We start from the raw sequence: 143,495 nt of genomic DNA on the forward strand, positions 1-143,495 counted from the left end.
CTAGCAGAACTGAACGGCTTTGGGGGAAAAACACCCCAAAAATATCAACAAGTTATTGACCCTAAATGTGGCAGCAGAGTTGAAAGATTTGGGCCAGTGTAGCTAAAAGAATTTGTTCTTGCTTCACTGCAACTTGAAGATGGTTTCTGGTGTGCTGTGGGTGGAAAGAGCTATATCCCTTTGCCATCTGTAGTCCTACAGGCTCTTTGCCATTTGGCAGTTCCCATCTCTCAGCTGAAATGGGTTAACGCTGTGTGCAAATTCCCAGATCCTCGCAAATGCAAACTGAGTTAGAGCATCTATATATGACTTTTGAAGTCTTGGTAACTTGGTAACTTGCAATTTACTATGATTTTTTTACAGGCATATTCAGGTTTTGTTTCAAAGTTTCCCACATTGCCACACAGTGTAGCAATGCTTGCTGTCTCTAGGCATCAACACGTCTGTCCCCCTTCCCAGCAAAGCCAGTATCTCCATGGACGTTAAAAATCCTTATGGAAAAGATACTATATCACAAACAAGGTAGGGAGTAGTGTCTCACAGGAGTTCTTCTTGGACTTGATTTCAATCTGCTCTTTTTTTCTTTTTAATACAAAGTGTAAATTTACCAAGTTTACATATTTTCATTTATTCTACTAAAATGAGCAGAGAACTGAAATGCCACCCGAACTGAGAATAACCTTATAAAATGTCAATCTGAGCTGATATGGAAAAGAGCTATTTCTTGCCATCTTCTGCACAAATGAATCCACCTTCCTGCTCAGCTTTATGGTGGGAAATACTACTGACAACTGCCTCTTCTTGAGCCTTTTTAACACCTGAGAAGTGGATCAGTGCTTCTCTTTGTAAAACTGAAAGAAGGGCTCATCTGCAAACTCCAAAGCAAGGTTTCTGCTATTAGTGAGCCCTTTTTCTCTTGGAGCTCAAGTGCAGAGCAGGTGCCTTGTGTCTCTGCGGGGAAGAGAACCTGATGGTTTTTCCAGACAGATATTGGCAGGCAATGCAACCAATCTAAAAAGGGATAAACCTGGCAAAATTAAAAGCCTGATTCAGTAGTAATTATTTTAAAATATTTTTAAAGCATCTGAGTAGAATGTTTGTCTTTGCCGTACTGCTTTTACGCCGCTGCCTCCCTTATGTAGCTGTTTGAGCCAAGGGAGATCTTATTTCTCTCTACAGCTCCCTGAAAGGAGGTTGCAGCCAGGTGAGGGTTGGTCTCTTCTCCAAAGCAACCAGTGGCAGGACAAAGGGACATAGTCTTAGGCTGCCCCAGGGCAGGTGTAGGTTGAACATTGGGAGGAACTTCTTCACAGAAGGGCTGATTAGACATCAGAACGGGCTGGCCAGGGAGGTGGTGGAGTCACCGTCCCTGGAGGCGTTTAAGGAGAGGCTGGACTGGTTGGCACGGTGGCATCGGTCGTAGGCTGGACTCGATGACCTCAAGAGCTCTTTTCCAACCAAACCGACGCCACGATTCCAAGAACGAGGGGACCCCAACCCGCCGGAGCCGCCCCGCCCCCGCTGCCCCGGTTCCCCGCCCCGCCCCCGGTGCCCCGCCCCTCCCCGGTGCCCCGCCCCTCCCCGGTGCCCCGCCCCTCCCCGGTGCCCCGCCCCTCCCCGGTGCCCCGCCCCTCCCCGGTGCCCCGCCCACCAACGCCCCCGCAGAGGAGGTGCGGCCCCGCCCCGTGCGCACGCGCACAGCGCGCCGGCCGCCGGGCGCGCTCCCGGGGCGGGGGGGCGGTGCCGCGCGCACGCGCGCTCCCGCCGCTCCCCACACAAGCACACTCGCGCTCCGGGCGGGGGCGAGCGGCGCCGCCCCGCCGAGGGACACGGCGGCCGCCGCGGAGGTGAGGGCAGGGCGGGGGTGGGAGCGAGCGGAGCGCTCTGTGCCCGCAGGAGCCGCCGGGCTCGCCCGGCCGTGCGGAGGGGTCAGCGCCCAGGCTGCCAGGGCAGTGCCGGTGTAGGGGCGGCTGGAGGGCGGTGAAATACCTCAGCACCCCCCTCTCCGGCCGGCGGCTTCGGGTCTGAGGGCTCTCCCCGTGGGTTATTTAGTTATTCCCCGAAGGTTTAAACTGCCGCGTTTCGCACGCAGTGCGTTTTTTAATAAAGAGCGGTGAGTCTGTGCGCTCCTGCGGCGGCTGCTCTCCGCTGGAGCGGGAAAGGAGCGGGCAGAGGTGCAGGGACGCGCTCCTGGATGTGACCGCCCCGAGAAGTCTTTTTAGTTCGCGTGTTTTTCATTCCGCAATAAAACAGCGAGACGCGTGAGCCCCCGGGGGACACGGGAGGTCTGCGTGGGGCGCAGTTTGCGGTGTGCGGTAGCCTGGGCAGGGTGACCTTCTGAGGCAGGGACAGCCCTGCTGGGACAGCCCCGCTGGCATCGGCGGTGCCCGCGACAGCCAGAACCCCGCCGCTGCTGGCACTGGTTTGTGAGGTGTCGGGTTTGTTTACAAATAACCCACTGGGGTTGCTTGTTGTGATTTTTTTTTTTGTTGTTTTGTTTCTCTTTTTGGTTTTGTTTTTTTGTTTTCCCTTTTACGAGCCTACGGCTTCTAAAAGCCTCCTTACCACGCGCGATTTTGTGTCTCGCAATGAGCTCAGAAAGACTGGTGTGTATTCTGATAACTTTTTTTGTTGTTGTTTTCCTACCCAAAACAGAGCTCCCCTTCATGCCTTCCCGGTGCTGGATGGAAGCAAGGCAAAACACACTTGCAGGGCTGAACCTCTTCTGTTGCTAAAGGTATTTGTTTTTTGGTATTGGCAGCCTCCCAGGTAATTGATTTGGGTGCCCTTGACACTTGAAAGTTTCTTGACGGTGATCTTAAAGGTCTTTTCCAACCAAAACGATTCTGTGACGTTATTTCATGATATGAATGCTCTATCTGCAGTCCCTAATGCTTTCAAAAAGGTGTTTACAGCTGTGAGGAATTTTCTCTCACCTTTCAGTACCTTCCTGGTAACAAATGTTAAAACAGTGGTATAAATTTTATGTGACATCAAATGAGACAATGCAGTGGAGTTTAATGACTGTTAATTTTAGAGTTGAAAGTACAGAGGAAGGGAAAACAAAGAAAAATCAGTCTTGCTTTAAACTTCACAAACGCTTTAGTTAGATTAACTTCTCTAAACAAGGCTGCTTGCTAATATGGGTGTATGTTGTGTAGCTTTTTTCCCAGTGACAAATGTGATTATCTGAGGGATCGTTTATGGGGTGTGGAGCAAGAGCAGGAAATGCTTATCTTGCATCTGTATGAAATTAAAAGTTGTCTTCTGAGAAGTTTTTCTCTTTGGTTTAGACCAGCAAGGAAGCTGTGTGGGGTTAGAGGAGCTAATTGAGAGACAGTCTTCTAAGAGTTATTGTTGTCAGACATAGAAGACAGTAAGCAGCTTGCTGTTTAGTAAGTGGCTCTCAGAACTTGACTTAAATTGTGTATCTCCTGAATTTAAAAGTGCTCTAGGAGTTGGTGAAGCTTTAAGTACTTCAGTCAAACTACTATTGCAAGAAGTTTTCTCCTTTGGAATATGTGTGATGGAGTTTAAAATACTTTTGCTGCCAAGTTCCTGCTGCACTGTGCTGGAAACTCTTAACTGTGAACTGTCTGCCGGTGGTCAGTAGCATTAAATATCCTGTTTCACTCTACTGGCTGTGGAAGGAGAGAAGATGGTTTTTCATGCAATAATCAGTTGTTATTCCATGTTGTTCCTGACAAGGCTCACCACTCATTTGTTTGATAGCCCTGTGAAATACACCCCTGTTATACCCTCTCATCCATGTGGCTGTCTTGGAGGTCTGTTGTCCTTGAACAAGAAATTAAAAAGATCACAGGGTGATTTTAAGCCACCTTCAGTTCTAATTTGTTACCCTTGCTTGTTAACTCATAGCTGGGTCAGGACACTTCTGTTGTTTGCCCTTGTGGCATCCCCTTTAAGTGGGGATGATAACAGCTCTTTCTGAATGATAGCTAATGATTTTAAAGGAAGGCATGTGTGCCTGGGGAAATATAGGCAGGCTTCAGGAGAAGATCTCACGTGCACAGCATGTGTGTCAAAATATGCTGTTTTCCCCTACAGGAGAGGGAAGGGAGTGCTGTGTGCTCTCCTCTCCATTAATGTTCTCCCTGCTTCCCTAGTAGTAATCATGGAGAAGAATTTCAGGTGTTCATTTTAAAATGCTGATGCTCCTGTATATTATTGAGAAGATGTTGGAATGGTTTTAAGTTCCTCTCCCTTCGTGGAGAATTCAGATTAAATGAAACTAAAAGTTTTAATTTTGGTGGGATGAGAAGGTGACTCTGACAGCTAAGGATGAATTGTGGCAAAGCAGTGCAAAGGTGAAGTAAGGGTACTCACTTCTTACATTTGAAATCAATATACTTAATGCAATACACAATAAGTATAAGATCTGTCTCTTGATTTGACACAGGACTGTCATAAAGAATTGGGCATTCGTCCTCTTCAAATTGTATCTCTCCTGATGTGTAACTTTTACAAGCACAATCAATCACTATGTAGTTACTTAGTAAAGGTAGCTTGGGTTGTTCTGAGCTTCCTGCAACTGGCCGGTTTTTGTAATATGAGTGAGTTCTGTTTCATTATGAGCCACATCTACAGAAATCAAAGTGTTGATGGAGAAGGGAGGGTCCAAGAACAATGCAAGACACTGAGTTGGGAGGAAAATCAGACTGAAGTCTATTTCCATTTTACTTCTTTGTCCCAAACTCTGGATGTCTGAAACTTTAAAGTGGCTTAACTTCTTTGAGTTCTGAGCAGGCATTTTTACATTTGAAATGTGAGGATCATGTGTATGGAATCAAGGGGTTTGATTTCAGCTGTGGAAAATACTTTCTCGTGCTCCTGGTCTGTTGGACCCTGTTTGGATGCCTTTAAGACCAATTTCAAGATATGCTTTCACTTGGTGCCTTTATGGCTGCAGTCATTGTGCTCTGTCTTGGCAGAGTGTTGATCTGGGTTAGGAGTATGATAATTCTTGTCCATTAAGAGTAATTCTGTAACTTATATCTAAACTCATCGTGGTTCTCCAAGGGTGTAACAACAGGAACTAGTGAACACAGTAAATCCCTTCACTGCTTTTGCAAGACAGTTGAAATTAGGGGAGTGCTGGAAATAACACTATACTTTAAAGTTGTAAGGTCTTTAATGCAGGGGTGTGCCCCTGCTGTGTGCTCATGTGAAGCCCAGCACAACAGGTCCTTGCCATGTCTTGAGACCTGAGCGTGTATAATGATGTTTATGTGATTTCTGAATGTGTGGTTGTGTTTCTTTTCAGGTGCAGAACAACCTGGCTCAGGCAAGACCCAGTTTTGAAGCGGGTGGTAATACCCAGACTCTGCTTAAACTGCTTTCTTCCATTGAATTCAGACACACAAGCAAGGTATCATCTTAATAGAAAAAGGCACCTGTACTGTGTTCTCCAAGTGCTTCCTGTACATGTGTGCTTGTTTTCCAAATATACTTTTGCTTCCTTTAGGAAGCAGGTTAGAGTGAGAGGGGAGTTACATCTGGGTAGTGGATTTTGGTATGTGTGTATCTGGAGCGTTAGGAAGCAAGATGAAAGATGATTTGAGGTCTGGATGAACGGAAACGTGTGGTAATTGTTCCTTTTCTTCTTCTCTTGGCTTTGTTTGCAGGTCTTCTTTCCAGCAAAAGGGAAAGGCAGTAACTGCCTTCCCACACAGCCTCTGAATAATGTGTATGTTAAATATTGCCTCAACAGTGAATTACAATGATGATAATAAAATTCAGGCCTTCAACAAAACTGCAGCTAAGACAGAAACTTGTTCCCTTTTTGCTTACAGTGTGGATTTTACTGGGTTGCATTACACTGTGAGCAATAATCCTAAACTGACTGGAGAAGAACAGATCAGAATTTGAACAGTTCCCTTTTTCTTCAGCTCTTGTCAGACTGCAAGTCAGCCAGTCAGTTCTTGGAGAACAGTCTGATGGCTATGGTCAAGAGGGATGTCAGAAATGCTTTTTATCAAAGATTTTGGTAGTTTTCTCTGAACACCAAGTAGTGTTCTTCTCCTACCTCCCTGCAACTCATCCACAGTGGATTTTAAAGTGGGTGGGCAAGTTGGTTTTGGTGGAAGCAGGTGTTCAGTGCTTGTAAAGTGACAACACAACAGTTTGACATTCATCTTGGACCTCTCGTGCCCATGGGCCGTTTCCCTCCAGAGCAGTTCATGCAGTCTCTGAGCTCTCTGTCTGGCAGGGTGAGCTGCCTCAGAGCCCACAGCGTCCTTGTCACCAGCAGTACTCCTGCAGTGTGCAAAGCACCTCAGCATTGCTTGGATGGTTGGGGCACACTGTCTTTCAGTGTCACCAGAAGCTCTTTGGTTATACAGTCACGGGAAAAAAAAAAAAGCATTTCTTTGAAAGCTTGAAAAATCTCTAAAGAGTTTGGCTGTGCTGAGGACATTTTCTTGTACTACCAGCTGTTGCTTAAGTACTGGTTCATTGTAATAAAGTGAGTAATGAGAGGGAAGCTGTGATACCTTTAAAGGAAAAGCTGTGTTGACAGAAGTGAACTACACAGTGATGTGAAGTAGCAGTCCAGAACAATAAGAATGTAATACAGCAAACATTTCATATCTCTAGTCAGATAGCAAATTTGGGCAAGACTGTAGGTTAAAAAGATTAACTTTTCAGTAATTTGGTTTCTGTATACAAGAGTAGTAAACTTCCTGGTTTCAGGGAAGCAGTTCTCTGTAATTTAGGAATTGAGTCAGACTAAAGAGAATTGAAATAATGTAGTGAGCTATTATATAGCTGACTGTAAATATCATAGCCAACTGGCAGAATGCAGGAGTCAGTTGTGAAAAAACATGTCAGCTGTTCTAAGACACAGGATTCACATGCTGGTTTTTTGCTAATTTTTAGTCTGTTACAAGGTCTGAAACCGTGATACTTGAAATAGAATAGAACCTGTCGAGGTGTGACTTGGAGAAAGTCAGGTCATTAAAATGACTTGTTTGATACCTTGTGGAAATCCATCAGCTCCTTCAAGCAGAACAGCCCTATCTCTGAGCAGCTTCATGTGTCATTTCAATCCCAGTTCTGAATAACTTCTAAGGCAGGCTGAACTGAAAAAGAGGAGAGCTCTGTAATGCTAGCCTTCTTTTTGTGTTAAAATTTGAAGCTATATGTGTGTCAGTTTGAGTTAAAAAGAAGCTATTTCTTCAGAAGTTGGTAAAACGTGCTTTTATATTACTGTGTTTAAGGAGTCACATATGACATCCATCATGATGATTTCTGAACACATTCTGCCTAAGACTTGAAAATGAGGGTTTACTATTGTCAAGGGGAAAGGACTTTCAAAATACGTTTGTCTTCAATTTTCAGGCATGTGAGTTCCAAGTGACACTCACAGTAGCTGTTACTGACAGATATTGACAAGAAAAATGCAACAGAGTCAAGTAAAAGTATTTCATGGATTGGTAGATTGTTGTGTAATGTTTTCTGCCATGAAGTTTCTCCTGCGTTTTACTGTTTTACTTAGAGCACTTTAGAAACAGTGAAAGGTGGAAAACCTGCTGTTCACAGTCTCTTAAAAGAGAATTGATGAAGTGTTTTTGTCATTCTTGTTTTCAGGGCTTGCTCTTCTTTCATTACCTGTGTTCTCATAATTACACTGTTTCTATGGATTTAGTTTTTTCTGTAGTATGAGATCTTTAATACTGAATTCACTCAGAAATCCTCCTGGCTGTGAAATGTCTTAGCAGCACTTTGCTGCTGCCTTGAAGATTTGGAGCTGAGATTTTAAACTGTTAGGGCCAACTTGGCAGGATGTGACTGGTGTGGTGAAGTGCTCGTGTGAGAGTAGTGTGGAATCATTTAGCCTTTCTGGAGATTGGTTACCTGTACAAAGTGTATGGCAATGTTTTTATTTAGGCCTTCAATAACAATATGAGGGTGTTGTGTTTTTTTTTTTTTTTCTTTATTATCTTCCATCAGTGAATTGTTATCTCTGACTAAGCTCTTGTAGTATCTGCAGCTAGTAATGTAGGGGGAAAAAAATTATCTAGATGCCATAAACACTGCTTGCTTTGGAGTGTAAATTATCCACTGATCTGTGGTTTAGAAATGCACATTATGGTTCTGTGAGAAATGGTTTTCTTTCTGGCCATTTGGCAGCATGAACTGACCTAGATTGCTCCTCTGACCTGTTAACTCCTGTGGTTGTGTTTTCTCTGTGTGGTTTGAAACCTCCCCACACCTTCCTGCTGTTTTGAAGGCTCATTTTCTTTAGCTGATTAGAAAAAAATGTATTTGTGAAAGCATAAAATAGCTCAGAGACCAATGCCCTTGGGAGGGCTGTAAATCCTGTCTGGTACCAGGGCATGTGTTCTGTTGTGGGTAGTTCGTGGTGGTTGTTGATGAGATTATTCCTGTGCTTTGTCTTACTGTGCTGGGAGAGGAGGTTTCAGTATAGATGCATTGTTGTTTCCTCCTGTTTTTACAGTACATCAAACCTCCCCAGAACTATTAATTAGCACCCAAATTGTCTTTTTAGGTTTCCTCTGATATTTAGAAGGGAGGTGTCAGCCTGTGATGAAGACAAGCAGAGAAACTTTTGGATAGATAAGAAAATAAACACACAAGAGCATGTGCTTTTTCTCCTAAAGTAATAGATTGTTAAAGTCACCTCTATGTTCTGCCAGAGATGGTCAGCAGTCAGCCTGTCCCCATAGCAGACAGTGGGAAAAGGAAAAAGAAAAAAAGAACCAGAGCCACAGATCACGTCCCTGGGAAGTTTGAAGGTTGGTGGCAATTTATAAGCTTTAAACTGTAGTGGTCTGCTTTGCCTCTGCTATTTTTCTCAGTTTTGTTAGCTAAACATTGCTTTTTGGCAAACATTATGAGCTGACACTTCTGTTTTTCCTTATCCCCCATGTTCTGGCTTTCAGTCTCTTTTTTTTTTTTCTTTTTTTCCCTCTTAGTGGTGAAATCTGAGTCCTGTTCATAATCTGTTTTGATGTGGGTTTGGGTGGTTTTGTTTGTTGGGGGATTTTTTTGTTTGTTTGCATGGGGTTTTATGGGTAGGAACAGTGCTGATGTCAAAATGATTGAATTGTTGTGAGCACAAATAATGTGATGCATTGTAAGTAAAATATAGTTCAGTTAGACAAAACTGATCAGTATAAAACTTCTTGCTGGGCAAGTAGCATCTTCAGGTACATTGCAAATAAAGCTGGTAGCAGCCCTCTAGGCTTAAACCTTAAATTCTTCTAGGTTTAAATGTCCAAATTTAAGTTGTACTTAAAACACTATCTCTGCAAATAGATTTTGTATGATAGGCATTTGTTTGATCGAGGAATTAAATGTTTTCCACCTGAAAAAAATTGTTTCTGAGTTTTACATAAAGACAGGGAAGCTGGCTGAGGTCCTAGCAATTGCTGAGATATTAAACATTTCTTGTATGAACAGACTTGCAATTTTGATGCTGGAATGAAGTTTAATTGTAATTTTTCTGGAATTTGAGAGAGGGAAGTGAAAAATTAAGCATAGTTAGGACTGGCATACCTACTTTAATACTACATAAATCTGAGGGATGCTTACCAGATAAATAACTTGTCTTGACATTATTCCCTGAAATGTGTCCTTTCTGCTGGCTTTCTTTGGCAGACTTGTACAAGCTGACTGCTGAGCTGCTTGGTGAGGGAGCATATGCTAAAGTTCAGGGTGCTGTCAGCCTCCAAACTGGGAAGGAATATGCAGTGAAAGTAAGTATGGAGTAAAAGCAGCATCACTTCTGTCTGTAACATGTCTTCTCCCTCCTCGTATCTCAGTGAAAACCTGTAACAGAGTGGGTAATAGCAAAACCTTTTAGGAAATTTTTGATGCTTGAAATGAGCCTGTTTTTATAACTGTTGAGATAACCTGTCATCTTAAGTGTTGTGCCTCCAGAGTGAACTGTTGTACAGCTGCAGACAGAAGTCACAAACAGTAAATCACTGTGTGATGTGTGATCTCAGGGCAAGCTTTCCTTTTTCCTTTGGTTTTAGTCCCACCTTTATCTCTTCTTATGAAAGAAGAGGGTGAGTCATTGTACAGCATGGCCTACCAAACAATGCAAGCTTTTTGGTGCTGCTCTGAGTTTAGAGAGCATCAGTTACTGCCACTACTTCATGTAAAGCTGCCTCTTAATTTTAGATAGAGGTGAGTCTTCTGTAATATCATTATGTTAAGTGTTGGGGCTCACTTACAGATTTGTGGTTATCCTGAGTCCCCCATTTAATTACAAACACAAATAATAGCAGTAGGGAAGCTTTATGTTCAATATTATTCAAAAACCATAGGCACAACATTTTAATTGCCTTTAAAAGTATGGTTCTATAGATGCTATAATTTTGTTTGTACTTCATAAAATTGTTGAAGTTGCAAGTCTGAAATAAACAAACCACTGCATTCTGAATTTGATGTGATCAAATCCCAAGTCCCATGAAGTATCAGTGAATGGTTGCCTGTTCTGCACCAGAGAAGTCAGGGTGTAAAAATAAGACACTGATACTGGATGTAGATGGTGGTGATACTTGTGGTAATGTCATGAGCTTTCAGTTTACGTAGCAATCATTTGGTCTTGGCCTCTGTGGAAAGCCCTCGTTCTTGTCCCCTTTCAACCTGAGGACTGTGTGAAGGAAGGTGACTTCTGAAGGGCTCTGAGACTGAATGTATGTTTTCTTTAATACATTTAGCTCTATTATTGGGTCTCCATAAAGTTTGCACTATGAACCAAACTCTCGTTCTGTAGTGAATTTGGTACCTTTTGCTTAAATGCTTATAATGACAAATCTCTTCTTTTCTGGCTGTTCAGTGTCTGATGTGACTCGAATCTATTTTTATTAGAACTCAAAAGGATATCCTGTTCTGCGCATTGCAGAGTTAAAATGATGCAAGAAAAAGCTTGTGGTAACTGGTCAGTGGCTGTGTAACATGTGAATTTAGTTCCTTTCTTCTCTTCCTGTCCTGATTTCTCTTGTCCTTCGAATGCCTTCCAGAGCTCTGCTGACTCTACCCTGCTCTGTAAATAAACACCAGTTGAGAAATTAAACAAACAAAGGTGGACTCTTTATCTCTGGTGGGCATGCCTGAGATTCAAACCTTGGAGCAGTTACCTAATTCCAGAGCTACATGCATAGTTCCTGCAGTCATTTTTCAAATATGAGTTCTTAACTCTTTTCACAGATCATTGAAAAAAATGCTGGGCATAGTCGGAGTCGGGTTTTTCGTGAAATAGAAACGCTGTACCAGTGTCAGGGTAACAAGTAAGTGTAGTTTTGTCTTTGTTTATTTAAAGTATCTTAATTATTTTTTTCTAATTTTTAAGCCTCTTATGTGTGGCGTGGTTAGAACCTTTGCACTGGTCTCCTTAAAAACGATTGAAATTTAGACTTGACCTATTCAAAATAAGAATTTTCCCTTCTTTTACCTGTGGAATTTAGGGCAACTATTTACAGATTAAAATTTATATAACTCAATTAGCAGCCAGGTCAGTGTAGCCTGGATGTGTCTCAGTGATGAATGGCATTTGTCCAAATGAGGAATTACCATTTTGACTCTCTCCCCTGCGATTTCATCATCAGCAAAAGCTGACCCGATAGCAGCTGCTTTTGAAAGGAGGTCTTGCCACACCTTTCCCTAATGTGTGGCTCATCCTTCTCTCTGTGTCAGCCTTTCTGCTTTTGCACTGGAACTCTTAGATCAGCCAAAAGCTAATTTGGTTCTCATTTTGATGTGTGCTGACTTCATGTAGCCACAGGATGAAGCAACTTTAAAGCTGCTGCTCGTGCCTGAGGAGTGGGTAAAACTGTGCAGGCACTGGCAGCGTGCTCTGAGAGCTCTGTGATGAGTTTAAGCCAATTCTGAAGCTACTTTTAGGTGTGGCTGTTAATCTAGAATGTATACAACAGCTGTTGTCTGTATTACAATTGTGCAGCTTAATAGAGCCTTTTTTGACAAATTCATAACATAACATACAGAAATAATTTAAAACCAAACTTGTTTACCAAACTTATGTGTTTTTGTTGTGCCGTAGAGGAGCAGATTATGTCTGTTCTCTTGTGAGGTTAAGAGCATATGGATATCCACTACATAACTGATGTAAAGCTCACATAAAACACATGCAGAATTTGGGGTTTGTATGTACTATTAAGTGTAGAAAATTCTGACTTACACGTTTGACATTCTCAAGGAAACATGGGATGTTTGTGCTGCAAAGACTTTACGTGAGCTGAACAGGAGTTAGTCTAAAAATGGCAACTAAGGTGCTGGATTTAATAACCTGTTGGCAGATGCCTGTCTCCTTTGAGCCCTGTGTGTTTTGTTTTGTGATTTCCAGAGAGAAAGAATACCAATTTAATTTTTATTTTTTTTGCTACTGCCTTCGGCACAAATGCAATGTTTTAAATTATTAAATACAACCTATTACCAATTATCTTCCTGTCAACTGAGCAGCAGCAGAATCTCACAATCCTGTCTGATTTTGGTGTTTGGCCTGTTTCCCGCACTTAAATTTCAGTGTGAGTTGGAAATGTAGTTTTAATGCCATGGGCAACCAAAGCAACTTGTTTAACTAGAACTTTTATTTTTGATTACTTCTGGCACTTCCTAATTATCCATGCTGAAACTCTTTATTTCTGTGTGTACACTCACTGCTTGTTTCTTCTATTTCCCTTTTTTTTGTTGTTGTTTCTTTTTTTTTTCAAGGAACATTTTGGAGTTAATAGAATTTTTTGAAGATGACACAAGATACTACCTTGTCTTTGAGAAGCTGCGAGGAGGTACTGTGCCTTTGTTCATTGAATCATTTTAGTCCTGTTTGTCTCAGTGTTTTAGAGTAGCAAATAAAGAGCTTTTTTTAAAATGCTTGAGAATTTAAAGACAAGAAGTAGAGGAAATATTATACGAAGCTCAAAGTGTGGTTACTCTTGAATATTGATGGGTCTGGTCATGCATTTGCAATCCCTTTCTGTAGTTAAGTGATGGAAATGTCAGCTCTGGTAAAGTGGAAGGTTTGAAATATGGTTAGTAGGTCACAGACCCTTCAGGCAAGGGGAGACACACAGTATGTCAGGTATTATGCAGCATTTATATAATCCAGTAGCATTTTCCCTTGATGTAGAATTGACTCCTTTTGCTGAAACTCGTGGAGCACTGTTAGGAAAATCATCCTGCTCCTCCCTGGGGTTGCTGTAATTGTGCTTGTGGGTGTTTGAGGGCCCATCACCTGAGCAAGAGTGGTCACTGAGCTCCAGCACTTAACACTCACCTGGGGAATGAGAAACCTGCATCAAGCACTTCATGGACTTTCTCACATTTGTCTGCATTGAGTATAATTACAGTACCCACTAATTGCATGGCTGTGCAAGGCCATGAGTTAAGCATGGCCAACCCTTCAAAGAAAAACAGAGCTTCTAAAAGAGTGCAGTTCTGTCCTGAGAACATCATCTATTGTCTCTGGTCAAGAAGATATTTTCAGTAGCAAACTGTGCAACAAATACAAATTCTTTCTGCATAGATGGAGAGCTGTTTTTAAAAGAGTAAGACTGGTGTTACTTACAGTGTTAGAGCATAATTTGGGCTTTTCATTTTCAACTTTGCCTTCCTGTAGCTTTGGTAACCGAAGGAGCTCTGCTCCACTTTTATCTGAGTTCAGTTCTCTATGATATGCAGAATCCCTTTAATATCCTTGTCTGACAGCATTTTATAACTGAAAGAGTTAAAATCCAGCTGATTATACTGAACTTGCATGACTTTAAAGTATTTTCCCCCTTTTTTTCCCCTCTAAAATGTGTTTTGGGAAGTGCTTTGGGAAGCAATGTACTTTGGGAAGTAATGTTTTCTCTGAATGCTGGAGAGGTGGGAACAACTGTGGCAGGAGTGCCCTGCTGTTCTTTCTCTGTGAGAATTCTCTATGTGGGCTGAATATAAAGTCAGTAGAATATGTTTCCATTGATATTGATATAATTCTTATCTGAGAGAGTTTGGACATCAGGTCTGTTCAGAAAGGTAATTTGAAATAAACCTGCTGAGTGAAATGAGCACTTCAGGTGGCTCAGGATTGTTTCCTGCAAAGTGTGGGGTCTTTTCCACAGGGATGGAAACATTGAAAAACTGTTACTGCTTTCTAAAGGTTCAAAGAACAACTGTACCAGAAAAACCCTTTGAAGTCTGTACTTTAAGAAATCTTTAGCAAAAAAGAAAGTGGTTTTTTTTGGCAAGGGAAAGTTTTTATATTTGAAATCTAATAACCAGATGTAAAGGGGCCTTCCTCCACCCATCTGACACAGCAGTCATCTCTCTTCTTTTTGACTGTCTTTCCTTTCCCTCTCTGAATCCTTGCTGTGGAGGAGTGGCAGTAGCATTGATGTTATAAGAATAGGAATTACCCAATGGGATATTTCCTTCCACATCTAGAACCCAAGAATAAAAATGAAATCACCTGAGAAAATGTTTCATGGGGCTGATAATAAGTGACAGTTACTTCTTGAATTTCTCTGCCTGATTGCTTTTACAAAATACCTCTCTCGGTAAGAAAATGAAAGGCAGTAGTAAGGCTATTTAGGTGTCTTGGATCTCTGTGGACTACACATAATCAGTTTTTTAAAGACATTTTTAATCTTTTGAGAAGATTGAATGAATTCACTTAAGGCAGATAAGGAATCAAACCTCCCTTTATTCTTTGTTAAAGAGACAGCAGTGGGGCTCTGCCTGCAAGCTACCAGCCCTTCACTGTGTTCCAATTAGAGATGTCCTTTGTCAGATTTCATATCCTTGGGCAAATTTTCCCTTAAGTCAGTGTGTGAGCCTTGCCTTGATGTCAGTGGGAAATTTTAATGTGTATTTAAAGGCTGAATCTCTTTTTGGTTTGATGCTGTTGAGGCACAAAATGTGCATACTTGACTTTCAGGGCAGGGTTTCAATGGTGACAAAATGAGGAGAGTTTGACTGAGCATGGCCACCCGTGACCTGGGGTAGGTTGGGTTTTGCTGAAGTGCTCATGTACCCCCTTAGCTGATGTTTGAGTTTTACTAGGACTATTGGCAAGTCTCTACTCTCCCAGTGTGTGGAAAACAGACCAGTCATGTGCTGGGGCAGTAAAAAATGATTGCCTCTCATGCTGTGCTTCTACTAGAGAGCCACACTGTTTCAAAATTGTGTTCTAGCACACTTAAGTGTTGAAGCTGCTCAGTTGGACCTTTTTCTTCTTAGTCATTCCCCTGTTTGGTCCTCAGAAGTTGCCTGCTGCGAAAGGCTGTTACAAAATATGAGAAATGAGGTCACGGCTCCGTGATACTTGGAACTAGTTCAGGATTCATGCTGAGGTTTTCCCATTCACCTGTTGCTCTGACAGGTTCAATCCTGGCCCATATACAGAAGAGGAAGCACTTCAACGAGCGAGAAGCCAGCAAAGTGGTGAGAGACATTGCCTCTGCTCTGGATTTTCTTCATACAAAAGGTAAGAGGAGGCTGCCTCCCTCCTTACTAGTTGGTGTTGTACACTTAGGTTATGAAGCACATTTATCTGTAAGTAGTCAGCCTTTGCCAGCAGCGATGCCAGATGACTTAAGCTGTTTTACTCTATAATATTATTTTCATAATGTGGTATTTTAAGTAATTGCCTGTGTTAGGATGGTATAGGCTTTTCAAAAAGAAAAGTTAAATCAGCATCCAGGGAGAATTAATATTAGGGTTGAGTCTGTTTGCTTGTTCTTGTTACCTAAGCCACCATGTAAAGGTTATTCAAAAGGGAGCTAATGTTCTTTTTAATTTCCTCCTCTTTCAGGTTTACAGAGATACTTTGCTGTATTTATTCAGACCTTCTGCTGGTTACAAGACCCATTTGTTTACAGTAGCTTTTGGTCTCCACATTTAGACCCCCCACTGTTAAATTGAGAGACCTACAGTGAACCATAGTCCTTGTTTGAAGCTGTCCTCGTTTCTTTTGGAATTTGCTTGGATTTAAAAGCAATTCTGTTTGTAGAAGGTTTTTTCATGTTCAAGTGTTTTCCTCCTGCTTTTTCTACTTGAGAGTACTTTTGTTTCATTTCAAAATTCCTGTGTGTTATGGTCATCCCAGAGTATATGTTCGTGTTCGGTGTGATGGATCCCTTTGAAGCCTTTCCTGTGTCATGATCATTTGGCCTTGCAGCTTCAGTTAATGTCACAGTGACTCCCTCTGAGTAGAATGGCATGTAGTTGGAGACTATGTTTATTGGCTATTTGTTTTGATACATTTTTTTCTCCTCCTGTATTTTGCCATTCTGATTAGACAGGTAGATCTCAGCAGATCTGCATTTGCTGCCTAAGTTATTTGATACTGGCCCCAGTTCCATGAATGTTCAGTTGCAGTCTGTGCTAAGTTGGAATCACAGCACTGGTACCTCAGCAGATTGAATCCATTTAGAAGAAAAGTGTAGCAATGCATAGGGAATAAAGTGGTAAACCTGAGAAATATGGATCTTGTCACATGTTGTGACTGTTAGGAGAAGTTAGTTTGAATGTGAAATCAACCTTAGTTTGGACTAAGATTTTTGGTAATCTTCATAGCCTGTCTATGTGATAACTCAACTTTAAATCTTCAGAGAAGGTACTCTTTGAATACCTCTGTTTAGAAGATTTTGACTTTGAGATATGGGGCAGAGAAAGAACATGAAACTTAGGCTGAACCTTTAGAGAAATTCTTATTTGATGTGTTAGGGTTTCTTAACAGCTGAAAGTCCAGGTACCCTGTTCAAGGAAGTTTAACATTGACTCAGCTAATGCCTTTCTGTAGTTCTCTCTCAGGTTTTCGTTTTAATTCCCCTTTCCCCAGACAAGACAAGAGTGATTCATTAAAATGGCTGTAGAGCAGCAATCTGCTTTCTTGTTGTTTGCTGTGAAGTGGGGCAGAGGGGACATGGCTTGCAGAATGGGCTACAGCAACATCCCCTTCCATTTTCTTGTTCTCGTTATGGTTCTTCCGTGTGACATTAAAATAATTAGTAAGTAGCACACAGAACACTGAAGTAAACAGGAAATTAAAGCAGTTTTATTGCACAGCTTAATGGTGAAGTGCTACAGCTAAATGCTTTAAAAAAAAAAAAATTTGAGTGAGGACAACTAATTCTTTTGCCAGGGGTAGTTTAAAACTCAGCTGGATGATAATGCTGCCTTACACCCACTTGGGACGTGTGTGCTTTATTGCTAATAATCCGCTGGAGGAGTGTTTGAAGGCAGTTGTTTTCTCAGCGCTGCGTGCAGCAGCGAAATAAAATGTTACATAATCGGACGTTTGAATTCACACAATGGTACAAAAAGATGTTTTTTGGCAAGCCAAGCCAACTGTTGGGGAGTTTTGTCAGCCTTGTTGCTGTAAATGTCAGTGCAGGCCATCTTGATGGATTCATTGTGCCGTCTTCTGTGCCGGAGCAACGTGAGCTGCGTCATTAGGAACGCTCCGATTCCTTTACATCAGGGCTGTGCTGTTGTGTTTGAAGTCATGTCTTGTGGACTGTGCTCAAGAAAAGACATTAAGAACTCTCTTACCTAGAGTTTGATGGGATTTTCTTTCTCGTACTCTGAAGTAGTATGAGGTGTGCTTGGAGTGTAATTTTTTAAATCAAGGCTAGAGTGCAGTTAAATTACAGCCAAGTTGCTCATTTGATTTGATTTTTTTTGCCTCTCATTTTCTACCTTCCAGTTAAATGGAGAACTACCAGAAATTGTGTGTTTAGGCATTTGAAGAACTGCTTTGACAACACAGAACCACCTTTGCATGTGAATTACATGGATAACTTTGTGCTTCCCTGTTAGGTTTGCCTATTCTGATAGCAGATGAATGAGGAGGCCCTTTGGTTGTTTTCTTTTAGCTTTTCTTCTTCATCTCCAACTGAACCTTTAATTTTTCTTTTCCTTCAGCAGTGAGTGTGTATGTCAAAGGGATATTTTCATCTGGGAACTCAGGGTTTTTTTTTTTTTTTTGTGGGGCAAAATGTCTCAAATATTGTCTGTGCTGGTAGGAGTTCAGCAAACCACCAGTTGATACATCTGGAAAGAAGGACCTTAATGTAAAAGGCACAAAAATCTTTTGATTAAACTGTGTAAACAAGTAAGCTTTCCTACAGGTTAGTCATCTTAATAATCTGGTTTTAATTAACATAATTATTTTGGGCTAAGCCAAGAAGTTCCAGTGTTAGCAGGTTCTTATTTGCTTGACAGACTCTCATGTGCAGTTAAGTATGATAAAGGTATAGCAGGATACAACAGTGACTTTTAACAGATACAATTAAATTATTATATTTAAGAGGGCAGGTGTGTGTAGCATGCTCAGACCTAGAATACTTCCCAGACCACCTTCTAATAGAGAGAAGTTGTGAGAAATAAAGCAGCAGAGTATCCTCTCTGATATACATTTGTACTCTCTGTTTAGGTATTGCTCACAGGGACCTGAAGCCTGAAAACATCCTGTGTGAATCTCCAGAAAAGGTGCTGCTCTGGTCTCTTAACCTTCTGCTGTGTTTTTTTTAACTTGGTTTCCAAAAACAGTCCTTTGTGTCTTTCTCTTCTTGAAAACTTTCGAACTCATTATTGAACGTCAACGAAATGTAACAGAACTGAAGCTTAAAAGAGACTAAATTCTTCTTTGAGCTGTGAAAATGTCAACATCTGGCTGAGAGATAAAAAGCCAACTGGCCTTAGAGAGGTCATGGCAATTACAGCCTATCACCTCATCTGTTCTGAGCCACTGCCCACATGGACAAGCAACATTTGCAGGGCAGCTGGTCACATTATGTGACCAGTTCCCAAAGTGCCCTGGTGTGTACTGACACTTGCCTAACCAAATAAAAAAATAATGCAGCAGGATCAGATGCTGGCAGTGTGGGCAGAGGAGGTGAATGGAATGAGTGGAAGATAGCTGTGAGAGACTGGGTTTCATTAGGTACTTGTGTTCTGTCCTAGGATCTTCCACTTTCTACATGGGATATTCATATATATTGCATTAATAACAGTCTTCCTGACCTCTTATTGTTTTGTCTTTTAGATATCACCAGTAAAAATATGTGACTTCGATCTTGGTAGTGGGGTGAAGCTGAACAGTGCATGTACTCCAATAACTACTCCTGAATTAACAACGCCGGTGAGAGGCCTGCTGTGGCTTTGTGCTTTTTTGGTTTTGTTCTACAATAAACCAATTTTTCTTACCTCCAGAGGAGAGCTTCCAAAGGGCTTACTGCCACTACACCCAGTGGTAGATAGTTCATTTCAAGTGAGTGTGTACATGTGATAAATACTGTCTTGCTTTCACAATCATAGAACAAATATACAGAAGCACAGGAGTTCACCTTATTAATTCTCCTGTTGGCCAACAAGGGACACGTTGGTCCTGCTCATCCCTTACACAATCAAATGAGGAAGCTTTTCATGCACACTTTTTGTGTGCTTATGGACAGAGTTTGAACCCTAGTTTTGTGTTCATTTCCCCATGTTTGGGTTCTGTAGCTCAGACCCATGAGCTGAGGGGAATGCAAGCTCTATAATCAGTGTGTGCCTTTATAATACACTTCAGTTTGAAAAACTACAGTCCTATGCTTTTAGCATTACTGTGAAAGAAAAATCTGACAGTGTTCAGGAGTCTTACAGAAATCACTGCCCGGGATACACTTGTTTACTTTCTGAAAATTCTGATAACTAATGGAGAAGATATAAAAACCTGAAAGATGTAAATTAATATTTTGAGCTTGTATTAGAGGATCCTAGTCATATGGAACAGCTAATGGTGCTGCTAAAGAACAGTAGGAACTCCTTTGCCTTCTGTTGGGTCTCTGTACTCCTTTGCACTTGAAATGTGTTAATTTTTTCCTGTGCTCACAAAATGTTTCAAAGCTCTTGGCAACTCCTTAGCAGGGATGCATCAGCTGGGACTTGGCTTAACAAAATCAGACCAGCAGTGAAAGGTAGCAGTAAACTTCAGTAGTCTGTGATTCCTGATTCTGCTTTTAGACCAGTCCAGTTGGAATAAAGAGAGAATGATAAACCTGAGTCTTGTTTTGATGTGACCCTCCCTTTGAAAAGTTGCTTGAATTCGGTTTCCTAGTGTGGGTCTGCAGAATACATGGCACCTGAAGTGGTGGAAGTGTTCATGGAGGAGGCCACGTTCTATGATAAGCGGTGTGATCTGTGGAGCCTGGGAGTGATCCTGTACATCATGCTCAGTGGTTACCCCCCTTTTGTGGGCAACTGCGGCACAGACTGTGGCTGGGACAGAGGAGAAGTCTGCAGAGTTTGCCAGGTGAAATGTGCATGTCCTGGGCATGTGGGGAGAGCAGAGTTTGCCTGTGAGCTTAGGGTGTAAGACTTGCCATAATGGCAGCAATGGAGAGCTGTGTCTGTGACCCAGGCAGTTATTTGGGACGTGATCTGTCACTGACAAGTGAGGGTGGTAACATAGAAGCTGAGTGATGTCATTTTCCAAAGTAAAGTCGAGCAACTGCCTCTCTTTCCTCCTGTTGTGAGATCTCAGAGCTTCTCCTCATCCTCTCCCCCACCCTGCAATCCTCCTGTGTTCTCTAATCCTTGATCTGGTTTATGGTAGTCACGGGAATTCCTAAGATGAAGGTTGAGCCCCAGGAGAGTCAGCATGCAGGGCCTGAACTTATTCTTTCTAAAACCTGAGTACTTCAGTTGCCCTCTTATGAGGGAGATCAGGAGGGGGAAGGTGTTTTCAGCACACAATGTATTGTGTCCATCTTAGGATGCTCTGAATCGTTGTGGAGCTGCCTGTCGCTCTCCATTGCCTCCATAAGGAGATTGGATGGTTTCAGTTTGCACCCTCCATCTGAGGAGTCTTCTGGTTACGTTGTATTTCAATTAAAAAAAACTTTCCATCACTAGAACAAGCTTTTTGAGAGCATCCAGGAAGGCAAGTATGAATTTCCTGACAAGGACTGGTCGCATATATCCTCTGAGGCCAAAGATCTCATCTCAAAGCTGCTGGTTTGTGACGCCAAAGAACGACTTAGTGCTGCTCAAGTCTTGCAGCATTCGTGGGTTCAAGGAGTACGTATTCCCCTTCATCTTGTTTTAAGTGTTATTCTTCTTGCAAAGTGACAAACAAGCTGTTCCCTGTCTCTGAACTTCTAATAGATCCATTGTGTGTTTCAGTGCTTGTATCTTGATTAATTAAATGATACACAGCGGCTTTATTCTTTCCATGTGGCAAATATTTGGTTGAATCTGTCAACCTTTAAGTGTTTGGTTTGGGTTTTCTTAATTATTGCTTTGTGCATTTTAAATGGATTTCTTGTGAATACCAAGCTCTGCAGTACACAGATTATTATGTTACTCTTTAATACAGGAATACAGAATGCTGGTAGATACAGTTTTATAAGAACAGCAGTGTCCTCTTTTGCTTCAGTTTCCTGTTCAGGAAAGAAGGAACAGACCCTCTGGAGGGCTTCCAAAGCTGTAGTCTTGTACCTGCAAGCTGTGAAATCATCTTGTGAGGGGAAACAGATTATGAAATACGTTTTTTAAACAAACAGGGATTTGTAAGCCCACAGTGAATTAATTTATGTGCAATATCTGTTAGTTGTAAAGATTTGGGGGGGTTACCTGATTTGTCACTCTCTTGGGAAAGCTTTCTAATATATAAGTAACTTTTCTTAACTGCTTCTTCTAGCAGGCTCCTGAAAGGGGATTGCCTACCCCTCAAGTTCTCCAAAGGTGAGATTAATTTTCTGTAAACTTGGTCAGGAATAATTACTGAAAGAATGGATGAAAGCTAGGAGTTGACAAATTGGGGGTTAACATCCCTGATTGAGAATGGAACTTCCCAAATGTGCAGCAGTAATTTTGTTAAGAGCATCAGAAATATTGAAGCTCGGAATTTTCTTTATGATCTAATCTTGCTTGTTTGTGGGGAAAGCATTAGAGGGGATTCCCGCAGTGCAGTGTGAATCTTAGACAGGAAATAATGATGGTTTTGGCAGTTTGCTGCCCAGGAGGGGGAGAAAAAGGCATAAAGGCGTGTGTTATCCAAAGAGACTTTCTGATGGGTGAATAACCATCATAAACAGACTCGGATCCGGCTTTCGTTGTACTTGGTGGTAATCACAGTATCCATGTAACTGTGAGCAGGACAAGCCTCATTTGAAGTGATTTGATGGCAGATTCTGTTTGCCAGGGAGCCTGAGTCACACATCTCTATTTCAATGTCTGCCATTTGTGATTCTAGGTGGTTCTTCCCATCAGAAATGTATTTCCTCAAGCCACAGGTGTAGTGGTCCTGCAGTCCTCTGAAGAACGACAGCAGTATTGCCCCATAAGCCCATCCTTGGATAACACGTGGAAGTTAATCACGACATCTCAGGTGGCTCCCTGGGTTTACATTGGAAGTCCTTGGCAGAAGGAGGACTGGAACTGTGGCTGTTTCCAAAACCCCAGAGTGTTTGTCTTGTGTTGCTGTTCCTCTCAGTGAGGATAGATGCAAATATTAAGTGGTCATTTTGCCTGCTGTGTTCGATGTTTCCATAGGAGAAATAAACCTGCCGGGAAACGGCTATTCTGGTGTGAGAGTGACCAGGTGAGGTGACTTGGGTCTGTGTTGTAACTGCTTCCTCCTTTTCCCTTGGCAGGAACAGCAGCACAAAAGACCTGACCCTCTTTGCTGCAGAGGCCATAGCCCTGAACCGCCAGCTGTCTCAGCACGAGAGCGAGCTCAGCGCGGAGCAGGACGGCGTCGCCCACGCCGTGTGCTCCATGAAACTCTCCCCTCCCTCCAAGTCCCGCCTCGCCAAGCGCAGGGCAATGGCACACGCCACCAAAACCAGTGACTTCCAGCCAGTTCCTCATAAAGCCTTCTGAACTCCTCTCCTGCTGCAGATGGCAAGATCAGTCTGTGTTCTTATTTGGATTTTCAGCGCTGGTAAAAGCTTCTCCGCTCCTGACACTTTGATTAGAAGCTCGCTCTTGTGGTGTGACTTGTAACTTTAAGGGGACAGCTTTTTATGGGAATGTTTTTTGCCTGTCAGATTTAGTGCATTAAGATAATTTAACGGATCTTTTTAAACTGCAGAAGATGGGTTTGCTGCTGTATTATCTGAGGTGATAAATCACTAAGTTTTCCTCATTTTCTTCTTAGAAGAGCACACTTTAAAATGCAAACTTGAAAACATCAGGAAATAAAATGCTTTGCCTAGCAGAGCATCAGGCCTCTCCCTGCCAATGGCTGCTCTCCTTGATGGCACATCCTGAAGGTGCTGCTGTTCCTGTCAGCAGCAGGGACTGTTTTCAACCAACAGTGCCCCTCTCTCTTTCTGTAGACTCAGGAAATGAAGGTGGTGACCGGGTGGACCTCTGTCTGCATTACCTTTACTGGGCTTAAATTGCATGAGTATGATACTGTAAAGACGCAAGGATTGCTCAGGCTTCTAGAGATGAAGAAGATGGGGTAGTTTTTTATGTTGATAGATTGCGTGTCAGCATGTGGAGTGAAAACTGGGAGGGGTGGGTTTTTTATCTGACATCTCTTTGCTCTTAACTAAAATGTGCTCCATATCATCTCTTTTTTCATTTTCTGGGGTTTGATGTTCATTATGTCCCCGTCAAACAGTTACATTCTTAATTCTGATAACCACAGTATTAACAGACTGTTTATGTAACAGTTTACATTTACTATTAGGTGGGTTTTTTAATATTCATGTGGGGTTTTATTATATTAAGGCTATCCTAAGTTATACTTTCCTTTCTGTAAACTTGTATTTCTCGGTGCCCTTTTATGTGTCCTGCCTGGGCTTCCTAATGTGAATGGACAGAGTTCAGTGAATTTTGGTGTGTGAATAATTTAGAAATGCCAAATGCAGTGGTACATCTGTACAAAAACGTTGCTGCAGCCGTTGCGTTCTGCCTCCTGCAGGGATCTCAGGCTGGGTGTCTGGATTTGTGCTCCCAGTTTTAGGACTGTGGTGCACTGGGAGTCAGGAACAATTTGGAAGGGTTCTGGCTGAAAAGCTGAAGATTTTGAGTGACCAAGGGGAAGTGTCCATGGAGAAGGATGTGGATGTTGAGCACTTTCTAAAACATAAGCTGTGAAAACTGGGCCACTAAGATGCCCGACATGATGCACCTTAACTTGCCAGCCCTTTCTGAAACCCTTTGCCAGGGCTTTTTGTGCAGAGAGGTGAGGAGGAGGCTCCCAGGTGCCAGCACAAAACCCCCCCCACAAGCAGAATGAGAAGGAATAAAGTAGCAGATGCAACAAGCACTTGGAAATTGAAAGGTCAAAGCTGAATGTCTTTGCATGGCCTATTCAGAGTGGTTTTACATTATCTTTTATCAGTGTGCATATGGCTATTTTTATACAACAGGCTGTATTTTGTGACTAATATTAACGTTGTTATTTAAAAGTTTTTATACATTGTGCCAGTTGAAAACTTATGAAATGTATTTTGCTTTTTTTATTAAAATGCTCTAAGTTATGTATTTAACACATTTGGCAGTTTCGTGTGGTTTTTTCCTCTTAATTTTTGGTTCCACAGAAAAAAAGAGAATTATTTCTCTGTGTGACACTGGATTTAAGACAATTTAAGTCTCTGAAGACTAATCATACCTCCCTCTTCTATTGATTTGTCAGTCTCTGGTCTCCGATGGTAAAATGAAGCTGTGACTGCGTGGAGGGGGCTGAAAGGGAACCTGTGATCCTTTTACCTTCAAAAGAGATGAGCTAACTGAGTTCAGGAACTTATCTGCACTGTTACATTTCATGTTCTTCCCTTTGATTTCTGCATGGAGCAAAAGTCCTGAAACTTGGCCAGGAGCAGTGGTACGATGCAAAGTACTCTTGGATGGAGGCCTGAAGCTTTTGAGACTGCAGAAGTCTCAGCAGCACCATTAGCATGGAAGTGGGAAAAAGGGACTGCTTGTCCAGGGATGTCAGTGTCTTGTGGGTTTATTCAAGCACTGGTAAGTGCTCCTTTGCAGACTCTGCTCTGTGCCTGCTGCCTCTCATTGGTGATAGAAGTAGCCCCAGGGAGCAAGTTAAGGACCAAAGACTGAAGCTGCTGGTGTTCCTGTATTCCTGGGTGAGCTGTTGGTCCAGACAGTCAGTCCTTTCCTCTCCCTCTCCCCACAGTCCAACGTGGAAAGTGAATCCAATATATGTGTCCTCCACAGTGAGGAGGAAGCTGGGTTGCTAGCCAGATTTGCTTTCCCCTTTCAAAACTGACCATGGGAGGAGAGAGTGAAATGTCCAAAGAAAACCTCAGTTCAGGGATGTTCGTGCCATCGCCTTCAGCAGAGGGAGGTGCAGTCTAGGTGAGCAAGTGCTCTGGGCTTGCAGCCTCCTCCTGCATGAGAAGACTTCAGCTGTTGGATGGATACAGTGCAAAGGATTTTGAGAAATGGTGTGAAGCTGGAGGTGCCCAGCAGGACTTGCACTAGATAGTTAAACTTTGTCTGATGGTTCTGACAAGCCTTTCAGCTGAGGGCACATCTGCCCCTTGTGCTGCTCTCAGCTACCAGCAGCTGCCTCCACACACTACCTCTATTAGAGCATCCTTCCTCCCCACTGGTACATCCTTGCAAACTCATCTGTTTGGGACTTGAAGCTACGATGTCAGACTTGGCTAAAGATCTAAAATCTGGACGTGCTTTTCCTTCTGTAGGGCAATAACCTCTGGCACAGATGGAGGCAAGCAGTGGGTAGCGGTAGTTTTGCCAGAGCTGCACAACGCTGGGAACTGAGAAAACCTTCCCACACAGCGGGGAGGCATTGCCTTAAGCCAATTGTTCTGCTCTCATGTGTAGTCTAGTTTAGACTCCCTCTTGCAGAGCAATTTTTTTGTTTCTTTGGAGGTCTGTGGCTGAGAGTTTTATGATGGGGTTTGGGTGGGGAAGGTTGTTTAGCTGGAGAGGTGGGATGCAGCACTCCCCATTGCCCTGTGCAGCTCATGGCTTGAGTGAAACCTGAACAGAGCAGGAATCCCAAACCAGGTGGCAAGTCTTTTATTTGTACTCACCTTTCTTTCAAAGGAAATCTGCTACATTCACATCAAATGCTTTTGTTTGAAGTGTGCTTTAAAAGGATCTGCTTTTCCTTCCTCCTGGGCAAGAGAGGTAGCAGAGAGCACCACAGACCTTATAGCAGTGGTACAAGAGTGATGTTTCGGTGAGGCAGGTCTTAGATCTTTCTTTGACTGAAAAATGAGAAGTCAGATTGAGCTGGTGGTCTAAGAGGTGCCTATATCCCTCTGATCTTTACCTTTCAATGAGAGTTCAGCTTTCCTCAGGTGTGTTATTCCCAGAAGACCTAATTTGGAAGGCCTTCATGATGCTCTTTGCATGTTAGTGAGGAAGAGGTGGTTGCTTCTAGGCAGAAAGTCATAAATCAGAGACTCTGTGATCTGTCCTTTTGAGGTAGTGCTGGCTTTGCTTGTGTTGCTTGCTTATCCATTGTTTGGCAGCCTGTGGAACGTGACTACTTCAACACCAGATCCTAATGCATCCACTTTGGAAAGGGTTAGGGTGTGCCATGTTTTTTCAGATACAGGTGATAAAGTACACCAGGCAGCTTAGGTGGGCTCCCTGGCTTCTGAAAAATGACAGGGGCGGTAGAAAATGACTTTCTGGCGAGGAAGCAGGGTCAGTGAGGCAAAAGGTAACTCAAGAATTCAAAAAGATATTCTGACTGGGAAAGGGAGCATCAAAGGAGCTAAGCTGATCTTTAATGTTGATTAAGGCAATCCACAGGAAAATTCTGCTTCCCCTCCTGAAGGTTTTCCTGGAAGGTGGATGAGCAAATCAAGGGAGAGCCATCAGCATGGTTAAGGAGGAAATAATTTCAAACAAATGGCAACCAAGCAGCACTAGTCTCAAAGCACCTCCCATTTCTATCCCCTCAGGAGCTAGTGACACAGGATGCTCTGTAGGAATTTGCTGACCTTTATGTGCAATATTTCCCCAAGTGCATTCAGCCTTGTGCTTACCAGCGTGGTTTCTGCGTTGTTGGTTGCATAAAAGGAAGCTCCTATTTTTCATTGTGTGGTATTTTTTTCTGCTCTCTCTTCCTTCCCCACGTGTTTATTGAATCCTTTACAGGGATGCAAAGATGCCTTTGTTTTCTTGAGGGCTGTGGGTGGGCTGGCTTTCAAGGTAGTGAGTAGCTTTGTTAATTTTCAAAACTAATAATTTTCTTTGGGCCACTCCAGTGGCAGCAACAGGCTTCAAATTTGGCTTCCATGGAAACATACTGCCATGGTAACTGAAAGGCCTGACAATCCTGAAGAAATATTTGCTTATACCCTTATTTCCTTCCTTGATTCTGTTTTCCATGTGATGTGTGTGTTTGGTTACCCCTGATAGATTCCATCAGCACATTTGAAACGCTCCAGGCACAGAAATGCACTTCTCCGGGAAGAAAACAAAAAAAGTTGTGAAAATGATGGTGGCATTTCACTGGCATTGTTTGCAAAAAAAAAAAAAAAAAGCTGTTTCGAGTCTGGAGGGAGATGTCACTGAGACACAAATTCCCTTCCACTGGGGAAAAAAACCCAAACTCTAAAAGAAATGCTTCATCTTTAGATTGTTTTGTGGGGACTGGCTGGCAGGGGCTGGTTTGGGGAATTGGACCCTGCACCCGGTCAAACATCTGTAATACTGAGAGTGGAGGGAATTGACTCATCCGGTGGTTGTGAGCCAGAGTACCAGTGTTTTGCTGGTTCCCTTCCAGCTGATCAATTTGACATTAGATTTTCTGCTGCTGCCTGTCACAGCTGCTTTCGCACCAAGATTGGTTAGCAAAGTTTGGCAGGGTGACAAGCAGGCCCAGTTCAGCAACTTTGCTCTGATTCAGCCTGGAGTGGGAGGGAAGGGGGAATTGGGCCTCCTGAAATGTTTTGCTAAGCAAGAAGCAGAGTGAGGGCAAGGACCCTTGAGTGGCAGAGGGTACAGAGGAGCTGGGAGTCAGATGCTTTTTGTTCATGCTTTCTGTTCAACCCAGAACAAATCTCATGGCCCACCTGGCACCCCATCCAATCAAAATCCTGTGGCCAGTTCTAGGGCACCCCTGTATATGTGTATGTGTGTGAATCTCAGTTCCCCCATTGTTCCCTTGCCCAAAACCATCACTCTGGACCTCAGACACTTTTTCTTGTCAGCTGCCTTAGGAATCATAATGCCTGCACCTAGCTCCAGGCTCCTTATGGGGAAAGAAAAGTTGCCTCATTTCCTGCTCCTTTTTTCATTCCCTTGTTTCTATTTCTTCATCCTATTTCCTATTCTTCATCCAGATATTCTTGCAGCAGCTCTAGATCCTCTTGCTTATCCAGGGGAGGCGCCTGCAGACTGGCATGGCCTCTGCAGCCTGCTGTGGAATGAAATGGAGAAACAACTTGTGGAGCTACATGTGGGAGGAGAGCAGACACAGACTGACAAAAGGCTGGTGAAAAGGGAATGTGGGAAGGGTCAAGTCCTGTCCTCTTCAGTCAGAGAGCTGGGTTACAGGATTAATCCCAATATAAACTGTTCCAGCTTTAAAGACTTGCTGGGAGCAGAGAAGGGTATATTTGTGTGTCTGCACTAATGCTTTGCATGGCTTATTGGCAGCTGGCTTGACCAGTACAGTTGGATGTGGTTGCTGTGCCAGCTGTTTGGTACTAGAAATTAAAATGACTTTTGGGGGTACTATGTGCTGGCTTTGGGGATGCAAGAACTGCAATATCCTCTAGTCATGCGAGCAAAAGTAGCTGTTTGCTGGAGACCTGTGTGGATGCTCCTGCTTGTCACAAACCTTTGCCAAGGGATTTTATTGGTGACATTGACAGGGACTTATGGTGGTGGTGCATGAAGCAGATTGGCTTTTCTTCTCTAGCAGAGAGGAGATAAATGAAAGCAAGAGGTTGCATTGGGACTGAGACAAAGCACTGCTGGAGAGGGATGGGCAGAACTGGCTGCACTCAGCACTGCTGGGATGATCCAGGAGTGGAGTCCTTTTGATAACTCTCAAGTGAGTATTGTGTTTTGTTTCTGTGTGACATTATCCATGGGAACATGCTGTTTTCAGACAAAAATGTATATCCCTGCCGCGAAAAACTTTTGTGGAGCAAATGCTTTCCGTGCTCATCCTAAGCACCGAGTGCTGGGACAAAGCTTCCAGCTGACTTCAACAAGTGTCGGTCCCACACTGGCTGGTTTCCCCTTATATTGAGCTGTCTCATATCCTTGCTGCTCTACAGAGAACTCTTAACCTAGTTTGGGTGTTTTCAAGCTGTGTTTGCAGCAACCTGCCAATGCTCTCCAAGCTGAGTGGAGGCCATCCGGAACATGCCTTTTGCCATGTTTTGTGAAAGGATTGTGTCACCCCTGACTAGAGAAGACTCCATTTATCCCCCAAATGTCCTTCCAGGATCAGCTGGATGCAGCTGTCCTCATGACCTGCCTTAAACTGTCTCACAGTGCTATCCATGCCCCGCAAAACCACTGTAGTATTTCATCAGAGCAGGGTGCGTCCCCTCCCATCTCTACACCTGCTCTCAGCTCTGTTGCAGTGCAGGAAGGGGCAGCTGTAAAACTGCCCCATTCTGAGCCATTCACTTCTAGTTTTACTTGAAAGTGTAACAGGCTCTATCTCCTGAAGAAAACACCGTGAGGGCCCTATGAGGTTTGGCTATCCCACTTCTTTTCATTTTAGGTCTAAACCACTTGGGCAGCTTTGCAAGCCTTCATCCTGCTATTCTCACCAAATGTGCTGCTGGAGCATCTGATTTCCCCCTGCAGATGTATTGCAGGAAGCCAGCAGTGATATCTGTGCTAGTGGCATGAACACAGCCCTAGGGCTCGGTCTGGAAATGCCAGAACAGTCTGTCTGATCCAAACTGGAAACCTCACTGGCATATAAATAAGGTCTGCTGCAGCCACAGGCTGGGATTGTGAATTTATAAGGGAAGTGATCAGATTAATTGAGCAGCAGTGGGAGTGTTCAATTACACTGGCCTCTGATTAATTACCTTTTGTTGAACCATGTCAGCACACTCCCTACTGCCAAAAGCATTGCCCAAGGTTTGGGAAGCAGCAAGGCCTTTACTTTAATCAATAGCAAAGCCATACATTCCTCAGCTCTAACAGTTTCTCTTCTGCCTTGTTGATTCTGTGGAGAAATTTACAGAAGTCTCAACCAAGTATTTGAATCCATTTTGGCCAATTTGCTTTTGATTCTAAAAAACTGGGGTGAATGAGGATGATTTTTAGGGAATCAGTTTGCAACTTGGACTGGTCGTCTTGATTTGGAAATATCAGCTGTCATCAGTGTGGCATTGCAAACATGCACCAAACACTGTCATCTGAAAGTGATCCTGTTAATATGTGGTGTGCTTCCCTTCCACACACATTATCTCAAAGGATAATGATTCCAAGGGGTCTCTGGGGAAGATACTAAGCTGGCAGTAGAGCTACTCCAGAAAGAGTTGCTCCATCTGTTCAGCCTGTGTCTCGTAGCTTCCCTCCCCTTCTCCATAGGGCTGGAAGTGATGTAAGTGCTCTAACTCAGTTTGTGTGTTGGAAGTCAGGGCTACTTGCCTTTCCCACCTTCAAAGCCATGTACAGATGCCATGAAAGGTTTGGGCTGTTGTAAAGATTGGAGGAGAGCCTGAAGGGAATATCTGAACCCATCGGCAACCGCTCTCTACCCCTTGGTCCATGCAATGAACCTCGTCTTCCAGTGTAAATATCTCTACTTTTCTAGTTATTCCTTGTAATCACATTCCTTCTCAGCCTTTGCATGTCCAGGTAAATACACTGAGCCCTTCATGGGGGAACCCCCCCCCCCTTCCAGTTCCAGCTGTGTGCCCCAGGGCACGTCACTGCCTTAGGAGCTGCCCTCATCCCTCCCTGCTCCACAGAAATCCCTCACCCAATTGCATTAAGATTCCTCTGGTGTCTTGGTATTTGCGGCCACTATCTTGCTTCAGCATACCCAGTCCTTCCTCTCCTCTGGGAACAAGAGACCAGAGGTCAAGTCTTCACAGCAAAAAATTCTAATTGCTCCTTAATAGTGATGCTGTCTCCTATTGACTTTCAGCCCTGTTGCATTACTGAGGTGCTCAGCATCATGCTTGTGATATTCTGCTCCTCTTCTAAGTGAGGGCTCAGTGTCATCAGCAGACCTCACTGCCTGACTTCTCTTTCTGTCTGGGTCATCAGCTAAAATGATTTAATTGCTTGATGAATTCCATTGTTCCTGCTTTCACTTCATTTGTTAGATCCTGTCCTGTCAGCACAACCATGGCACAAAAATTCTGGCTTCTGTGCAGATTCCTCTCAGGGGCTAACATCACTGAAATTACTTTTACACAAAATGTGTGTATGACCAATCTCTTCACAAAAATATACAAAAATCTATTTGTACAATGTTTCTGAGTGAAAGAAAGAACCTGCCTGGGAACGAGTGACTGGGTGGTAACCTGCTGCATATGCAGCATTGCTCTTTCAGGCTCTGCAGTAACTAAAGGACGTGCTTCCTGAATCTCCAGATTTGGGTTTACCTTCCTAATATCACACACCAATTAAAATAAACAGATCCCTATAGCTTAACTCAATGCCTTTTACTTTAGCACAGGAAATAATATACAGCTGCAAGAAAAGATAGAGATCTTGTGATTTTTTTCTTGTTTTCTTCCCAATTTTTGTGTATTTTTGCTTTGACAAGTCCAAATTTCTCCTGCTTTTGATTACCAGTTGATATCTAAATCACAGGCCCTGTTTGTGCTTCAAGTATCCCCCTTCTTCCCTGTCCATGCTGCTTCTGGAGTATGGACAGTTGTCCATGCTCTTCTGTGCCATCCAGTCTATGTTTTGACTTCTCTAGTGGAGGACTTCGTCCATAATCTGGAGGCATCTCCAAGATACCAACTCTGTTTTAGCTCAGATGGAGGAAACCTCTCACCAGGGTCTGTGTCCTTAGTCATCTCCCTCAGGAGTTAAGACTAAGATCCTAGTTTTACTCACTTGCATGCAGTTCCCCAGCAGTATGAGGAACTTCAAGGTCTTGACCATCCTGCCTTACTTTGTGCCTGAAACAAATACTTTCTTTTTTCAGGCTACACGAGAAAAGTTGCTGGGCAGTCCTGACTTTCCCATCAGAGTTTTTGGTCCACTTCATAGCTTTGTTATGGCACAAGCTGCCACACATCAGCTCCTCTTGCCATTGGCACATGCAAGGCAACACTCTCCTCTCTCATGGGTGGTTAAGCTCTTCTGAATTACACAGTATTTATTACACAACAAGAACACACACACACAAACTATTACTGTGACTCGTCAGGGTGAGTTGTTAAAGCCTGTGGCCGGATATGGAAGATTTCCAGCATCACCAGTTACTCACAAACTGCACATAAACGGATCCCTTACATTATGGTTTTGGAAATATTCTCCCCTTGGGCTCCATCATTATCAGTTGAAGACAGCAACAATACAGTCCAATGTCTGAATTATGAATGCCAGCTTCTGTCTGCTGCCACACAGCCGTTCAGCCTTGCCGGAGTTCCTCAGATGGGTTTAATCCCAAAATGAGTTTTGAGGAATGCTGCCAAACTTTTATGACAGCTCCAAAGTCCATGAGCTTCCCTTCCCTCCCTACTCTTGCAGGGGTTTTTTTTGTTTGTTTGTTTGTTTTTGTCGAGTGTTTTTTCTTCTGTTGAATAATTCAGCTGATAGGCTGTGGGAGCTGTGTTCCCTAATGAGGGAAGCAGCTTGCCAACTTTTTATCTTTCCAGTCGTTTGACTGCAAACCCAACATTGTTAACAAATCACCATGGAAGAGCCGTGGAAATACACAACAAAATGTTGTTTTCTTAACTTAAGCGGGCAAGGAAGAAAAAAATAAACAGAATAAAAGAAACCCAAGCCCTACACTGGAAAACAAAGTGGGAAAGGGAAGTGTGCATGGAAGGAAGTGATGGTAATAGAAATCTCTTTGCAACCTCATTCTATCTCAATATCTGCAAACAGGAAAGCTGGATGGGAGAAAGGATGTTAACTTGCTGAAGAAATCTAATTCAGAGGATGAGTGTAGGTGTAGCAGTTGGCAGCTCTCTTTCTTGCTGTGTTTTTGTGAATAAAAGTTTGTATAGGAAGTGGGTTTGTTTTTTTTTTTTCTTTTCCAACTTTGTTGATTTTTTTTAAAAAGCTGGATGTTTTACGGTCCATGTGACACAGATGGGATTAAAAAAAATAAACACATGATGCCTTTTTGCACATTGCTTAATCCCCCTTAAAATGGCATTAAGATAACATTGGCTTGAGTTTGTTCAGATCAAGATTCACAGTGATAGGTTTCAGATGAACATTTTTGGTCCTTGGTCCTCTTTGAATTTGTCCTTTCCTGGATCCCCACCTCTGCTTGCCAGAACAGGGTTCAGCAGCTTTGGGTGCCTGAAGAGTCCCGCTTGGGAGGACATTTTCAAGGTCCCTCATCTCCTTTGCAAGAAAATGACTGCCACAACTTAGGAATCAGGCAGAAATGCAAGCTGATGTGGCTCAGACAAGTCCTCCCTCAAGCCAGCAGCATGCCTGAGATCTGAATTTGCCTCGTCTCAAATTGCTGCCCAGCGAAATTCTGCAGCTGAACTAAAATTACGCTGAGTGCTGCATCCGAGTTCAACATTGTTATCTTAACTGCGTGATGTTTCCTGCAGGGATCTTCCACAGGGAAGATACTCATCTTAGGTCTTGGGGCAAAATTTGCACTGGTGGTTGTAGGATGGAATGCTTACTTTGATAGAGACTTTTATCTCACATGTGAACTTAAAATGTACGTCTAAAATCCTCACATGCGGCAAAGGTCCCTATTATACTAGGTACTGCACAAACATGGTTCTGAGAGATTGTTCTAATCTCAGGAAGTGTGTTTTCTCATTTCTTTCCTGTTGTGTTGCCAGCATTTACACACAGTGCAGAACTCTGAGCTGAATGGCACAGCTGGGTAAAATTTGGCACTTCTGAATTGAGCTAGCCTGGCTTAATTCGAAATTAAAATCTCACTCATCTGGCCTGTAATTGCTATTAAAGGGTCCTTTGAAGACACCAGGCTGAGTTAAATCAGGACATCCAGGGAACTGCATCAAATTAGAGCTGTTAAAGACCTGACTTCTTGTGTTTGTTTGCACTCAAAGCCTGGAGAAGGGAAACTGAGATGAGCAAAAATGATGATGGTAGGAAAAACTAGGGAAAGCAGACAAAACAAATGATTGAAAGCTCATGGAGCATTGTTCAAAATGGGCCCCCAGGGAATGCAAACTCACAGTTGTTGCTTCTGGAAGATAGCTCCCCTTTTGTTTGCATGGATGTATTGCTGAGCACCCTCTCTCTGCCTCTTGCTTGGTTATAATCTATCTCTTGTTTCACATCAGTCTTGCTTGTGTCTTAGTCCATCCTTCAGCTATTAGTGGCAGGAGATAAAATACCCTTCTGCTTTGCCTAGCAGGGATATGTGTGATGTGAAGCCAGATGGCTGCCAAGACGAGCATTTGAAAGTGTCTCCACAGTATTAATTACAGCTGCTGTTTTTGCAATCAGAGGTGATGGGAGGGTTCCCAGCAGCAACCAGGAGCAGATGGATGAAGAGGGACATGTCTTAGTGGGGTGTGATTAAAACCCATGGGATTGAGTGTGCTCAGTCCAGTCCCGGACTTGGGCTTTCTGTGGGACAGTGGGATCATAGGAATGGGTTTATTCTAGCCTGCCCACAAAGGTGGTGACCAGGAGCTTGCATTGGTGCACAGGTGTGATCCCATTGTACTTGGCTGAAGCTGAACTGATTTTTGTTGTTTCCTGCTCTTTCTTCTTTGTTTTCCTCTTACTGCTGCATTACGTTACTAAAAATACCTAAACCCATATCATTTACTGAGCTGCTTCCTCTGCTTGTTCTTGTTCCAGGCACAAACATCCATCTCTCTCTAAACACCTCTCTCATTTGCCCAAATTAAGTCACTGCCTCAAAGCAAAACTTCTTCTTTAGGGAATCTATTATTCCACAGTCTTGACTTGCCTCCTCCTACACTAACGAGAGATTTGGCCCTCAAGGCAGGGGTCTGGTTTGCTAATAGCTGAAGGGAAGTTTGGTAATCCCATCACCCTCTAAACTGGACATTGGAACATCTTGGCTTCTTGCTGAGAATTAGAAGGGCTGTTTTGGGCCAAGCTAAATCCTGTGTAACTGGATCCTTTTTCTGTCAGTGGTCAGGAGATGTTGAAAGAAGACATGCAATTACTGTGCTTTCCCTGCGGGCAACCCCCAGCCCTTGGCAATCAGCAGCTAAAGGACTCTGTGTGTGCTGTGCAGTCAGCAAAGGGCGGAGATGTTTGTTGTCTCTGTGAAACTTAAAGAAGACCTCTTATTCCATGTTTCCTTCCTGTCTGATTCACTCATGACACAACCCTCCTCTAGCCTCACGGCTCAGAAGACAGGCTGAATTTTAGCTGATGTTGCTCTTGATTCAGGATATTTCAGGGTGGGTCCTGTTGGTGGTGAGTTTTGCTGTGTGCTGTGTCCTTAAGCTGTTAGGTTTGCAAGCAGCCTTCTACATTTGGATTGGTGGCAGAAGTGTCAGAGTTTGGTGTTCTGTCTGGGATCTCTTCATGGAAAATCCTGCTCTCCAGGCAAAAGGAAACAGCAATAAAAGAGTTGTTGTAAAAGGACCCTTTGACAAAACAAAGTTGATGTAAAGTAGTTGAGCTTTGTTGACGATGTCAAGAAAACTATCTCAGTTCAGAGGAGGAGAGGATCTGGCTTGTCATTTTGAAAGCCTGTGGTGGTGGCAGTGGCCTAAGGTGGTACCTAACTGGGTGCCACTGTCATGGCTTAGCCCCAGAGGGAAGCTCAACCCTACACAACCAGTCACTCACTCACCCCCCCCACCGTGGGATGGGAGAGAGAATTGGAACAGTAGAAGTGAGGAAACTCATGGGTTGAGATAAAAACAGTTTAATGGGCAAAGCAAAAGCTGTGAACACAAGCAAAGAAAAACAAGGAATCCATTCAGCACATCCCAGGGGCAGACAGGTGTTCAGCCATCCCCAGGAGAGCCGGGCTCCATCACGTGTAGTGGTGACTTGGGAAGACAAATGTCATCTCTCCAAACATCAGCCCTTCCTTCTTTTTCCCCCAACTTTATATGCTGCACATGACACCATGTGGTATGGAGCGTCCCTCTGGTCAGTTGGGGTCAGCTGTCCTGGCTGTGTCCCCTCCAAACTTCTCATGCACCCTCAGCCCACTCATGGTGGGGGTGGAAGGGAAAGCAGAAAAGGCCTTGACTTAGTGTCAACAGTGCTTAGCAACAACTAGAACAGCAGTGTGTTATCAAATTTATTCTTGCATTAAATCCAAACCACAGGACTATATCAGCTACTAGGAAGAAAATCAACTCTATCCCAGCTGAAACCAGGACACCACCCAGATACCTGGATCCCTGGGATCATGCTTAAGGGATCATATCAGGGCTTTTGTACTAGGACACAACCGAGAGTTTCCTGTGTTTCTTCTCTTCACAGGAAGGAGAATGAGCTGACAGGCAGTTTTGGATGGGATAAGATATTTCTCCAAAGAGAAGGTATAGAAGTTGTACATTGTCCTTTTCCCTGGGACGGTGATAGGCTCAGTTACACTGAACACAATGTCTGTGCATAGAGCTGTCTCTGTTCTGTGTGTCTCCAAGATTGAGTCAAATTTGGTTCTATTTCCTTAAAAAGTGTATCCCCCATTTTAAAACATTTTTTTTTTTACATTTACTTACAGCCGTGTATGCAATTACACGTTTTCTGTGCATGTGTTTGCACATACAATTGCTCCAATTCTCAGCATAGTTATTTCCTATCTGTTGTGATCTGACTACAACAAAAATTAAAATAAAGATTAGATTAGTTACCATGGTAACAGCTACCCCTGCCTCATATGACGCAGATTCTGTGAAGCAAAGGAGCACATATCAATTTACACTCTTAATTTTTGGGACACTCAGGGTTCAGCTCTTCCCAGGAGGTCCCCTGATGACAGCAAGTGATATCTCCCTGTTCCCTCTCAGCAGGCTTATTCTCTTCAACATTTTGTAATTCATAAAAGCTACAGAGCTGCTGCCACCATCTCTTGGTAGAAACAGTATTGTTTTCATTTCAATTATTTTCTTTAAAAAATAAAGAGAAGGAGGATGATGAAAAAATTCTGGTCTGGGGCAAAGTGAGGCTGTGAGAGGTGTATTTGCCCCCTGGGGAAGGGAAGAGCCAGATTCTCACAGAGCATCAGTGAGGAGGCTGAGTTAATTATATGGCTAATAAGTAATTGTTAATGAGGGGGAGAATTGTCACAGAACATCAGTGGTCATGAATTAGCAGAGTGCATGAAAGAAGGGAACTGTCAGGTATGCTGGGCTCTTGGCTCACTTGTTCTCATGACTGTACATCAAGGTTTTAAATGGTTCTGCTTTGTACTGAGGCAAAATAAACAGCCTTGAGTGGATGTAGTCAGACTAATGATATCTTGTGGTGAGAGATCTCACTTGTTGCATCTCTCAGCTATCGGATGTTTGAAGGTGTAGGATGAGACAAATTGTCAGGTCCATAGGAGAAGAACACATCAAGAGATAATACAATTGACTGCATTTAATGATTGCTGCTGCGTGTCTGTGCACTCCACAGGGATAATAGGTTTTTTTGGTTCTTGCCCATTGGGCACATATTCATGTTGTCTTTCAATCTGCATCCTCGGTCCTTTCTCAGAATTTATTCCAGAGCTGTCGCAGTTCCCAGAGTTACATCTTGCAGTGCAAAGGGCACAGTTGTGAGCCTGCTGGTAATGAAAAGGTGAGAAGGGAAGGTCTGGGGAGCTGCCTCTCCCTCTCCCACAACATTTCCTATCCATTGTTCCCTGCCAATTTTTGTCTCTGTCGCCCAAACAAATGTGTTTAAAACCCCCACTTCCAGAAAAGCCTGCTATCCCTAGGGGCATTAGGTATCAATTCAGTCATAGACTGAACAACCCACAGACCTTGGCAGGGTGTTTTGCAAAGGGGAAGTGGAAAATACATTTAATGCCACCTTAACCTCTCTATCTGGCTTGCTTGTAAAAATCAATCTCTGCTGATCTGTCTAGCAACTTGTGAACTTGCCTGACAGCACATCTCAGTCTCCCCAGCTGGAAGCCCAGCTCAGGGTTTCTCACAGCCTTTTCCAGGGATGCAGACTATGGCACCCGCATGTCCCCTTCAGGGAGCTGGAAACAGCTTGGGGCTTCTCAGCAGCGTGGTTAGGATGTGATCTAACAAGGCTGTTTAAAGTTGGGACAGGGAACCACAGGCTCTTGTGAAACATCAAATCATCCATCGTCGTGATTTTCCCCTGGAAAACCCATTAGGAAGAACTTCCTTTGTGGCAGTGGCGTGACACGCCGAAAAAGGACAGAACGTCCCAGCTCGCACCAGAGAGGCCCTAGTATAGATCGAGGTGCCTGTGTTGTCACAGCTGTAAGAACAGAATATATTATGGGTGCTAATTATATTAATTAAAGTTGTGCTGCTGTTTGCGGGAACGTTTCCAGAGAGGAATGCAGATTTTCCCCATTGTTTTGTTTCCAGACAGAAGCTGGAGGCCTGACAGGGGCCAAGTCTGTACAGCGCGAGAACATACATGCTGTGATTTCTGAAATGTAATAAAATGCCCAATCTGTTTTAAAAAGTCAGCCACTGAAAGCAATATTCCTTTTCTTTAGATTGTGTCCCCAGAGATTTTGATGCATGAAGCACATGTTTGCTCTCTCTTTAGCACCCCTAACTTGAGCCATGCACGCAGATGCCCATCCTGGGAACTGCTTCGTGCCTCACTTTACCTCCAGTTTCAAGAAAGGAAATAGGATAATTAATCCTCTGTCTCCTCATTTTATTTGGGACATCCAGTCTTCAGGACCTTACCCTGTGTCTCCACATTACCTAATACTATGGAACTGTCACGTTTTCACTTTGTAACAAAGCAATGTCAGTACTAAAGTTGTGCTCCTCTATATGGTTTGAGATGAGTCTTGGGCTGTGGAGAACCCCTCTGGCTTCAGAGATGAGCTGTACTGTTTATTGATCTTGCTGTTTCTCCTCCTTTCAGCCCATCCTGCTCAGCTCAAACCCCAAGAGTATCTCATGGGGAGCATTGCCGTAGGTTTCATAAGGCTCTCGCTGCTTTTTGTTCTTTTTTCCTCCTTCCCAGTCACCAAGGCCTCAATGCTTTTAGCTAAAACAAGGCACCAACTCTGAAGGGGCAAGGTCCTTTATTCCACAGTGCTCTTGCCACGGGTAGGAGAGGGTAGCTGCTGGCAGTGTAAGTGGGAGCTGTCTCTTAGCACAAGTGCTCTATTTGTGGGCTGTTAAGGACTCTCACAATGATGCAGAGTTCTGGATGTCTCCTTGTGGAGGCTGCAGAAAGCATTGTCTCTTCTGCTTATGGCCTATTACCAACAGGAGCTGTCATGGGGTGTAGACTGGAGGGAATTCAGAGGTAGCTGTGCCAGCTCGTGTCTCATACGGATGCAATTGGCTTGGCTGTCTTAGCACTGAGCATTTGCAGAGCAGCTTCAATCTGCCCTGGCCTAGACCTTCTTGTTTTCTATCTAGATTCAATTGACAGTAGCCAACTGTTGCCCTTTCTTCAGCAAGAGCATTTCTCCACCTCTGCTTAGCAGCCTATTTTCTTAAAAGCTTGTAAGAAGACAAACTCTCTTCCAAACTGGCTGGAGGCTTATGAGCTATTAGGGAACCTCGTCCTCTTCTGCTCTGAGCACCTTGATGCTTAATGCAAAAGTTGAAACAAGTGGAGGGGCCAGTTCTAGTAAAACCTGAACTAATCTGTCTTTAGTAAAATGTCATTTGTAAAATTAGCAAAAGCTGATGCAGGAAGGAAGATGTGTGTGCCATGTGCAGGTCAGCAATGCTTGTGTTTGCCTTCTGTGTTCAGCACCTGACCTTGTCTTGGTACTACATCTTTGGCTCACTAGAATGAGGAACCCTCTTCAGCTGCCTCCCAGCTTGTGTCCTAAGGAAGAAGGTTGGAAATCATGTATTTTGAGACTGGAAAAAGGGCTTTGAGAAGATTTCCCTGCTGCCTCAAGGTGAGCTTGGTGCATTCATAGGATCAATACTTGTACTTTTCTACATGTTTACAAGCTGCAGATTCAGACAGATCAGTTGGTATATGGTTTGGTACACAGAGAGAAAATGAGGACAAAGGCTTTATCAGTATGGTGTCGGAGAGGGAGAAGGGTTAGTCCTCAGCCCTGCTACAGCCTTGGGGTGAGACCCAACGCAAGCCACTTCATCTCAGCATGTAAAAGAGGCCCAAAAGGAGGTCCACTGGCACATCTAAACTGCCTGTCAGCACCTTTTGTACAGACTGAATCGTGTCCCAAAGAGCAGATGCAGTTGCATTGACCACAGTGGTTATGCCCACCCCAGTGGACTTGTAAGGCCTGAATAAGGGACACAGATGCTGGCCTTGCCCATCAGAAGCAAGGGAGCAGTTAGCAAGATGTTTTTGTTGTCCTACATGTTATCCCTCACCGCTGCAGCCTCTTGCTTCAACTCCTCTAGCAGCATTGGTTTAGCACTGTCTAAAAGACTTAGTGCAGTCACACTCTGTATTGCTCTGCCTAATCTTCCCCATTTCCAGTGACATTCAGTTCCCTCTTTGTTTTGCTGCTGTTTGATGGCCCAAAGATTTGAGCCTTTCCATCTTTCAGCCTGATACCTTTCTGAGCAAATGTAATCCAATGATTACAAAGGGTATTCTCAGGCACAATGTGTTGTTCTTCCCAGTACAAGCTGTCTCAGTTGCCTCAAAACTGCAATAACAATTATCTTTAATAATCTTTCTTGTTCAGCTTGTAAGAGGCAGCTTAGCTACAGAGGGTGAACTTGAGAATTTTCCTAGCCCAGGTCTGGTATGATCCTAGACAGGTTTCAATTTCCTACCCCTTTGCAATAATTAGTTGGTGGTGAAACCTGAGTGGAAGTTGTCTGGCCTCAGAGCTGATGTTTGTTTCCTATGACGGATGAAAGCAGGAGGAGAGAGAGTGAAAAACACTGGGTCACACTGCTCTCACAAGACTTACAGAGAGAAACAACAGCTCATCTTCATCCTGAAATAATTGCTTTCAAAGTTAGAGCTTTCTGGGCGGGATGTGTCAGCTGCAGTCTTGGGAAGAGTTCCTGCCTTCTGAACCAGTGACCAAAGGGTTCAACGCAGCAGGTGATGAATATCCACTTCCATCTTCTTCTGCTTTCTAGTGGCAGATCTTCACCAAAACCAGTCACAAAGTCTTCCTCTCCCTTATGGCACATTTCCTCAGTCAGCCCTGCTCTGCTCCCACAGCCCCAGAGGCCCAGGATGGTGGTGACTACATGTGAAGCAGAGGAACGAGACCAGTGTAGGGTTCAAGGAGACTGTGGGTGGGGAAGAGAGGAGAGAATCATGCAAAGACAAAAGGGTGATGAGCCTCTGGGAACTCAGGTTTGGCAGGATGAGGTGGGGTGGTCTTGGTTAATGCCAGAACCTTAATGCCAGAACCAACTGCCCCATCCTCACACCTACAACCAAAGGGATTGTTTTGGCTGGAGCTGATGGAAACTGCTGGCCACAAAACTGTCTTGTGTCACCGAAAATTAGGGAGAAGGAGGAGACAAACAACATTTCTCACACATCTTCAGGGTGCCAGCCTTGGGGATTTCAGCTGGCAGTACCTGGCCTATGGGAACATTACAGGAGCGTGGTTTGGGTAAAGAGCTTGCAGATGGGCCACGTGTTGCCTTTACTCTGCTTTCTGTGGGTTCACCCGTGGGTGAGCTGAGCTGTGTGTTGCTTGACAGAAATTGCTTCTGACATACTGCTTATGTCCTCAGCTGGACCTAGAGGACCTGTGTGAGTGCCTCACACAGCAGGACTGGGGGTGTGAATGCAGTGGGGGAGTTGGGGCCAGTGGTGCTGGAGACACAGGACTGCACTCCAAAAATAGCTAGATAGAATGTCTTCAAGAGGGTCTAAAATACAACTTGCCTGGCAGTGGTGCTGCCTAGCCAAGGGAATTTTACAGAAAGCGAAAGCAAACAGGGGAAAGTGGGAGCTTGAGCTCATTTTACAAACTGGCCTGAAGTCAATCTGTCCTTCACACCGAAATTAATTACCCTCAGGCAGTGGGTGTCTAACCCATAACATTCACTGGGTGTCCACAAGCACTTGGTGGGGAAAATAAAGCTTTAGCAGGTCACAGAAGCTGATACCTTATTGTGGATTCCTTTTCCAAATGAACTGATGGGTGTTCTGGTCTCGCCATACCACTTTCCTCCCATCACAAAATATCTAAGCAGCCAAATAGCTTCTGTTACTTTTGTTTGGGGATTGCAGCTGTCCTTGAGTGTCTAAAGCGTAAAAATCTGGGTTTTTTCTGCAGGATAGAAGACCAATTTGGGGTCAAGTTTTTGTGTGAGCTCGATGCCTCAGGCCTGGTACCTTCTCTGGAATGTCTGTGGGGTTTGTATTGACTCTGGTTTCCTTTAGTAGCTTTTTAGGGATTGATGGTTCAGTGGGATCTCTGTATCCATCTCCAGGCTCCAAGGTCTCTGCTGGAAAGCTGGGAGCTCTGCCCTGCTTAATCCACATGACAGCAGCCTCTGGGACCTGGTGCCAGTCCTTGATTGTCTAGGAGGAAAGCAGGCATCCAGTCTTTGCAGGAAAATCAGTTTAGATTCATGGGGCCTATGACGTTCTGGATGAAACCTTGTATGGTTTTCTTTGTGCAAACAAGGGTTTGAAAGGCTTCTGATCAGTTCTGCCTGGTTCTGCTACTCACATCTCCACCCAAGGAACCACGTTATCCAGCACTGCAGAGCAAAGAGCTCCCTGCCTTGAAAAACTAGGATTCTTCTGGGTTGGCCCTTCTGGGTTCCAGATGGGTCTCCTGTGTGTGTCCCTGCATTGTTCCTGTCATGTTTCATCTTTGGTCTGAGCAGTGTCCTGTCTGCATTGTGATTTTTCGTGCCCCTGCTAGCAGCAGGAAGCAGGACACCCTTTATGTTTAGTATTTTCTCAGTGGAATCAGCAGTTTTCCTGGCTGTGCCCCAGTCTTGATGTTAATATGTTTCTCTCTACTCCAGGCTAGAAGCAACACCTGCATAGCTGTCAGCTCTGAGATTATACCTGCTGGGCAGCCTGTTTAACAAATTATAGGTTAAGCCAATTAAAAGCAAATGAAAAGGAATGATAACAAGCAAAAGGGGTGGTTGCTGGCACTTTCTCAGGGTATTTAATTCTTGGCTGATTACTGCTGGTTTTTTCCATCCTTTACATTGACTTCCTTCCCTTCCCTCCACCTTGCTGCAGAGGGATCTCAGCTGGATGCCTGGTGGGGCTAGATGCAGCTGTGGTGTGGGCAGGCTCCTGGGTGACCCCTGCTCACTGCACAACGAGGCAGAGGCTTGGAGCATCACTTCTCCCTCCTCCCATCCCCAGCACAGTAAATTTGCTCATTGCTATGAACCTGTAGTTGGGCAGTCACAGAAGAAGAGCTCTGAAATGCCTGTGCAGATGCACATGCCTATTGCTGGATCCAGCTGGCAAGGATCTGAATAGGTCTCAATTATTTTTTTGGCCAGGTTTCCTTCAGAAGTGAGGCTCACATGGTGCTGTTCATGTGTGTGTTTGTTTGTCTCCCTGCTTTGCTTTTGTTTATCTGTTCATCTCTGTTCTGTGCAGAGAGAGTCCTGTTCCTGTCCTTCCTGTGTCCTGCCTCTTGCCCTTCCTCTGTCCTGCCTCCTGCTCCCACAAGGACTGGGGGTACAGCTGGGAGGGCTAAAATAAAATACTCATTTGACTTCTGCTCTGGCAAATGAAAAGGCCAGATCAAAACCCGAATCAATGTGTGGGGCAATTCTCTCTGCCTTGGAGGGACCAGCAACCAATTCAAATGCTCTGGTACCTTACTGGCATAATACTAAGTCTCACAAAGGTTCCCGCCACTCCTAAAGAGGCTTCTCTCCCCCATTTTTCTCCTCCTGCCTGTTTTGGAGAGCAGAGAGAGCTTCCCTCACACCCCAGAGTCTGTGTTCTGGAAGTGAGCCTCAGTACTGAGACTATAAAACTTTGCAGCAAACCCATAAATTCCCGTGTAATGTTTCCTATGAATTCTCCTGGATTATACTGCAGGTTTTATGAATGCTTTCTAACAAACCCACCACTTGTGATATAACTAGCCAGTCAAGTGCTATCTGGGGAAATTGTATTGCATTAATTTTCTTAATTTTTACTTCTCCTGCAGTCAGTTCTTCTGCTCCTCCCTCCCCACACAGACACTTCTGCCACTCAAGGGTATCAGAGTCAACTTTATGTTGTCTATAAAACCAGGTCATCGTCAGTTCAGTCCCTCTGCAGCTGTTTCTGTTCCTCTGGCCATTCAGATGGCTGCAGACTTGGAGCAAGGTGCAGAGTAGGAGAGTTTATGGCTGAGCAGATGAGCCAGGGAGACTGAGAGGCTCAAACACAATTAGCCATGTGTTGCAGAAGGGGTGAGCAAGGTGCAGAGAGATCATGTCCTTCCAAAGGTGCCATGTGGGATTCAGGGCAGAGGTAGGAAGAAAAAAGCACATCTCCTTGTTTCCTAAGTCACAACAACCTTTTCTCAATCCCAGTCTGGTGCAGGAGTCTCTGCTCTGTGTTGTGGGTGGTGTGGTTATTGCCAGGAGCTGAGTAAAATCTCCTGATCAGGAAAAAAACAACCAGAACTCTGTTGCATGATAAACACAGGGAAGGTTTGAGTTTGCAAGTGCCTCTTGACCTCTGGGCTGCTCCAGAGCCCCTTGGGTGTTTGCCTGTGGGGAGCTGTGGACCTTGGCTCCCTGTTGAGAGTGGACTGAGGCTGTACAGGAACAGCTACAGAGGAACCACAGGGGTGAGTTAGATGAGAAAAACATCTTTGCATGCTCTGCACTTGTACATCCCCAGACCTGCTGGATCATCCCTGGAGGGAGCAAATGAGTGAACTTGACCCAAAATGCCAGAAAACAGCACTCTGGCTGAGCCAGGGGCTGAACTGTCTCCTTAGCAGTGAGGATGTTGCTGTGCTACAGGTACACCTGAAATACTACTCGTAGATTTCCAGGCATTGATCCAGCGTGGCTTACAGGTCTCAGGCCTGGGAAATAAGCTTGAATGGTTATAAAAGGTATAAATTACTTTAAATTAATCATTGATTTAATCCATCTCTCCAAGAAGCCGAGATCACCATGTTATTGAATCACAAATAAGCTGTAGCTGGATACAGAACTGCTTGAGAAATGCACATACTCAGTACTTTGGCTTCTTGCTCTTTCTATGAAGCATATACCATTTCCCACTGAGATGAGTAGGTGTTGTACAAGCCCCAGCAGTGAGCAGAAAATCTCACAGGGAAGTACCAGTGCACTTTCAATCCACCCAGCATCAAATTGCACCCATTTGAACATGCAGAGGAGCCAAGAGAAGATTCCTCCCTGGCGAGTTAGGGATGGGGGGAGAGTTTGTCTCCAATTTTATAAAATGGGGTTAAACGTGACAAACACCCAGGTGAGCCTGTGATCCTTCTGTGCCTGAGGATGCCCTGAGCAGTGCCTGGCATAGATAAGGGATCAGCTTCCTCGTGGGCAAGCTGGTGGTAAAAGCCTGGAGGCAGAGAAGACGTGGTGCCCTTGGTAATGTGAGGCTTTTAAGGAGGATGGAGGCCCTGGAGAAGATGCTGGAGACCATTTGATGAGCTTCTTCCCCGACAAAGCAGTGCTGACTTCTCTTGTAGGCAGCCTGGCAGCTGCAGCAGCAGAGGGGGAAGGCTGGGGGCACGTACAATGAGTCCCCCCAATAATTTCATTGGAGGAAAGATGACGGCAAGGAGATGGCTAGAAAACTGGCTAAGGGAACAGCAAGGAGCAGTAAGGGACATGCTTAATTATTTACAGACCATCAGATTCGGCAAGTCGTTGAGTTACTGCACTTAATGAGGTAGCAGTTGTGAGCATTCCATGTGTGTGCTCCGGGCCCATCTTGAGTGCAAAGGAAAACACGTCAGCTGAAAGCTCTCTCCGAGGTACTTAATGAGGTGCCCCTCATTAGCTGAATCTCTAGAGCCAGCTCTGTGTTTGCTCCCAGCCTGGTGATCCCATGGAAAAATTACTGCATGGTGCTGCTAACACAGTTCAGTCCGTAATTGGAAGGGGATGGGAGTGTGCAGAGTCAGATCCTGAAAAGAGATGAGAAAAGCAAGTCTGCATGGAAACCAGCGACAGTCATTAGGAAGGGGGTTTCTTCGGTGGAGGTAAATTCTGTGCTGGCTGGGCAGGGACTGCAGATCAGAACTGAAAATGAATGCTCAGCAGAAGCTCAGATCCCCATCCCTGTCTCTGAGGAGGGAGGGAACATTCAGTTCTCATCTGACCAGAAAGCCAGGGGAATGCTTCTATAACCCCCTGTCCATTTTTAGATAAATTAATGATCAATTAGAGAGCACATGTAAAGATGAGGGGGAACCTTGTGTTCAGAGGAGGCAATTTCACTCCTTTTAAATAGTCACAGAAACAGTCATCCAAGTTGTTTCCATTAGTTGGGTTTATTTATTTTTCCTTCTCTTCCTTAATCAAGTTTGCAACATCTCAGGCTTTTCAGAAAACAGCTGGTGAATTCATCCCGTATCCAAACACACTGCAGTACTTTCAGGGCAATCTCTCACTTGCTGGGCATGAGAAAATTGTTGCAAACCCACCCTGCCTTCATTAGGTCCTGCAGATCATTCCCCAGCAGTTTGCTGTAGCAATAACCACCTCCCCCAGCCAAGCCAGCACTGGCCAGGCTTCTCTCCCAGCTGCAGTTTCTTACCCTCAGCCTCAGATGCTGCTTTGTTTTTTTGCACAGTTTGATCTTCAGGATGTTGGATACGCAGACTATTTTTTCCAATTTGCTTAAAATGGTGGTGAGTGATTCTAGACACCACTTCTGCTGCCCAAGGAATACACAAACAGACAGGTTAAGTGTCCTTACTCTCTTTTCACAAATGATTTAGCAAGAAAAAGAGTGAAACCTCTGTCTTCTGCAGACCTTAGAGAAGCTGAGTCCCCTGGGTGGTGGGATGGGATGGGATGGGATGGGATGTTCACAGCATCTTTGCAGTTATGCTGTGTCTCTGGATGTTGCACAAACTCTGGAAAGCCTCTCCACCACAGTTTCCTGCTCTGACAAATGTGTGTATCACCATTCCCCTGTCCTCTCTCAGACAGAAATCCCTCACATCTGTGTGTTTATGTAGCACCTGGCACATAAACACACAGTTAGTCCCTGATCTCTGTGGAAGGGGTGAAATGTTAGTGTTACAAAAAGCATACTGAAAGGTGATGAGGGAAGGGATGTCCAGCTCTGACCACATTTGTGGAAAAGTCCTCCTGTGAAGCAACATCTGCTTTCAATAGCACTTTATGATTTCTTCACTCTACGCTTCTTGCTAAAGAGGATGTCAGATTTAATCAGAATTTCACATTATCCTGGTAGTGATGATAGCTGAGTGCCTTGTGTTTAATTCTTACCTCATTTGCATCTCTGGGTGAGGAGTTAACAGGGTCTCACTGATGCTCAAGGCAGCTTTTCCCTGCCTGCAATGTCTGCATGTGGGGTGGGAAAGGGAAATAGTGCAATTTCAGTGAGTTACAGAATTAATCACTAAACCATGTCAACAGAAAGGTGTCTCTGTCTGGTTCTTACCCTGCCCCAACAGTTATTCTCTCAGCCTGAGTACGTGAGTAGTGCTTCCCTGTATCTGCTGGCAGTCACAGCCTGCTGGTGCTCACCCAGGTCCCACTGCTCTGAACCCACTGACACCAACATCTACTGGCATGTCTCTGAAATGGTGTGTGCTGGAGGAGAGAGATTTGTTTCCTAATTTACCTGTTTATGGATCCCATCAGTCTGTAAATGGTGTGGTGGAATAGGAACTTCTGTTTTGTGCCAGTTGCTTAAAAGAAAAAGTTCAGTTTGCCAGTGAGGGCAAACACTGGTGACTGCTCTTTGCAGGAGGTGCAGCTTGTTTGACTTGGGGTTCTTTGTCTCTCTCTTCAGCTACTGTAAATAAAACTCTGCAAGTTATATGACCATACTGCTGCTTTCTGCTGAGGATCTTTTTCCAAAGCGTGCTGAATTAATCATGTATGAGCTGCCATAGTTCTCATGGCACATGGGATTTCTTTTCCTTCTCTAGATCCTGTTTGTGAAGGCAAAAAGATCCTGGTCTGCCACATGCAGCTAATCTCAAACCTGTGAGAAGCAGCTGCTCCCTATGGGACCAGTGGGTAGTTATGGGGTCTGGTGAGGGGGGTGTGCTTCTCTGTGTCTGCTACAGGCAAACACAGGAGGACTTCTGGTCTGTGGCATCTGAGAACTGAATCCATCCTGACACCAGGTACTTTGAGGGAGTGGAGAAGCTGCTCACTGTGTCCAGTGACGGTGCTGGGAGGGCAGTGGAGGAACAGAGAAGCAGAAAGCTTAAGTGTATTAGTAGAGAGGCTTTGTGGCAGAGCTAATGAGTTGGAGTCAAGTGTTTTAAACAGATGCTTCCCCAGGCTCTGTGTAAAATAAAACTTGTGAAGGCACAATGGTGCTAGGCAATGTTTGACGTGATGACCTTATAATCACTTCATTTAAGGATGTGATTAATGATCTGTGCTATGCCATGTTATAACTTGATATCCCATATGGAGGCCAGAGACATCTGCTGTGTTACAGAGGGTAAATATTCGCAAGGCAGCATCCTACAGACCTTGTTCAAAGCTTACTGAAGTAACTGCAACAACTTCCATGAAGTTCTGTGGCATCTGCCTAAGCCACAGAAAGGCCTGAACAGTCTGGTTTTTTCCTGCAACCTGCAGTTGAGGAGATAGGATACCCATTGAAAAGGTTTCCAGACCTTCACAGAAGGACTTCCAGTGCTGACCTTGAATTTTCACTTAATTCTTGCTTATTTTGCTGCTCTGGAGAGTAAAGGACTCACTTTATGAAGAGTTCTACTGTAGTACTGCAGAATGAGCCATGAGGGGCCTGAAAGTTTTTGCAAGTCACAAAAACTTTCAAGAGATCACACCCGTGTCCGAGCTCTTAGATATTTTGAAGGGACATGAGCTGTATCACCCTGACATTGCTTTTCTGCCTGTATTTCCAGGTCTTAATCATCCTTGTTGACTTCGTGTTGCCTTGTGAAGCCCCAGTCCTTGGGTGAAGACTGTTGGATGCGAAACAAAAGCATCAGCTCCCTAAGCAGTGACAGGCTGATCAAGGACATGTCTCCTCTTCAGACAGAAACACCATCTGTTCATGATGTTGAGTCTGACATCCCTCAAAGCTAGCTTTTCCAGGAATCCAAACTGGCAAGAGTGATGTGATTTGTGCTGCTGGTAATTAGTATCTCTTGTGGTCTGGCGTGCTGCAGGTTGACCACCAGGTGGATATAAGAGGCACAAATTAAGTCTCTTTTTGTTGTCTCACAAAGCAACGTCAGATCTGTTCCAAAGGGGAATTGGTCTCCATGTCCAGGGACAGGTTGAATTTGGAAAGCTATAATTCATCTTTTTACCCATAGTAACTAGCTTAGCCTGCTTGCACTGGGAAACAGATGCTGTTGGTCTAAATCACCGTGCAGGTGCTTTTCCCCATGGGGAAGAGGGATATGAACATATTTGCACGTGAGGCACCGGACCATGCCTGCAGCCAGCCTCCAGTGTTGTCCGTGGCTCAACTGGGCAGCAGTACCCTGCTTAAGGGAGTTCTTGAGTGGCTGGATGGACAGAAGGACACTGTGGGCAGGCCAATGGATCCTTTGGTGGATTTGGTTCCCGAGGCTGAACTCCTGTGGTACATCATCCAGTGTCAGGAGGTGGCACAGCTGGCTGGCCTCTTCCTCGTGTATAGGGCTCAGCCACAAGAATTGGATTCAGAGAGGACATGGCATATGGTTATTGTTTCCTTTCAGATTCCATCATTTTCATTTTTCTTCATGATCAAAATTCCAGTTCACCACTGCTGGTTTGTGATGCCACTAAAATCCCATCCTCAGGAATGTCCTCAAATTCACCTAAGGCATACTCCCGATAGGAAGAGCATAAATTCTCTTGGAAGGACAGTTTCTTGTTCCTGTGATGTTTCATGTTTGGGGCCTGACTCTGTTCTCATGAATATCAGTGGCTCTTGTGGTGCTGCTTCCATTGCCTTGGCAGCTCCAATGCAGATCACATGTATTGGTGTATTCTCCCTGGAAAAGAAGGGAAAGACAAGTAAAACTATAATAGTGTGTAATGTGTAACAAACTACATACAAACTACAATACACAAACCAAACTCTGATTTCAGTTAATGAGGAGCCAACAGTCCTTCAACTAAATCTCTACCAGCCACTTCTTTTAAAGAAGAAGATGTAACACTGAAGTCTCTGATGAATCACATTTGAAATCACGAGGGAGAGCAGCTGATGGGCACACTTTGTGGTTTTGTCTCTTCAAGATCAACTACATCTTGTTGAGATCTGGTCAGCAGAGAGATCCATGATATGCCAGAGGGAAGTGAACTGGGTGTTTGACTCCTGGGAGAATAAAACCACATAACTTCAGGTCTGCTCTCCCAGTGATGCTGCTTGCTAATTAGGTTGTCAGTGAGGCACTGAGAATTAAACAGAGGAGACATAATCCTCCCTGCAAGGTAATTAAAAATATTTGCCCCTTGCTGATAACTGACCCGCTGATTTCCTCCTGTTTGAGAAAGCTTCATAAAAAATTACTGAACTCTTTTTGTAATAGGACAGCCACTTGCACAGATGTTTCCTGTCTGCTGACTTTCCAGTGTTTTGAGAAGGTATCACAGGAAGGAGAAACTTGTTTGAAATTCTGAAAGCCTATTTTCTTTGTTTGTTTGTGCGAAGGGGAAAAATTATCTCCAGATCATTTTAAAAACCATAACAAACCACAAAAGTGCTCTGGAAGTAGAGCATCAGATCAGAGGGTAGAAGCAAAGCTTTAGTGATGCTGGAAGTCAGGCTGATGGTACCTGCTGACTGTCCAGTTGAGATTCCCATCTGTTCAGGGCTCAAATCCCACGCAACGTGGCACGAAGGCAACTCTTTATACCTTTCTCAGTCTGTCTCCCAGTCTCTCCTGTTCTGATTTCAACTTCCTCGACACTGTGCATGGGATTCTTGGCATGAGTGGATCATGCGGGAGAGGTGTCCAGGCCAGGTTACAGGGTTTTGAAGAGAGGGGCTCGGTGGGTTCGGGTGGGCTGAGTGCTCTACAGGCACATGGTGAGGAGCTGCAGCAGCCTGAGGAGATGCAACCTGGTGAGCAAATACAGGTATTCTGCCTGCAGTCTTCAGCTGAAATGATTAATTGGGAGCTGATTGAGCCCTGCTCTAAGGGGGTTGATGGACAGTATGAGAAGCCATGGGCATGGGAACATCTGCTGGTGGAACTCGGGACAGCTGGTCCTGATGCTTCAGGTCATGAAGACAGTGCTGCTCATGGTGAGAGAGCTCCTGGGAAGAGAAGAGTAAAAGCAGGAATCATCCCTGCTGAGATGCACTGAGTACATTGGATATTGCAGTTGTACGGAGTGAGACTAGGCATGAAGTGTATCTGCCAGGTCTCTCTGATAAGGAAAGCCGGTTTGGGTCTATATTCAGAAAAAAACAAAAGTTTCACCCTGATGTGGGAACAGTCATATGGGACTAGGTAAAATAATCTACCTTACCTATTATTCTGCCTCAACAGCTCTCAATAACAGAGGCTTAGATTAGAAGGACAGTGGCAAACCTAGAGCAAGCTTTCCTCCTTAGTCATTCCCAGTCATAACACGGTGAGCCAGAAGCTGCAACTGGTCTGTTGTGTTTGACAGTCCAGTTTTATCTGTGTTCTGGGTCTGAGAACATTAATACTGGTGTTCTTCACAGTAGAGTCCTGTGATTTTAATTACACATTGTACAAGGAAGTGTCTGTTTCGTGGGTTTAAATCCCCTGCATTGTAAATTCACAGCTGCCTCTAGGAATGACAAATACTAATCTCTTTTTTGCCTCCTTCTTTATGTTGTAGACATGTAAACATTGCTACAGAAATTGACTTTTTTCCCTTCTGAAGTGCCAGAGACAGCACAGAACCATGAGACAGAGAGGATCCTGCCACAGTGCAAACTTTCAGACAGACATGGTGGCATTCAGAGCTGGTTTGGAGCAACAACAGATTCAGTCTGGCATTTCCTTCCCTAAAGAGGCAATTAAACTGTAAGCTCACAGAGAGGTGCCAGTTCTGGAGATCTCATGGAAATCTGCAGGGGGATATTTCTGCAGTGACCTTTGTCTAATGATCTTATTAAGGGCCATAAACTTCCAGGCATTCTCTGTCTCCCACACACTCTTGTGTGACGGGCATGGTTCAGCTGGCAGCAGCATGGGCTGCTGCATTTTGCTCCTGTCATGCTGAGGAATTGGGCCATTGGCATGCTGCTGTTCTCCTAAGTGTGGATGCTGCTCATGTGCTTTCACTTGAGTATGAGTCCCAAACAAAATCCTTTGAAACCTCCATGGATCATTCTCACCCTTCCCACCTTTTTCACTTATCCTTGCAGAGAGAAAACTCACATAGCCAGTGTGTTGTATGAGGGCTTCATATGTGGTAGTCACCATCCTGACCTGCTCCAGGCCAGGAGGTGATGGCACTGAAGCCCAGCCTTTGTGGGTGCAAGAGGGCTTGAGACAGGTTTCTTAGCACTGAAACCAGAGTCAGGAACTGACAGTGGGAAAAGGCAGGCAGACAATGTTGCCTCACATTCAAAAATTTCTGACTTCAGCTAATTTCTGAATTCAGCAGAAGCAGGGAACAAACAGCTTCTCCCAGAGGAATATAATTTCTAATCAGCTGAGAGTTGGGATCTTTTTTCTGAAGAAGGCAGGGCTTCCAGTGCCTGGCAAGTTTAAAACTAGAAGCCATCAGTCTGGCAAAACCCCCTTGGCAAATCATGAATGCTCATGAGCTATCAAAGCTCCGCAAGGAAATGAATCTGCTCTGATTTATACCAGTGGGAAATCTAGCCTTTAATTTTAGTTCTTGAATTAGCAGTTGTTTTAATCACATGAATGCAGTCTGCCAGGTTGTCAGGGCCACATGTGCGAAACACAGAATTATTGTTTCAGTGGAGCTCGAAATATGCAATGTTTCAGTAAAGCATTTTTATTGGGTTTATGGACCATTAAGCAGAAAGTGTGATGGAGAGACATGCAACAGCAAAACAGAAGCAGAAGCAGCCTTCTTCATCAGTGCTTTGAGCAATTAGGGAACAACTCACAGGTCATTCAGTATTAATTGGTCCCCTTTGGAGCTTAAGTGCTTTATGAATGCTATTATACAACTTGATAGCAGTGGGCTCGAATCAAAGACCCTGACGGTCTCTTTCCCTCTGACATCCACTGTTCCTACATAAACAGGGCTTATTCAACTGCTTCTGTTGAACTCTGTGGAGTTACACCAAGAATGAGTTCAGCCACTCTGGTTTCTACCCAGCAACAGTCAGCAAACACTAAACACCAGTTCTGCCACATGTACAGTTGTCTCTCTCAGATGTGCCAGAGGGTGATTTCTCTAGAAAATCTTCCATTGTGCACTCTCCCCTCACTTCTCTGATAGGGTTGAGTACTGAGCCATTTTGAACTTTGTGTTATGAGTCCAGGGAATCCCTAGAGGAGACACTGCATCTCTGGAAAGATCTGAAATGAGATTTCCCAGTTATTTCTTTCTATAAGGCCAGGCAGTCAACGCATCTGATCAGCACTGCTTTTCCAACACCCTCCTGCCCTCTTGCTCAAACAATGCAGTGTGCCGTTGGCTTTACTTAAGCTAAGGAGAAAACAGAGTTGTCTTCCCTGGCAGAGAATGAACCTCTTTCTGAAAAGCTTGTTTTTGCCTGAATTTCTAGGATGACCTGCAAGGTGAAATACAGTATGGTGCAGTAGAGGAGGATGCTGTATTAAGAATACTCAGGCTGGAGTGGTGCCTGGAGAATAGAGAGAAGTGTTCATTTCTCTTCAGTGATTTCTCTCTTTGACCTTTGTTTTTCACCATCTTTTTTACCTTTCTCCTTTTCTCTCTCTCAATCATGAAAGCAGTAATTTAAGAAAGAGGAGAGCATGATTGATGTTCAGTCAGCTCCAGCCTGGTTTGTACAGGATTCTTCTGCAATAAATTGGAGAGGAGCCTCTGCTCAGCTGTTGCTGGCAGCATCCAGGCTGGTTACAGCAAGTGTGGGCATGGAGAGCAGATGAGGACATGTGATTATCAGCACCTCTTCAGCTGTGGGTGGATTATCTACACACCATCCAGTGCATAAGTTGCAGTTTGCTATGTTTCCTGTGGTCACCAACTCTGCAAGCAGACAGAGGTTGGCTTCTTAATATGGGAGTTAAGATTTTTACTGTGCTTGCAACAGGGTCTAGCATTAGACGTGTTTTTAGTGTAAGTGCCTTTGAGTGTACCTGAGATCTGATTGCCACTTTAAACATCAGTTTTGCATCTGGGGACAGTTTTCTTTTAACTTGCCAGCCCCCCACACCCTGGACGTTCCGCCTCTGGAGGTCCTGTCTCAGCACCCCTCACTGCCGGCCGCCCAGCAAAGACTCCCTCCTGCATCCCTCCTGCGTCCCTCCTGCATCCCTCCTGCATCCCTCCAGCATCCAAAGGCACCGCACGCCAGTTGTATTTTTTTTTTTTATTCGTAACGTGCGTTTCAGACCTCTCGTGTTTGAGAGATCCGTGCCTCGCTGCAGCATCGAGAGCCTACATCCTACTCCTTGGCATTTGGCGGTGTCTGTCCTTCTCCCCTGCGGCGGCCGCGCTCTGTTCCCCGCCCCGGGGCCGCCGCAGGGCGGCTGGGGCTGACCCTCGGCGTAGACGCGCTCCTGGGTTTTTCCTCTCCCTAAGGGAAAAAAAAAAAAAAAAAGGGGGGCTGTTCTGCTCCGGGCACCTCTGTGAGCTGAAGGGGGCGGGAGCTGCAGCCTTGAAGTAGAAAAGGAAGAAGGAAAAGGAGCGGGAGAGGGTGAGCGGTGCCGGACAGCGGGGAGCGGTGGGCTGAGCCTCGCTGGGCACCGCGGGTTCGTTCGAGGAGGAGGAGGCGGCAGGAGAGGATGCGGCGGGGCAGGGATGCTGCGGCTAAACCCCCTTCTGCCTAAGGAGAACAACATCATCCTCCGAGGGGAAGGAGGAAAGTGGGGAGAAGGCAGCCGAGCTCGCACAGAGCCTGCTGAGCTCTTTCGAGGACTGCCCCCCTGACACCCCAGCAAAGTTTCCGGACCTCGGTGACGAGAGGGGAGGAGGGATGTGAGATCCTTCTCCTCCCAGCTCACAGCTGGGCTTCCACCCCTGGCATTGCTGGGACTAGCCATGGCTTTGTCATCCCGGACCGAAGGGTGAAAGGGAGACCCGGGACACTTCTCTCCATCGCCTTCCCTGGCTCCACGTTCCAGCCCAGGTGAGTGTCCTCCCCTTCCAGACACCGAGGCTCTCTCTGGCCCTGCCGAAGAGTTTCCCAGCACTTTGCCCAGGGAAAAAAACTCTTGTGCTTCTCCTGGTAGCTACAGGGTACGTGTCTGTGTGTTTGTGAGTCTGCCTGTGTGCAGGAGGTTGTTGTAGCTGCCTGACTGCAATTTCTGTTTGCTGATCACTGTCATTATTTTGCTGTGCCATCACACCTCTAGGAAGGAGACTCATCTGAGGTCTGACAAATATTTTGGTTGTGCTGTTGCAATGAGATGGTGTGGAAGGATGACAGCTCGATCCCCCTCACGACAACTAAGAGGGAAACGTGCTTAGCTGTACATGCTGCTGGTATGGCTTTAGATGCTCCTAAAATGCTGGATGAATATGTCAGCATGTCCTTTGAGCTCTAGGAAGTCTCAGAGATATGGATGAAAGTCTCTCTTTGCCCCCCTGAGAATATAGGGAGGGATGGATATTCCCCTGGAAGGAATCACTGTAGCCTCTGGATTTCCATCATGCTAGCTTGGACATGCAGCTTTTATTCTTATACAGCAGTGCTTGCAGTAGTGCATTTCAAGCTGAAATATTCTTTGGAGAAGAAACCTACACTTCAATCCATAAGAAAAGAACCTGTTTCAAACAAAGAGCCCAAAGAGAACTTTTTACAATCCTGATGGAACAGAAGTTGTTCATTTTGGGCAGTAAAATTTGGCTGGAAAGTTGGTCATTTTTTAAGCCACTGATTTTGCTGAAGTCAAAGGTAAAAGCTACCAGAGATCCTCAGGTAGGTCAGCAGTGGCAGCTGATCCACACCAGTATATTCTTGTGGCTGAGATGGGAATGGAGAAGGACCCTGACCCTATTACCCACAGCATCAGCCTGTGCTTTAGGAAATGACAGGAGAGCAAAGATGCTTTTGCTGTGCATGACAATCAGAATAAACATGGACTTTGTGTTGTTGCAGGGATTTATTAGGTAGAGAATAGCATATGGCATTCTGTGGCTTTGGTTTGTTTTTTGCTTTACCCTCCACTGCTCTGCTGGCTTTCTCATCCCCATGTCATCTGGTTTTCCAACTGGAATCCCTTGTGTATAATCCCTGATGTTTTCCATGGAGATCAAGAAAACAGCAAACAGTGATCTACTTTCTGAATGTTCCCAGCCCAGAAATACTGTCTTCTCTGTGCTGTTGGTTACCCTGTGGTGTGTGTGCAGGTCATGTCCCAACCCCGTGACAATGTCTGTCTTCCAGGATCTTCTCTCCCCAAGCTCATGGAAGAGGTTCCCCTTAGAATCTCCAGGGAGTCCATTGCTTTCTGTTGGGAAAGATCTGTTACCCCATGTAGCTGCTCCAAGCAAGGAGGATAGGAAAGAAGTTTTGGCTTGGACATAGCATGGCCAGAGCACCTATGATGCAGCCATAGAAAGGGTGTGATAAGCCCCAGAATTGCTCACACAGTTTAAATGAGATCTCAAGCCTGACTCCTTTCTTCCCTTGTCACTTGCCAGGAGGCAGATAGTGGCTGTTTCCTGACCAGTCACTTGGCACAACCTGTCAACTGTCTGTCTGCCTTATGGGGGTCCAAGGAGCAGCCAATGCCTCCTCCAGTCAAGCTGCAGTGTGAGAGGTCTCAGTCCTTTACATTACACATCCCTGTTTCTGTACTGTAGATCTGGTCCCCTTTCCTTCTAGGAAGCAACCATGAATGCATGGGAAGCTAATGGTGCCTGAACCCATCCTGAACTCAGCTGGATCATCCTCTCATGTCATTTATCCTTCTGGAGTGGATCTGTGGTTCTCTTTTACCTGCTGGGGTGAACTGTCCTTGGATGGACCACCCTGACTTATCATTGTCCATGGTGCTTGAATGAGCCTCTTCTCCTCCTCCTCCCCTGTTACTGCCTGGCAAGGTCCAGTGAGGATTTTGCCCAAGCTTAACCCCCTACATTCAGGGTTCTGTAGTGATGAACAAAAACTGCTAGGCAGAGAAAATAAGCTACCAGGGGCCATGCTGGGTGATATCACTGTATCCTTGAAAGCAGCCAGAAACCAGCATGGTCTCTTTACAGTGATCACAGGTGACTACTGAGAGACCCGATGGGCAACAGGTTGAAGCTCCTCTTGAAAATCTCAGTGGGAGCCTGACCTCTGATGATGTCTTGCCTAGGAGTAGAGAATGCCAGCTTATTTGTGCATCCCACTGGCTCCCAGCAGCCATGATAGCTGCCTGGCTCTCCCAGGAGGGGGAAATCTTTCAGAGTGGAAGAGGGTGAGGGCTGAGGAGTCAAGAAACCTGGAAGAGTGAATCTGTGATGTGATTTAACCACAAGAAGCCACACAGTTCCCTGGTGAGCACTTTGCAGTGGGAGAATGTAGGAGGAAGGGCCACACTGGGCTGTCTGCAGCCTCTGTGTGCAAAAGGTTGAGAGTAGCATTCGCAAGAGCTGGTTTGCAAACAGTGTGTGTATGTGTGTCTTTAACCAGAAGTTATCTTGCTGCTGGTCCAGGGCTGCTGAAGGAGGCAGAACCAGGGTTCCAGCTCACATCAGCATGCCAGGGTTCCCAGGCAGAACAAAAGGACACTTCTAGGGAAACATGCATATGTGTTAGCCTGGCTAATTGAGAAAATGCCTCTTCTCCCTCAGACACTCTTAGTTTCCTGAAAAATCTTTGCCCGCTGAGAGACCCCTTCCCAGTCAGGCATCCTTAGATGAGGAAGGATTTAATCTTTTCATGCACCTGTCCCTATTGGCTCCAGCTGATGTCTCACTGAATATGAACTTCACTTGAAGTTCACTGCTGCACTTATTCAGGTCTAAACAAAAGCCCAAGCCAAGGAAATCAGATGTGACACCCAATAAAGCAGCAGAGAGCTTTGCCTCAGCTGGAGATGCTGGAAAATTTTATAACCTAGGAAACATGTTGAAAATGCCAGGCTGATCCCACTGGCATGTTTCAGGGTGACGGGTGATGGTTTATTGTTTGGTTTGATGTTGTTTTTTTTTTTTAATTTAGCAGGTGTAGACTGGTAATAGCACAACAGTGATTCTTGGCTCCTGCAGTAGAAACTGTGTGGTATCAGCTTTCTGCTGACAGCACTTTTGAAAGGATTTGACAGCAGAGGGGGGAAGAAGCTCGGGAGCTAGGCAGGGGAGTAGGAGAGAGCAGACCGCTATTGTTTGCCATCAGGCTGGGAAGAGAAATGCTCTCCTGCCTGTAAAATCAAAGACATCACCAGCAAACTGCTGACAATTTGGCCTCTGGCAATTTGACTTTCCAGCGAAGTACAGCAAACACAAAGCCAGCTCTTATCACATCCAATAACCTTCTCCATGGAGAAGCTGCTACTGTCAGTCAGGGCTATGTGTTCCTGCCTTGGGTCCTAGGCCAATCCACACACAGGCTCTTTTTCAGCTTCATCACCTCAGTTTCCATGAGCCTCCATCCAGGAGCTGCTGTTGCTTGTGCACAAACATTGTGCAAGCTTGGTTTTACAGTTGCTGAGGCAAACAAGTTCCTGGTCCCTTTCTGTGGGATCTCCTGTGATCACGCTGAAGACGGTGTGATTCATGGCAGAAAGCATGGTCCAGCTGACAAAATACACACATTTGAACTCTTTTCTTATAGACTTCTGTGACTGACAATGTGTCATTCACAGTATCTGTGGATGGCATCATCCATAGGGATAGCAAAGGACATTGAGCACACTGGGCTCAGTGCTCCAGCCTGATGCTGACTGCATGTGACCACCACGGTCAGGGGGAGCCCAAACTTGACAGCAGGCTTGGATTTGCGCTTACTTGTTGGCACCAGCAAACCTGGAGAAGTTACTGGGGGAAAGGTGCCTTGAGTTCACTGCCTGACAGCTGCATGGTTCTTTGTTCCTCTCCAGGGATTCCCAGGCAGCAGGAGACCGGAGATAGCCTTCTCAACACAGCATACACCCCGTGAGGACTGAAGTGACCTCTGAGACTCATCTCAACATGTTCAGCGAAAAGAGCAGTGCCTCTTTGTCCCAAAAACCCATCCAGAAAAAGACCCGACCTCAGGGCCTCCCCTCCCCTGCTCTCTGCTGCGCTTGTGGACTCTGCATCATGCTAGCAGGGATCAACATCACTTTAGTGGGAGCATTTGCCTTTGGGACCTTCCTCCCCGTGAACAACCCTCCCATCATCATTGGACCCATCTTGTTGGTGGTGGCTTTCACATTCTTTGGTGCCTGCTGCATCTGCAGTCGGAGGCCCCCAGCTCATGGGGCCAGGAAATCCAAACCAGGTTCCAACATTGGGCTCATCAAACCTGGCAACACAGCCTTTGAAATTGAAACTAGTGAGCACACGGTGCAGGATACCACTGCTGTTCAGCTGAGCCCCACAAATTCCCCCATCTCCTCCAAAAAGTCCACACCGGTTCATGAGAACACCAAGACTTGCAAACTCTTCACCATGGAAGGCAACGGGCCAGTGGCCAAATACACCACAGGAGGAGAGGCCATACAGCTCAACTTGCCCAGGGACCTGGCTGCATCCTAAACCCAGGCAGAGCTTTTGTCAGCAGCCAGCCAAACACTGCAATGGCTGGGCTGGAAAACCCTGATGTACCATCAGTCAGAGGTGTGGGAAAGGTGCTCGTGAAAAGCCAGTAGACAGTCAGGTCTCTCTGAACCAATTTAAGAGAGGAGGATGCAACAGCTGAAAAAAAAAATACAGATTTTTGCCGAAACATGCCCATTATATGGTTTTTAAAAGAAAATTGATAATGATGTTGCTGTGAAAAGCTGACTCTCAGTTCCTGGAAATACACTGCCTTTTTTGGGGAGCAGATAGGAAGAGGGGAATGAATTAATTTGTCTAGTATAACATGGAAATGTGATGGTTGGAAGGAGAGGCTACGTGGGACTGACAAATGACAGCTCTTTCTTCTCAGAAGTGAAGCAATTCTTGGACATAAAAGAAGCAGGAATGCAGTAAATTACAGGTTGATGCTACTCAGTCACAAGAAGATTTGGACATTTTTAGTGCCAGACTTTTTGACAGTAGGGACAAAGCTATGTGTTTGCTATTGGAAAAGCATTGTGAAACAATCTCCACTCTGTTGAAAATCCTTGCAACATCTTGCCTTCGTTTGGGTGATTTTGCCACCCATTGCAAGAGAACGAATCACAAGGATCACAATTAGTGCTCATGTTTTCCTCTTGTGTTAATGAGTTTGAGCTGCAGTTGTGCTACTCCACGAAGTATTTATCTTGGAAGGTCAGGCAGGCTGAATCCTGAAGTAACCAGAGACTAACAGGAACCTGCAAATGAAATTTTTGGGCAATGATTATGTACTGAGTGCTAGGCAACTTCCTTCCCATATTGTTGTGGAAGGCTGACCTGGGACACATATCACCTTGGGGCAGGGAGTAGTTAACTGTATGGGCTTCAGTATAGCTGTGCTCGAAGATGGTGAGTGTATCTCCTTCCCTGAAGTGACTGGGAGATCCATTACAAGGAGTGGATCTCTTCGCTGCAGGAAATGGGATGCTCAGTGTGTTCATGGGCTTGCAAAGCAATGGGATGAGCTTGCAGAAGGGAATTTATTAAGAGCTGTTCCAAGCAAAGACACCCCCTCTGCCTTGGAAAGACCCTAATCTGATGAATTAGTGCTGCAAAGGATTTGTGTTGTGACAGGGCCACGGTCCCCCTGGGCCACAAGCAGAGCTCTGCATGGCCAGGCTGTGAGAGCCACGTGACTGGTGTGCTGGGTTAAGTGAGGGCACGTGTGGTCATAGGGGAGCCATGGTGCTGTGCAGTCCATGTATGTGGTGTCCTGGTTGCTTTGGGCAGCCACTGTGCAGCTGATGACACCCTCATGAACTTGGATTGAGGTTGGATTGAAAAACTCCTTTGTGAAAGGTGACTAAACACTCAGTCTCAATGTGGGTCCTCCCTGAGTGCTGCAACAGTTTGCTGCCTTTAACAGCTCCTTCTACAACAAGGAATTACATCCGTGATTTTAGCAGGGCTGGTCTATACTGGCTAGAAGGAGAAGAGGCAGGCTTGGGAGAAGGATGTTTGTGTGGGCCTGGGAAGATGTGGGTTCAAACGTTTGGTGCAGCCTCCAGGTCCTGGGCAACTCATTTGGTTGTGCTGCTGCTCAGCTCCCTGCCTGTGCAAAAGGGAAAACTCCTGCTCCCAGCTCCACTTAGAGCTGCTTCAAAGATGAGCAGCAAGGTTGGTATTAGCACACCTGAGTCTGGAGATTGCTTGAAGGTGGATGAGCCTGCATGATCTGATCTCTGCATGACTTCCTTTAGAGCTTGTTTTCACGGGTGTGCTCTGCCTCCAGCACCGCCTGCCATCGGCATGCAGGAACTGCTGTGCTGAGCAAAAGGCTCCCATGATTTTTGTCTGCCCGAGAGTGCTGTAGCAATAGCTTGCTGATGTAGGTTTGATTACCAGCTTGCCTTTTGGAATAGCAAACAACAGTTTGGAAGTCCTTTAGAGGCGTTTCCCACATGAATATGGTTACTGCAGCACTTTTCTTTGAGCACTTGGAGCCAAAAAGTTAGTAAAATCAAGTGGTAACCACACAGCTCCTTTTTTTTATTCACTGAAGACTTGAAAGCCAAGTCTGGAGTGCATACTGGAATCACTCCTTATCACAGCTGCACTGTGAAATGCTTCCAGTGCTGGATAATACAATGGCTGATCCCATACAAGTCGAAGGCCCCTTGGGCAGGAAAGAGGACAAAAGCAGAACTTTGAGGGCCAGTTAGGAGTTCAGTGTGGTTCACTTGCATTGTGGCATCACAACCACTGCCATATAGGGAGTCCTGACACAGCCCTGGGACCTGGCTTGTCCTGTGCTGCCCATACAGGTCACCACAAAGCTGGTGTTGCTCTGGGAGCTGAAATCCTTGGGACCTAAGAGATGACAACCAGCAGAGATGGAATCTGGGCAAGCAGAGGTGTAGGACGAGTGAGATGCTGATCCCCTGGTGTAGTGGGTCTGTTTGCCAGGCCATGACCCCAGCTGCCTGCCTGCAGAGCCAGGTGGGCATGAGAACATCTGCTGCCTTCCTGCTTTTTCCTTTTTCTGTCTTTTGGAATTTCCATGTCTGTCTGTCTGTCTCTCCACTCTCTGACCGGCTGTTACTAATGTTGTTGTGAATCTTGTGCCTCCTCGTGTACTGGGAGATAGGGAGAGTTTCTTGTTCTCCAAGTCAGTGTTTCTGGTGTGAGTCTTTTTTTGAAATTGCTATTTCCGTGTGTGCAATGTGGAATTTGGAAAAGACAGACCCATTAAAATAATTGCACTCAGAAAGCATTTGGCCTGCCTGCTTTTTCAGTCTAACAACCACCTTCTCCCTTTTCCCCATACTGTGTGTGCCCCAATCCTGTCTGTATTCATTTTGCCTTGTGCTCCTCGCTCTGCTGCTTGATTTCCTAGAAATGCAAGTACCTGCAAGGAAAAAAGCATCCCTAAGAGTTCATGTTGCCTCTTGAATGCCACTTTTCCTTGAAGTCCTGGTTGTCTAAACACTAGTCCCACTGCCTCCTCTCACAGTCCTTTCTTTGACTAACTCAGGAATAGCCAAATTCAGCCTTTTTTTTTTTTTCTACATGTGTACATTAGCTGCCCCTGGGTACCTGAACAGGCCAGGTGTGAATTGTGGGTCTCTGGTTTATCAGGAACACGGGAGGAGCAGGTTTCTGGTCTGGGGTGGGTGAGGACTGTGGTCTACTCTGATTCAGTCTCTGGTGATGGAGGACTGGATTACTTTAGCAGATCCCTCCCAGTCCGGGGTATAGATGGTATTTAATTTATGGTGCAGGGAAAGGGTGGAAGCTGTATCTGTTGTGTGCTTATGTGTGTCTAGGATTGGTGCTGTCACCTTTCCGTGCTCCTTCCGGGCTTAGCCCAACACGGTCTCTTGGAGATGAGTCAAGGAAGGATAGCACAGCGAGAATAAAGAGGATTTGAGAGCCTTGCAAATTCACCTCGTCAAAGGGCTTCTCTCCCATGTGCAGCCAAGTGATTTGAGACGAGAGGAAATCTCTCCGTTCCAGGCAGGCTGGCTGGCTAAAGACCTGGGAAATGAGCTGCCTAAGAAGGCTCCACTGACAATGTGTGTAAAATAAAAACCTTTTCCTTCAGAAAGGATTTTTTTGGCCATTAGGAAGAACTCCCTGGAAAGGTTTTTCTTTTTTTAATAGTGGGACCAGAGAAAAAAGCACAGAGCATCCATTGCCATCCTCCTGGACTTGCAGCCTGTAGTATTCCTGCCACAGCAGCTGCTCAACACTAACCTGAACCATGAGCTTCTCCCTCCATCTGGAAGAATAAACCAGAAATATTACGTGAAATGTAATTAACTTTTTCTAATTTCCAGCCCAAATTTATCTGTGGCTGGTTTATTTCCTTTATCATTGTACCAACAGTGGCTTTTGACCAAGATACCTTTTTACCTCCTGGACAATTTTATCCCTGAAACATTTTAGATTTGCTGCAGATTTCCTAGAGCTTTCCTTTCTTTAGGCTGAGCTGGCTGACCCCTTCCATCCTTCCCTCCTGTGAAATACTCACCCTTGCCGAGGAGCCCTCATTTCCCTCTCTGGCTTATTGCTCTGATTTTGGCTCAGGAGCTCCATGAATGGTCCTAACTGCCATTCTTTTGCAGGACTCACAAGTCCACAGCAAAGTTCAAACCTTCCAGGTCTGTCTTGTGCAAGAAATTGGGCATTTTTCCCTGGATAAGTCCTGGAAGAGGGAAAAAAAACCATGAAAGAGCAAAAGCATCCATGAAAACGTGAAATTTCCATTTGCAAAGTCCCTCTGATAAAAAAAAAAAAAAAGAGCTTTTATGTCATTAGTCTCCAGTGAGTCCATAGCAAATGTGCTCAACTTAGAGGCTGAAAGGCTGGTTTTCTCCGACTGTCAGATGCTGTCAGCTCAGCTGAGCTTGCAGCATCCAGGGAAGGGATGTCCAGACACCGCTGGCAGCCCCACCTCAACAGGCTCTAGGAGAGGTTTCTATATTTGTTTAAAACTCCTGGCTTTCAGATCGATTACCCCAAAGAGCTCCTCCTTTGGAGTGGCCTCAGGGCAACACCCTGGTCATGTCCCCAGGGTGATATGAAGCCACAGCAGATGTTCATCCTCTGCAGGAGCACAGCCCTCTAAATGGGTTAAGGACATGGAGCATCTCCCTGGTGTTGTCTCACACTGTTTGCTCTCACTCACTTCCTAGGGAAGCCGGGAGCTTGATTTTTTTAAAATTTTAAAACCAATTTAAAGATCTTTGAGACTCACTCCATGCAGTCAGGGGGCTTCTGCTGTCCCAGCTGCCCCCACTGCTGGGAGGAGACCACTGTTCACCCAGGCTCACAGTGAACCACCAGGCTGCAGGAGACAGCTGGACAAGCAGGGTTGGTCAACAAGGATTGCTCCAAACAGGCTCATTTCCACGGCTTTGTTCAGTCTCATTTACAAAGTTTGTGCTGAAGAGATTTTGCTGTTTCCATCAGCAGATCTCCTGCTACTTCTAATCACTCCTAGTCTGTCTCTGTGGGACCTGCACACTCTGACACGGCATTGAATTCTCAGAGCACAGAGAGTGTCAGGCCTGGGAGGACAGATACTGTTTTTCAAGGCATCCTTGCATACAGAGTCCTCAGGAGTTTTTCTTGGGAGCCTACTGTCATCTGGAAATTTTGATTTCTTGAAATTGGCCTGTCCTGAGAAGACACTGGTTCTCATGATGCTTTTGCCAGGAAATAAACTTCCTGGGTTGCAGATGAAATTTCCGATCTGAACACTTGAGAATTGCTCTATTACTCAATCCTCCAGGCACCCCTAAAAAAAGATCTTGTTAAACTCTGTCTCTACATCAGGACCAAAATTCAAAGGCAGCTTTGGGACCACAATTCATTATCAGAACCCCTGTTTCCTACCAAATCCAAAAAGCCAGATTTCTCTGCAACAGTGCTTTTAATAAGCCATGCCTCTGGAGATCTCTATACCCTCCCAAAACCATCACAGTAGGTCTCTTCTGCTGAAGCCTTTTTTGGAGTTTCTCACATCCATCTGCTGTGACAGCGAACACAGTGTCATATGTAGCTCTCTGGCCTGGTGCCAGATGGATATTTGACAAAGTTTGTTATAAAGTCTGACAGAAAAATTATTTCTTTTGCTGGCACATAGGCAGGCAAGAATATTCTTTTGGAGACAAATCCTTCTCTGTTATCTCAGCATGAGAAATCAGTATGATCTATGGTTCATCTTTTTATCTCCAGCTGAGCCAGGCAAGCATGATGCTGTCATTAGGACCTTCTCCCACAGCAAGGGGCTGGTGCTTTATCCCATTTGCTGTCTCCGGGTCTGTGCTCTCTCCAGTCAGAGGCAGATTCAATGTGTGGGAAGGACATGCTGCTGGCAAACCCAAAGGGTCTGGCTTCTGCAGCTTCCTTAGGGCTGGGCACATCGCCGCTGCCTGCACCCCATGGCTGGTTGTGCAAATAAGCAGCCAGAGCTGGTTTCCAGGCTGGGAACCTTTCACAGGGCTATCAAGTTCACTGGAGAAAAAGAACCTTTGGCTGGCAATTACAGCTGCAGCTGGGAGTGGCAGAGTTGTTTGACTGGGGAGATAAACCCAGGCAGCAGAGCATGGAAAGCTCTCCAAGGTTGCCCTCCCAACTTCACCCTGCGTGACGGTATACAAATGGCTTTTCTTTTTTATGCTTCATCTGAAAACACCAATGTGCTCCAAAACGAAGGCAGATTTTTGCTGCATCCTTGCTGGATAAACCCATTCTCATGGCGATAAATCCCTGGAAATCACTCTGAATGTGGTCTGACACCACGGAGATGACCAGCACTCCCATCCATGCCCCTGGTGTTTTGCTATGTAGGTGCAAGTAGGGCAGTCCCTGCTCTGGGTAAAGAGAAAGACAACAGGCAAGTAAGGAATTTGAGGCACAGAGCCGAAAAGGCAGTGTCAGCTTTTCCCAAGGAAAGAAAAAAGCCACAACTCTCAACATCTGTAACATCCCAGGGCAAGAACTTCCATGCCTTAACTCTGTATTGTGTGGAGATCCACCTGCTCATATGTGCTGGCTTCGTTTGAAGGAGAGGGAGGGAAACTCTCTCTTTTCTCGATTAAATCTCGAAATGCACCTTTTGGGTGGGCCAGATTCAGACACTCAGTAGATGGCTGTAGATCCCCTTGTTCAGGGCAGCAATCTCTGAGGGTGAGAAATACACAGACAGGCTTTCTCTGCAGGGAACTGAGGGATGAACTGACTGAACAATCCTCTTGGCTGTTGTTTTCTTGACTTGATGCATTTCTCTGGCACAATGCTGAATTTCCCAGCAGCTCTGGGCTACACGTATTTTCACAGAGCCTCATTAAAAACATAGCTTCAGTTCTGAAAATCACGTTTGTTCTAAATAAGAGCTGTCTGGTGGGAGAATTAATTCCTCTGACTTAAGTCACCTCCCTGGAAGTGATGCTGTTGTCTTCGATTTCATGGCTCAGATGATTACGCTTTTCCAACACCCAAGAATAACGAGATTAGGGAATTTGTGGCAATGAAGGCACAGAGGAGGAACTGGCTAAGAAAAAGGGAAGAGAAATTGAATTTTCCTGTTAAAAGAAAAGGAAATGCCTATTTCACAGAGACAGTTTTACTTCTAGGAATAACAGTGGGGGAAACTCCCTGCGTGAACTAAAGTCTCTTATTAAATCTATCAAGTCCATTGTCACATTCAAAAAACTTCATGATCCTTAGATATACTATTTAAAGATAATTTGGGAAGTATTAATTCCAGTCCTGAGAATCATAAGTTAGTGGAAAAGTGGAAATGAGAGTAAATTATTGCAGTGAGATGCCCATTGGGTGTAACTGCAGCAGCACTGAAGTGGAGGTACGTCTGTCTTCTGCTTCTCATTTCTGGTCAGACTTTCCAGGGAGTTACTCATCCTCATGGGGAAAAGATGGGGGTCCTGGGGATGGGGTGGGGGAACTTACTGTCTAGAAGATGAGTGGAGCCACTGGGAAAAAGTGTTTCAGAGCATTTGGTCAATGTTTGAAAATTCAAAGCTGTGGATGCTTTATGCCTGGAATTGTTCAAGGCCAAGTTGGATGGGACCCTGAGCAATCTGATCTAGTGGATGGCATCCCTGCCCATGGGGGTGGGGTTGGAATTAGGTTATGTTTAATGTCCCTTCCAACCCCAACCCTTCTATGATTCTATTCTGAGATGGGAATGATTGCTGCATGAGCACACGTGGCACACATGTCCACCCCACACCCCTACTGTCAAAACTCAAAGCTGACATTCCTCTGTGATGCCAGGGATGGGAAGAAAACACCCCCCCTGGGAGGGACAACTGCTAAAGGGAAAAGCTCTTCTTTGGTGACACTGGGAGCACTTTATCAGGACTAACACTTGCAACATCATTAGGCTTAATGTTTCTGTTATTTGTGCTGTCAATTCTCCTAATGGTGCTCCAGCAGCATGGAGTCGAGTGAGTCATAAAAGTAATTATTATCTAGGCTATGGCACTGAAAAAGCATTCGAAGTTCAATTCGGTGTGGATGGTGTACATTCATTAATGAGCAGGTGCAAAGTGACGAAGAGAGAAAAGGAGAAAGCCCATTCCGCGTGAAATATTTTGCCTTATTATTCCCCACAGGCAAGTACGTAGCAGCAGGTGGAGGGAGTGAATAGCAGTAAGGGTGTACATCTTGCTCCTCACATTTTTAAGTGCACGTAAAAGACAGGCACTCCGGGTTTTACTACATCAATGCCCGGATTGATGTAGGGTCCCAGAGGTCAGGATGTGTATATATGAGGCATGGCAAGAAGCTGTGGCTGCCACCAAAACCTGGAAGTCTGAGTAGAAACAAACAGGCAAAAGAGAGAAAGGAGTGAACATTCACATTTTGGAGGTAGGGAACTGAATGTACTAGGAGATGAAGTGATATCACTGAGGTCACTTAAGGATTTGGTGGCAGAGCAGAACACACTGCTTAGAGTCACTGCATCTTGTTGTGACTTACCCACCAGGTTTCCCTTTTACCTAGATGTTCTTTCTCCCAGAGGCACATGGACACGCTTCCAGACAGATTTTTAGCTGTGGTGACAGAAGCACATCAACTCTCTCCCAGTCATCTGTCCTTCCTCTGCTCGGTACCTGCAGGAGGCTCAGCCCAGGGCCAGGGCTGATGGAGTAACACCAAACTGGCAGCTCCTGAAAGTTCCTATCAAAGGCAAGAAAGCAAGTCCCAGCAAGGAGTAGGTACCAGCTGTATCAGTGCTGTTGCTGCTGACCATGTTCTCAGGCAGGACAGGTGACTGTGCTACAAGGTTGTATTCACTCTGTAAGATTTATCACTTCTCTCCCACTGGGTAGCTCCACTGAGCTAGTAATTGTCCCTGAGGCAAATGGCAGAGCAAAAGTTCTCATCAACAGTGATACAGTCCAGCCTGCCAGGGTGGGTTTGTGTAGGGCTTCTATATTTTATTGTTTCCCCACTTATGCAGAAAGGGTTTTTGTTTCAGTTGGAGGCCAGGAGTGAAAAAACACATTTCTGAAGGTGGGAAGATGGTATCTGCTGAGATGAGCAGCAGCCACCTGGATCAGCAACTACAGACCCTCAGATGTGTCATGGGTCTGGTCAGGCAAGAGGATGGACTCAAGGTGCTTGGTTTTTCATGAGCATGGGTCTGTGCTAATAAGAGCAAAGAGTCAGAGGAGCTGATGGACTGTCTAGAGTGAGAACAGCAGTGATCTGTCTTCTTTTACTGTGTGGGAAGCAAAACTGAAGGAATGTGATGGTTTTGGGATTGAAACTTATCTGTATCAAGCCACTGAGAATTGCCTGATGGACAGACTCCATCCCCATGACCAGAGATGGGTGGTGAGCAACTCATGTGTCCCATGGAGGCAGAGCTGTGGCAGATAAGACATGGCTAGGGCTGGACAGCCTTCCCCAGGGCCTCCATGAGGCTGTGCATCCCACCACGGGGCTCTTGCACATACCCTGGCACCCCAGGAGGACCTAAGAGTCTCCTTGCTCTTCCCCATCCAGGACTGATGTCCGTCTGCCCCTGCACTACAGCAGTTCCAACTGTGGTTTTTCATTTGAGGTGCCATCTGCACAGACGTTGCAACACAGGTGGGTACGTGGTGATTCCAGTTCACATTCACAAACCTCTGATGCTGCCTCCGGTGCTGTCATGGAGTGAGGGAGCCTTGGGTGAAGGGAATTCACCAAAAGGAAGGACTGAAGGGTTAAACTGGACTTTTATTTCATATGAATGAGCCACAAAAATACCTCAAGCTCATTTGACTCTCACAGTTCTTCATCATCTTCTGACCTTGCCTTTCCCTTCAGTGTCCAATATCCCAGAGAAATGAAACTCTTGCAGAACAAATGTGGTGGAAACCAAGGACTCTTAGCATATGTTAGTGTCAAGGAGGCAACATATTCTAATCAAACCTGCTTTGGTGATGAGCTCTAGACAAGCTCTGAGCAAGGCTTCACATTTCAGCTTCACGGTTTATTGGAACCGCAGTGACAACTCTGCTTCTAAATGGAAATAAGTCTGTGTGGGCTCCTCAGGCTGCTTCCATTCAGACTGACGCCTCCAGCTGCCCCCAAAAGCCAAGTTCCAGAGCAGCAAAAAGAGCTTTATAGCCTTGGCTTTAATTAACTCCCTACAGCAAGAGCCACTTTGGCTGTAACGCGCGAGTGGCTTTCAGATATGCTATTTATCAGGTCCCTAAATGTAATCAGAGCCAGTTTGATCCAATTAGGCAGTAGCAGTACAGAATAGCACCATACAGCCTGCATGCAGCAGCACTCAGGACAAGGAAATGCAGTGCTGAAATACTGCAACCTTCCCATCTAGGATACGACATCATCATCCCTCCATGTGATCCCTTCAATCCCTTTCTGTGATTAAGGTGAAAGTCCTTGATGCTTTAAAAAGCACTTCAGTGTCTACAAAAGGCTGATCCTATAACTCTGTTGCATGTCATGTAGGCAAGCCTGTTGTCTCTTCCAACCTGAAATGGGGTTTATGGTGCCTTTCACTACACCAGGCTGCTCAAAGCCTCATCCAACTCTTGAACATCTTTGAGCACCTGTGGTCATCAAACATGTCAAAACAAAATTTTCTGCAGCTACTAAAATAAAGGAAGCCTTGCACTACCTTATCTAGTGTTGTGCAACTTCCCCTCCTCTTACAAAGAAGAAATCAGCCACCACAGACCTTTCTTCTCTTTTTGGCTCAGGGGAGCTGACTCCATCCTGCATTGTTCTGTTGGGCCACTTGCAAGCCCAAGCTTCCCCAGAGCCACCTGTTCAATGCTGAGTTAATTTACATTTCTTTTAAGTGCTTGTGTTTTCTTCAGCAGACAGGCTGTGAGTTATTGTCTGATTTGCTTTTCTGTTCAGGACGTTACAAGGGCCTTGTTAAACAGAACAGAATATGCAAAATGAAAGGTGACTTGCCAGTTGAGCAATACTGAAGATTAGAAACACCAGGAAGGAAGAAAAGAGCTCTTATGTTACTGCCTGCAAAGCTTTTTGCCCTCAGTTCATTATTTACATAAAATTATCATCAAGCCATAAATTTAACTGAAAACTGACAGTCTGAATGACAGACTTCCCAGAAGTCAGCATATGAAATAGATCCCATTCAGCTGAGCATCAGCTGTATAGAAGGTGGGTTTTATCCAGACTGATTGATGGGGATGCACCAACATCAGGAGCGCTGCCTGCTTGAGGGATGAGGCACCTTAAAGCAGTGGCTTGTCTTTGATGGATGCCAGAGCTCAGATCCTGAGTGAGCAGAGCAGATCAGGTGGGATATGAGCAAGGAGACACTTGATGCTACTGGAGATGCACTGGAAGAAATGTTGAAAGCAGCAGGCTCAGGTGAGGGTCTGGAATTTGGGCTGGGGCTGGGGATTAGACCAGAAGGTGACCTAGGAACTATCTTGCTGATTAGCTCCTTGAAGTGTTTTCTTCTGCCTTCGATACATCAGATGGGGTGTGTACCCTGAGAGGAGCCTTTAGGGTCGGTGCTGCCAAGGTTTGCTCTGAGTAGCTTCATCAGAGGTTAAAAGCATAGAGGATCAGAAGGACTGGAGTTATCAGAAGGACTGCACTGGGTCCAGTGGCTCCTGCAGCAGCAAGTGCAACCACCGGTGCCTGGGAGATGCTGTGAAGGTACTGGGGCAGTGAAGGCAAACCAGCACAGTACTAGTGTTTGTCAGGAAGAGACAACATTGACTATGAGTCTTGTTTCCCACTGAGTCACTGCTTTCCACCAGATAGAACCAGATTAGCACCCTTGCAGCTCCTGGGCTGTCAGGCTGCCATCCCACCAGCCTGACCAAACCTGCACCGGGTCTGTCCTGGTGCCCACAAATCCCCACATGTTACCTCCTTCTCTGTACCTGCTTTGTTCCCCTCTACTCACAGCTCTGGGGACCTGTGATGAGCTTGGGAGCCAGAGAGCTGCTCTGTCCCTCCTTTTTTTTTTTTTTCTTTCTCTTTTATATTTCTCTTTCAGCTTTATCAGGCGGTCTAATAAAATATATTGTCTCTCCCTATAAACCTTGCCTCTAGAGACTTAACCGCGCTGAGGTTGCTATAACAACAACAGAGCTCTTTGCCAGCAAGAAATGAAGGGAAAAGGTACTGGGGAAACCAAGGGAGAGTTCAGCAAAGAGACCTCCCCACTGTGTTGCATTATCTCTGCGAGGGGCAGGATGAGGGACCACATGGGAAAAGGCAGAGGAACAGAGAGAAGAAGCAGCACCTCTAGGGGTAAAGAGTAGATGTGCTGTAGAACCCTCCCCATCGAGCACACAGAGCAGATCTCCTGAGTGTTTGCCCTGTTCAGGTTAAAAACCATTCTCTGCCTCCGCACAGAAACACAGTGAGTTCAACAGTGCTGGTCCCCCGTTACTGGGCTGCTCCCAGGACTCATTCATAGACCAAAATTCCCATTCCAGACAGGAAGGAGGTAGATGACTGGGACTCTAGGTGCTGGGGCAAACCACTTTCAGAAGGTAAATGGATGTTTTGTGCCCCTGTGACTGCAGCTGGCCAGGGAAGGTTTCCCCTGTCCTTGGGCACAGCATGTTTAAGCAGCAGGAGAGAGTCTACCATGGTTCCATGGGCTGAAAAGAGCCAGGGAGGGCCCAGGGGAGGGAGAGGTGGAAACTGCTGTCAAGGGCATGCAAATGCTAGTAGAGGATGCTTGTCCTAGGAAGCAGTAACTTACTGCAGGAAGAAAAAAATTGTAGGAGAGCTTATCTGGAGTAGCTGTAGATACCTACAGACAGGGACACTTTTCTCCATCCTTTTCTCTTCTTTTTAGCTTATTGCAAATGCCACAGTGAAGCTCCTCTAACTCCATCAGCCAGGGGTTTATTTGAACCAAATCTTCATTTTTCCCTCCCAAGTTATGGATTAGGGGCTCTGAATTGTTAAACATCTGAGGATTGCCAAGAATAGAGAGTTTGTTAAGCACTCTGAGAGCTGGGCATTAAAAAAAGTTAAATTATTGTTCTCGGATCCACTGCAGAGATGAATATTTATGGCTCAATCTAGTTTTCCAGAGTCTCATCATTTCTTATGTCAACTATATTTTATAGAAATGTCCACAGGGAAGGAATTTACTTTTGTCCTCGGCCCAAACTAAACAAGCTCAAGCAGTGATTATTTGGGTTTTGAAACAGTTGGATCATTTAATCTCAACATTTATCGATCTCCATCTGCACTGGAATCCTATGGCTAAACATCTGCAATGCAATTAATAGCCTAGAGTACAAACTCATTACAGATTTATCAATAGGTACTGAGCTTTAGACTGAGAAATTTTTTTTTATAATCTGCTTACTTTGGAGCATAAAAAAGACATGCAACTTCACAGAGCTAGAGATACATCCAAGGCCATGAGAGAACTGCTCCCCATTGTTGGCAAGGTTTGAAAGGCAGATCTATTTCAAGCCACATGGTTCCCAGTTTGGGAAAGACAAGGATAAAAACAGTCAGCATTTCCTTCAAAAATCAGATTTAGAAATTGAAAAAAATACCTAGTTAAAATTTGAAAAAACAATAGCAAACGTCTCGTATTGCTGACCCTGATTCCCTTCCTGGCCAGCAGCTGGGAATGAGTTTTGTAGGTCCTTCCCTAGCTGCACTCCCTCCTGGGGGCAGCTGCCTTCAGTGGCCAAGTGATTCCCGCATCAGTTAATTAATTGTTGCAATCTGTTAATGAAGTTTAGAATGTACTTTGTGGGCCATCTGGACAAAAGATGATTTGTGAGGATGACTGCAACATGTCCCTGCCTTTTATCCACAATAATGGTTAAATATGGACTAATTAGGGGGGACACGCAAACGAGTTAGAAAGAGCCAGGCCTTGCACTGATGGATTTGTCAATGAGTAGGAATTGCAGCTCATAGGAAAATCTATGCCTTTCTGAGGACGACAGGGGGAGTGGATCCATGCTGAGCAGCCTGGCAGACCAGACCCCGCAGTGGGCCCATCTGGGCTAAGGGCAAAGCTCAGGGAACAGGAGGGATGCTGAGATGGAGGGTGGCAGCAGGACCGGCCGACCCAGCTTCAGGCACAGAGAATGCTTGATAATCCCCCTGCCCCAGAAGCTTCTCAGTGTCCCCCCGCCAAAATTTGGCCCATACCTCACTGTTGTGGTTGGAAATCCAGTGGCAAAGGGCTGTCAGGTTTTTTTTGAGCATTGCAATTCATCACATCTTAATATAATAAACACTGGGTGCCTGGAATATCATTTAACTGTATTTTTATTTTTTACACAGCATGGGGTTGTAAAAAAAAAAAGTGAGAAGGTATAGACTGGGGCAAACCCAGAGAAATGTCTTCTCTTTGGCCCCTGACCTTGTCTCAGCCCCCAAATAATGTGATATTCATCTCATCCCCATTCGTCAGAGCTCATTTCCCTTGCAAGGAAATAAAAAGTGCTCAGCTCTAATATATGCAGCAGGGAGATACACGAGTGTCTGGAAGGGAATCAGCTCAGTCAATCACCAGCAATGTAAAACCTCCATTGAAAACACCCTGGATCCACTTTGCAAAATGACTCCCATAAATGACAAAACAATATGCATGCACTCTTAAAGAAGTAAGAGATTAAACAAAGACCTAGAGCTTATAATCACTACTGCTTTGGGGTAGGAATAATTTACAGTAAAAGACGCCTGCCTGATGTGTATTTCAGCAGTTTTGCAAGCTTTTCCCATTTCCCTTTACGAGTCAATGCTTCAAATTTGTTTGTACCCAGAATAATTTGAAAAAAACACCCTCTCCTACTTACATCCTCTTCTACTTAACCAGTGCATAGATCTGCATTCATAGGTCATTAGAGAAGAAATGGCTGCAGAATGATGATCACCCAAATTAACAACTATTTATTGTCTCTACAGCCAGAAAGGCTGTCTCCAAAAACCTCTGAGCTGAGAAATCTAGTGTCCACCAGAAGACACCCCTGGTTAGGACTTATATTTAAAAGCTTTTTGTTGTGGATTTCTTTTAATGTCAATATACTCATCTGAAGAGGAAAAGGCTCAGTAGCCTATTGTCAGACAGGGTCTGAGAACTGGTGTTTGTCAGCAATAACAACATTGACTGACCTGATCCATGGTCCAGAAGCCTTTGGATCACTGAGATTCCTGCTTCTGGGGGCTAATTCCCTCCAGGAACATCAGCCATATGTTAAACCACCACCTACAAGGACTAAAGCAAACACAAGTGTTTCTACACTCCTCAGGCTCTGCCTTTACCTGTCCTTGTTCACCAGTTGTTCCCAGTCTCCTGCACACAGACTTCTGTTCAGCCCGTAGATGATCAACTGCAAGTACAAGTTGCCTCACACAGCAGCTCTAACACCTATTTTTATCCCCTAATTCTCACCAGGCTTCCTTATTAAAGCAATAGGGATGCTCTAATAGGGGGCTTCATAATTCTTTGAGGGGTCGAGCTATTCAAAATGAGCCCCCCTCCCTGTGAAAGATCACTTAGAGCTCATCACTGCCTCTTCCCCCTCTGCTGAGGATGAATGGTGTTTTATTTATAGGCAAGGCACAAAGCTCAAGGCCCAGGATGAGAGCTGCCAGCTCCAGAGACAGAAATAATATCTGTGATTGACCTAAATGTCCAAGGCAACTGCTGACAGCCCACACACAGCACAGGAGCAGAGCCTTTAACAAATAAATGGAAGGAAATTTATACCCAAGGCTGCAAGAGAAGACCTTGGGAAATAAATACCCTCAGCCTTTCAGCAGCAATTGCTGAAGGTAGATGACCAGATCTCATCCTGCAATTACACTGATCTCTCCAAGCATGGCAGAGCCTCTAGACCAAAGCCTCTGACTTGACAATTTGCAAACACCAGAAGAGATCCCGAACTGGCATTTTTGTTTTTAAATTTTGATGGGCCAACATGTGGTCAGAAACATCCTGGGTCACAGGAGTGGGAGTCTGTGACCCTGGCTATGAGGAGCTGCCATCAGGCAGGTGAGTCCCAAGCTCAGCAAACACCTCTGGTGAGCAATGAGTGATGCCCAAGCACCAGGTGTTATGCCTCAAAATCCTCTTGCATTAAAGTGAGAGCCAAATGCTGCCTGAAGAATCTTTCTGGAGGCAATTTAGTTGACAGCAATGCAAATTCAGGGATGTCTGGGACTTTCTAGACTCACAGAACAGCCCTGGAGGTCATTTATTTCCCATATTCCATCCTCATCCCTTGAATCCTTCCCCACCCTTGATAAAAAGCAGCACATGTCCCAACACCCCCAAGAAGAGCAGCCAGAGAGCTTTGCTGCAGCTGTGAGGTGTGATGGCCCCAGTAATGGAAAAGGCCCCGGGGCTGAACGGGGACCCTCAGAGAAAAATGTAACCTTGGCTAAGACCTGATGCAGCATCTTGGGCATGGAAAGCTGTAGGAAATATAAATCCTCTGCAGAGCACAAGGAAAGGTGGCAGTATTCGTTTTCTGTGCTACCAGATGAAGATGGTAGGTGTCACTAGCAATAAGTACAATTGAAAAAAGAAGAGCAGGAATGTTCAGTTCAGATTTACACATCAAGCCTTCAGTCCTGGGTCTGGGTGTGTATTTTTGGCACGGTACAACATTGGGGGAAATATAGATATTGCACAAAACAGGATGGGCTCATGATTTGGCGACAGCCAGAGCACTGTGGTGTCTTTTGTTCCCTAATGAAGTTATTGTCCACAAATATTACTTACTTGCTGCTGAGTTCACAGTTAAAAGTAAAGGATTATGTAAATGGGTTCTTGTCACCAGCGTGAGCCCAGCTGGTCTTAGTCCACCCCACTGCCACGACAGTGGTCCTGCCTCCACTGTCATAGCTGACTCCTTCTTTTTATCAATACTAGAAACCTGATCTGGCTGAAAAATCTCATCTGATCTCCTTTTCTCCTCCAAAATTGCTAGTTTCCTGCTGGATCAGTTCCGTGCTCTGTCCCATAATTGTTACTACCAGTAATGAGGAGGAGCAGGAACATGGGTCTGGCCATGGTATCCTTCCCACCTCAGTGCAGGCTTTGCCCCTGGCAGGAGTACCCTCTTTCTCAGCACCATGAGTGACAGGATAATGCAGTCCATGGCTGTGCAGAGGGATCCTAGTGTTGGGGTAAGAGTTGCATGGGTGGCTTTGCTGCTGAGCCTCCTTGCCAAGGACATCCACTGAGGAAAACCCCAGCCCTGGGCACCACTGCATCTGCCTGGTCCTTTTTTTTTCCCCTACTTTTTTCCCGTATGCCATCTCACAAGCTTGGACTTCTGGACCCTGTGCTCTGAGCTGTGGTTATTGCACACAACTTCCCCCTTAACTGCTCTGACAAGTAATAGAATTATCCTCCTTCCCCAGCTCATCAGCCAGGAGCTCTCTGGCTTTAATTCACCGATAAATCTTTGCTCCGTGGAGGGAGAAGGGCAAGAAAGGGGGAGAGGGAGCAGTATAGCCACAAACAGGGAGCTGATAAATGCTAATGAATTTATGGGGATTACACCAATCCTTTAGCCAAAGCCAGAGACCCACATAGCTACACAGGCCCATGTGATCTGCCTGCATCTGACAGCAAGAAATCATTCAAAAGACAGGCAATTTGCCCTTCTGCTGTAATTAATTCTGGTTGGGAACAACAACAAGAAGACAGGGTAAACATTTCACTTGAGTGCAGGTGGACAGGCATGCTGTGGCCCCAGCATGTTATGATTCCAGTGTGCTGTGACCCCTCACCAGGTCAAAATCTAGGGAGTGCTATGCCCAAGCCAGGCTGAGTCGTGTACCCCCAGCTCCTCTGGGATGATGCTGGGGTCAGCAGGGGCTGGGGCAGGGGATGCTGGTGGCAATAGGCTCCAGTTACCACAGTCTGGCCCAGGAATTAAGCTGGGATTAAGCTACAGGAGCCTCTTTGTAGAAAGGCTGTGGGATGCAGCAGGTCCTGCTCCCCAGTCAACAGGATTTTGCTTTTGGAGAGGAATCGGGCAAAAGGCTGCGGCTCTGCCTGCCGCTCTCAGGGATTTGGGCAGCAGGTGGAGCTCGCTCCGCTGGTATGAACAGTTCCTCACATTTCCTCACCTGGAGCTGGGATTTGCCTTCCCTGAAGTTATGCATGCCCTGTACCCTGGCGAGCTGAGGGCTGCCAGCTCCCCCACGGCTGGGGCAGGTGTGCAACATCTGCTGCATCTTCTCAGTTTGGGTAAATCCCGACCGTCTTCATTTTTATCATGTGTCTTGCAATGTGGTTGTGCTGCCTCTTAACACACCAGAGGGTTCCTGCCCTGCTGAGCATCCCCCAAGGCTAGACCTCAAGATCTGGCTACCGAAATACCTGACCCAAATGACAAGCTTGAGCTCTGCAGGTTAAAACCTGAGCCCCAAAGGGTCCCACTGAGGTGTCTCATAGCTGCTTCCTATGTGAGGGAATGAAGATGTCACTGTGACAGAAGCACTGTGGTGTCCTGGACACCTCTTGAGGACAGGAAAGCTGTGGCCACGAGTGACAGATTCAGCAGTGCCTGGAGGAGCCCTGGCCTTCCCCCTAGACATGATCTCACTTCACCAACACTGGGGTTTTGAAGGGGGCTGCTCTCCACAGAGACATGTGCAAAGGACAGGAGTAATCTAATAACTTTTTGTGTGTCAGATCATAATAAAATGGTTTGAGGTTGAAGGATAAGTTAATCTGTTATTTTGTCTTTCAGTACTTTGAAAGGCTTTTCTAATATAACTTTTTTCCACACATTTGCATTAACTTCAAGATGCAAGAAGAACAAACTTTTTTTTTTCTCTTCAGCTGGGATGGTTTTGTCTCTGATAGAATCAATTTTCTTCCTAGTGGTTTGTATGGTGCCATGTTGTAGATTTGTGACCAAAACTGTGGTGATTATGAGGATGTTGTAGCTCTTACTGAGCAGGGCTCACACAGAGACAAGGACTTCTCTGCTTCTCATACCAACTCACCAGTGAGGAGCCTGAGGGTGCACCAGGAGTTGGGAGGGGACACAGCCAGGACAGCTGACCCCAGCTGACCACAGGGATAACCCAGATCACACAATGTTGTGCTCAGCAATAAAAGCTGGGGGAAGAAGGAGGAAAGAGGGGATGATTCAGAGTGATGATGTTTGTCTTCCCAAGTCACCATTACACATCATGGAGCCCTGCTGTCCTGGGGATGGCTGAACACCTGCCTGAACGTGGGAAGTATCAAATTAATTCCTTGTCTTGCTTTACCTGCACAGATAGTTTTTGCTATTAAACTGTCTTTATCTCAACACATGAGTTTTCTCACTTCTACCCTTCCCATTCTCTCTCCCATCCCACCGTGGGGGATTGAGCAACTGGCTGTGTGGGGCTGAGCTTCCCGCTGGGGTACTCGAGTTTCTCCCATCCCTACCTACGCACAAACATCTGCATCCAGAATTCCAGGCAAACTGCTCCCGACAGCTGTGCTCCTCCAAGCTCCAAACATGATTTCGTGGCAGTCCCTGGAAGACGCGGTAGATGGCACTCCGGATATGATATTCTGGGCTTAAAACTTCACTCCTGAAGTTAAACTAAAATTAAAAACCTGGAAAAGTTCAGGAGAGCTTTAAGCCTCTTAATTTAAATACAGATGCTGAACGTCTGGAAGAAATTCCTGACACTGGAAGCTGCTTTTCCCGCCTTGTTCAATAAGAAAGGTCCCATCCCCGAGTTATCAGCACAGTTTGAGTGTGGGATCCCTGAAGTGGCAGGTAACCAAACAGAAAGATTTGGGGGAAGGCAGGTGGAGAAAAGGGCATGGCTGATTTCATTATCACTAATAATAACAAATCCTTCTCTCAAAAAAAAAAAAAAAAAATCTCACCACAGAAAGGACCCAATATAAAGCTCTGTGGAGAAAATGGCATTGGATTCGGGTGCTTTTCTGGTGGTTTTCAGCGGTGACTTGGCTCCAGAGAGGTGCCACATCCCTGACCCATTTTCTTACAACTGCATGCAGGAGTCTTCTGAACACCTCAGCACGACAGGGACACTGAGGCTGCTGCTCTGTCCCAGTGGCAGCACCATGGAAATGCAATAGGAGGCACTGCTAGTGATAGAGGTTTGACCAAAAGTAAGCAAATTATGTCTGATTGATTCTTAAATCCTGCTGAGTGGCTGGATGGACCGTGTGGCTGTATGGATTCATCTCAGGTATTGAAACAGCAAGACCCAGATTCACTTGAGTCAGGGTGTAGCTATTGACTCCATCAAGAAGCTGTTCCTATTGCAAGTGTTTCTCCAGAAATCCTACCTTTTATTTAATTTCCACCTTTTTTCCTCAGGAAGTGCAGTGATTTCTGTGTTTCTACAACGTAGGTTAAAAGAGTCTATCATGTAGCTTCTATTTTTTCAGTCTGTTACTAAACTCTAATCTCTAATCTCAGGGGGAAAAAAAAGAAATAGACTACTATTCTGGTAGCATATTGACTTATTTCTCCATATTTATTTAGCCTTTCTCTTGCTTTGTGTAACCATAGAATGATAAATACATCAGACAAAAGGCATAAAATCATCTGATACTAAACTAAGTTACTCTGAAGGGGAATTTTTCCCAGGTAAACACCTCCAGGAAGCAGTCTCTTTGACTCTGAAGGCTGCTCCCTTGTCCCCTACTCAGGCTGCATTTTTGGGAACATTTTCAGCAATGCCTGGTCTGCTCTGAAATAGCTTTGAGGTTAGAGGCACACAAATCCCACTGCAAGATGTTGAAAACCACAGGATCATCTGGCACCTGGGGTTTCTCTGTAGGTAGGACAGGTCATGACTTTCCTTTTATCTAAAATACAAACATTGTCAAAATCATTAAACTTTCGTAGACAAATGGCCTTCAGCACACCTTGAGGTCCGTGTTTTTTTGGGCATGGAAGAAGCACACAGTCCCTGCCACACACCTGCACTTGCATGCTCACACCTTTACTAGCATTGGTGTTTTCAATGTTTCAACCTTCAAGAGCAAGGTTTTCATGGAGTTGCCCAGGAAAATACCCATTCCTGTCTTTTAGTGGGAAATATCAAGAAAAAAAAAATCCATGTTTCTGTATCTCCATCCGAAACATGAGCTGTTAAGTCATAGGGAGAACATACCAGCAACCTTGCTGCAAAGGTTATGTACAACCTTCAGGTCTGTGCATGCCTTAGCACGTCTGAGGGAGGCTGGATTATAAATGTCTGTTCTTCACAACACCTCTCTGTGCATGTCAGTGGCAAAGGCAATAACAGGACATTTTATATTCTGCAGGTTATGTCCTGCTTCAGTGACCCAGGTGCAAGAAACCTGATATTAAGTAAGCTGGGGAACTTGTGTTTCTTTCTTAATGGGATTCTGGCTGTCATTAATCCTTTACTGAGATGTGTGTTTCCAGAAGAAGGCATGTGCAATCAGCAAGACTGATGTGCTGGTTTTTGGGTGAACTATGTTCAGTTGCCATGGTGTGGAAGGGCCTTCTGGGTTAATTCACTCTGCAGAGCCAGAGCAAGGAGCCATCACCAGCTCAGAGAGGTTTTGTGGGGAAGGCAGCATGTTCCCACATCCTTTGGCTGGGGGACAGAGGCATGGAAAGGTAAGGTGACTGGCCAAAAATTCTGTGCTGCAACAGGCCTCAGAGCACTTCAGCGGTAAAACGTGGAGATGACCCATTGTGTGATTAATTTCTGATATGTAGTTTTTAGAAAATGAAGATCCTCAGAAGTAAGAGTGAATGTTCTTGGGTATTTTCCCCCTAATGGGCAAAAACCACAGTGAAATTCTTCCTGTGCTGCAGGACAGGAGTGGCCAGGACAAGAAGAGCCGGGCAAAGTGTGTAGAGGGCAATGTACCTCTGGCTCATTGCTGATCCTGTGCTGTAGCCCATTGTCTCAGGAGGGCCCCAGCCTCTCAAAGAAGGGTGCAAACCCTCTCCTGCCCTGTGGTTTAGCCTCATGTCCCTAGAGCAGTTCAGCTCTCCAAGCTGGACTGAATGGTGCTGGAGGGAACCCAGAGGCACAAGAAGTGTCCTGCCTCTCCCAGCAGTCATTCAGGTCATCCCCTCCAGGCTGCATCCACGTAGGATTCCAAATCTCACATTCAGCCACGGTGCTGAGTCTTCTGCCCTAGGCTCAGGGGGGACACATGTAACTTTTGATCCTCCCTCCTAGTTTCTTTCTGAGCCTTGACTGAGGGCCAAAATGCTGTGGATGTTTTTTGGAGGAAAAAGAGCCATTTTGCTGAAGACAGAACTGTCCACAGGGATACGTGCTCTTCAGGACCATCCCTGATGGAGAAGAGGACTCCCACCTGAATGCAAGGAGTGGAATAACTGCAGTTGGGGGCTACCTGAGAGCACTGGGCACTTCATCAGGTGGCACCAAGAGCTGATGATGGTTCTGTCACGGTGCCCTGAGCACAGGATTGCTGGGTGCTGCTCAGTGGGTGTCCCTGCTTTTCCCCCCTATATAGAAGTGCAGAGTCTCAGGGAACACAGGTATCTTTCAAGGCTCAGAAAGACTTGCAGAGGCAGAAATCTGTTTCACATCCCTTTTATATACATCTCTGTCTTCTCTCAGGGGTTGTTTAAGACCTCCCAAAAGCTTCTGTACAGCGGAGTAGCTGCTAAAAAAGCTCTGATATCCAAGAGGGTGACATTTACACTGAGATGTGCTTACCTCTTCATTGTGTACAAGAGCAGAGAATAACTAAATCAAACCCACAGCAAAATTCCCAGTCCCAGGCACATGGTGATCAAGGGGAATTTAGGGGCCTGCTGCACCTCAAGTAAGACAATAAACCTACACATCCTTCATAAAGGTCCTGAATACAAACACAATAATTTGCTGAAATTCTCCTCCAGCACTCTCATGTTTCAGCCATCGTGTGAACAAATATTTAACAAGTCTGAAAAAAGAACACCCAAAGACAAGAAAAATTAATAGGATTTAAAGAACCACCTTTAAGTACTTAAAGAGCAGCTTACAATCAATTAAAGACCTCATAAACACGAGAATGTAAACAACATCAAAAATTTTCTGCATATTATAAAATGATTTGCCGTAGAGTGGCTTGTGTGAAGAGATTAGATATGCTTTGCAGCATAAAACATTATTCTGTAAAGGCATTATGTTTCAGCAAACACACCACGCTAATTGTATTAGAGGAAGTTCAGGTGAAGCATAATTCCTGGATTAGAAAATTGAAGACACAGGTTAAACAATATGTGTTGGTCAGGCTGCTTGAAATTTGCTGGCAGGTCTTAAACAGGATTTTTTTTTTTTTTTAAACATCGAATTACTGATTTTTTTTTTTTTTTGCTAGTCTCTCAGATCTGTTTTTTAAGGGTACTAAAATTTTGAGCCAATGTAGTGGAATATATTACGTATTTGAAAGCGGAAAAAAAAATTTTGTTCTTATTTCAGCTATTTAAACAACCTTACTAATCATAGAGTTGAAAAAAAGTTCCTAATATTGCTTTCATTCTAAAAACGTTGTCCCACTGGCAAACTCTTTTAATCTACTAAATTATTTCTCAGATCTGAAAATAATTAACACTTTCCACAGGGTGCTTAGGTGGAATATGAACACTATAACCACCCAGAACACATTTTTGGCCAACGACGGATATGATCCACAGATAAATGCCAGAGCTGGGGGATGCATCGTTTGTGTCGGTGAATTTTTCGAGCAGTGGTGTGTGGCATTTCACACATGTGAGCAGAGCAGGTGTTTGCACGTGCTGGCACTTACCCTTACTGCTTTTAGATGAGCCAGCACTGGCAAACTACAACTTTTTAAATAAAAAGCTCATCTGCCCACCTATGGCCAAACTTCGTCTCAAACTTTCTCAGATGGAAAAGGAATAAAAATCTACAAACAGGGTGAATTAATTTCTTTTTTGTCAAGTCAGAAACACAGACTGTCGGAGCTGTGGGGTGCAAAGAAGTTCATCAGGGTCCCCTCACCCCTCTTCTTTGACACGGAGCACAAAGACAACTCCTCCCTGCAAAAAATACCCAAACTTTATCTTGTCAAAATTATTCTGATCCAGTTTCGTTTGACAGGAACCCACAATAAATAAAAAAAAAAGATCAAACATAAGAAAGAGAAGAAAAATGGCAGTCACCCTGGGAGGAAGCTTCCTAGCATATGATAAATTGGAAAATGGACATACAGAACATGCTGACATACATTTTTAATGGCCCAATTGCTCAATTAATTCTTTCCCTTTTCCCTTTTTAATGTGAAAATCGTCATAATTCCTCCCAGATTAGTATAGATACAGGCCGACAGTCTCTCCTGCTCAAGGTATTTGCAGGACATAATTCATTCATAAAGCCGTAATGCACTCATCTATCATCCGAAATATTTCTTTTTTTTTCTTTTTTTTTTTTTTCCTCTTTTCCTTTCCCCCTCTCCCATTTGTGCTTGGGGCTCTCGCTGAGTCTCTGGGCACTGATGTATTAGCTGGCATATGCAAGCTATGAATTATCAACTGAAAGGAGTCAATTATCCACTCTAAAAATGAGTGTCTGGGCACCAATAGCCTGAGGGGCCTTTTTTGTATTTACGAAATGATTTCATGGCAAGTAGAGGTGTGTGTGGAAGGGGGGATTGAGGGGGGGGAAGAAAGGAAAGGCGCTTTTTTTTCCCCTTTTTTTCCTTGTGTCCACCCCGAGAAAAAAAATTAAAATGAAATAAAAAGAACATTTTGAACTTTTAATGCAATAATCCATTTTTATACACTCTGACTTTTAGGAGTGATTCCAGCTCGCTGGAAAGGAGCCTCGCCTGGTGGCCATGTTGCCTGGGCTTCTCCTCCTCTATCTGGTCTCAGCTAAGCCTTCAATCAAACCCGGAGCCCTGGCTGACTTCAGCTGCTAATAGACTGGATAGGAAATGGGATATTGGATAGTTTCTTGGTCCCCAGTCACTGGCCGTGTGCCTTGTCATCTCCGCAGACATTGATTTCTCGCTCTCTCCCTCCCCACCCCCTGCTCTGCTGGGGGGCTGTGGCCCACCAAGAGGTAACACCGCATCAGCAAACCTTGTGTGGAGTTATGCTTAGGGAAATGAGGTCATTAGATGGAATTACAGCGGGTTTTGATAGCTTGGTAATAGGTTTTAATGATGGAATTTAACACAGGACCCCCACTAGGGACAAGGCTGATATACATCCAGACAGGTCACTTAATAAACCTCCACTCAGCACTTGAGTTGAGGAATTTAGGACGCTCTGAAAACACAGCCCTTCTTAACCAAGCCAATACATCATTGGCAAGTAGTCTCTTTGGAAGGCTTTTTGTTATTATTTTTGAGGGGTTTGACTGACTTAAAACATGCCGCTCCTTTAAATATGCACATTTATTTCACCAGATGCATTTTTGAGGAGGACTTTTTTTAGGCAGCAGATGTTTTTCTTAGACGTGAACAGACTGTTGTGCTCTTGGATGCTGAAGAGCCCATCTGATGGTGCAGTAAATTGTTTGGAAGTTTGAAGAGCTTAGCTGGCCTTTTATGTATTTGTTACTGACAGGTAAATTGCAGGTTAAGTGCAAAAGCAGCATTAGCTGAGGAGTCCTGGCTTCCACAAATCTACCTTGGCCTCTAATCTGAATACAAAAGGAAGGAAGGAATTAAATTTGACCCCTCGAATATGCTGTTTGCTCAATCCCAGACTTATTTAGTAAGCTCCTTTAAGGTGCTTTCTGTTTGTTCTGGCCTCATCTCAAGCAGGTACAAGAATGCTTACAAAAGAGGACACTTTACAGGTAGCAGAGTGGATCAAAGCCAGAATCATTGCTTTGTGTGTCCCAACAATGCCGAAGGGGCAGGCTCGAGGCTCTCTTGAAGGACAGCTCATTCAATTTGTTCTCCAAAGGCTATAATGCCATGATTGCTGCTGCAGATCTGCACACTCCCTGAACACAGGAGTCCTGTGAAAGGGCTCACAAATCCACCAAGACTCATGGAGTCATAGAATGGTTTGGGTTGAAAGGGACCTTACAGATGATCTCATTCCAACCTCCCTGCCATGGGCAGGGACACCTTCCACTAGACCAGGTTGCTCAGAGCCCCATCCAGCCTGGCCTTGAACACTTCCAGGCATGGGAAGTGTTTCCACAGCTTCTCTGGGAAACCTGTGCCAGGGCCTCAGCACCCTCACAGTCAAGGATTTCTTCCTAATCAGTGGAAGCAAAGGGAGCAGCAGTTGAGCCGTGGCAATGACAGAGATACATTTCAGTCTTCCCTTGTTTGGTTTTGAACCTGAGCTGCAAACCCCTGTGTCAACTGCAAAGTCCTCTACACATTGCAAAGGAGGGTCTCTAAATAGGAGGGCTGAGAAGAAAGTGTCTAGTAGCTGGGGCCAGTCTGCTGGGACATGGAGATTTTATTGATTACTCCACAGGCAAACTTGTCCATTATGGATTGCCCTGCTGAGGAATAGTTTTGGAAAGCAACTAGATGATCTCCCTCAGTCGTCTTCATATTTTTTTGAAAGTGAGAGAGGCTCTTCCAAAAGGTACTTCAGGGCCAAAGGAAACATATATGCATCACTGTCAGTGAGAAATGCCTCCCTCATGGTGTTCGATGTCCGGTTTAAACTAATTCCAAGGCTTCCTTAACAATGGAGGAGGATGGTTTGATGAAAACTGTGGTGGGCTGATCCAAGCTCACCTTGAGGACTGTCCACACTTCATTAGGGGGAAAGCTGGTTTATGGTTGCCTGCCAGTGGGTCCCACCACCCAGAACCATACTCTGATTACTTGCCTAGTAGTGCTACCATGTCCCACATGCAGCTCAAGAGGCAGGAGTAGTGCTTAATGTCCACAGCAAAAGCACACCAGCCTGGAGAGCCCAGGCCAAGAAGACGTGGTGCCCTCCTCAGCATGTTGGAGGTTGGTTGGAGGAGGTGCAGATCCCTAACAAATTTCCTCAGAAGAGAGGCTGCAAAGTTCTCCTGCATGGGCAGTCAGTGGATCTGGGAGCAGGAGACCAGGACTGACTTCACTGCTGACATGGCCCTGCTCCTGCTCTTCTTCAGCCTTTGGTAATCCCAGCCACAAGAGGATGATGAGTGCTTTCCTGGGTGCTTTGAATCAACCAAATTTGGCTTTGTCTCTCTTGTTGTTACCACCTGCTAGCAACCCCCCCCCCCCCAACCAGAGAGACCCTGATCTTCCCTGTAGTTTAACCTTTTTCTTCTTATTTTTTTTTGCACTTTTTTCGAACAAAGGTGTCATAAGTGATTTGCCAGCTCAGATGATATTTGTTCCAAGTGTGAACTATGTGGGCTGAGGAAAGCTGTCTGTTTAATTTCAAAATCCCTGATGAAGCTAAGAAACAAGGCCCGGAACAAAGAAGAAACTGCCACTTTTTGGCAAGAGTGTGCTGATTTACAAAAGGCATCCTTCAATTATTTAAGGAGCAGTCAGCAGTGCCATAACTTTAAGTATGAATCAAGTGGCATGACTGAAAAATTTGTCACAGTGTGTTAGATCAATGGTAATTACCTTACTGACATGAGTACTGTTATTATTTTACAGGGCTGCAAACAGGATCATGGACGTGAGGAAACACAAACTGCACTGTGATCAATACTCTCTGAAATATGACTCTCCGTGGCCCAAAATGGAGTTTTCAAGCCAGGCAAACCATTATAGACTGATTCTCTCTCTGCCTTTAGATGGATACCCTGAAGTAAAACACAGCAGCAATTGGTCAACTTGTTTCTGGCTTTGAACAGGCAAATAGTCACTTATTATTTTTAAGGACAACTGTGTGCAAATAAAAAGTCTGTGCAGCCAAACTCCGGGTGAGAAGAGAGCTATGGAGGGGGCGTGGGGAAGGAGGCCTCTGGCTCATGCTGTACCTGTTGTTTAAAACCTAGGACTAATCTCTCTGCTGCAGCACACATTTGCCCTCAAACGTTTTCAGGTTCTCTCCCACCTACGATTTCAAAAGGTTGTGGGACTCCTGATCACTTGGCATCACAGTCAGGACCTATGGGATGTGAAAGCTTTCCCATACTTCCTCTCTGACAGTGACACATGACATGGGGCAACATCTTGCATGCCATGTCCATTGGTGGTTGAAGAATGTCACACTCTTTGCTGCAGTGTTTGATGAAATGTCCATGGGCAAGTTGGGCCCCAAGTGGGACACGGACAAACAGGCTGGCTGAAAAGAGGGCAGCACATTGTGGAGGCAAGATCTGAAGCTGTCACCTCTCTCCAACCCAGGCCACTAAGGGCTGCATTGCCACTGATTGAGGACACTGTGCCTGACTTATCTATAAACACGTGCTTTACACAGCTGCCTTCACACAAAGTGTGATCACCAGTGTACAACCCCAGGAACATGCTCAAACTCTGGAGCTTATTTGGGACTGCTTGTTAGTACAGTGCCCACAGCCTGGTCAAGCAAACAATTTACATATTCTGTCCAGGCAACTTCTAGTAGAAGGGATGGACTTGCCAAGCCTACACGAGACCCTGCTCAGCTACCATGAAGGAGATGAAGAGGCATTAACTAAAAACAAAATGGACATGCATCAAGGCAAGGGGATGGCTGGGCATAGATCAGGAAGCACAGCTCCAGGGAGGAGGAGGGGTTAAACAAAAGGAAGGAAGGAAGGAGAAAGAGAATTTTCTTGACTTAGGAAGAATTAGTCGTAACTCAGAAAGGAGCTTGCTGAGAGCTCGGCTCTGGAGGTGAGACAGGGAGTGCTACTCTGGCCATACTGGGTATGTAGCAGCAGGAAAACGTCCCAAATGCTGTGACTAGGCATTCCCACGGAGAGGAGTGAACAAACAAGACCCGCCAATGGCAGATCAGAGTTGAACAGCAGACCTGAAAATAAAACACTTGGGAGATGGCCACTAAGTGTATGTGAAGCAAGCACTGAGTCACTCTGTGAAGAAGTGAAGGAAGAGAAGGCCACCAGCAGTGAAGGTCACCAGCAGAACAGAGGGGTTCTGTTAACCCAGAGGTTCATCTAACCCAGAGGTTCAAACTGCACTCTCACTCTAAAACATGAGCACATGGGAATGAGATAACAAATAAAGATGCAATACTCCTGGCTTCAATGCTTTTTACAAATCAAAGAGCAAACTGATGAAGGACACAAGGAGACAATTGTTCCATGCTGCCCAACATCCTAAAGATTGTTTATAAGACAATGAAAAGCAAGAAAATAGAGAGGGTTACTTGGGAACATCTGCATTTCTGGCATTCCTGTTGTTCTTCGGACACTGTTAGGAAATCTCTGTCTTTATAGCAGGAAGATTAAAGAGTGCCTTTGGGTTAGGTGTTGTTTTTTGTCACCTTATTCTGTCCTGTTGAATTCCAGAATGCCATAAAGAATGAGCTAGGTACAGGAAAGTTTCATCTCATTGGTGTTTTATCCACTTCCCTGTGTGTGTTGAGAGGATGAAACAGTTGAATGGCACATAATGTGTGGACACTATCTGATGAGAAACAAATACTGAGTGCAGTAGGAAGCAGCAAAATGAGCAGTGCTTCTTGTGAGGTGAATAGTTCAGAAGTGGCTATGTATTATTTTGGAAAGGGTCACAAATTAAGGTGTAAATTCATGTACACCTTAAATTGTGACCTCATAAAAATGATCAATGGTTAATGGTGCAGATAACAGGATTCATAAGGGAAATTTATTGGCCACTTTTGTGAAATAAATATATTTATACCATACCAGTGGGAAATAAAAACACATCAATAAATCATATAATATCTACAACTATACTAATAGCATGAGTAGCTGTTATAACCAACATTTTTAGACCTGCAGACACCCCCTCTGGCATGATACAAATATAATACATGTTAGCAGCAAAATGTAGTTTAGTAAGAGACAGCCATGTATATCCCACTTGTGAGTTATCTAGGCAGGCACCCCTCATGAATTATGGTCCTTCCTCAAAATATGAGCCATAGAACAGAAAAATAGATACTCCACAACCATATAATACGGGTCAAATACAAAAGCACGGTGGCAGAACAGGCTTATAATCATAGAATCATCGAATATCTCAAGCTGGAAGGGACCCCTAAGGATCATCAAGTCCAATTCCCATCAAGTCCAGCAAACGTACTTGTCTGTTCAAAACAAGGTGATTCCCCCACCTGCTTGCTCTAAGCAGGAGCAGATCTGGGCAACACTACTTATTTCACTGCTGGATTTGTATTGTTTCGTATTTTCAGCTGACTACCAGCTAAGATAAAATTCAAGGTAGGATGTCGCATGCTGACCTGCAAAAGTGTGTTCTGGCTGTGCAGGAATCTGCATGCTGCTGGGGTGTCAGGGAGCAGTTCATACAGGAGAAGTTCATATTTCCTGGGAGTCCTCAAACAATTTCCCCATGTCCTAAGGAGCTGCAAGGTTTGTCCGGCCCAGCATTTAGCTTTGACAAGGTCTCCTGAAAATGATATTCCCATTACAGGAACAAATATCAGCTTGCCCTGTTGGCTGCACCCACAAGCTCAGAACATCCCATTTGCACCAAAGACCAGCAAGGGCAGGTTGCACAGCTGAGCCTCCTACATAAACCCCATTCTCTGCTTTCAGATTGCAACTTCAGTTTCTTCTTGGTTTATCTACAGAGACTCCATGAGGTTCTCACCTCACCTTAAAGCTCCTGAACCTCAATTCAACCTTATTTTGCCAGCTTGGACCAGACACCAAGCTCTGGTTGAGCTGGCTGATGAGCTGGTGTGTGTGTACAGATGTCATTCTGCTGCTGGCTGGGGTGGGCATTTGGGTAGGGCAATCTCCAACCATCCCAGCAAGGCTCAGCCAGGAGGTAAATATGTGCAGTACCACGTGGCTCCAACAAGGCACCCTCTAAGCCAAACTCCATTGAAATCCACACAAAAAAAACTGTATTGGCTTCAGCAGATTCTGGAACAGACATATTTGGAGAGCTGAAGTATCTGATGCCACATTGTTGTACCTCTCCCCAGCACCAATTCACTTGTAATCAGATCAAATCCAACACTTCTTACAGCTATCTGCATTTTCCAGTGAGCATCAGCTTTAGCCATGGTCGTTATAAATTCATGCTGTAATGTGATGTCTAGCATTTGCTGCATTGGCAGGGTGGAGAGATGTAGAATTAAAAAAAAAAGACAAGTATAGGCAAAATTGTTGGGTTTGTGCAAGTTTGGGAGGCCATTATTCAAACACCAGCATGGCTGACTTTGGGAAGGAAAAAAAATAAAGTCTCTTTTCCCCTAGTAGAAAATAATAAATTGTCTTTCTGATTTTTGCGTATTTTCAGCTAAGCTGCATCCTTTAAAAAAAAGTAGTTATGAATTTGCTTTCCAAATGTATTTTTCATTGTGTATTTTATCATCTCTAGTCCAATAAAATTTTCTTTAGAAACAACACATTATTGTGTCAGAAGGGGAGGAGGGTAAGAATACACCAGGGAACCTTTCAAAAATGTTTAAGTATTAATTTATTTCATGATGAATTTTCCACTGTCATTTTCTTAATAGCATGCACATGAAATAATCATGTCTTAAAATGCTCCATAATTGAAGGACATTTTCATTTCCTGATTACTGAGGGAATCCTTCTTTGAATCTTTATGACTAAAGGATGTAAGCACCAGGTTTTCTTTCTTTTTTTATTTTTTTTTCCTCCATCTTTTTTTATCTCCATCTTCCCTCTGCTAGTCTGCTGAAACAATTTCATTCAGTGATAATTTTCACATGCAGGGACCTTTCCTTTCAGATGAGAACAAATCCTGGTATGTCCCTTACTGGTACAGAGTGAGGACATGGTAGGAGTTGCCACTTTTACTGATTGTGTCTTGGTTCACAGGGGATTTTGGGGGCACTTACAGGCAGTTTGGTAACAGGGACAGTTTCAGCATCTGGATTTTGGCTGACATAGGTGAAAAGTCTTCCTTGTCCTGATGGGATGTCTGTGGTCACTCACCTGCTGAGTCCCATGGGAACCTCCATGGAGTTGTGTACACCAGGGTTTGGCTCAGGAGTCAGAGCCAGGTAAGAGCCACTTTTCTCAGACTATTTAATTTCTCTGTTGCCCAAGACACTGGCCCATGTGGCTCTCATCTAGTCCCAGCACACTCATGGAACCAAAGACAAGAGCCACTGTGAAGCTCTGAGCTGCAAATGCTGAACACAAGCCCTGTATCCTGTTCCCCCTCCCTCCCCAGAGACTAAGGGCCAAACCCAAATTCCCAGGAGCCTCTTTGCACCCACAGCTCACTCAGACTTTGGGAAAGGGATGACCATCATGACATCTATCAGTGAAACCGAGGCCCCACTTACCCACAAGCCAGCAGCAAACCTGGAGGCGGCAGGGCTTGTGGGAGGCTTTGCAAGCCCATAGTTCAGAGGTTTTCCCCAGCCAGATCTCTGCCCATCTCAGGGCTTGGCTTCCATCCCTGCACCCTGAATTCACCTCTCCTCCCTCTCCCCTCGCACCAGAGCGAGAGGAGGAAAGATGGGGGGCTGGGGAGGCAGAGGAAGCACCACTTGCCATGGAGGAAAGGAAGATTTATTAGTGTTTATCCAGAAATACCAGCTAGCCTGCTGCTGATCCAACTGAGCCCAGCAGGCTGCAGATTGGGGATTTGCACGGAGCCCGTTCTGTGCCAGGCCATCCATCACGCCCGGGCGAAGCGGAGCCGGCGTGGAGCGCGGGGTGTGCGCCCCGGGGGGCCGGCAGGGGCCGGGGGTGCACGGAGGCGGGGTTGCCACCGGCCCCGGTCCCCACGGCTTGTGCCCCGCGAGCATCCTCAGCTGCCGCCTCTCACCCCCCTTCCCCTCGCTCCCCGTCTCCGGCTGGCTCCGGCCCGCGCCACACAATCATTTTTCTCTCTTGGACTCGCTGAAGCAAGCGAGACATGTCAGTGCCTGATGAAACCCCATTTTCACTGATTAGCTCCCTTAAAAATATTTCATTTATCAGTGCCAAGATTTAAGTACTTCCCACTTGCAGGCAGCCAAGTGTGTCTTGTTGACTATGTAGCACGTCCATTTACATCGGCACTGACAATGTTACAGCAAGTGCTAATGTCCCCTCGCCCCCGCTCCCCCCTCCGCCTCCCACCCCCCTCCCCGCAGCATCTCCGGGCCGGCAGAGCTTAGACCTGTTTTATTGCAGACCTGTCCTACTCATCTGCGGGAAGAAGAGAAAACAAGGAGGGAGGGAAGGGGGGGGTCAGATAAAAAGACATCTCTGATGTGCGTCTCTCTTTTCTACAGGAGTCATTTGCAAAGTCATAAATTTCGATTTCCTCCTCCCCTGTTCTATTATTACCTGGGCCTCAAACAAGTTTTACACTCATTTATTCCCAAATAGAAATGCAATTTCCTCAGCAAATGATACCTAGCTAGAACTCCATTTGTGTTCCACCAAGAAGACTTATTTTCTTCTTCTTTATGTTTTTCCTCTTCATTTTTTTTTTTCTTCTAACACCTTCCTCTGTATTTCACCCTTTGGGATGGTCCCTCCCAATCCTATCCCCTCCCTTGAGGGCACATAAAGAAGACAAGTCATTTCACTTTCTGTCCCAGCATCTCACCTAAGCTTTCCAGTGTTCAGGAGCTGGTATGCTGAAGGATGGGATTTGGTTTGTACGTTTTTGTTTGTGAATGATAAAAAAGGGTGGAATTTGGGAGAAATAAATAGAGCAGAGGACAGCTGTGTGTCTCAGGGTTGCTGGTAGAACATGTTAAATATTTTTTTGATGCCTCATCTCAGGTGGGAGGCAGCATTTACAAGCATTTGTACCTAGTCCCCAAACCCAGCAAGAACAGTAAGAATGGGGAAAAAGCTTTCACACTGTGGAAATGACAAAGTGCAGTGTGTTGGGAAAACTTAGAAGAAGGGGACAGGTGGGTAGCTGTTCAAAAGTTACAGAGTTTCTGAGAACCGATCCCCCCACTGGAGTAAAATGTGTTTCACACTGGTTTTTGATCCAGCTACAGTTATTTAAGTATAGGTCAGTGGAAATGCAAAATGAAATTCAAAAAGAAAAAAAGCAATACCATGGTTGCAAAGGGAGAAAAGGTCTGTTTTCTGTCTGTTTTCTTTGGGCCATGTTCTCATAGCAACTATCACAGACCAGAGCAGAAGTCACACAGCGCTGGGAACTGGTGGCTGAAATTTTGGGGGGAATTGGCTGATCCTATAAGTAAAAGTGGGTTATGAGGGTCCCACAGGGAATGGCAGCTGCTGCACATGTTTGGTGTGCACAGGTCCTTAGGCAGCTCCTATGGACTGGATTGCTAAAGTCAGCTCTGGAAGGAAGAGCTGCATGTTGCAACTTGTGGAGAATAAACCCAGAACCCATAAAATAGGGTGGGCTTAAAGAAAGTATTGCCTTTGGGACTGATTAGCTGGACATGAATGGCAGGAACCAGAGAGATGGAAAACCTGCTGGGTCCCTGCTGTGAATGTCTAGCTTCTGGACAGGACCCTGGGCTGGATGGTCTCTGGAAGACTTCTGAGACTTTGAGGGTTCCTGTCTGGAGCGATTATTCAAGGTACTGCTAGAGTTCACATCCCAGTCTTTGTTCTCTTTTAGCAGACCAGTAAGCCCAGCAGTGTACCCTGGATGGCCCACATCAGCAGTGTGAGGGGTCTTATGGGTTGGAATACCCAGCTCAGGTAATGCTTCAGACCTTCATGCAATAAGTCTCAGTTGCCTAAATTCACCCTGAAGCAATTGGCTCCCTGACTTCACCGAAATGCTTGCTACATCTTGAAGCTGGAATCACTCCACTGATGTCAGGACACTACCCTGGAGTTATTTCAGCACAAACAAGGGCCAGATCTGGCTTATTCAGAATATTCCCTGTTGATGAATGACTTGCTGAGGAAGTCTGATTTTCCTGCTAGTGCCAAGGTAGTGATTTGTCTGTAAATTCACCTTTGACTCCTGCTCTGGCTCTGGCTCTGTTTTCTGCTACCCACCAGCTCAGCAAACTTACACAAGACCAAAACTTTTTTACCAAGGACCTTCAGGAGTAAGTGTTATTCAGCTTTTGTTTTTTTCCCTATTCATCTCCCATATCACATGCTGCTGAAAGTGAGTACAAGAAATACCCAAGCTGAGATCCCATCACACTGACATTTTAATTGATTGCACAAGACCTAAGTTGCAGTCAGTGCCACTGTCCATAAAAACACCACACATACATTCTTAGGAAAAGAATAAAGACAGTCAACCATATTTTTAACTTCCCTTTTCCAGCACTAGATTTCCCATCCCAAGATTAAGGGCCTAAAAATACTAAAGGATAAATGCCAAGGAGATTTCTTTCATTGGCTCATTGGCGTCCTGACATCGCCGCCGAAAACAGAGTGCTCCGATAGAAGAGAACAGAAAATGCCCAAGCCAACACAGCAGGGGTCTGAAAACCAATATAGTCTTATGGCTTTTGGCATGTTGCAAGCAACATAGTCAGCCACTTCCCTAATACAGGATAATATTGCTCTATCTGCAAGAACATATGGGGGAAACATTGCACTTAGCACTGAATTGGCTTCATGCTGGCTCAGCATGGAGAGGTAAATCTGTATGGGGGGATCTCCACCTCAGGTGCCATAAAAGGGCTCAGGGGACATGAGGATTTAACTGTGAAGATCTTTTGGTTTTGAGAGATGAAGCTGCCCTTGCTGCATTCATGGGTGTGAGTGTAATGTGGAGTGTTGGTGAAGAAGGTAGAAAGAGAAGGTGAGGCTTGCAGGTAGGGGTAGCATCTTTTATTACACAAATTTTAACTTCATCTGCCTGCTAAGGAGTTATTTTCTTCAGCAATCTCAGCTGAGCTCATAAACAGGCTGCCCTCATTCTGCAAGCCAGTCTCATGTGACATTTCTCTGATTTGTTTGAATTTTCTGTATCACAGTTGCACGTGAAGGATTAAACTGCCTCAGTCCAAGGCTGGAAAGAGGAATAAATGGGTAGGACAAAAGTATACTGGATTTGCTTCTCTATCAGGGACTAACCTCATTCCCTTCATCCCAAAAACAGAGAAGGAGAATGGAGCCAGATCTTATCTTGTCCCTGAGCACCAGGGACCAACCACAGGCAAGGTACTTCATGCATTATAAAGGATATTTGGGTTGTGCAACAGCCCAGTGCTTGTCTTCTGGTGCAACTGGTTCAATCTTCTCTTTGGAGATGATCAAGTAGGAGATGTTCACTAATAAAACCCACTTCAGCAAAGCATTGAGCATACTGAGCTCCTGCTTTGACCCTTTTATTCCTCGGTGACTCCATTGCACACAGCACAATGAGCCCAGCACATATTGTGCAAATAAATACAGCAGTTACAAGCTATGTTGGCCATGCACTGAATGGGCAGCCTGGGTATCCCTTATACGAGACTGATTCATTCATCCGATAAAAAATATCAAAACCAACAGCCAACAAACCCCAAACCCATCAGCCCCATCTTCACCACTGGCCCTTCCTCAAATTTAAAATATTTTAGAAGACACACAGAACTGACCCTCTTTCTACTTGACTCCTAACCTTGCTCCATGGGATGAGCACAGTATTGATCCATCTGGCACTGCCTCTCTTCGATGCCCCTGGCCATTTTGATGGTGCAAACATCCCACCATTGTGCAGAGATCTCTAGCAGAGCAAAAGCCAGCCAGTGCTGCTGAGAGAAATTCAGAGCGAGTTCAGCTCTCAGCCACTCTGCTCAGTATCCTCTTCAGCAGCTGGGATGCAACATCCTGCAGTCAAAGGCTCCAGCAACTCCTAAATAACCTGCAGCTTTGTGCTGGGCCAGCACACAAAGGATTTGGGGCTACCATTAGAGATACAGGGACTGAGTTCAGGGTAGGGGGGACCCCAACATTCAGATGGGGAGGGGCAGCGGAAGAGGCTCCATCCTTTCTGTCCCTCACAGAACAACCAGCTTTGCAGTCTGTGAGGGATGAGGTCAGTAGCTTTAATGTAGTTTTGCACCTATTAGCTTGTCCGTTTATTTTCGAACTCCCTTAGAAGTCATGATGTTTAGTGTGACACATTTATTTACTAAGCTAGTAAGCACAAAAATGAGCTGTGTGGCAGCTCCATTGAGCACAATGCTAATAATTGACAGGGCAGTCCAGATGGTGAAATAGAGGTGAACAGAATGGATTTTGCCAGATATTAAACTTGACCACAGATGGAGATGGTTATTTTATTAGTAAGCTCTGAAGGGGAAATGCCATGCACCCACATTTACACTGCTATAACACTTCTGGCTTTAGCTTCTATGAATCTTATTTTTCGTCCACAGATCTGAAAGGGCTTTATAAAGAAATTGCACCAAGGAGCAGAAACCATGTTGCTTAACTCCTAGATTGAAATGGATCTGTTGAACTACATTCCTCAAACACTTCATTCCTGTTGTCTTTCTTGGATCACAGGTAAATGCTAAGATTTAGAATCGAGAGATGATCCAGGTCCTGGAGGCTTTGGTGAAACATTTATATTTGTAAACGGAGAGAAAGTTTGGGAAAACTGTATGTTAGGCAGCATTTGATATATGCAGGATTTTCACAGGTTCATTCAAAAGGCCTGTGTCACTTAAGAAGTTTGGATTTAACCTTGGCATAGTCACAAACGAAACCAGCAATCGGCCTTCTGCCTGCAGGTGAGCATCCATCCACCTGACAAGGAGGAGAACCGACTCAGTAAGCAGTGCAACCCTCTAGTAGGCAGACAGGCTTGCCTGGAGGGGGATGCAGAGCTGATGTCCCTGCCAGACATTGTATCCTCTCAGACACTGAGCCAGCTCTGTGCCGCTGGTTGGTGCTGGTTTGGCCACTCTTTGCTTCATGGCTGCAAAAGCAGAAAGCTCCCTTGTGAGACTTTCCTGTTAGAACAGCCTTGGCTATTACTTCATGTTCTGGTATGGCCAGTGACAGAGCTAAGAGATGTCAAGCCATCCCATGAGAAAATTGCAGAGTAGGTGCACATGGCAAGGCAGTTAAAATAAAGTTGGATGGAGATTTAGCTGATCTCCACCAAATCCCTGTGGGATCTGGGGAGCTGCTGTTTTCTTCCTTTGTGTTTTTATTTTTATTTTTATTTCCTTTAAGCTTAAACCCAAAAATAAATGCTTTCTCTTCTTTTGCTCCCCCTCCTCCTGAAATCCATAGTGCTATAATTAAAATGTCACAGTGAGACCATTCAATATTTATCAAGAGTCAGATGCTGGCAGGTACAGTTTGGTATCCAGATCCAAAGCTAGCATAAACTGGTAGAGCTAATGGGGGTTGCCTAATTTACACTAGAAAACAATTTGGCCTGGAGTTCCACATTTTCTTGTCCATCCCTGTACATATATAAATGCTGGCTCAAGACTGTGTTTTCAAAAAGTTTCCTGTGAGTATTAATTTGAACAAGAGCAATCAAAAATCCCTGGTATTTCATGAAGGCTGCATAGCTGCAGTTTCCCTCTGTAGGAGGGCAGTACAGTTTCATTTGCAGCATCTGTCCTTTTAAATGGAGGAATAATACTTGTCTTCGTCTGGTTTTATTTATCTTATTATTGTTGTCAACCAATACTTGCAGATTGTGGCTCACCATTTATTGTTCACCCAACCATTCCACTTAGGCAAAATGCCTCTTAATATACTCCATAAAGAAACTTTACCCATTTAGCTCATGGTGCTGTTAATTTGCATATCATTACAATCTCATTAGATTTATGGCTCTTATCGAATACTTCCACCACCCTGTTACTCTCTGCTGGAATTCTACAGGCTTTTGTTATTGCTCTGTATCTCTGAAATGCCTCTTTTCTTTCTCTTCCATTTTCCTTTTTTTTTTTTTTTTATCAGAAGGATTTGTGCAGAAAAAGTATATTCAAGGCTGGGGAAATCAGAACTGCAAGCTCACAGAAACAATAAAAAGACAAAAGAGTCAGAAAAGACAAACAGAAATACATGTTCAATGATGGTGTGTGGACTCTTTGAGTTACAATTTAGGAAGGCACCCACATGTCATTTTAATCTCCAGGCCTTCATTTGTCTTCAGGGCTTGATCCTTCTTCCACAGATGAACCGCACCAAAGGCAAAATTTTTGGCTCAGGTGTCCTTTAAAAAAATTAGAATATAACAGAACAGTGACTGCCACCTCAAAGCAAACAGGTTCGTGCCAGCCAAGCCTGGCAGCCAACATTCCCACTAGTGAGCACGTGTTCTTATTTAAAATATTTGCAGTCACTTAATTCTTCGTGTCTCTAGTGATCACATACAAGTGATTCACGCCGCACAGTCTGTCCCTGAAGAGCCTGTGATGATCATAATTCAAACAGATCTATTACCTTTTTTGCTTTCCAAATGTAATTATAATCCAATTAATTAGGTACTCTCAGTTGATTCTGCGTTTCTTCCTCCAATCTCAGCCTTCTGCTGTGTGAAAGCAGTGGCTGTGAGTGCCCAAGATCACTCGCTATTAGTGCTCATTCTTCAGCAGAGGCTGATGACAAAGTCAGGCGGGTGTTTGGCAGTCAGTGGCAGGAAGCCACCCCAGCATTTTTTTAACATGATGCTCTCAAGAAATTCAGCATCCCGTTTCAGCTGTCTGTTATTTGCTTTAATTCTCTTTTCTGTGTGAAACACATTTTCCTCAGGAGTCGTAACGGGTTAAGAAGAAATAAAGGGGAAAAAAAAAAAAGGCTGTTCCATTTTGCGGCATCGGTTGCTTAACAAAACAGGCTCTGTCCCCTTTAACCATGCCTCAAAGACAGAAAGCTCCAAGCTCCACGGGAAGAGCAGCATGTGTAATATCAAGTGAGGGCACAGCAAGGCAGTAGATGGGTTCCACTGTTGCTAGAAGGAAAGAATAAGCCCTCATCCCACCTGGGGAGGTGACCCAATTAAAAGTGTCAGAGAGCTAAAAAAAAAAAATGTTAAAGGAAAAAGTATAGCAAAAAAAGATGTTAAAAACTTTCTTTTCTTCCTTTGCCTTCTATAGCAAAGCTTGCCAAAATCCAGGATAAATCCAAAACGAAGCTCCAGGGTTGGTATGGCTACAGTCATGAGGAGGTAAATTTAATCCTCAAAACCAGGACGGTTACAAGCAGCCACCATCAGACACAGAGGGTGAATTGTCCCTGGTTAACTTCCCTCCAGGCCCCACATCTTGCCAGGTTCTGGCCAAGTCTTGCAAACACCTCATTTAACAACTCCAGGCGCTGCAATGTGGCCTTGCAGCTCAGAGAACCAGCATCAGCCAGAGACCAGGATAAGGGAGCATCTGCATGAAACCATCCCTCCACGGGCTGACAGAGTTTAATCCTGATTACATCTGTAACCTTCTCCAGCCTCACCGAAGTGCCTGCAGTCCCTGGGCCCTTGGGAATGGGTCACCTTGCAGCATTCATGCATAAACAGTGTGTGAATATGAATGGAGGAGCCACGTGTCAGCTCAGCTCTGCCTGTGACATTGGACAGGTCACTTCATCCCTAAAGCTGTGATCCATCTTCTCAGTTATCAGTTCTTCTCATTAGATGTGGAAAATTACCAGCACTGTGGGACTCTGATTTTCACCTGAAATTTCTGAAGGCTGCAGAACAGAAGTTATGAGCATTAGAATGGTCTGGGTTTTCATTGAGAGTGCTCAGTAAGATCACTTGCTAATCACAGCACATCATTCGAGGGCCTCCATCCAGCCACAGCCTTCTGCCTACATCAAGTCTTTAACTGAGAAGTGGTGGTCCTGGGCTAAAATCATGGACATATTCCATGCTGTATCTGTATGTGAGAGAATAGACATAGACCTGAAGATGGAATCTTGATCACAAATAAAACCATAAGGAGCAGAAGAAGAAATTTCCAAGTAAAACATGCTTTATAAGTTCTCCTCATTTATATTCTTGTTCATGTTTTTCTTTTCTTTTCTTTTCTTTTCTTTTCTTTTCTTTTCTTTTCTTTTCTTTTCTTTTCTTTTCTTTTCTTTTCTTTTCTTTTCTTTTCTTTTCTTTTCTTTTCTTTTCTTTTCTTTTCTTTTCTCTTCTCTTCTCTTCTCTTCTCTTCTCTTCTCTTCTCTTCTCTTCTCTTCTCTTCTCTTCTCTTCTCTTCTCTTCTCTTCTCTTCTCTTCTCTTCTCTTCTCTTCTCTTCTCTTCTCTTCTCTTCTCTTCTCTTCTCTTCTCTCTTCTCTTCTCTTTCTTCTCCTGTTTTATTTTTTCTTTTCTTCATTTTTTCTTTTTTTTCTTCTCTCATCTCCTGTCTTTTTTTTTTTCATCCCTTGTCTTTTTGTCTCTTGTTTTCTTTTCTTTATTTTTCCTTTATTTTTTTTTTTCCTTTCTTCTCCAAAACACTGAAGAAAAGACCTTTAAAAAGTGGGCGGAGGAGGAGGGCAGCAAGAGATAGCTCTGAGGTACATTTCAATCTGCATGGTTCAGGAAGGAAGGAATTTTCAATCTCCTCTCTATCATTTTCGATATCATTAATCCTGAGCACTCCATTTTCCATGCTCGCCCGCCCAGGCCCGGAGAGTGAGCGACACATAAAGTGACACATATTCATCACTTGGCATCCGGCGCCGTGAAGGCTGTAATATAATATTAGTGTTGTGTTATCACTGTGTCTCTCTCGCCAGCCTTGGCTGCGGCGACGGTAGATGACATGAATCGATCACCTGTGACATTTTTGATTTGGTGTCACTTTCCCCATTTCTGCCATTTGTTTTGGCAGTTAAGAAGTAATTGTGTGACATTAGCATGGAAAGACTCGCTTTCCCAGCCCTTCTTCTCGAGCAGGAAGAGGGGGATGAGTCTCTTTTGTCTTGTTCCATGGGTTCAGAGAGGCTTGCAAGAGATACGGTGTTTGCTGCAATCTCATTCCCAGGTGACTCTGTAGCCTTCCTTAAAGCTGGCAGGGGGAGCAATGTCTGAGCCAGGGACATGTGTCCTGTGGAATGCAGCCGACCTACTCTCTGGAAGCAGGGAGCACAGTGGGAGGTGGCATTGTAAGACACAAGCAAGCCGTGGGTCCCTGCTCTGCCAGAGGTTTCCCCAAGTGACTTTGGCTATGTCACCGAGTCCTCACCAGGGCTGAGACAACTCCCCAGGTGGCTGCCACTCAGTGAAGGGGCACTAAGAGGATCCCCACTCAGGCCAAGACTGGGGGCTTTGGTCCACTGGAGTCACAGGGTCTCGTTTTCCCTGCTGCAGACCTGTTCCGTACAAGTGAATAATAACATTAGTAGTCGGGGGAGGTAAACCTGATTAATTTGCACTGCAAACCTTGGTCATTCCAGCATCAGCCTCCACGTCATACACACTTAGCCTAAGGAAGTCAGTCACTGGTTTATCAAACGTCATAAAGCTGCCATGCAATGTTAAAAGAGAAAGGCAAAACCCATCAGAGTCCGAGGAATGGACTCCTGAAAATTGAAATAATGCAGTGGTTGTTCCTCCAGCTTTTAGTCAAGCAGTTATTAGTTGGAACCCTTACTATGTGATGTAATGTGCATTGGGGTGGCAATGGGAGGCTTTGCTTTGACATCTGAAGCTTCTACTTGTGTCTTTTCATCCCTTTGTAGGGAAGAACTATTCCTTGGTGCTGAATCAACTGGACTGGACTCACAGCAGCATCTTTATGATGATGACATTTAGAAGTTAACGTTTTGCACCGAACCCTTAAACCTTGTGGCAGCCAAAACCATGTGCACAGAAACCACACCAACAGCCAGAAATACAGTAGGAATCTCTGCATTTTAATGCATCCTGTCACAACCGATAAGGTGGATGTTAATGCCCACACACCAGGGACCAGGGACCTGCCGTTAATTTAGGAAATGCTCTCCCTGCAGGGAGAATGTTTTGTTATTGTCCACTGGGAGCTCTCTTATAACTTCTACTAAAGCAGCTTGTGCTGGCCCACAGTCAGAGACAAAAACCTGCTCGGAACCAGCTGATCTGCTCCCAGATGACGCCTTTACGCTGGTGTGCTCCCTGTGCCACTGGTCCCTGACTGCTCTCAGGGGTAAGCTGGGACTTCATCGTGGTAATTTCACACGTGGATGCCTTTCAGCTGCTGGGGCAGGAGAGGAGGGCAAAGGCTGGAGGACATCAACTGTTGGGGAAACCCCCTGGCTGGTCCCCCCACGGGCAATAACCCCCTCTCTGCAGCAGCCTCCTGCCAGCTGGACCCGTTAACCCAGTCAGGAGACAAATTGTTCTACGTGTCAATTTTCCATTTAAAATGCAAACTAGATTTGACAGAGTAAACTGAATAAAGATTTGGATCGGATAATCCAGTAAAAGCTAATTACTAAAACAAAATGAGACACTGAGACGCAATCTCCCTCCTCCCCTCTCTAACGAGGTCCTTTTGATGAGTTCTCTGCCTCGAGTATTAGCACTTTCTACCAAGAAACACAAGCTATTAACTCCTTTTAACAATTTATGATGTTCAATAAACTGATTAGGAGCCCATGGTACATAATTTAAAACCATTTGGATGTCCTATGGCCATTAAAGAGAAAGCAATGAGTCTGAACAACCCTGCTAATTATAGGTCTTGATGACTCCTGATTAGAAATCCTAATTAGGTGTCCTAACTAAATCTTTTCTTGTTTTTAAATTTATTGTCTTCATCTCATCACCTTGTTTACCGGATGATTTAGGAAAGTTAAAAACAGACCTTCCCTAAACTAAAAATTCAATAGCCAAACAGATTAAGGTTCACAGCATCACCAATAAAAAAAATGCCTTAACACAAGCTCCTAAATATTTTTAATTTGGTTTTATTCTGAAGTCTAAAAGTAGTTACAGAGTTTGGTGGGATGGCTTTCTTTCTGTCTTCTATTCTTCAGTTTATTGCATATTATTGAAAAGCCCCAAAAAGTGAAATGTCAAAAATATCTTTTCACCCACCCTCTTTTTCATCCAATGTGAAACTTCCCTAGAATAAAAAATAAATGAAAGTAAAAATTTCTTATCTTCAGTATTGGTTCAAACATCAAATATTTTCTGATTTCCTCTTCTTTTTTTTTTTTCTTGGACTTTTAATTTCCTTTTACAGGCTATTTTCCTCGCTGATTCAAAAATCTACCCTTTTTCTAATTAATTTTCATAATCAGTTCCACTATGATAAAATAATTTTAAAACCTAAAATCAAAAGTGTATTTCTGATGTAAACTTCAGGAATAACTGTAATCTGAATCTGGCAGCTCAGTTTTCATGTTCAGCATCTCCAAGCCCAATTTTGTGCACTGGAGTGATCTGCAGGGAAGGAGGCACAAGTAGAAAGGTGAGCTTGTGCAAACAGAGATATGATGTGGGAGGAAATAAAAAATTGTTCCATCCTTCCACAGAGTCTTCTTCCAGCTCATTTTTCTGGATGAAAAGAAAGTCAGTGCCACCAAGAAGGGAAAAGCAGAGAACCCAACACCCTTTGGAAAGGTTCATCAATTGTTAATCCTCTTCCCTCACAAAAATCTGTCCCTCATTTCTGCTCTAAATTCATCTGCTTCATCTTCTAACCATTGGGCTTTGTTCAGCTGCTGTCTTCTGGATTAAAAAGCTGTCTGCTACCAGAACTTTGCTTCCTTTGTGAAGGTATTTGTAGATGAAAATCAAGCCACCATTTAACCTTCTCTTTATTAACTCGAATAGATGAGCCTAATGTAGCCCTCGGCCAGGAACCCTTTTATGCAATAGCAGAATGATGAGTGTGGGTCATGATGTTCTCCTTGGCATTCAAGATCTGATCTGTCTAGAGGCTTTTCCTAAAATCTCAACCTATGGAGTACCAAAGCTAAAACAACAAGAACACCAATAGTTTGTTTTTTTTTCAATGACCAGAAAATAGCGAGGGTACATCAACATTGCCAGCAAAGCTGAGAGTTGGATCCCAGTCCTATCTCCATGCATGCTCCTCATGCACCCTGTGCAAACAACGTGTATGACCAGGGATGGGTTAATTCCATCTTTGTGGGGTGGAGGAGCCCAGATACAGCACATCTGAGATGCTCTTGCTTATGAGATCTGGAGGAACTAAGACAAGACAGGGCTTGGCACCCGGTATCCAAGCACCCCAGGAGATATCCTGTGCTCAGCTCCTTAAAAAAATAGTGAAACTTCAAATGATTTGATAAACACTGGACAATAGGACAGCAAACATGAGAAAGCAACTTAGCTGGATTTTCTTTAATTCCTGGCAAGCAATCTGCTGATACAGATTTTCATGGAAAGACCTTTCAGAACCCTTGTCAGTATAAATTTGACAGCCTTATGGAAAAGCATAGATCCATCCTCTGTGAAAACTGTTGATCAATCAACAATTTTTGCAGTTACTAAAAATTTTGTGCTTACACTCGCATTTTTTTAAGGCATTGACAGCCAGCAAAGAAACAAAGTTTTTACAGTAAGAATAAAAATCAAAAAAGGAAGGGAAGCATTTCAGGTTTGAAATAAAAAAAAAAAAAAGGAAGGTAAGTGAGTGGTGATCCAAAAAAGGCATTTTGGGAGAGAAATAGCTGGGATAAAAAGTTATTTAACACTTACAGAAATTTCAGATCATACGTGCTCAACACCTGACAAATTTTGTGAGGGCACAAAGCATGGGCTAGAAAGGAGATAACCCCTGACATCTTTCCATTGGAATGAACTGTACCCTCTTGCACAGGTCTGTTTTAGGGATAGCACTATTTCCTGCAGGTGTTAACAAAGCCAGTGAGTGTGGAGGTCTCAGTGTCTCTTTAGCCTGCTTTTTGGAATAGCCCAGTTTATCTTGTCTTGTCTTCTGTACCCACTTCATCAGTAGCCCATGTAATGATGGCAGGAAGGATTTCTTGCACTGTTAGATAGCCCCAAACACACTCTTGTGTTTCACCAAACTTTACACCTATCTACAGGGTGGGCAAATATTGTTTGTAGAACCTGTATTTGAAGGTCAGGTTATTGTTTGTAGAACCTGTATTTGAAGGTCAGGTTTGGCTTAACTTCAGTAGGAATACAACAGAAACATAACAAAGTCAAAGTTACAAAAATGCCTGTCCAAACAATCCCACTCCCACTGAACCCACTGCCAACTTGCAGCTGCACCAAGAAAGGTATCCTGGACGGCCCATCTGGCACTGCCTGCACAACAGGAATGCTGTGAGCAACCCCATCTCCTCTCCAAATCACCATGGTCCTCCCCATGGATCCACATCTCATGGAAGGGAGCAATGCCTTGTACTTTGTGATGACCAGCAGAATGCCCATCCCAAATGCAGGCCAGGAGAAAGTTGGTCAGAGCCAAAAGCCTGTTGTTTGTGCTGGTTTGGCGTGTCAGCCAACAGCATCCTCATCCCTGCCTTGTAAATACCATCACAATGCGATTGGGAAGGCAAAAGCTTCTTTTAGGATATGATCTTCCATCCCGTGCAAAGCCATCATGTGAGTTTTAATCTAAAACTTTGCCCTCTAGTTGTGTTTGACATGAATTTCTCTCACTAATACTTACTTAGCACGCAAAAGCATAGGTGTTATCAGTATGATCACTTTTTTGGGTGATCCACATGGGGAATAGGTGACCTTTGACTCTTTGTAATACCCAACAGAGAGAGGCTGCCTTTCTTCCAGTGAGCTGAGCTCTTCATTTGTTATCTGAATCTGGGATTTAGCAGGATTCAAAGCTGATTAGTTTAGAAAGCATATGGGCCATGAAAGAAATTTTATGTAATGGGTTTACACGTCCCATTTGATAAACAACCAACTACACCATTGACTCTGAAGAGTTAATATTTTTCATGCTTACTATTTTTAGAACTGAATTTTTCCACCCAAGATGTTCATGCTGTGGGACTCTATCCAATGGATCTGCCAAGGTAAAGCAGCATCAATGACATTTCCCTTTCTCTGCTAGAGAGAAACAAAAGAGTTTCATTGAGAACAATGGCCAGTTGCAAATGACTGAAGTGAAATGTTCCTGCCTTCCCCTTTTTTCCAGTTTATTAACCAGTTTGGCAAAACTGATATGATTTCCTACTTCTCAGGTCGCTCCAAATCTATACTTTCTTAGAGAAAAAAATCAACCAACAAACAATACCTCTCTCGATTTAGATTCTAGACTTGATTATTGCAATAGAAATAATTCAGTATTGATGGCAAATTGACAAATTCAGTCCTCTGAATCATCTACAGGATGAAGTCCCTTACAACCAATAAGGCTGTGGGCATATTGCTAAAGCATTCCTATTCCTTAGTGCTCATCTTGTCCTTTAACAGCTGTGGGTATAATTTTTGTTCTCTGTAAAACACCAGGGTCAAGGTGACAAGTGCAGAATCACTGAGACGTGTGTGGAACAATTGTTCTTTCAGACACATGATTTATGAAGTATCTGACTAATGTGGTCGTGGGAGCCTGACAGGAAGGCAAGGAAGCTGGTTAAGAAGCACTTAGCTTCCCTCTCTAGGCCCACATTTGCATCCCATACCCACAGTAGCATTCATCTCACTTGATGGTAGCTGTTTACAGTTTAGGCATTTCATTTAAGCCAGTAGTCAAAGTTCCTTCTCAATTCACGGGGATATCGGAAGCCGCAGATGATGATTCATTCCTCTTCTATCCGGGATTATCACCAACAGATGCCCTACCCCACAGTCATGGGAGATGCCTAGACACAAGACTTCTAAATAGTTAGGTGAGGCGAAACCCCAAGTACCCATTTAACCTACACAGATCAGGTGGCCCCAAGACATCTGACATTCACATTTGCATGCAACTCAGCTTATACCACGGTATATCTGAACAGCCTGGTGGGACAGGAGAAGAGCAGGGCTGACCTCACACCAGGAATTTCTTTTCCTCTCACCCAGCCTTCTAACCACACCCCTGAGGCCAGCCCCATCTTCTGAGAGCCAGCCCAGCATCACGAAGGACAATGGCTCTGTGTCCAGGTGGAGGCTGGTGATGAGTGGTGCCCCTCAGGGCTGTGCCTTGGCACCAGGGGTCTTTGATATCTTTATCAATGACACAGACAGTGAGATTAAGTGCACCCTCAGCAGCTGAGCAGCGTGGTTGACACACCTGAAGGATGGGGTGTCACCCAGGGGCACCTGGACAAACTTGACAAGTGGGTCCATGGGAATCTCATGAAGTCCAACAATTCCAAGTGCAAGGTGCTGCCCCTGGTTCTGGGCAATCCCAGGCATGAGTATGGACTGAGAGAAGGAGTCATTGAGAGCAGCCCTGCAGAGAAAGACCTGGGGGTTCTCATGGATGAAAGGCTGGTCATGAGCCAACAGTGCATTCTCACCTCCCAGAATGACAGGACTGTCCCAGCCTTTCTACCTGCCACTGGCATAATGGTATTCACTGTTTCTGTCAGGTGCTGAAATCACCAACCTACACCCTTTACCTCTGATTTAGGGGAAAATTGCCCTTGCTATAGCTACTATAAAATAGGAATAATGGCCTTTAATTAGCAATCAGAGCTGACCTCCTTCTGCTTGGAAAATGGCCATTGTTTTTAATTAGACTCCCAGGGCACTATCCTGACATGCTGGTCCCAAACCCTTCCAAGTGCCATAAGTACAATACAAAGAAAGACCCAAGCAGATCCCATTCTCTGCATGCAGTTCAACGGCTCTCCCTGTCATATCTTTCATCTCCAACAAGTTCTGAATTTTTTTTATTTTTTTTTTGACGTACCTAAGATGAATATTCAAGGTTTTAGCCCAATTTACACATCTGTAATCCGGCAGTGAGAATAAAAGGTTGTCAGACAAAATAAATGTGTGTCTCAAGGTCAGACCTGGTTGAAACCGATAATGGTGCTTAACAGCCTCTGCCATGCCTCCACAATGATCAGCATTGCTCTAATTGACAAATTAGCTGTCCATATGGGCTCAGAGGCAATCATACATCCATAAATCCCAATAAATACAAACATAATCTGATCTAAGTTGGATCAGCCAAATAAGTTAAAGCTAGATTTAACACCTTAAAGGATTGCATTTAAGGAAAATCACTGTTAGACAAGATTCAGGAGTGCTGTAACCATATGGCCGGAACAGAGGCCACCAGGGCTCATCCCTGCCCCGGCTCTCCTTCTGCCATGGACCAGCCTGTGCAGAGGGTTTTGAGGGATGCCCATGGATGCCCTCTTGCATTGCTGTAGTCACACCTTTCCACGATTTCCTGAAAAAGAGATCGATACCATCAGCCAATGTATGTGTGCGTGTAACCATCTGTCTTCTTCTCAGCTCCTTCCTGCTTTTCCTTCCCAAAATCTCTTCTGAATCCATTGGGAACATCAACCACATTGAACAGAGGTCTCCAAGATGTCCTCTTCCTATACAGCTGGGAAGTTTCTGGAAAACAGGTAGCCTGATAGAGGAAGAAGAGTTTGGCAGCTCTTGCAGGAGAGAGGCTGGGACATTATTAAACACCCCAGACCCCACACAGGTGAGTGGCAAGTCAGTGATCTCTCCTTCTAAACAAGCTTCACAGTTCTCAGTGCAACAGGGGTTCCCAGGACCATTAGATCCAGGCAGATTCCTAAAACCCCATCCAGGTCTCTCCCCTGGAAGAAGCAAGACTGCTGGTCTACCACAACCCTTTGGTAGGACCAAAATGCATGGTTCCCCTGAAAGCTGAGGATGTTGCTGAAGGCATTGAGAAAGAACATCAAATCCTTCATGGTGACAATACCTTTCTGCATACTTATCCTGGATGTTCTTTGAAAACCAGTTTGGCTTTATCCAAGGACATCATCAAAGGCTCCCAGGTCTTTGTTGCTATGGCTGTCCCACTCAGGATGATCTCCCAGTGCTGCCTAGGGCACTGAAGTGCTGAGGTCTTATTTATAGCCCAGAGGCTTGGAGGGTCTGGGCTCAGGCCCAAGATGGAAGAATGGATTTTGAATTACCCCAGCAACAGGTATGGGTGTGGTAGGCTGAGATTGGGTGGGCCTTATCACCTCTCAGTGGGGAGAAGGATGGATATTTAAGACAACAGCTATAATGAGTTCCCCCACCCTGGTAGGAAATGTAGGCGTCCAGGATATAATATATAAATTGAAATCTTGGATCTTCCTTAGGCCAGATTCAGCTCAAGTCAGCCACAGCAACAGGAGAATAGCCCCTATGTGTGCTTCATCTGTTCCTGTGGGCACTTCCTGCCAGACTGTCTTCTCTCTCATGGGACAAGGAAAACTTCGACATTGACTGCTCTGCAGACTTTGGAGTCATGGTAGAGATCAGAAATCCAGGAGGTGGGATGAGAGTGAGAAACACAGAGACACTGACTAAAATAAAAAATAGTGGAAAAAAAGGCAACAGAAGGTTCATGTCTGAAAGTCCCTCCTTCAATAAGTCCTGCTTAAATAGCCTTAGGGGCTGAACTTCTTGGCGTCAACCTCCTGACTTCAATTGACTTTGGATCGAGTTCTGAATCAAGCAGTAAATCACAATGCTCATCCTAGGCACTGGATGGGAGATACAAGAGTTAGACAGTGATTTATGAGAGATTTGACCCAGGGCCAGTGTGCTCACCTTGAAATAGAACCTTCACCTTTCTGGATTGTCAGCATACGAAAAGAAACTGAAGTCTCCAGCTTTGCTGTCAGAATGGTTCCTCAGAGGACTTCATCAGCAAAAAGGGGTTATCAGAAATATTTGTTGACTGGTGCAGCAAGTTTTGGAGGTTCTCTTTGACTTTTTTGTGGCTGCCCAAAAAACACTGTCAACTGTTGAATGGGTTGAATGGCAATTTACTACTTCACCCTGCTACCTCTCCTTTCACACACACACAAACAGCACTGCATCCACACACCAAAATGCACCAAGGTTTGCACTATTGCAAATGTGAATTCAAATGACTGCACCATTTTTACACCATTTTTTATTTAAGCCTTTCAAAGAGATGGAAACAAAATTATGTAAGATTCAGGGAAATTCTTTGTGTTCCTTGTGCTCATATACCCCTGGGAAGGCATCTGAAACTGCACTTGTATCTCTACAAAGTGGCAAGAAGCTCGGAGACAGCAAACAAAGGATGTTTGTTCGTTGTCTCTTCCAGTACAAGATGTAGACAAAATCTAATGACACTAACAAATGGTGATCCCAGCTAAACACAATTAGAGCTTGTAAATACATTATGAAACTCCTCAATACGTGATGTTTCAGATGTTAAGATTTTGTGTTACTTCAAAAGGCGACTGAACAAATTCATGAACAAAAACGGAGACGTTTTCAGTCCAAGATACCCCTGCTGGCTCTCTAGGTCTAAACAGCAAAGTGCCACAGGCTAGAGACTATTCTGGAAAAGTGTCCCCCATTCTCCCCTGTACCCTCCCTCTTGGTCACTTCCAGAAATAGGATCAGTACTGTTGCCAGCAGACGTTTGGCCATTCTCATGCATTTAGATCCTTTTGTTCCCAGGGAAACACTACAGCTTGGTTGGTTGTTCTGTTGAGGTCCCTTTGGTCCATTCGTTGACACAAAAACCTCCTCATACGCTTCCAAGGTGTTTGCACACACGGCCTTCTCCTGGATACAGTCATAACTCAACAGCTGCTATTGGGTAACCCCGTCACTCTCTTCTGTTGCTTACTGCTTGCATCCAATAGGGTCAGTCTGGTGCAGCAGCTTTCTATATTTTGCGATTAGATTAAGGGATTATTGATGATGATTCCCTAAGCAAACACAGACCACGGCTCTCCTAGCAACAGGCTGATAAACCCTGGTTCCGTGTTTTAATTCCTCAAATTCCATTAGAAGGCATTCTTACAGTTTAAGGCATAATATGTTTGTTTTCCAGCTCTAATGAGGATTATTGAGTCAAGGGTATGCAGTAACTATGCTTGTCATTAGCAGCCTTTATATATACTTTTCTAGGCTTGCTATCACAAATTTCCTACCCTTTAGATCTTTCAGTCTAAAAGAGAAACACAAAGATAAGAAAAGAAAGAATAAATCTGTGCATGTATGTCCAGGCACATATAAAGCTCCTTTCCCTAGCCTTATCTTTTTTCTCTGCTTCCATGTGGGCCAGATTCATTGTCAGATGGAGTTTGAAGGCCTAGTCTATGACTTCCATTGACAAAAATGGGCTTTAGCTGAGACCGGCTGAGAATACAAAGAAAGAGAGCTCTGCAATTGATGGGGTGGAAGATGAGAACAGAAAAAGTAGCCAAGAGACATATGGCAAGGGCACAAAGAGACACACAGAGACAAGACAAAGCTACAGGGTTTAAGCAAGGCTTCAAGCTTGCCTATCATACCCACCTCTTATGAAATGACCCATTTAAATTACCCATTAGCTAATCCTCCCAGCCACTTTCAAGCTTTCAGTGAGCATTAGAGCAGAGCACTGTATGGAAAGATGTGAAGCCTGGGCCTTGGCCAGGTAGAAATCTCCTTTAAGTCGGATCAGTCTCAGGTTTAACTGAGCCTTTGGATCACGGGGGATATTTTTGTTGTTGCAAGAAGACTTCAGGAAACAACACTGGAAACACCCTTGTGGCAGAAGAGCTCCAAGTCCTTTAATACTGTGGGGGAACCCACTACGATCAGTAGGCAAGCACAGGTTAAAAACCAGAACCAGGAATATCAGCAGGTCTGGCTGCTTTGAAGACCTGCCAGCTACAGCAAAAGAAAGTGGCAGATGCCATGGCAGCAGAGCTATGGCTCAGAAAACACCCTCCAAAAGCAACTGGAGGCACCTCTCCACAAAAGATGGGCTTGCTAGGAGATGAGAGATTTCATTTGGTATCTGTCACACTCATTCACATAAATGTTTCAGTTCAGCCAGTCCCATCCCTGAGCTCACATGAGCTACAAATCCAGGTCCCCATGTCCAGGCAAGGGTGGACAAAAGGCAGATCTACACTGAGCCCAGCTGCAGGCACAGCAAATACTGAAGGATCTCCTGGTACAAAGAGAGGGAATGGGGCTCTTCCACATCCATGCAGGAGGATGTGGGTCAGGGTCAGTCCTCAGCACCCTGAGGGGAGCATGGACAGCAGCCTGGAGTGCTCACTGCAAACACACCCCCTGGGACAAAGATTTCAGTGCAGGACATCTATACTTTCATGTTATGGCTTCTGTATTTCTATTCTGGCCACTGAGTGCATGGGGAGGGGGCAAGGAGCAAGAAAAAATATAAAACCCATAGGGACTGGAAGTAATAAAAGGCTGCAGCAGATTTGTCACACTACTTCATTTCTTATTAAATTGAACGGTCTCAGTAGAGAGGGACATAAAAGAAAACACAGATTCAAATACCTCTGAACTCTGGAAATACTTGGAGATAGCTCTAATTCTTCATTATTAGATCTACTAAGGCAAGAGATGTATTCTTTAATTTGCATCCCAAATTATTTTTTAAATATTTATGTTAAACAAACAGAAGTGCTCCAAAACAGTTCCAATTTTCTACAACTATCTTTCATGTTGTCCCTCTTAATTCTATTTAAAAAGCAAAATCCTCCAGAATAAATATTTTGTTACAATTCTTTTGACCTGTGAACATTAAAACCTATTGGTGCTGGAGCTCCCCATGCAGCACAGCTGTACTGATTCTCAAGGTTATGTGTAATTTTTGTGATAGAAGGCAAGAATTTAACTAAAATGAGTAAGAATTAGAAATAGAAGAAATTCAGAGGCTTTTTTTATATTGAACTCAAAGCCTTTCCCAGAGCTGAGTGTTTCACTTCAGCTGGAATTTGCCTGAACTCATTTCTGGATTTGAAAGTGATCTTAGAAACCAAAGCCTAAGTGGGGAATGATTTACCAAAGAAATACTCACTTCTGTGCAATATTCTTAGCAATAAAAAGAACTATTTTCTTTTCTTGTTTAAAATGCCTTTAGAAGTCAGATTCCTTATTACTTGTAGTTCCTCCCTGCCCCAAGATCAACCCCATGCAACCAGCTGTGCTTACAGCCAGCAGGATATTGCTGCATGAGAACCCAGGGAGCAGTATGTTGCAAAAAAAAAGGGTGACATTCCCTAAAATCAAGACTGATAGTTTTGTGTAAGGTAGCTGAGCTTGGGCAAGTGAAATGCAAAAATTAAAACAATGTAAAGCTACAAAAAAACCGAAAAACTATACGGGATTCTCAAAAATGGTCTCTTCCAATGATCACCACATTGGTATTAGCAGGAATTTGCAAAAACCTTTTCCACCTGACTCTTGTGCGTTCAGAGAGGTGTTGTCACTTCATGAGATGTTGGGCAAACAAATAAGCCTGATCCTGACTCCAGAGGAGTCATTTGGACTGGTAGTGGGTAGATCAGCAGGCAGATGTGACTGATTGCCCTTCGCTCGAGAAGCAAATAAACAAAGTTTCCTTTATTTACTCAAGGTCTTAAATAAAAGCTTGATTTTCATGGCACCACTTCCGAAAAGAAAAGCTTCAGAAAGATTTTATTTTTCTACAGGAAAGCACAAGGAATGTGCTTATTTAGCTGAGATAAAATGATAATTCCTAAGAAATCATTGTGGATTAGGGAGCGAAGCGATTAGAGAGAGATGGTATATTTATGAATGTGTGCATAGCCCTGCTGGTTAAAGGGGTATTAATCCCTCTTAGTCTGCAAAAGGACCTTCAGACTGCTCAAGCAAGCAGGGCTTAGGCACTGCAAGCTTCCTAGAAAGTCCTAAATCTTCACATTAGCTCCCTGCGTTTCCTCATCTTAAAGTCTAAGCCGTTTTCTAAAGGATACTTCCATAAACAAGCCCCCTCAGAATCTGCAAGGATTTGGAAATCCGGATTGGTGAAATTTTTTAAATCCAAGGTCCAAGTGGATAGAAGAAGATTAGGTTGCACTTAAAAAGGCCACCTTTAAAGAGACAGTGCTGTCCTAGATCATTATTTAGGCTGAACTGAAAAAGAAAAAGAAAGAGAAGGGAAAGAAAAGAAGACAAAAGAGGAAAGAAAGGAAAAAGTGTTATATATAAGATCCAGCTGAGTCAGTGTCCAGAGCCTTTCGGGGGGAGAATGTGTGTATCTGCCAAAAACAACAGCATACTTCTCATACAGTATTCAAGTTACTTGTGACTGCTCCACCAGCCCTTCCCCACGGGGTTCAGTGGGACTCCCTGCCCTCATTTTTGTGAGGTGTCACTCATTGTAATGTGATGAGACCTGAAAGTGAGGGGACTGACAGTAAATCCAGCAGAAAAAGTCCTGTGGATGAGTCTGTAAGAGGTGAGGAAGATCTTTTGAGGTTTTTGGACCTTTGGTTCATAACATGACCAGGCTGCAGTCAATTGTCTCCAAGTCAAAGAAGCAAGGGATAAGATCTGGGAAAAGAGCAATACATCTGTCCCTGCACAGAGCAGTGGAGTAGCCACAGAGCAAAGCCTGAGGATGGTAAAACAACACAGTACATTACACTTCACAGTATGAGACCTCCTTAGCTGCTCTCTCATTTCAACAGGCTCATGAGATGAGTGGTGAGAGTCCACTGCCCACCTGAGAGCAGTCATGGCATTGGTGATTCCCAGAAGGAGATTTTTTTCCCCAGTCTTGCTTCAGGCTTCCCGGGTAATATGCTACTCTTTCATCCCATGGTAGAAAGTCCTGGGTTTGTTCCACAGCTTCCTAACATCTTTCTTCTTGTTTCTGAATGTATACTGGGACATCACAGGCCACTGCTGAGGATTAAATAGTCTCCTCCTTCCACAGCCTTCTTCAACTGACATTTCTACTGTCTCTTCCTATTGGTGTCTATCCTGGCTTTACATTTAATATGCTCTCTCCTTCCCAAAGTACATTGATAATACTTAAAATTTATATCCTTCGTATGTTTTTAAGGCATACGAAGGAATACATCTCCTTTTGAGATGTATTCAGCTAGTTATGAGTTTTGTGTGGAGTCCACACATGACATATCAAAAGACTAAAAGACAAATATAATGTCTGTCAGGACAATGTAACCCCTCCTCCATCAAATCAGAATAACACAACATATGAAATCAGATTTTTTTGCGTATTTGTGACTCTTTTAATTAGGAAGATGAATGGATTTGTTATGAAGACTAGAGAAATGGATTCAAGAGGCTTCAGTTCATGTTCTAGTTTGTCTCTAGGGTTTCTGTGGGATCCCAGGCATACCCATGAAAGGTTCTGTGTCTATCCACAAGCCTATATCCATCCTTTTCCCAAAAACCAGATCGAGTTCTCCCCTCCTGCTAGCAGATTCCCTACCTTAAAAAGGACTCTTGTAGGATTTTGTGAGTTTAAGCTCTGAAACCTCCTTCTCCCATAAAAAGTTGCAGAGCCATGAAATCTTTAAAGTATTCCAGCATGTCTAGTATCACTTTACAGACAAATGCTAATGAGATCATAAGCAATTGACCAGAAACAAATAAATAATTCAAAATCTACTGCAACTGTGAAAAGTATTTAAATGCTATTGATAAACTAATCTACAGACTCCATTAGCAATTCAGTCACACAGCACCTGTATTGATCAGGGAATTTAAGCACAAAAACAAACCCCAAAAATACAGCAAGCAAAAGCTAGTTTGTTTGGCAGTGCTTTAGCAAGCAACTTCATTAACATTTGGAAGTTTACTGTGTCATTTGCTCTGGGAGTTTTCCTGCCTTGCTGTTTTACAAACTGTAGCAATAGCCTGAATGCTGTATCTGTGGAGTAATTTTAACAAAGTTTATATATTTATCTGTAATACGGATTAAAAATCATATGATCATTGCTTCTTATAAAGCACCTACACATTGCTGAAATAGCTAATGCCATACATCTACCCTCCAAAGTCTGCTTCTGAGCTACAGTGTTGCTTCCTGATGTCCTCGGTTGTTCAGCCCTTTCCCCTCACTGACGGAAATGTAACACTGACTTTCCTGCTAAAATTATTTTTTTGGGTTATACCCAGAGCTGATGCTCGTGCTGTGGACCCCACAGCATTGGCATGGCCTTGGGGTGGTGCTGATGCTGGTTTGTGTCCCGATGGACTCCGTGTGCTGTGGCGGCAGATGATGCCCTTGGGAAGGGGCTGGACACATCCACATCGAGCTACTCAGGGAATCAAACCTCCTCCATGTGTCTCAGGCAGAATGAAACTTCCCATGTGGCACAACATGCCCTAGCAGGAGCCCTGTGCCTCACCTGGCACCGAGTCCCCCGTTTTCAGCCCTTCCCAGCCATGAGGCAGAGCGAGATTGTCACTTGGCCACCCTGGAGGAGGTGAGGGCTGGTGGCCCACCAGCACAACAGTGGAGCAGAGGTGGAGGCTGAAGCAAGAGCAGCCCTTCCAGTGGCGGGGAACTCTTTTTCTTTCCCTCCTTCCTAATTGCTTAACACACCAGTGTCTTTAACTCAAGGAGCATTTTGCAGTCGGCTTCATTCCTGAAGACATGGTTGAAGGCTGGAAAAAAGCATCGGGCTCAGCAGTGGTCCTGACAGATGATATTTGCAGCTAGGTCTCCATCTCCTCAATCCACCCTTAGGCTCAGCCAGACCTGCCAAAGCTCCCTTCTTTGCTCTTTCCTGCTGTCACCCAGCAGCCTGCATCAGGGCAATTACCAAAACAAATCAATCTTCTCTTGACAGTTCATTTACACTGAATTAATTTGGAATTAGAAACTGTTATTGCAATTGGCAGCTCCTGATATTCCCAATACAACACTGCATCTGCAGGGAAAACAACTCTAGACCCCAGCGTTTGAATTAAAAAGGACAGTTCTTCTTGATTGAGATATAAAACCAGAAAGGATTTTTTTTTTTTTTTGGCTTCAAGTTCTCCTTAGTTTTAGGTTGCTGGCAGCAAATCTGGATCTGCAGTGCCCTAAATAAAACTTTCCTTACAGTGGTACAATTTTTTCTCACTCAGAACAGTATTTTTGATACCGCTGCATAGGGATAAGACACCTGAGACTTTATTTGCACCTTTTATATCCATGTTGGAGCCTACAGTGCAGAGGCATGTTGGAAGAGGCAGTCCAAGCAATCTTGTGCCCCTTTCACAGGTAAAGAAACTGAGATACAGAGAGGCTGAGATGTGCATTTGCCTGATCTGGTTTTCCCCTCAGAAGTCTGCAGTCTGAGATGCTCACATTAACAAAATGTCCTGCTTTCCTCCTTAAAAGAAACAATAAACTAAATCAAACAAACAAACAAACAAAAAACCCCAAACCAAAACAACCTCACACAAACAAAAAAAGCCCAAAGCTTGATGTTTTGTAAGAAAAAAATATTAAGCTTTACAGTAAATATTTCAGAATCCTAAGGTTGATCACACAACATCACATGCCTTGTTACACTCCCTCAAGGTATTTATTTACACCCCTGTCTGAGGGGATTTGACCCAATGTCTCCCACCCACAGGCACCCACCTGTTCAGCTCTAGGATAACCTTAACTCTAGGATTTGCTTTAAATTTTAGTCAGTCCTGAGGTGGTCAGGCAGTTGGACTAGATGATCATTGTAGATCCCTTTCAACCAAAATTCTATTCTATTCCATTCTATTCTATCCTACAGGTCTTTTAAAAATAGTTTATGAATTCACTGGGGCATAGGAAAGACATACACATAAATAAAGGGGATAAAAGGTTCTAGCCATGACATCTTCTACCACCCCCTCTGATCCCTACCAGCACCATCACTGTTGTGTTTTGTTTGGGGCTTTGGGAGTCCTTTGAAGGGGCACTGAGCTGCTCAGCCAAGGCATGATGGGGGTGTTCCCAGGAGGCCCCACAACACATCTCCTCAGCACCTGGGAATTTTAGCATTGCAAAACCAGCACACCAAAAAGATTTAAGGAGCACCCGGGGTCAAGCAGGAGCTGGGTAGTGGTTCAGAGGCTTTACAGCTGGACTGAAGGGCTTAACATGGTAATTGTGAACCTATGGCCCTTCGTGGGTCTAATCCCTGATCTGTTTCCTGCTCCACCTTTGCTAGGGCTGGCCATGCACAAGATTTCTTGGTTTCAGTGGGTTATTCTGTAATTCCAGTATGTCCCTCTGCTCTGAAATGGAGCTGGAAAGTGTGCCCATGAAGGGAAAGGAGAAGGAAAAATAATTGTGTGGGGCTTCATGTGTTGGTTCCTGCTGCCTTCTGTTGACCCGTTCCACAGCCCCTGAGGTGCATGGGATGAATCTCCAACAAATATCCAGGACCTACATCCACTTCTTGCACAAAAATCTGGGCTGCACCCCAATAGTTCCTTCACCCTGTCAATCACGGCCTTGTAGACTGGGAGCCATAGATCATCAGCAACCTCTCTGCAAATTAAACATATCTAAGTGTATCCCTGTATAGTTTATCCCTGATAAAATTCCATTTTATCCTTCTCACTAGCTGCTACAGAATTCACCACGGTGAATGCCTGTGCCTTGCCTGGATTCCTTCTGATCTTTCTAGAACACAAAATTAAAATGAAAGAAAATGAGAGAAAACAAAATGTCAGATGGGAATATCTGGTGCTGAAACCTACTCATTTTTATGGGAACGAAGTACATGAGCAGGCAAGCAAAAAGGTATCCAAAATTCAGACACCTAAATTTCTGTCCTCATTTTATTGGAGACCCACAAACTGGAAAAAAAAAAAAAAAAAAAGAATACCACCAACAAAAAAACCTAACCAAACAACCACCCAAAATTTCTTAGTGGGACTTTTTCGCTGAAACTCAACTCAAGGAGCCAACCCCAAGTATGTTCATGTCCACAGTGTCACCACTGTAAGCACAGGCTGCAGTTGCACATCCCCTGCACCCCCAGGGGCTGACAGCTCTTGTTTGAGGGTTCCTCTGACACGTCCAGCCCAACTCACCCTGCTGGGGATCTGCTGAGCAGGGATAACACCGGGCTGCATTTTACCCCTGGAAGCAACAGCTTGGGACCCCAGCCCACCCCATCCCATCTCATCCCACTCTGCACACTACACCTGGTTCTGCCACACACTGCAGATCCATGCATTTTCTCCAGGCTCCAGGCAGGGAAAGGAGTGCAGGATGAAGCCTCAGAAACCTACAGATATCTCCAGCAACATCTCTCTCTGTTTTGGGACCTCAGACAGCCTGGTCTTTTGTGCCAGCATCCAAGAGGTTGGAAATACATGGCAAATGTGGGCGAGGGGCTCATGCCCCAGCTCCAGGATATACTTATTGAAACCTCTCCTTGTGCCAGAGCAGCTTCCTTGCGATACTGAACTCCCAGTGTCTTTGTTGGGATCTAAGCACACACATTTCAGCAGATGCCTAAACGCTGTCTTTAATAGGGATACTTTGCTGAATAGGTGGAAAAGCCTCCCATTTACACCATCAGAGGATCTGGCCCACAGGCTATCACAACAATGCCGAATTAAGCTATTTAAATTGCCTATGGAATGCCAGAGGGTCCACGTGCTTTTTTTTTTTTTTTCCCCTTGGTAAAAGTCCTCTTTGTTATTATTCTGATGACCAACTTGGGCTGCTTTGCTTTGTCATTTTTAGTCAGTCCACAAATTCCCTGAGCTATACAATTTATGGTTTTATCACCAGTTCCTAAGCTTTTCTACCCCGTCTCTCCTGCATCTCAAATACTTCTCCCCTTTAAATAAACCTGCTTCATTTTTTTTTCATAACTTTCCAAAGCAGATAAAAAATTCTTGAATTTCTGAAACATGCAAACTGATCACTGTGGCATTAAGAAATCTTAAGAAGACTTATTTTAAGGGGTTTTATTAGGGAAATTCCTGCTCTTTAAGATATCTGTACGGTTGTCAAAAGCAGTCACTTTTGCAGATGTTGGGGCTTTTCTTACACTAATCTCCGAGGAAAGCCTGAGCCTCAGAGATCACTTAGCAATTTTTAGATTTAAGGAGATGAGAAGAAAAAGCCAGGGAGCTGGTCCCTCTTAGGGTCAAGTCTTATTTGAATTCAGAGATCTCTTCGTCTAACATGCAACAGTGTCGTTAAGATGACGGCTAATTAATGCAAGATGTCTTTGAGATTGCATTGAAAAAAGTAAAAAAAGAAAAAAAAAAAAAGTGGGAACAAAAAAAAAAGTGTAACCTAAAGAAAACCAAGCCTGGCCCCTCCTTGAGGAAAAGTAAAACCACAAAACTCTGTTTCCACTGGGTCACCAGTATCAAACCATCGACAAAGCTAAGAGCCTGCAAAAACTAGTCCTTACCCAGATCAAGACTGGGCTGGCTGTAAAATGTTTTTTGATGTGCCCCAGCTCTCAGCTATTCCTCCCTGGCCAGGCTGCTATCTGTCCATCAATCACAGTAATGCCACCCTTCATTTTTTTCTCTCAGTGTAAAGGAATTAGGTAACCATACTTATTTAGGATCTCTATTAGTTCTGTATTTGTAATTTGTCAAGTCTTTAACACCTTTTTAAGCTTGAAGAGCACTAAGCCAGCTCTGTTCTTCTCTAATCACATCAGCTTATTTCTGATTTCCAGAAATTACAAGGAACACAGCCAGGGGAAAGGCCAGGGTCTGCTGTAAACACACAATGCAGAGCTGTCCCTGTCCCTCTCACTGCCACCAAACCCTCCCTCCTTTCTCCCTCGGGAAGCACCTGCCTTTGGTGGGAACCATCCCAGGGAAGTGAAGGCAACACCTTACCCCTCTGATCAAAAGCCTTATCCAATGCACTTGATACTCAAGGCACTTGGGAATATCTGCTCCCCACCCAATCCCTGCAAAGAGATGAGCTGCTCAGACTGTCAGATAGCTTACTAACCCTAGCCTTCTCCTCCTCCTCTTTTTTTTTTTCCTTTTTGAAGCAACACAGATTAAAGGAAGCGTGTTTCCATGTGGTATCCATTTGCAAATTAGCCACAGTTGCCTAACACTAGTGTTATTAGGTATTTAACTCCTGCCTCTTCCCTTTCTCTTCTTACCCTATCCAATCCAGTTGTTTAAAACAGAACAATAATACACATATATACATAGTAATTGTATATATGTATACATAACATTTAAAACCAACTCCAAATTATGCCCTAATGTATATTTCTCCCTGTCTCATAAGTCCTTTAATATTTGATTAACGTCTATTTTACTCCTTCCCCCAGAGTATTTAGTGTGAGCCTCACTGTATAAATCTGCATATATTTTGCAGATCTAGTGGAAGCACTGGAAAAAGCTCCATTGGTTTAACTGAGGAGACTCACTTGGAGGAGCCAGGTCGGATTATGGGAGGAGCTCTGTAGCAGAAGGCAGCAAAGTGGCCATGTCTGGTGCACGATGTAAGAATTAATTAATTATAATTAATGAGTGTATGAATGTTATGGTGTAACATTAACACATGTATTTTTCTTTATTTTGGAGAGGTGCAGGATTAGTGCTTCCTACTGGGTGCAGCCTAATTTGGTAGCAGTGATTTCTTATGTCAATCCTGATACAACATGATGGAATTTGTGTAGAGAGCGATAACCTTCTTCATGATCCAGTGATTTCATGGGGAGGGAAGGAGCCCTCAGATGGGTGTGCTGGCATGTGAAATAACATGTTTGTGTGTCTGCAGTGCACTATGGACTGTAGGGAATTGGATTTTCTCTGGAGATTGCTGCTTGCAGCACAGATCTCAAAAAAAGAAGCTCTGATCTCTGTGCTATTGATATTTTCAGCCTTTCTTAAATATTTGTTTTCTTTGATATTCCTGGCCTGATTCTCTTCTGTCTCAGTTTGGAAAGGCCTGATCCAATGCTCCTGGATCAGACAAGAGAAAAAGACCTCCTGACCACGCTGGGCGTTGCGTCTCCACATGTTTTGCTCAGTCACTTTGTCAGTCGGTGCTATTGAGAAATGAATGGCCACATGAAAAACTTCTTGATCAATTTGGCTAGCCAGCATCTACCTTGTGAGACAACCCTACATGGCCTGTGTGTTGCTTATGACCAGGAATGTACACAATGTAAAAAAGGGGGTCAGGTACGAATCCACACTTGGGACGGGATTGTAAAAACAAGCTGAGTTTCTGTTAACACGACTGGTGATAATTACTAGTCATCCAGTGACAAGCTAGTATTTAGTGTGAGCAATAACTCCTCCTCACACAGCAAAAAGTTCTTGGTTTATCTGAGGGTTTTTTTACTCTTGCATGATTGTGATAAGCATAGTTTCAAAAGCTTGCCGTATAGCAGCTTCTTCAAAATGGGGGACTTTGGAGTACTGAAACTAGTAAGTGCTTTTACATTTCCTTTGTTTTGTGACTGCAGACGCTTCTGGACATCCTGCCTTTCCTGTAGAAACCTAGTGATCCACAGAGGGTTGGTTTTTTTTCAATCACAGGTCAACAGATAATCAAAACTGATTATATACGAAAGAAGGAAAAATCCTAGGAGCTGTTGATGGTATTACTCAGTTTTTGAAATAAAACTGTCATTAGTCTTAATTACCTGGTGTCATCTGCGGAAAAATCTTCTAAAACTTCCAGATTCTTCAAACTCTTTTTTCTTTGCCCCTGAAGATGAGAGATGATTAGAAATTAGTGTAATCTGGAGCTTCCTTAGAGGAGAAAGAGCAGTTTGGAGGAGACCTGGAATCAGTCTTCCATATGTGAGAAGGTTTGGAAGATTTAAATTAGCTCAGCTCTGGATGGAGTAGAAGTGATGAAGAAAAAACTTCAGTCCTAGAAAGTTGGTTTGTTTGCATGTAAAACCATACTCTACACAAACTGGTGTTCCACTTGCTCAGTGCAATTTCACACATTGCTAGATCTGACCCAGTACAACTGATGTTACTCACTGCATCAATAAAAGTTTGAGGTGAAATCAGTTACTTTGGGTATCTATCCTCTTGTGGGTGGCTTCAAGGACATTCCCCACTCCCATATCACCCTCATGAAAGTGTGAGGGTGGATTGTAGATCTGCAGAGCTCACCGGGGAAGTATAGCCAGCTGCAAATGTTTCCATTTTTAAGTCAGGTTCTTAATAGCAATTTTGATATTACTTCAGCTGTTACACAGTTTTTAAGCCAGTTCAGATACCTTCATACTTGTTTCTTGGCTATACTTGGCACACATGAGGCCAGTAAACTCATTTTTATACAAATGCAAACCAAGACTTCCCTGCATTCATCTGGCTCCCAGGCAGGAGGCTTTAAGATAAGTACAGATGTTCAACCAGTGTTGGCAGGCATTAATTCCATACAAAGAAAATCCACTGTTGCCCTTTTCCACTTGCTTGTGCCATACCCCAGAGAGAGAAATTCTGATTGTCTCTATGACAAATTATATTGTTCTGCAGGCATCTCTTCCAAGGGTAACAAAAACCCTGATGGGCTCTTCACTGACCTTTATGGTCAGACCATCAGTAGGAGAAAACTCCAACACTTCATGGGTCCTTTTCTTCAAAGACTGAACTTCTGGGGAAAAAAAAATAAAATAATAATAATCTGTCTCTATGTCCTTAAAACCCTTCTGCCAAAAGTCTGCAATCACCTCTTTAATACAAGGCAAGGACTAGTCTAGGAATCGTCCTCAGAAACCCCAAATCCCTTGACCACTTATAACTGCTTCTAGTATTACTTAAAATCTTTAGACTTTTAATAAGATTATAATAAAAATAAAAAAAAAAATTTAAAAAAAAAAACTACCAGAGGTAAGAGAGGTGAAGGTTGATAGAGGGCAATTTTACCTGTTGCTGCATCAAGTTGGGTGTTGAGGAAGTTAAAGCCACACAGAACACCTCATAGATGAACAGAGATAAAATGAGAGCAGAGAACACAGTGCTGTCAGTTCATCTCTGAGCCAGGATAAATATTAACATTATCAGACTACTGTGAAAAATCTCAGAGAGGGATTACAACCAGAGATTCCTTAGAAGAAGAAGGGGGGAAAAAAGAAAAGAGAGAGATAAATGGATGCCTTTCTGAATGCTCTGAAGGCAGTGGGTAACACTTTCTCTCAACACATTGTCAAGCTCTTTCACAGAGCAAACAGGTCTTTCATTTCACAGGCTCTTCTCCCTACTCAAGGGCCATGGGTAGATCCTGTAAAGAAAGAGGATTTTGGAAACTTGTCAAGTGGCGGGAGGGGTTTTCAATTGGTGCTTGAAAAAAGAATCAGTGAAACCCGATCTCGTGTTATCACAAGCACCACTTTCCAGCCCCTGCACCCTTGTGCTCCGGTTTCCTTTCCCCGAAGATCTCCCGTCAAAGGGAAGCTCAGGAGAAGTATGCAGGGTGACAGCTTCAGGTGCTGGCACAGCCTTTGTAGTGGATAAACAAGATGCTCACAGGCTGAGGACCACAGACCATGCACACCAGCAGCAGCATGGGCAGGTCTTTGCCCAAGGACTGCTATGTCCTGATCCAGAAGCACCTCAGCTGGAGATCCAGGCTTCAGCCTAACCAGCTCCCAAGCTCTAGCTCTTCATTACTGTAGTGAAACCTGCTTCCACCACTCTGCCTTGCTAGCACAACTCATCTTCAGTCTGGGCTGGGAACCAAGTCCAGGTTAAAAATTAACCTTGGGTTATTATTAACTGAAATGATATCAAATTGGGGAGGAAAAAAATGGGTGAGGAGGACAGTTTTTTATGGCTCCCACACTGCAGGATAACTCCACAGTTACAAAAACCAAAAATCCAGCATTATTCATCAGATCAGCAACCAGAGATCAACTGAGCATCCAGGAGGTATATTAATAGTTGAGCCAACTACCAACAAAGCACATAACAGTGTGTGTATGAGGAAGAGTTGCAGTGATTGGGTTTTCTCATCTCTGGAAAAGCAATTATTGAGGAGGGAAGTGATAAAGATAAAATGGGCTGAAAGAAGTAAACAGAGAGTAGCTGTTCACCCTTTCTCCCTGTAGAACTGGGAGGCAGGAGCTGACACTTGCAAGTGGCATCTCAGACCAGCTGGAAAAGGAAAAATAATTTTTCACCCAAAGCCTGTTTAGTTTGCTGAGCTCCTCGCCACTGGATGTTCTGAATGATCAAAGGCAACTGGAGAAACTAATCAAGAAAAGAAAATTAATTTTGGTTACATTGGAAAGTCCCTCAGCCACACATCTGGGGCTTGGGAGGATATCCAGGTGAAGGATCACTATGAGTTTGTGGTGTGACATTTCTTCATCAGTGTTCACTGCTGGTCCTGGCTGGAGACAGGATGCTGAAAGGGATTTGACTTTGCATAGATATTGGCTACATTCACTGGCCTTTGAAATGACCAGTGGAAATGGCACTGTCATTTAACACAGCACTAACAGACAACACATTCCTGTCCACCAACCTGCCAGGGTCCAGATTCCTCAGCAATTATTTTGACGGATACTAAAACTACCAGGCCAAGTTTTCAGCTCAGTAGTGAAACCAGGGATGGCCAGACAGAGCCCGACTCCCATGTCCCCCACATCCACGCCTGGCAGTGCACTCCTCACCGATAAATGAAGATCTGGGCTTCCAAGAGCCGCTGTGCTCGTGCTGATCATTAATCTGAGCAAAGACCTGGGGCTGATTTTCATAAGTGCTGAGTACAGACAGCCCCTACTTAAGCCAAAAGGAGCTCTGAGCCTTCAGTGTCCAAGAGAATGAGGCTGAACCATCAAAATCTCCTCTGCTTTGAAACTCTGCGGGACTAGAGAGTCAGCTACCACTGATCTGCTTCCTGGTTGTGGCTGGGGAGCTGGGTTGGGCACAGAGCACATGTTGGGGCTGGGGTGGGAATGCTCCAGGGGCTGGCAGGACTGTGCCATGTATCTCCAAAAGTGGTGACAATGCAAAGCTGGTAAATCCTATTCCAGTGAGCATCTTGTGAAATAGGGGTTTCTTAGCAAAAGAAGGCTTGGAGGGCTTGTTTTGAGACCTCACAGCCTCACATCTAGGGTGGCCTGTCTTCAGGGTGGCATGACAAAAGCCCATTCCCCACCTGTAAGAAAGAAAATATCTCCCCTCCAGTTTGTTTAGCACTGGACTGGGTACAGCATTAACACCACAACACAGGTTTTTCTCCCTTATTTCCAAGCCTCCTTCACGCTCCTCCCAGCAAGGAGGGCTGATGGGTGTTTTGTAAAAATCCCTTCCTTCTGTATTTACTTCCTAACCCAAATGCCAGGAGACGGTCGACAGCTGGCTTAAATCTCTGCAGCTCAGGAGATCAGTCCCGTCCCCCCCGCTCCCCCCCCCCCGCCGCCTTTTCTAATAAAAATTAATTTATTATGATCCAGAGAGTTGAAATTAATCTGCCTCCGGAGAGGCTGTGTCTGGCGAGGCCCGGTGAGGAGGAGGCAGAGGGCTCCGGAGGGCACATTAACAGTATTGTTGTGCTTAATGTTGTGTAGCCGCAACATCTGCTAATTTAATGCACGAGCAGCCAGCTGCCTCCGACAGCTCCTAACAAGGAGTGGGCAGTGGGAAGAGGGGAGGCAAGAGGAGGTTTGCAAAAGGGTGAAGGTATGAGGGGCTGGGGCTGCTCTCCAAGCCCCCCTCTCTGGATCCTGTGTGATGGCAGCGTTTGCTGTTGTGCCCGTGGTTAAATTCCTGGGGGCGTCCCCAGCATGGACCCGTTTGTTGCTCCCACAGTTGGGGTCTAGGTGACATCCAAGCTCTGCAAAGGGACACTGGTGAGTTGAAAGCCCTCTGTTTTGTGAAGCAAGTGCTCTGCTTAATCCAGCCGTGCCCAGAGCAAATGGAGCGAGGGATGGGCATCGAGCCAAACCAACATGGAGATGGTGTAAGGAAAATCACACCTGTACCTGGTTGGGTGCTATTCCCAAGGGGCTCATCTGAGCAGTGGGTTCTTGTGAGCTATTTTTGCAAAAGTTGTTCTGCTGCTGCCAAATGGAAGAAGCTTAAAAAGGAAAAAAATAATCCCGGCCCTCAGACGACAAGAAAGGATTCCCACTTATGGGATCATAATCAATGTAAAGCTGTTCAGTAGCGTCATGGAAGCAATGTCGTCATATGGGATTGGTGTGACTGGCAGGTCTCTGAGCTGGGCACAGGGCACCTGCATAAATAAATAAATAAATATGGGAATTCACTGGCTGCTCCAAGCTTCACTCCTTGGATGGCCGTGTGCACGTGGACCCCACTGAGCACAGGCAGGGACCTGCGAGGCTCAGACCAGGCTCAGACTGGTGTGGGCTGGGGGATGGCTCAGAGGTTTGCACAGAACCCAGGAGTGAAGCAAGGAGAGCCTCCATCTGCAAACTTTAACATGTTGGCCCTGCAGTGATCAGGGAGGAGTTTTTCATCACCCATTGTGCCAGTGGGAGAAGGCTGCAAAATTCAGTTGCATATCTTGCTGGGAGTAGAAAAAAAGGCAGAGGGGAGGTTTGGAATCCTCCCACGAAAAGAGTTCCTCCAAGACTGAGTCTAGGCTCCTTCCCTAATCACACCCAGTGATGCCTTTGTCCATGCCACATCTCCATTGCCAAGGAAAGGCCCGAAGCCTCACTGCATCCCTCCCATCACCAAAGAATCCAGCACATGCACGAAGATATCAGTTGCTGGAGAAGAAGCCAGGGTTGGACAGCAACCCTGATTTCCACTCAGAAATAGAGAAATCCATAGAAGTTTGAAAAGCAGGAGTGAACAAGCCACGGTATGTTTTCTGACACAGGGTGTAGTCACACAAGAGACCTGGGAGACCTGGGACCTGTTACCTTGTATGAGCTGCTCTGCAGCAACTGCCTGTGAACAGGTTCTTGCCCTCCAAAGAGGAGGTGACAACTCACAGCTGCTTGCTATGTCATGGAAGAAGAATCGGGATTCATCTCCCATACCTGACACGGGAAACAGCCAATGGTAACTCCACAGGGAGAGTGGGTGGGAGAAGCCAGTGCTGAGAGATCCCAAACAGTCAGACTGCTCACAACCATAGGGTGAACCCCTATTAGGAATATGAGGTTCTTGGTCCTAAAAGCTACTAGGACACCCCCATGTCCCTTGAGCAGAACAATTTTGGGGCCCTAACAGATCCTGCCTCCAGGCAAACCAAGAGCAACACAAACAGAGTGGGAAGAGATACTGCATTGGGATAAAAGAATATGGTAAACCTCTTAGGGAAGGGAATGAAATGATTTTTTCTCAAATAACCAACATAAGGATTTGAAAATGAACATCTCTTAGTATTAATTTAATTAAAGCAGCATGCTGCCGTTACTTATAAAGCTAGAAGAATCAGTCTGTTTAATGGGTTCTCAGCTAATCAAAAATTAATTAAGCGTTTAGTGAGGATTCCAAATCCCTGAATTGGATTTAAAGAAGCCTGTTTCCATGTCTTTTTCAAGTGTTGCTTGTTTTACTATAACAGGAGACGTGTTTGATTGTGCAGACCTCCCATTATCCCTGGCTTTCAGGTGATCAGCCTTGAAATTCATTCTTGTTAGTTGATAGCTGCTCCATTCCCCGAAATGACTGTGACAGAGCATCACTAAGTCTCTGCCAGCCCTAAAAGAGGGCTCAGAGCTTTCCTTTGAGTATTGTGCCATGCATCTCCTCGCTAGTTCGCAGGTGATAAAGAATGAAGAGCAGAGCAGGACTGAGAATGGGGAAATCTCCCCCTTATTTCTGAGGCATCTTGGTTATGGAGTAGGGAGTGGCAGTGCATTAAATGGGCTCTTTCCTTCCACATCTCTGCTTACAGATGTCCTAGTGCCTTCACTCTCAGTAAATATTACCTATTGCACCTTTATTCCCCTTCTCAACCCCTTTCTCTACAACATCCACCACCACGTGATGGAGGCCACTCGCCTGCAGGCAGCAGCTGCCGTAGCCTGGTCCTGAGCTGGAAGAAGATGACTTCCAACAGCAATGTGTTTCAGAAATGCCCTTTACACAGGCCCATCTCTCCCTGCCCCTTTCTTCACCACCTCATGTTATACCTTCTGTCTCGAGGCAGAAAACAACCCCAGGGAGGCAGATACGGCTGAAGAGCATCCTGTCCACTGAAAGGCAAAAAAAATAAAATAAAACGTATTTTAACTCCTAGAGGTTCTCCAGCCCATTTTTCCAGTGAGAACAGCGAGGTGGGCAGCAGAGCCGTGGGAGGGAAGGCTGGTGCACAGGGAGGTGTGGTGCTGCTGACTGCCTGCAATCACCACTCATCAGACTGCTCCCTGCGATGGAAACCGCGGCCGAGCCTGCAGCTGGAGACAGCTCGATTTGCCTTTCATCTCTGGAGATCCCTTTTTTTAGCTATTCAGCATGCTGACAATGTAAATAATACCAATAATATATAAAAAAAAAAAATTAAAAAAATACATCAAGTGTCAAGCAGGATGCAAAATTTTTCTGCCTCTTTTTTTTTTGGATGGGGGGTAAGGGGTGGAAACTTAGTAATGCTCTACCTGAACCCCTTAAAGCACAACATCTTTGAAGTAGCAAACTGGCAAATACACTCAATCAATTATAAATGAAATAATCTTCTTAAAATATTAGAGATTTGGGTGCTAAGCAATACTGGAAGATTACGGAGAGAAAATCAGTTTTAGAGCTTCCTAAAGTGACAGAAAGAGAATAATCGGAAGAAATGGTGAGAAGTTTAAAACGATTATGTAGATTTGTGTCAGTGAAAATGTCCCAGCAATCCTTAGCCGATCTCTCGTACGCTGGAAATAGATTACGTTCAATCCTTTCTTAAAGGGGCAGGTTTCTTTCAAGTACGGGGGTGGTTTAATTTCTATTTTTTTACTTTTCTAAGCACCTTTGTGTTATTTTTAACCTTCAAATGAGGCTGGGCCCAAGGGCACGTCTGTGTTTCTTTGCATGGCTGTACCGGAGGTGCATGCACTGGAGCAGGGTTTGGGGTACACTGGTGGGTATGGTGAGCCCTGTCCTCACCTCGCAGTGTGACACCCCACACAGAGCAGCCACCAACTGGAAAGAGATATTAGGCCTGAGATATCTGCAGGAACACAAATATTGAGTGGGGAAAAACCATCCCCTCAGGGAACAAATGCTTCTCTGGTGACTCTGGAAAGACTGAGGTACCCAAGTCTGAGCAAAACTCACTACCTGCACAAGCAGCACCAAAAGGAGAGAGCGGCAACCTAGGAAGGGAACAGGAGTGCACAAGGAGCAGTTTGACCCTGTTTTTGGCACAAACAGGTTACGGAGAGTCTGTGCTGCATTTTCTTTTGTTGTTGTCACAATTAAGATCCAATCTGATCCTTTATGGGCTCTGTGCTTCACATGTACAGCCTCAGTGCAGATTGTTGGGATAAGTCAGAGCTTACTGCTCACACAGACAATACTTTGTACTTTTTACACAACCTCCAAATATACCCTCAGTAGAAAGGACTACACGACCTGGAAAACAGCTTTTCCATACAATCACCATCTCTGCTTTCATGGCACTGCTTGACTTTGAGATACAAACCACAGAGACTTCATGCCCTCAGGTGTGATGCTGGTGTGGGTGTGGGGAGGAGGCTCCTGGATCCAAGAGAGGAGGGCAGGAGTCCATCAACTCCCCCCAGGATTTCAGTGCTGGTGTTTGCAGTCAGCACCAACAGAATAATTCAGAGGAAGAAATTAAAATAGGAGAAAAAGGCACGTCAACATCAGGGCTGCTTTTAAAGATGGTGCAATTAAACTGAGGGGTTGGTGAGAGCTGTTGTTAATTGATAGAAAAGGAGAGGAAGCTGTCTCCAGGGAGAAGCAGATAATGTAGGTAATCTTCAGAGAGGATTTGCCTAAAGAGATGGAGTCTTGAGAATGGAAATTCCTGGAGCCAAGTCGAGGTGGAAGAGGAAGATGATATCTGGTTTGTCAACAGCCGTCAAGGAGATGTGAGCCCACCAAAAATCAGCCAGGCTCTCTAAAACGATACTGCTGCCTTTGCTTAGGACCCACAAACCTGTTCATCTCTGGAGTCATCAATATTTTCAGTAGCGAAAAAAGCTTTTTTTTTTTTCTCCTTAAATCAGATAATTTCAATAGCAGAAAAAAAAAATCATCTTTTTGACCAAGTGCATTTTTTCACTTTATCAAGAAAAATGTTTATTGTCATGTTTGGGCTTTCCCTCCCTCATCTGCTTATTGCTACCTTTTCCCTACCTTTTTTGCCCTTACTTCTTCTTTTCCTGAGGTTCAAAGTGGGAAAAAACCAAGATAGGCAGAAGAGAACTTCAAAATGAAAACCCTTCTTAGAGGTTCTTGCAAAAGGCAAAAATGAAATACTTTCCTAAAAATGCTTTGAAAAAATAAAAGTGAGTACAAAACGTGGCATTTTTTAAAGGTCGTATTTTTCAACATCTCTGAGCACTGGAAGTGTTTTTCTTTGGGTTTGGAGGACTTTGGGGGGTCATTCCAAGTTGTGGCCACTCTCTGTGCTGCTCACCCCCTACATGCCTGTGGCTCTGCCTCATCCTCTACAGCAGCTTCCCCAGAGCACCTTCATCTAATCCCAGCTCTCCCTGGGGATTCAGACAGTCAGAAATAACAGCTCTTACCTGTCTCTGATGGAGAGGTAGGCAGAATTAGCTAATGTTTATAAAGCTCTTAGCAGATGACAGTGCTGTTGTGTAGTACTACACCCATATTATAGCTGGATGCTGCTTGATAGTCAGGCATGGAATCAATTTTTGAATAATGGATGTTAAAAATGCCAACTATGACACCCAGCCATAATGCCTGCCGTGTGCTGAGTGCCTATATATTGTTTCACACACTTAATATACAGTGGAGGCACTGTAATTACTCCTTGCTAATCCCCACACTTCATAATCTGCCCATACATAGAAAACCTGGCTGCCTCTTCCCACCTCTCTGCAAAGATTTCAGAGCACACGCTGCACCAAGCTGTCACTGTGCTAAGACACCTCTCTCCTTTTTTTTCTCCCCAAAATATTGTGAGTTGCCAAGCAAAGATTTTATTCATTGCACTTATCCAGATCCCTCGACCTGTTCTCAGCCTGCATCTACTACCAGCAGTCACTGAGCATCAGTGGGATGGGAAAAGTTGTCCCTCCAGAGGGATAAAGACAGAGGCTCTCAAATAAACACTGCCAGAAATTATGCACAAAGGAAATATGTTTGTTTGCAGCGTAAACTGTGGGAAATGTGGGCACAGAGGGCTCAGCCTCACTTAGAATTAGCCATCTGAAAAATAATATGGAATCTAAACAAATCTAGGCAAGTTGTCTTCGTTTACAGTTCCTTGGGCTTTGAGCCAGCTTCTGCTGCCAGTCTAGCTCTGTTTCTGCTAGACCCATCCACTGATACCCATGAGGGGTAGGTGAGGTCATGACAAGGACACGGGGTAGCTGGGAAGTGACCATGAATATCCCCAGACTGGAAAAGAAGAACCTTTTCACCAACAGAAATAGTTTGAAAGAGTCCTTCCAGCTGGAGCAGAGGGACCTGAAACAATCACACTAAGCTTTAGGTAGAGCTTATTGGGATGAAGGAAGGGTAACAATAATTTAGATAGATATAGATTTGTCCAGCCTCTGGTTCAGCCTCCTGCTCCAAGCAGGGACCACTCAGCATTATATCAGGTTGTCCAGAGCCTTGTCAAGCTGAGCTTTGAGTGTCTCCAAGGATGGAGAACCCATAGCCTCTCTGGACCCTTTTACAGTGTTGACAACCGACTGCACAACATGGATAGCAGGAATGGGGGGAGAGGGCAGGTGGACAGAAAGGGGAGAAAGCCCAAAATACCAGTCTTCATCTGCATCACCTGAACCAACCCTTACTCTGCTGCAGGAAAGGAGTTGTGCACGTGCCTTTCCTTTGGAAAAGTCCCTGTCTGCCCCCCCAGTCCATCTCATTGCCTCCAGGCAGCAGCACAGGCTGCAGAGGGACTGCTATTGGGGAATATAGTTTATTAATTAGATCCAGGCCTAGTTTTCTCACAGGAAAAGCAAATTACCTGCACTTGAGCTGAGTAGGAAAAGCCTCTTTTCTGCTCTTATTGCGCATTTTATCTCCCACTCTACCCATGAGTTTTGTGCTATGCCAGAACATGGGCAGGTCCTCCCAGCTGGAACTAGGGCACTGCAACACCCCTGAAGATGAGTCAGAAGAGGAAGAATTTTGCTGGGATGGTGACTGGATTTTACCCCTCGAGCTCCATCTCAAACAAATCCTCACTCCATGAAAACTTTACGACTTAAATGAGGTCAGATGTGCCACCATAGATGACACAACACTGATGACCTGAGGGCTCAGATATAAAAGAAAGGGTCCTTGAGGCAGCCTTTTCTCACAGTCACCCTAGACATAAAGCCCACTTGGCTTTAGAAAACAACCTGTGGGTGTCATATATGGAAACACTGTAGAGGTGCCACCGCCATCTCAAAGCAGGTCTTTACTTACACATCACAGAGGTAGACTGAGGCATGCAGCAGTGGAGAGAGAAATGTAAGATGGACCTGTCCCCTTTTCTTTTTAGTGGAATTGCTTGGATTTTTGTGTTCTATCATTTAGGGGCAACCCAGATATGGACCAGGGCCCCAGGATGCTGCATGCTGACATATAGCAGAAAGCCAATCTCTGCCCAAGCGCCTCTAATTCCCCCTCCATACTGAGGGACCAGGGGTCAGAAAATAGAGAAACTTTCTATTTACAAGTTACAGTTTAAAAACAAAAACCTAGCACGTTTACAAGGCTGTGCAAAATATGCTGCTTATTCAGGTGCTCTGCTCTCCATGTTCAGGCTCTGCCTCCTTAAAGTCACTTATTGGTTTAGCCCAGAGTTGCAGCAGACTAACACCGCTGAGTCTCGGTTCACAGCATCTGGGGATCCAATTTGGTTTATTTTAAACCTAGAGAGTTCTGGGGAAGCAGGCTGACACCCACCCACTCAAAATCAACGGTACCAGCGCCGTGACTCCCCGTACACACATGTCACGGCCGCTGCCCACCGCGCTGGGAGCCAGCAGGATCTGTGCCAACCCGCCACGCACAGACCCGGCACCGCGGCCCCAGAGCTCTGCGAGCCGAGCGAGACAGGCAGCACGCCAGCCTGAAACGGCTCTGAGCCCAAAACTCGATTATTGCTTAACTTTCCTGCCAAGCCTCCAGGTCCCTCTGTGCTAAATCATTCCCCATCGATCCGTTCCCATTATAAAGCTCCTGTCTCCCCCACGAGCATGCGACTCCATACGACTCGACTTCCAGCACAATTGAGCTCGGACCCTAAAAATCAATACTGCAGCAACCCAAGGATCAGAGGCCAATGAGGTCTTTAACAAACGTGTCTGGTGCTCTTGACTTGAGTAGGCTTCAGCCTACTTTGAGGTCCTTTCTGATCCATCATGGGTTTGTTCAAGTTGTCATAAAGCAAATTTGCAGTCATTGATCCAGGCAGAATGAAGTTGTGAATATCAGATGGGGGATGGAGGGGGGAGAATAACCCTAGAGAAAGAGTTTTAATAGCTTATAGGCAACACATGTCTGAGCCAGAGAAAAGCAAATTAGGAAAATGCAAACGAAATAAGCTTTTGCTTTTTTGGTTTTTTTCAGCCTTTCTTCCCTCTGGAGAGGGAAGCTGCCCTGGCTCTTAAGAAAAACAAAAGGAAACAATAAATATTATTAACTATAATATAGGGCAGGGGTTTTTTCCAATGAGGGCTGTGTTTACATATACTTGAGATATTAACTGTAGACCATGTTAAATAACGATAACTTACAAATATATAGAAAATAACAGGCCAGATCCTTCTCTGCCATGAAACCATGTGGCTCCTCTGAAGCCAATTCAGCTCCTGCCAGCAGACAGGATCCAGGGAAACTCATTTCAAAGCAAAATAACTGAAGAGGGAGGAAAGTTGCTTTCCATATAGCGCGATTCCAGTGACAAATGACCCAAACACCTGCAAAATGTATTAACGAGGCTTCTCTATGCAACAAATTGCACAAAAGCCAATTGAATTTAATATAAGGGTCATTCATCTCCCTGGCTTTTTGTTACTTTTAATTCAGCTCCAAATCTTTTCAAAACTCATTAAATGAAACATAATCAAAATTCACATTTCTGTACCTTTTCTTTTCATTCCAAATCAGGACTCTAGATCCCAACACTCCCAGCTTGGCTCAGCTCTGCTTCCAGAGCCATCACCCATCCTCTGCACAGATAAAACTATTTCAGGTTTTGAAGATCACTTAGAAATGGGGATCAAGACTGGGATTTCTTGTGCAGGAGATGTTCACTTCACCTCCACATTATCTAAAACATTAGTATATTCAGAGCAAATATGAGATGTTCACTGAGATTTTAATGGCAGATCTGGAAAATGAGAAGCAGCTGCAAACCAGGAACCCTCCTGAGCTCTGCTCCTGCAAGCTCTGGGGAGAGGAGAAATCCCTGCCTTCTCCCCACAGTCCTTCCCTGGACATTTCCAACTGGCCTGCCATAATATTCAAGACAGGTCCCAGTTATAACCCTCACTGTAATGGTTTGCTCCCTGCTGTGCCAAGCTGGTGGACTCCTGGCATCCCTCACTCCCGTGATGAGGATGCAGCAGCAGAGCTTCAACAGGCAGTGCCCTGAGTCACCTGTCCTCTCACTGTCAACAGTTCTCACTACCCTCTCTCTCCATCCCTCTAAACAGCTCAGGATTTGGGGATTGGCAGTCTCATGCAGAAGGAGAAGGGGCAGGGCTGGGTGAACAGTTTCCATGCAGATGTTCCCACCCTGATGTCGGTGGGAGCCACTGAGTACCGAGGAAAGACAGCTTGGCCCTGTGAAATGGAGAAGGTGTTGGGAAGGGAGCTGTAGAAGAATATCAGAAAGCAGGGGCTCCCCAAATAATTCAGCAACGGAGTCACTGTGGTTTACACCATCAATAATTTCATTCCCCAGACTTGTGCACCCGTGTGCATCTCTACAGAAGCACAGGGCACACTGTCCCTGTGCTCATCAACCCCCCGGCTCACCTCTCCTTTAAAGGTGTGAGCTGAACCCATTTGGTACCACAAGATGTCATGAGCTTGCTCCATCTTCTTGCCTGATCTCTGAGTAGCAGCCTCTGACTGCTCACAGCTTTCCCTGTCACTCAAGATTTATCCTTTAAGAAGTCCCAGTGAAACTACCCTCGGGTTCAGTCATCACTGGTTAGGCCCAGAAATCCCAATTCAAGAAAGATTTTCAACTTTTCTCCCGTCACTCACTGTGGCTGAGTGGTGACAGGGGTGTCCCTTTTACAGGAAAACCCATGATTTCATTTTTCCTGCCAGTCCAAACAGTAATAAAAACAAAAAGTGCTCCTATTCTCTTCCCTGCCAAGTAGGAGTGAGTTGAAGTGGATGAAATTAAGTTGCCTTTTCAATTTTGTTTACATTTTTCACCTAAGAGTTTTGGTTTGATGCTCATTTTTAGCCAAAACCTGAAAACAGTCTGTCCTGTCACTCCTGTGTTAATGAGACTGAAACAGTTTCCACTTCTGACCAGTTCTTCTCTAAAACCTTTTGTGCTTCTCATATCAACATTATCCATCGAAAATGGGCTCAGGGAGAAATTTCCAGCTGGGTGCATTTGCATCTTTGCACACTTGGCCGTTTCCAGGGAAGTCAATAGGGCAACCCAGCAATTTTAAGCACTTCTGCGGAGCGGAGGCTCGGTACCTACGCTGTCCCCATCTCTGTTTCATATTGCGGTGATGGAGGAGCAAACAAGACTTCCATTCCTGATGAACAGAGAGAATCAAGGATTGCTTTCACTGCCTTTGATCCATTTGTCTGAAAGCATCCCTCCCTTAAACTCATTCCCTTTCAGAGCCACCTTTCTTCAATTGAAATTACTCCTTAATTCCCCCTTTTCGATCACACCTGACTAGTAGCTTTTCTTCATATCCATCAGGCCTTGTGCTCACCATAATAGTCTGCATGAATGTTTGCTCATAATACTGCTGCTTCCAAGTGATGCAGCCTCCACCTTTTGCTCTCTGCTCCATCTCCACCCATCACTTTACCCCGCTGCCTGTCTGAGAGCGGCTGCACACACTTCTGCAAAGCGTTATCTCATTATTTCAATTCTATCTGCTAAAGCATTTGGAGAGACAGTGTATTAAAGACACTATATAAAAATAAATTGAATCGAGAGGAAATCTATATACCTAAAGTTGTAAAAAGGAATAGTCTCCGGTGATGACTCCATTTCCAGCAACGGCATTGTAACAAGCCGGAGCCCATCTCCCAGCTGAATTTTAAATAGATCTGCTCAAATTGAGCAGAGCTGTCCAGGCTCGCAAGGCTGGGGCTGTGTCCCGGGGAGCAGGGGCTCAAGGAGGCCTGAGAGAGGAGTGAACGGAGCAGGGGATTGGTGTATCCCATTCCTGGGCTCCTTTGGACCACTGACCCACCAGCACAACTCGCCCAGCTCAACTGGGAGCTGCAAAGAGGGACAGACTGCCTCTCACTCAGCTGGTCCCTTGGGCATCATTCCCCCCATTTGGCATTCCCTCCATCACTAAGGTAGCAAACCCTGGTAGTTCCCCTTGTGCTGGTCAGGGAAACACAGCCCAACCTTCCTCCCTTTGCAGTCTGCCTCAGCAAACGAGCCAGGCACAGTTCTTCCATGTGGAAAAGCAAGACACCAGGGTTTTCAGATCCCACTACAACCAAAACTAAAATGGGCACTAAAGTGGGTTTGCTGCTTGGCTCAAAGACTATAAAAAATTCAACAGGTGTAGGTTTCTGGGCCACACTGGCAATCCAGAGCCAAAAGGAGCTGATTCCTGAGTCTGTAAGCAGGGAGGTGAGGAGGGATTGTATCTCTGAACTGTGCAAAAGAGCTCTATGGGGCTCTGGTGCAAAAAGGATCAGAGGTCCCAGTAAGGGATTTATCAGAAAACAGCTCCGCACGTGAAATCTATGACAGGGCTGACAAACCCAGCCCAGAAATTTTGGGGACGCTCCTGAGAGTTAAATAACCTCTTTGCATAAATCCATGCAACACCCTCTTAGCTGAACTGGGGTATTCAAGGAACCTTTCTAATTCCTGGATACTGTAACCCTGAACTCTCCTCTGCATCCCCAGGAATCTGCAAGATACAAAAATAGGAAGGCTTTGCCCTACTGGTTTGTTCTTGCCCTCACAACACCCACATCTTCACCAGTAAGTGATGAAGAAGGAAAAACTGTGCCATGAACTGGTATGCTGCAAGAATGGGCCAAGTCGCAGCCCAGATCTTCCACATTCATTTTTACTGTATAGCTCAAGATTTTCTGCTGGACCCTCCAATTCTTTCCCCAGTTTCTCTTTAGGCCCATTCCCCTACTTCCTTGACTGATTTTTTTCCTTGCTGTATGTCCCTACCAGCTTATTCATTCTGTGGTGTTGATTCTCCCTGCAGCAGAGACTGTATCTGCTTTCTTGCATTCAGCAGCTCACCACAGCCCTTCTTGCATCTGAGTTTTGGGTTTGCTAGCAAGTGAGGGGCAGTACTTAGCTGAGTTTACAGCTGAGTAAGCCTTTCTGCTGCAAACTCTTGGGAGAGAACATTATCTCTTAGTGGTGTGTGACATGCCTTGGAGAAGGGACTACAACAGGTTGGTGGAAAAACACTGTAATAAATAACATGCCTGATGGTCATAATAGGCAAGTGAGGACATATGACATAATCGGGGGATAATAAAGAATCTCACCAGGCTTTCAGGAGCGTGGGGCTCAGAGGGACACAGAGCAACAAGGCAATGCCACTGCCGGGCTCATTCCTCGCTGCCAGGAGTGAAACAACTTCATTCCAGCCACTGAAAAGTGTTTTTTGTGAGAGCCTGGGATATATTCACTGGGGAGAAAATTACCTGTCAAAAGAATGATAAAGTCACGGTGTGCTTTGCTACTGGAGTCCATTTGTTCTGACTGGTGATGGGGAAGAGCTCAGGCTGCATCACGTTCCTCCACCAGGTCTTTTGCTGCTGAATGGATGGATGCAGGGGAAAGTATTAAAGAGTAGTGTCTACATTTATATCCTGGTGAGATGATATACTGAATAGCTCTCTTTTCAAAGTATGCAATCCTCTGTATTGCCATACTTAAGTCTAAATCCAGGCATGTGTTTGCAAACCTGAGCCTGCAAGTAATATGTACTTCGTAGGGACTGACACGGTTCCTGGTGTGGCTGTGACAGGGGAAATGTGTCACATACACAAACCAAACCACAAGCAGGAATCACCTGTGCTAGAAAAAATCATGGCAAATCACACCCATTCACACCATGCCCAGGAGCAGCTCTGTAGATGTCCCTGTACAAGAACTTGTGAGCAGTCGTGGCAGTTTCACAGAGTGGGTCACCTAATCACAGCAGTTAGGGTGGAAGGCACTTCAAGAGGTCACTTGTTGCCATGTTTCTAAGCAGGGATCTAATGCTGCTTACAGCTAACTGGAGGTGTTTAGAAAGACAACAGAGCCAGAACATTTCTCAGCAGTACCAAACCATGTAAGATGGAGCAATATCCACAAATTGTGGCTTGGGAGGTTCATGTTGGAGAGCAGAGAACAATTAAACACCATGCAGGTGGTGCAGCACTGGGACAGGACACCAGAGGTGGGGGTCCTCCATCCTTGCAGGTGTTCAAGCCCTGCCTAGACACAACCATGGCCAACTTGATTCTGCACTGGCAACAGCCCTGCTCTGGATGGGAGGTGGGTCTGAAGAACCCAGAAGTACCCCAGCATCAGGCCAGGATGGCACTAATTATCCCCTTCTCACTATCAGGCCTGACATGGCCACCTGCAGTGTGGTGCCAGATGCCACACTGCAAACAGCTGGGGATCTTCTGAGCAATCCCATGGTACCTGTGGACAAGGACAGATGGGAAGCAGGTTGTGCCACACCTCTAAATCCTCTTCATAATGTCTCACTGGTCATGCTCACCTATGAAACCCTTACCTAATCCATTCCTCTGGATACCCAGAAGGTGCTTGAGGACCCTCTGCAGTTCCCATGGTGTCTATCATATGCATCCACTCCTTCAGCTGTAGGCTTCCCATCCTCCCAGCTAATGAGATGTTTGTGGGTGAGTGGTAAAAGGAAACCTTTCTATCCCACATGTAGTGACTGGAAAACAACAGTGGGAAACTAAAAGCCAAGGCAAAACTCTTCAGAGCAGACAGTAGGAGAGAAGTGAAAATGCTATTGCCATTCTTCCACATGAGAAGACTGACAAAGGGAGACCTCTCTACCCAGCCTTCTGAGTGCTGCTCAGATTTTCCAGCAAGGTCACAGTAATAAGCAATCAGCTGATTCAAACGCCACATTTCAGCCAACCAGGAGAATAAGAGGACTTTCTATCAGGATTCTCCACAACAGAGCACTCATTGTGATAAATGAACTGGAGAACAAGACAAATGAATATAACCCACTGCTGTGCATGGATTCATCAACTCAGAGAAAGCTTCTGACAGAGACAGAGGGAAGCAAAAGACACTACACGGGGAGATTTTGGAGGAGGAGGGACACAGGAAGGTTGCACTGAGCTCCTAGGAAGCACAAGGGTTGAAGTGGAGGCATGTGGTATGTGCCCTTGCAGAGGTGACCACAAGGTTATGGGGAAAAGTAGGATTTTACTGACCTGTGGTTGCTCAGAACTGGTGTTGGGCACAGGGAATGCACCATTTATATGACAGCTCCTTGCTGTCTAATCTTGACTCCCTGATGTGTGCACATGGATCAGACCAGTGAAGACAGGGTGGTCCTCGAGCAGGCATAAACATATGAAAAATCAAAGCAAACTTCCTGTATGATTCTGCTGTTCTCCAAGGCAGGCTCTGGGATGACGGGACCTTCACCCATGGATATACCCTTCCCACTTCCCACATACCACAGACAGGTTCATGGTCTGTGGCTCCTTTACCTGGCATAAAGCCCTTTTTAACCCAGAAGACAAAGATATAATGACATCCATTGCTGGCAGCTGGAGCCAGCAAGGTTCAAACCAGTCAGAGCTCGCAAATCACTGGCAGTCAAAGGTAATTAGCCATTGCAATGGATTACCAGGAGTTGGAAGGAACCCTCCATCACTTACCTTCTTCATTACTGACAGTCAGGAATTCAGGAGCAGAGGCTTTCTAAAAGACACAGCTAAGCCTGGCCAAAAAATGCTGGGAGAGGTTCAGGAAGGATGGAAAACCTTTTTTATGGGGTCACTCAAAATTGCAGCAGGCCTTGCTGGCTCTTTAAATGTAATGTTGGTGACTCCCATTATGCCATTCTGCAGTGTCCAGTCAGCAAATGGAGTTAGCAAGGAGTCGGGTTCAACAGAGGAGTATGAGAAGCCATTGAACTTGCCTCTACTTTCAGGATTAAATTCTTGTCCAACGTTTGTGTTTTGCAAAGAAATTTAAATTCATATCATTGTAGATCTTAGGGTGATTTTTTTTCTCCCCTTCCTATGATGCAGAAATAGCCTGCAATGAGACTTTGTTTAAAGCTACGGAGTTAATTTTCTATAATAATTGTTAACAGTAGGAGTTTTTCTTTCTTCAAGCTCAAGGGAGAATCATGGACAGATTTATTAATGGTGTCCCCTATGTGATTGATGGGCTGTCGAACAGGGAAACTTCACACCTGAAAAAACTTGAAACAAGAACACTTATACCAAAAATAACGTCTGTGCCTGGTACCTCTGCAAGTCTCTCTGTAGTGACTTGTGCCTGAGCCTTCTGTCGTGGCTTAACCCCACCTGGCAACTCAGCCCCACACAGCCACTCACAGCCTGGGTGGGATGGGAGAGAGAACTGGAAGAGCAAAACTGAGAAAACTCGTGGTTTGAGATAAAGACAAATAGGTAAATTAATAGGTAAAGCAAAAACCACATGTGCAAGCAAAGCAAACTAAGGAATTCATTCACCACTTCTCATGAACAACCAGGTCTTCAGCAATCTCCAGGAAAGCCAGGCTACATCACACAGAGCAGTTACTTGGGAAGGCAAACACCATCTCTCCGAATGTCACTCCCTTCCTCCTTCCTCCCCCAGCTTTATATGCTGAGCACAATGTCATATGGCATGGAATGTCCCTCTGGTCAGTTGGGGTCAGCTGCCCCATCTTATGGCATCACAGATACAGTGATGGATGATGTGAAAGAAGGGAGACCCTCTCTCCAAATGGGTGAGCAGGCAGAGAACAGATTCCCTGTCTGCCAAAGAGTTTCCTCCAACACGAATCCCTATCAGATCTGGACACGAGGCTCACACATGTAATTTTTCACAATGCTACTCCACTGCCTTGATCAACAAGGTTTTATGGGACACCAGCACACCCTCAAGCACCAGGAGAGCCAGAAGTGTCTTTAGGGGCACCCAGGGTAGTTCCTGAAAGGCAGAAGACCTTGTGAGTCCTCATAGGTGAAATGAAGCAGCAGTGGAAACCATCTCTGCATGTGATAGGAGTGGGGAAAAGTTCAAGCCTTTCCCACTGATCACAACTTCTATTCCCACGGCAAAAAATAATCTGTTTTAATAATCTTAATAATCTTTCTCTAGTATCCTTTGTCCATATGGCTGGTAATCTGGCTTCTTAGGAATGAATTA

General features: G+C 44.8%; 2 protein-coding genes across 5 annotated transcripts; both read left to right on the top strand.

Moving 5' to 3' along the window:
• The first annotated feature begins 5,284 nt into the window (after positions 1 to 5,284).
• Positions 5,285 to 24,486, top strand: MKNK1 (MAPK interacting serine/threonine kinase 1). Of its 3 annotated transcripts, none has more exons than XM_064665313.1 (12): positions 5,285 to 5,389; positions 8,531 to 8,777; positions 9,643 to 9,740; positions 11,203 to 11,282; positions 12,724 to 12,797; positions 15,371 to 15,475; positions 18,428 to 18,483; positions 19,040 to 19,135; positions 20,093 to 20,287; positions 20,890 to 21,054; positions 21,677 to 21,720; positions 22,632 to 24,486. In XM_064665313.1, the coding sequence occupies exons 2-12, from the start codon at positions 8,681 to 8,683 to the stop codon at positions 22,858 to 22,860; spliced, it is 1,239 nt and encodes a 412-aa protein (XP_064521383.1). In that variant the 5' UTR covers positions 5,285 to 5,389; positions 8,531 to 8,680; the 3' UTR covers positions 22,861 to 24,486. The 3 variants fall into 3 exon arrangements, with proteins under 3 accessions (XP_064521383.1, XP_064521382.1, XP_064521384.1); XM_064665312.1 differs by having other exon boundaries at positions 8,679 to 8,777; XM_064665314.1 differs by having other exon boundaries at positions 8,679 to 8,777; positions 21,680 to 21,720.
• Positions 24,487 to 54,868: 30,382 nt separating this feature from the next.
• TMEM275 (transmembrane protein 275) lies at positions 54,869 to 62,886 on the top strand. 2 transcript variants are annotated; one of them, XM_064665315.1, is made up of 2 exons: positions 54,869 to 55,569; positions 59,471 to 62,886. In XM_064665315.1, exon 2 carries the CDS (start codon positions 59,562 to 59,564, stop codon positions 60,108 to 60,110), a length of 549 nt encoding a protein of 182 aa, XP_064521385.1. In that variant the 5' UTR covers positions 54,869 to 55,569; positions 59,471 to 59,561; the 3' UTR covers positions 60,111 to 62,886. The 2 variants fall into 2 exon arrangements, with proteins under 2 accessions (XP_064521385.1, XP_064521386.1); XM_064665316.1 differs by lacking the exon at positions 54,869 to 55,569 and adding an exon at positions 55,598 to 55,679.
• Positions 62,887 to 143,495: the final 80,609 nt, after the last annotated feature.

The sequence above is a fragment of the Pseudopipra pipra genome, chromosome 9 (assembly GCF_036250125.1).
Source record: "Pseudopipra pipra isolate bDixPip1 chromosome 9, bDixPip1.hap1, whole genome shotgun sequence".
NCBI classification, from domain to species: domain Eukaryota; kingdom Metazoa; phylum Chordata; class Aves; order Passeriformes; family Pipridae; genus Pseudopipra; species Pseudopipra pipra.

What these genes read in the sequence shown, in the direction of transcription:
- MKNK1 (XM_064665313.1), top strand. Translation starts at nt 8,681, where the DNA reads ATGGTCAGCAGTCAGCCTGTCCCCATAGCAGACAGTGGGAAAAGGAAA. An exon ending in CTTTGAGAAGCTGCGAGGAG is followed by an intron (nt 12,798 to 15,370) that starts GTACTGTGCCTT and finishes TTGCTCTGACAG; the next exon opens with GTTCAATCCTGGCCCATATA. An exon ending in GGATTTTCTTCATACAAAAG is followed by an intron (nt 15,476 to 18,427) that starts GTAAGAGGAGGC and finishes CTCTCTGTTTAG; the next exon opens with GTATTGCTCACAGGGACCTG.
- TMEM275 (XM_064665315.1), top strand. Translation starts at nt 59,562, where the DNA reads ATGTTCAGCGAAAAGAGCAGTGCCTCTTTGTCCCAAAAACCCATCCAG.